The sequence below is a fragment of the Schistocerca nitens genome, chromosome 6, assembly GCF_023898315.1.
Source record: "Schistocerca nitens isolate TAMUIC-IGC-003100 chromosome 6, iqSchNite1.1, whole genome shotgun sequence".
NCBI classification, from domain to species: domain Eukaryota; kingdom Metazoa; phylum Arthropoda; class Insecta; order Orthoptera; family Acrididae; genus Schistocerca; species Schistocerca nitens.
The window spans coordinates 607,359,064-607,503,242 of record NC_064619.1 but is presented as its reverse complement, the minus strand read 5'-3'; positions in this window follow the sequence as shown (position 1 = coordinate 607,503,242).

The following is a 144,179-nucleotide window of genomic DNA, read 5'->3' as shown; positions in this document are numbered from 1 at the left end:
CACAAATTGTAATCGACAGTTGCAATGATGAGTGAAAAACAATTCCAACCTCCACTCTCATCTAGTCAACTTCAGCTCAAAAGCAATAGGAGAAATTTTTCAGTTACCATCTTGCCACAAGCTGGGTGCCCTGCATACTAAAAAGGAACTTGAGAGAGTTGTCACCAGGCTTAAATGCGAAAAGTGCCATGGCAAAGACAACATCCACACTGAACTTATCGAACTTACTCACTGTTCCCAGTGCCGTGCAACCTTTTATCATAATGTTGAGCTGAGGATGTTTTGCCACAGGAAATGCACAATGCCAATGTCACCCTACACAAGGGTGAAAGCGATTGTGGTGATTCCAGTTGATACCAAGGAATTTCATTGTTGAGAGTCATTGGAAAAGCATTTACCCACATGGTGCTGGGCAGACTGGAGAAACTCGCCAAGTGTGTGGATTTTGAGCAGTGCTATCTACTACTGATATGATCTTCACATTCCAAAACCCATGGTTCATTGCTTTTATCAATCTAAACAAGTTGTTTGAGACAGCTAGCATGGAGGGTCTGTATATTTTATTACTGAAGATAGGGTATCCTCCAAAACTCTTCAAGATAAACAGCGCTTTTCGTAACAATACAGAGGATACTGTGATATTTGGGGGAACCATATCAGATACTTTTCTTGTGCAAAGAGGTGTTTCTCAAGGCCATATAATGGCCTCTACCTTGTTTGATATATTCTTCTTGTTATTTCTTGAAGTTGCTTTCAGTGAAAAAAACCTAGGTAACCATCTGCATACATCACTACTCAGATCCAACTGCTATCATGAGGACTTAGTTGTAAGTAACTTTTATTTGCTGAAGATGCAACATCCACTGCACATAAGATGGCTGTCTGAAAAGTTCTCGGCCTTGGCCAGAGAGTGCAGCACTATCCATAAGATTTTTCTCCTGTACATTGGTACATGTGTTAGCAGACAGCACAAAAAATTGCAAGTCATTCCAGGCTGCAGTTCACTGTATGAAGTCAGATGAAGAATTTGTTGTTTGCATACTGTTGTGAATAGTGGGGGAGGGGGGGGGGGAGGGGTGGGGAGGGGGCAGGATATCTAATATTGTGTGGTGATTAAATTCTTCATAAAATAAGGTTTAACACCAATAGAAATTCATTTGAGCCTTGTAAATGTGTATGTTATCACTTTACCTTCAATTTCCACCATGAAAAAACAGACAGCTGAGATGAAACATAGCAATGAAAGCAGTCAAGGTGATCCAGTAGTAGGATGACGAAAAAGTGCAAGCACACCCAAAAATATGCCAGTATAACATCCACGATATATATATTTTGTTATTATGAGTGGAATACGAACGTGTGGATAATATTCATTCAATTATGTAATTATTTCTTAAAAAGATGATAATTATGTAAAACAGAGACAATATTTGTCTCACATTCTTTGTTAATCTATGTCATTCTTTTCTTTTGTTTTGTACCCTTTTGTCATCTTCTTCTGATGTACATCGCCGACGCAAAACACGAATCGATTTGAGGTCTGTTAAATGAAAAACATTTAATGTAAAATTATTGTACTTATATGTTCATTTGCTGGTAAAAACAAATAGAGCCAAATGCGTTAAAACTATTTATGACTAATTATTGAAAATTCACTTCCTCCTTTAATTATAATTTTGTATTAATTGTTTTATCATAGCTGCAAGAAGCACAACCATTGTTAGTTGTGATTGTATAGCAACTTAGTCTGTACTTCTAGTTGAAAATAGCATGTGTTTGTGTTAAGCTAATTTGAAAAACAAATTTAATAATTTTTTTTTATTTGTGGCATTAATTTATATGATTTATTGGGAAAAAGAAAATCTTAATTAAAAAAGAAATCCTCTATCTTTTGTTGGCCGCCATCTTAACTTTTATTACAGCGGTAAATTTAAATTACTTGAAACTGCAAATTTCAATATTCCGATGTGTAAGAAATAAATGTGCACCGGTGCTACTGAACTCTATTTCTAAAAGAAAAAATTAATCGAATCAGACTGCATTTTCTAAGAACAGTGCTGATGGTATTTATTGTTGAACAAGATTTCATTCCTGATGTATGTTGCCAAAATTAAACTACGCACGAATCACGGAGAAAAATATTTCTGGTAGCGTACGTCAGTGTTGTGTGCGGGTGGTATTCTGTGGTTCCTTTTCATGATCAATTTGCTAAGAATAATTAAATCCATCAAAGACAAAAAAAAATTATAAAGCTCTGATGTACGATCTGCAATTTTAGTGACATGAACGCAGCTTACAGTCAACATTATTACACTACGTCAAGTGGAATTCTTGTGCAATTTGAACAAAATAATTATCTGAGAGAAGTTGTAGTTTGAATAATGCATTATACATGTGTATACTATTGTCAGTGTCATTTACAAAATCAAATCAATGCAACTGCTAAAAAAAAAAAAAAAAAAAAAAAAAAAGCAGAGTGAATTCAAACTGCAGAATACCATAGAGTATCATATCATCCATATTCATTGCAGTTGTCGATGTTGATGATACAAAAACACCGCCACACCAGACGGCCATGGTGTTGATACCACATTCTGTTCCTTGTTCCTAAAGGTATTTCTTCCAATTACAGACCTAATGTTTCTTGCAGTAGTGTGATGTACTTCTTTACCATTAAGATTTCCTTCAATGAAATATGGGCCTATAATTCTGTCCTCCAGAATCCCACACCATACATTGACCGACAACATTTCTTTTTGGTGTGCAACTTGCCTCAACCTACATGGATTTTATTTGCAGAATAATGCATGTTATGCAAATTAACATTTCCATGGTTCATGAATGTAGCCTCATCAGTAAATAAAATTAAATTAATAAATGTGTCATCCCTCTGAATCTGGAGTTGAGACCATCTGCAAAATTCAATGTGATGCATACAGTATGTACTATTTACTTCTTGGTGGAGAACGGAATGGTAAGGATGGTATTTATGGCAATGCAGAACATGAACAACACTACTGCTCATGCCAGATTCCCTTGCAATTTGATGCTAACTAACACAAGGATTTCGAATCATAGTGGCAAGTGTACCAATTTCCATTTCCTCATTAGTAACTTTCCTTTGCTGATGTGTTAAATATCAAGTTGTTCTCAGTTTATCATACACATATTTAATTGTATGACATGTAGGGTGAGTCCATTGAGGATATCTTTCAGCATATAAGTCTCTATCTCTCACTGAATTTAGTTGACATTCTCTGTAAATGAGAAGCATATCGACTTGTTCTTTGAAGAACTACATCATTCACATTTGCTTGATTCAATGACACTCATCTTACCATTCCTATTAGTGTTGTATTGCAAAACTGTTAAATGGTGTTTACATGTCAATGACATGTTAGATGGATACACCGTATTCGGGAATATTTATTATTTGCACGATATACGAGAGAGAATTGTCAGAGCATGTGCTTTGATAAGTGTCAAAGTGATAAGGAATGACACTCAGATCACAATAAGGAGATTGCTGCACTGCATTTATACCAGTGGTCATTACTTCAAACACCTTCTATAAATGGACGTTCATGCCACCTTTTTGACTTTCATTGTCCTCCAAATACCTTACTGTTACACATCATTGGATTCGTATCAAAAGCCACTATCAGAAAATAAATACCAAACTATAGCATCCCACTGAAAAAAACAAACAAACAAAGTAGACCTTCATATCTCTGAAGCGACTCCACCTAGCAACTAAGAACCAACCTCGTATTATGGTCCCCGTTGTCCCATGCAACATTTGTCCCACAAAATTTTCAGCTACTATCATACTTTTGGAGTTATTCTAGGTGGAAATAGTAAGTGACTCACCCTGTATATATCTTGTTACCACATTTTGCAGATTTCCTATTGATGTACTTTCACTCATGATATGCGCGATTTCAGATGGTAAACATCCATACGCTTCACAGGCACACTTATAGATGCCAACTCAGTTGGCTCCTGGCATGCTCTGGTGAGCCACCAAAGAAACAGCATTATTTGAGTGATTGCAAACAATTGCTCAGCCTGTTCTTTACACTGTATTACTGTGTTCAATTAATGTGTTCACTTCTACACACAACTTGTATCTTATGTGTTGCTCTATAAAGTAATGTGTTCCATAAATTGTGTTTTTTAATGTTATAACACTGGATTTTATGTTATTCAGTGCAGTTGTTTTGTTTCACTGTTTTTAATCTGCCACCATATATAACTTAATGCAGAACAGTTTTTTACTTTGAAATTTTATGACTGGGCATGTTTGGTTATGCCTACCGTTAACCAATATTACGTGAAAGAATGTGTGTGTGTGTGTGTGTGTGTGTGTGTGTGAGAGAGAGAGAGAGAGAGAGAGAGAGAGAGAGAGAGAGCTAGAGGGAGAGGGAGGAAGAGTTAAGCACCCAAATTAGTTTTATGTATAGATACTGCAATAAATCTACCTCCAAAATGATTTAGAAATATCTGCAAAAATCATATGATGTAAATTTGAAGTTGGTGTGTCCAATGCATACTATAGGGAAAGGAAAGCAGGCTGCTCAAATGTTTTGTGCTTTTATGGACCTTTCTGCTCCTCCCAGCAAGGCTGTATCTAAATCATCTATTAAATGTGCGGTAAAAGAAATTGTAAATATTAGTGGGACTACAGACATCACTGTTGTACTTGATAGGACATTTTCTTTGAGTGGTGTAGTAGGTGCTACTTCTCTGGAGGATGGAAGAGTAATTGACACTGAGTGGCTATCTGAGTACTGCCACACCTGGCATTCTGACACTGAAGGACAACTGAACATCGCTGTTCTAAGAATTAGAATGGTTACAGTGGAGGTATGGAGTGTGATTGAGCTCTAAAAATATCTCAGAGGTCCCAGAAACTTCATAATATTAGGTATATGAACTAACTGTTCAATGGGGATTCTAAAGCTTTCAATAAAATTAACAAGTTCAAAGTTTAAGGGAATACTTTCATAACAAAGCTGGAGTGTTGGGAGCATGTTCAGAAGAGGATGGGTGCCAGACTGAGGAAGCTATGGAGAGAAATGAAAGGGAAGTTGCTGTCTGATAGAAAATCTCTGACTGGCAGGGGCAGAGTGATTATTATGGACTGGTCATTAGATGAATTGCATCTTTGAATGACGTTACAGCAATGAGAAAAACTGTATGGGCCACTTTCTCTCATAAGTTGTCCACAAATGACCACCCTGTCCATGGACTTTGCCATAAAAAAGCAGATTCTTGGCGTGGTTATCAAAAAAATGTAGAAAGTGGTCAAACAAACCATCATAAACTTTCCCGTCCTGATCCTGTTATGACTGAACTGAGTGACCCAATTTTGTTTACTAAATATCTTCATGGAGGCACTCAGAATACAAAAGAAAGTATTAACCATTGCATGTGTGAAAGAGTAGCCAAGAACGTTTTTGTGTGACAGAATACATTGAAAGTTTGTGTATTGGATGCAGTGATATGTTTCGATGTTGGAGTGATAGCTAGATTGGAAGTTGTGAGAAATTTGGGCATAAAAAGTGGCTCTAGTATGAAAGACCAATAGCTTCCCTAGGTATTCATGAAGTTGAAAGATTCGCTCTTCAAGTTGTCAGAGAAGCAAGAAGTGTTAAAAGGAGTGTCAAAAGGAAGCTTGAATATGAAGAAATGCAACAAAATGAAGACTATGCTTCAGAAATGTTCCGAGGCACAATTTAATATGACTAATATCTTCATTTGCAATTCCCCAACATTTTTATTTTTCAGAATGCAGGTACAAATAGGTCCTTCAGTTCATAACAACTTAAACTAATTTTTTTTCCTATTGGAACTAGCGTTTTTGGAATTTGATGATGTTAATGAAGTAGCTGTACTTTCTTGATGGTCCTCATTTATTTCATTTTTATTATTCTCAAGGAATACATCATCTCTACTAGTCAGTATTTTCTATTTGTAAGATTCATGAGGCAGTAACCCTTCAAGTCTTTGCAGTGGCCTACAAAAATATATTTCTTAGACTTTGGGACCCATTTTCACCTCAATTGTTTTGGTCTCTGTACCATAGCCTCACATCCAAAAACTTACTTAGATTTGGCTTATTCCCTGTCCATAATTTATAGGGAGGTCTATTTTTTATCGCTTTGGTAGGCGATTGAGTGATCAAATACATAGCTTTTGACATCACCTCTGCTGCCCCAAAACATTTAGGTAACTGAGCATCAGTTGACATATTTCTTGCTTTTCAACAACAGTCCTATTTGCTCTCTCTGCAACTCTATTCTGGGCTGGGTTGTGTCTGAAGGCAATTTGGTGTCTAATTCGTATGTCCTTCAAACGTTTCTTGAATTTTTGATTGGTATAATCTGTGCCATTAGCAGATCTTCTTTCCTGTTTCTCTTTTTACCATATTATGAAAGTTCTCAAAAATATTACTCACTTGATCTTTAGCATTTAAAAAATAAACATGTTTATATTTTGAATAGTCATCAGTAAAGGTAGTAAAATAATGGCTTCCTCCCACAGATTCACTCTGCATTGGTCCACAAACATCCACTAGTATTAAGTGCAAGAAGTCAGTACTTATGCTTTTGCTAGGCTTAAAGTGTAGTCTAGTCTGTTTCCCTTGTATGCATATTACACAGATTTCTTCACATTTACTGCAGTCTTCCATTGCTATCACTGTGGCCCTTAACAATGACATGCCTTTTCTGTTTAGGTGCCCAAGTCTTCTATGCCATAAGAAACCTTTTACAATGTATATAGAATGATTTACAACTTCAACTATGTCTTTAGGAGTATCTAACTTGAAAATTTCCATTTAATTTGTCGTCTTAGGTATAGCTTTCCTGTATTGGTTAACTATTTTTGCTCCATTTATATCATAGGTTACTCTGCTTCCCTTCTTGACTATCTCACTAACAAATAACAATTGCATGTGTGTGTGTGTGTGTGTGTGCATGTTACTTCAAGTTGCAACACGTTTTACATCGTAATCATCACATTCCGTATTATTTTCTTGTTCTCTATCTACAGTTATCTTAAGGTCAACTTTCCCACAGGCTTACATTGTAACTTGGAACCATCCACTGTAGGTATTGGTAACATCATAAAGAGCGGTTTTGTCTCTAATAATATGCACTGGTGCTCCCTGACACTAATATACACTCTGGTTTCTATTACTCATTACTACAAAAGAGTAATAAATAGAGTCCACAGCTCGTGGTCGTGCGGTAATGTTCTCGCTTTCAACGCCCGGGTTCCCGGGTTAGATTCCCAGTGGGGTCACGGATTTTCTCTGCCTCGTGATGACTGGGTGTTGTGTGATGTCCTTAGGTTAGTTAGGTTTAAGTAGTTCTAAGTTCTAGGGGACTGATGACCATAGCTGTTAAGTCCCATTGTGCTCAGAGCCATTTGAACCATTTTTTTGAAGTAATAAATAGAGAGTGCCTTGCCTTGGTCAGCATATCTCCTCTCTGGACTATTTGCATCATACCTTTTTTTATTTGATGAGGTCGTTGGTGGCATTTGGACATTATGTAACCCATCTTCTGTCCATTGTAGAACTTGTCTGCTTTGTTCTTTTTCTTAGCCTAAAGTGCTGTAGCTGTTTCCTTACCTCAATTGGCATACTGATGTACTTTTTAAACCCTGTAGGATCTTCACTTTTACCCTGTCTCCCATATTAAGTATGAATGAGCTTTCTAACTCCATAATCATGGGTGCTTATTTTTTGGCAGTTCTGCTAGCAATAATGAGCCTAACTATTCATCAGCAATCTTGAACTTAATGTTCCTTAGTTGATTCAATGTGAGTATTATCTCATTGACATACTTGTCCATATTCTTGCACTTATCCAATCGATTGGTTATATGTTCACAGAGTAATTTGACTTTTCTTGTAAGGCCACCATCTTCAGCTGCACTTGGTAACATGTCCCACACTTCTTTGCCATCACAGCTTTCTCTATGTGTACATAGTTCACTGGATCAATCAATAATATCAGCTTTGATCCTGCCTTCCAGTCCTTATTTGTGCTTTGCTCAGTGGGTTTCAGTGCACCATTCATCATGTCCCATAAATTGTCCAAGTGTAAGTACATTTCCACAGCAAATTTCCATGTAACATGGTTCTCGCAACCTACAAGTCTCTCTATTTGCAGTATTTGTGCCACACTCATTTTCACAATTACTTTTACTGGTACTAAAGACAGTATTAAACTATGCTGCAGTTGACTTGTCCTGAAAGCTGTCACTCTACACTTCCAGGACTATTCTAACGATATTTCCTTCTGTACGTCAGATTACTTACTGTAAATGCATTCACAGGGTGTGTATTGATGTACTGTCAATACCAGAAATACTAAGAAGCTGTATTGATGACCTTAAAAATATTCTCAGTACTGAATGTGTGAGGTCAAGTATTGACAGTTTGAAAGCGTTCTCTATTCTGATGTTCAAAGAGCTTCATTACCCAGCTACATGGCATTAGCACACTTTAGTTTTCAATTTGCCTTTATGCATATCAGACTTCAGATTGAATTTTTCAAGTAGTCTTTCAATGCAAAATCATTTTAATAGAACTATGGGAGGGTAATCATTGATGACAACACACATGGAATATGTTATCATGACCCATATAGTACCCTGCAGATGATGAAGAAATTGAAGAAATGCATGTTGAAATAAAAGAAATTATTCAGGTAGTGAAGGGAGACGAACATTTAATAGTCATGGGTGACTGGAATTCGAGAGTAGGAAAAGGGAGACAAGGAAACATAGCAGGTGAATATGGATTGGGGGTAAGAAATCAACGAGGAAGCTGCCTGGTAGAATTTTGCACAGAGCGTAACTTAATCATGGCTAACACTTGGTTCAAGAATCATAAAAGAAAGCTGTATACATGGAAGAAGCCTGGAGCTACTGACAGGTTTCAGATAGATTATATAATGGTAAGACAGAGATTTAGGAATCAGGTTTTAAATTGTAAGACATTTTCAGAGGCAGATGTGAACTCTGACCACAATCTACTGGTTATGAACTGTAGCAGGCAAAAAGGAATACAAACGTCTCAAAAATGAGATCTACAGGAAGTGCAAAATGGCTAAACAGGGATGGCTAGAGGACAAATGTAAGGATGTAGAGGCTTATCTTGCTAGGGGTAAGATAGATACTGCCTACAAGAAAATTAGAGAGACCTTTGGAGAAAAGAGAATCACTTGTATGGACATCAAGAGCTTAGAAGGAAAACCAGTTCTAAGCAAAGAAGGAAAGGCAGAAAGGTGGAAGGAGTATATAGAGGGTCTATTTAAGGGCGATGTACTTGAGGACAATATTATGGAAATGGAGGAGGATAAAGATGGAGATGAAATGGGAGATATGATACTGTGTAAAGAGTTTGACAGAGCACTGAAAGACCTGAGTCGAAACAAGGCACTAGGAGTAGACAACATTCTGTTAGAACTACTGACAGCCTTGGGAGAGCCAGTCCTGATGTAACTCTACCATCTGGTGAGCAAAATGTATGAGACAAGTGAAATAACCTCAGACTTCAAGAAGAATATAGTAATTCTAATCCCAAAGAAAGCAGGGATTGACAGATGTGAAAATTACCGAACTATCAGTTTAATAGGTCACGGTTGCAAAATACTAACGTGAATTCTTTACAGACGAATGGAAAAACTAGTAGAAGCCGACCTCGGGGAAGATCAGTTTGGGTTCCATAGAAATGTTACAACATGTGAGGCAATACTGACCCAACAAGTTATCTTAGAAGCTAGATTAAGGAAAGGCAAACCTACATTTCTAGCATTTGTAGACTTAGAGAAGGCTTTTGACAATGTTAACTGGAATACTCTCTTTCAAATTCTAAAGGTGGCAGGGGTAAAATACAGGGAGCGAAGGGCTATTTACAATTCGTCCAGAAATCAGACGGCAGTTATAAGAGTCGAGGGACATGAAAGGGATCAGTGGTGGGGAAGGGAGTGAGACAGGGTTGTAGCCTCTCCCTGATGTTATTCAATCTGTATACCGAGCAAGCAGTAAAGGAAACAAAAGAAAAATTTGGAGTAGGTATTAAAATCCATGGAGAAGAAATAAAAACTTTGAGGTTCGCCGATGACATTGTAATTCTGTCAGAGACAGCAAAGGACTTGGAAGAGCAGTTGAATGGAATAGATAGTGTCTTGAAAGGAGGATATATGATGAACATCAACAAAAGCAAAATGATGATAATGGAATATAGTGGAATTAAGTCGGGTGATGCTGAGGGAATTAGATTAAGAAATGAGACACTTAAAGTAGTAAAGGAGTTTTGCTATTTGGAGAGCAAATTAATGGTCGAAGTAGAGAGGATATAAAATGTAGACTGGCAATGGCAAGGAAAGCGTTTCTGAAGAAGGGAAATTTGTTAACATCGAGTATAGATTTAAGTGTCAGGAAGTCGTTTCTGAAAGTATTTGTATGGAGTGTAGCCATGTATGGAAGTGAAACATGGACAATAAATAGTTTGGACAAGAAGAGAATAGAAGCTTTCAAAATTTAGTGCTGCAGAAGAATAGTGAATATTAGATGGGTAGATCACATAACTAATGAGGAGGTACTGAATAGGATTGGGGAGAAGAGAAGTTTGTGGCACAACTTGACTGGAAGAAGGGATTGGTTGGTAGGACATGTTCTGAGGCATCAAGGGATTACTAATTTAGTATTGGAGGGCAGTGTGGAGAGTAAAAATTGTAGAGGGAGACCAAGAGATGAATACACTAAGCAGATTCAGAAGGATGTAAGTTGCAGTAGGTACTGGGAGATGAAGAAGCTTGCACAGGATAGAGTAGCATGGAAAGCTGCATCAAACCAGTCTCAGGACTGAAGACCACAACAAGAACAACAGTGTACCCTGTGCCTAATAGGCAACAGGACACATGCTGAACTGAGGTGATTGAAATGCTGATGATTTCTGCAGAACCTACTAATGTACATCTCCTGTGATTATGAACGTCCTATCTCTAGTCGTTCAAGGTGTTCGTTTTTTTTTTAACATGAGTTTATATGCATACTTAGTAACACAACAGAGTATACAAGTTTTGTACAAATAGAGGGCAGATACATTCTATATATACGTATGGTGCAAATACCAGTATACGTAATAAAGACAGCAGATTGTTGATATTACAATTAATATTACAAATGAACAGATTTTACATAACAAAATATACACAGATTACAATTTAGATTAATATTAATATTCAGTCAAACAGTTTAAGCACTTCAGTCAAAAATGATTTCAAAGTAAACAGTGAATAAGCTGTTTGTTGTATGAGCTCTTATTTCCCAAGCAACAAATTCTTTCTGAGTAAAGATTCTCACTGTTCTTATCAGCCAAAGAGAAGTGATGCTCAATCACAGAAGGCTTGTGGTACCCACCACTATTAAATCTCGACACTGTGCAGTGGTGCGCTCCATTATGTGTGGCAGAGAAATGCAACATTGGTTGTACTTCTCCATGTGTGGCCTGCTGTTAACATTACAGGCTGTCTTCACATGTTCATGCTGAAAAACACAGTTATTGACAACCCATAACACTCAGTGATTGGTGACCCAGAATATACAGCGACCCCAGCCCCCAGCTCTATTAACTATGGAGCCTTATTTAATGCCACTACTGATGTCTAAAAGCCAGCTCTAATCATGCTGTGCTTCTACTCCACAACTAAGAAGTGCTACGCTATGATGGACCTGCTATTCCACAATGATTTAGCTGTGCTCTGAACCTGGAAACTGAATGCTATACCGGAACTGGAACTTCAACATTTAGTAGCCTTAGTATGTCAACATACTTGTGATTTCTTCTGGAATTCTGCAATTCACTTGCACTTCCTGAACGTTAATATAATCACCATCAGTTTATATAATTTTCCATAAAGTGTTCATTTACAACTAGGTGCTTGGTAACAGAGTTATTTGTATCAATTTTTTGCCCATACACTGTTCAATGCGGATATATTTATAGTGTAATTCCTAATTATAACACAATAAAAATGGTGATGAGCCAGCAACCATCTAACTGGATGCTCTACACATGCAACTTATCCATCAGCAAAATGGGAACCAGGAGCTGCTTCTGAACACCATCCAACCACTTCTTCAAAGCTTACTGCAGATTCAAGCAACACAGAAAGCACCTGCTTTTCCTTCCTTTTCTGAGGCTTTAGAGGATTGGGAAGCCTATGAATCAACATTACTGGTGCATTTCCATGCATTCAAGGTAACTGACATAAGCCTCATGAAATCATTGTCATGGTCAAAACCTGAGATTTAGTGACTACTGTGCAAACTGACCCCCTTATCTAAGCCTTCAGAGCTCACCTTTTCAATTATTTGTTCTTTACTGACTAAGTATTACCAGTGGCATACCCATGTTATTTCCTTCCGGGAAGCACTTTACCAATGCAAGAAATAGTGAAAGCAGACTCATAGAGAGAATGGGCTGCAGAGTTGCAAGGTTCAGGGTGAAACTGTCATTTTGTTACCCCTAAAAGTAAGTAGTCATATACAGAAAAAATGATAAGGGACATGATCATCCAGGGTACTCCAGACAGGGATTTTAAGTATGACGCACTTCAACATGCAGATCCATCATTAGCCAAAGTTTTGGATTTAGTACAAAGCTTCAAAGTGATCTAAGCAGCAGGCAAGAAACTGGAGTCATGGATGAAAGTAACAGCTGTTAATGTAAACACATAGGAGCCAGCAGCCAATGGTCACAATAGTTGTAATTTGGATGTTGCAGCTGTACAGGGGGGATGCCGTACCATTAACAAACAATGTCCTCCACGCCACTTGAGCTGATCAAACCAGTCTTGGGTACCAAAACAATTGCTGTCATGTCCAGACTGTTTTAAGAAACATCAACATGAAGACTCTTCTGACAGATGGTCCTATTGCAAAACTGTTCTGCCAACAGCCATCTAGCTTCCGTATGTCGTAAGTCACATCAGGCAAGTCAGCCCTCTGGCCAATAGATCTGGTAGCCACTATAGACCATCAAGAGAGCTCCAGTAAGCTTTTGGTAGAAGTGCAAATTGCAGAGGAACCAGTTCAATTACACATAGATACCAACACAGCCATGAGAATTCTGACTTACAGTACCTATTTGAAACTTGGAGCTCCTCCCTTGCAAGAAACAAAGAGATGTCTAATGCCATATAATAAACATACCACCCCAGCACATGGTCTGGTCACACTGCCAATGACATATCATAATGTCACTCACCTCATTACTTTTTTTGTTGTTAACAGTGATGCCACATGGAACTTGTTTGGACTTGACTCTTTGCAGTAATTTTTGTTTTCAATAGATGATTCTGTGCATTTGGTATCCAAAGATGTTCTATACTCAGACTTAGAGACACTTTGCCAAGATTATGAGGACCTGTTCACCACAGAAATCTGTATCACAAATGATTTTGAGGGACACATCACACTGAAACATACTGTTCTGTTAGCTTCCAGATACCAAGTAAAGTAAGAATTAGATCGGCTAACTGCAACTGGAGTTATAGAACCTATTCCTTCTAGTCAATGGGCTACCCCACTAGTCATAGTAAAAAAGCTATTGGCAAAGATCCATCTGTTAATTCCCAGCAGAGATTGAGACACATCCTATTCTGAAACCAGAAGAATTACTGTCAGAATTAAATGGTGGAATCTTCTTCTCTAAAATAGACCTAACAGATGCATACCTCCAACTTCCCCTTCATGCAGAATCTCAGCAGTTTCTTATACTTAACACACCACATGGACTTTATTGTTTGAAATGCTTAATCTTTGGTATAGCAAGTGTCCCCACCATTTTTCAATGGCTTATGGAACAATTTATACTCAGAGTGGACAGATGTATTAACTATTTAGATGATATCATTGTAACAGGGAGAGCTATGGTGGAACACATTCACAATCTGAAATGTTTATTCAGCATCTTAATGATGGCTGGCCCAAAATGCAGAAAAGAAAAATGTTGTTATTTCCAGGCTGAGATTCACTACCTCGACCACATCATTTCCAGTTCAGACTTTTGCCCTCTGGATAAACATATTAAAGCTATAATCAAACTTCCCAGATCAACAACACTTAAGTAACTTCATTTCTTTCTGGGGAATATATCATATTACTGGAATTCTTATCTGCAGCAGAAACAGAAACTGCCCCCTTGTCCTAGTTATGCAAAAAACGGGTGCCTTTCCAGTGGACTCCAGTTTGCAAGTGCACCCTCCACATTTTGACATCCCAGTTGTTGACAGCCTCGTGCCTCACACATTTTGATCCAACAAAGCAGATAGTTATTGGAACAGACACATCTGATACAGGTATTGGAACGGTCCTGGAACACAGGCAGGCAGATGGCTCTGAACACCTCATGGCCTACACATCGAAAACATTGACTGACACCCAACGCAGGTACTCCCAAATAGAAAAAGAAGTGCTGGCTATCATCTTTTCATTAAATAATTTTCACGTTCTTGTTTAAGACCCAACGTTTCACCTCTTCACAGAACTTAAACCGCTGATCTCCTTATTCAATCCAGCAGCAAAGATGACTGCTCACCGCCTGCAGTGCTGGGCTTTGTTTTTGGCATGCTACCAGTATGAGATTCATTTCCACAACACGACTGAGCATGCTAATGCTGATGCCCTCTCCTGCCTTCCATGCACACCTGATCCACACTTCAAAAAAGAAGAAATTCTGTGTTTTCACATCAATGAAGAAGCATAAGCCCCTGTAGATTCTTTTTCCGTTACCAGCTCCCAGGTCACAGACGCAACTGGTAGCGATGAGGTACTCCAACAATTCTGGAGTCACATACTTTGTGGATGGTCCAGACAACAGTCTTCCAAGGCTTCCACAGCATTCTGTCAGTTCTTTAATGCCCACCATCAGTTGATGTTGATCGATGGAGTAATTCTACTCATTTCCAACATGGCACACCCATGAGCAGTCCTTACATTGGCACATCCTGCAACTATTGCACCAAGGTCACTGGGGGGGAAACCCGGATTAAACTCTTGGCTTGCAGGTTCAGCTATTGGCTGGCCATCATGAACCATGAGATTGAGCAACTCACCCAAACATGTCCATCCTGCGAAAGCCAGCTAGTACCCCCATGACATTCATTTGCACCTTGGCCACTATGTGTTCGCCCTTGAGAGTGGATACAAATTAATTTTGCCAGGCCAGTGTTTAACATCATGTTCTTGATAGTGGTTGAGGCTAACTGCCAATTTCTGTACATGGTCTGATGCAATGCCATGTCAACCACCAACACCATTACAGTCTTAGAAAAGATGTTTAAGATTGAAAGTCTGCCGGAGGTGCTCATAACTGACAAGGGTCCACAGTTCTGTAGCAAGGAGTTTCGTGGTCTCTATGCCCAGCACACCATTCGACCACATTCCAATGCACCTATTCCATCCACAATCAAATAGAGAAGTTGAGAGGATGGACCACACTTTCAAAACTCAGATGAAGAAATACCTGCAGGATTACTCCACTGGTGCATCACTAACTTTTTCTTGTGCAGTTATAAGTTCACATCCATCAGAGACAAAACTTCTGTGGGACTTCTCCACAGACAGCAGTCCCAGATCCTCTTGAGACCACTTGTGCCAATGCCATGGCCAGCACCCCCACTGCCTGCTTCCAAGTTCCGCCCTGGAACCTTGGTGTGGGCAAAAGGACTTGGCTGGCAGCCAGCCTGGATTCTGGAACAATCATCTAGCACTGGGGCCAGAAGGTCTTCAGTGTGCAGCTTCTGGACCATTAGGTTCTGCACATGTTAATCATCTTCAACAAATGGCTCTGAGCACTATGGGACTTAACTTCTGAGGTCATCAGTCCTCTAGAACTTAGAACTACTTAAACCTAACTAACCTAAGGAAATCACCCACATCCAAGCCCGAGGCAGGATTTGAACCTGCGACCATAGGGGTCGTGCAGTTCCAGACTGTAGTGCCTAGAACTGCTCGGCCACCCTGGGCGGCCATCTTCATCCCTGACCAGTTTTTGTCCCCATCTCTGCACCACCATTACATGTCACCTAATTCTGATCCTACCCCAAGCCATCCAGTCAGTGTAATACCAAACTTATACATGCCTTTTGCCCACAGCCAGCTGACCAACACCACACCTCAACAAGAGCAGCTTACCACAGATGTCGCCCAGACCCAGAGGCCACCCTTCATGCACTATGAGATGTCACCCAGTCATCAATCATGAGTAATTCTGGCTGAAGATGAAGACATACTGCTGGCTTCTCCTACTCCACTGACTCTGCTGCCGAGGTCCGCATCATAAAACTTTCTCCCCCAGCCAGGACGCTTTTGTATGTATGCTCCTGTGCCCTGAATCACCAATGCCACTGATGACTCAGATGAGGACCCCACCGATGTGGTGTTTATTCACAGCAGATGCTCCCCCAAGGGAAGCAATGTGTGGTAGCCACCACTATTAAATCCCTGCACTGAACAGTGGCATGTGGCATGACTTCATGACTTGTTATGCGTGGCTGAGAAATGCACTCTGTGCGCGACCCGATGCTATTATTGCAGGCCACCTTAGCACATGTGCGCGTTTCAAAACACAGTGATTGACCACCCATAACACTTAGCGATTGGCCGCCCAGAATATACAGCAATCCCAGCCACTGGCTCTATTAACTACAGAGCCTTATTTAGCGTTGCTACTGACATTTACAAGCCAGTTCTCATCATGCTATGTTTCTACTCCAAAACTTGGAAGTGCTACGCTGCAGTGAACTTGCTGTTTGATGTTGATTTGGCTGCACTCGGAACTTAGAATCAAAATGCTATACTGGCCTTCAATGTTCACTAGAGTTAGGGTGTCATCAGACATGTGATTTTCTCTGGAATCCTGCATTTCAGTCGCACTTTCTCGATGTTGGTATAATCACCATCAATTATATAATTTTCCATAATGTGTTCATCTACAACTTGACACTTGGTAACAGAATTGTTTGTATCAGTGTTGTGTCAATAAGTCATAGGAAGGGGATATACTTATTGTGTTATTCCTAGTTACAACAAGAATGTACATCAATATCACAAGTGTGCAGATTTGCAAATGTTCAAGATGTCATAAAGAAATCATTCACAATTTTGATGCAAGCAATGTCACTCCCCTATTGGCCAAAGCCTTGTAATCTATAATGTAATCTTGAGTGCATAAATATTCTATAGAGCACTCCATGGAACTTCGGGCACGTATAGCTGAAATGTGTTAAGAAACAAACCTTAAGTTTCATAAAACTCAAATACAGTGACAGACTGAGCTATAGTGTAGTTATAAATTGTGTTTGAAGATAACAGTCTGAAGCCACTGAATGTGACTATGAGTTATTAGTTGACAGACTGATTCATAACATGTATTGTGGTGCAGGTAATCAGTGCAACCAGTAAACTAATGGGTATGCTGTCATTGTCTCTAATTCCTTTCTGCCCAAAGTCACTTATGAATAATTTATTTTCAGGAAACATGTAATTATGAACTTACCTCTGTATTATGATGCTTTAATTATACATGATCTCCACCTTTAAGAATATAAATGTAATTTAATACAGCTTCCAACACTCACAATAAACTAACAGTATCACTTTTTGGCCTAATGTAGGCCCTGGCGGTATGCTACAGATCAGTATGTCACCACATTTAAGAAATTGTATAAACATTTACTAGCTTCACTAATTCAATTGTCACCTTGCAATCAAATTTCTACCTTGGGCTATGCTAGAGATCAGCCACCACAACCTACAGTCTAAAAATAATAAAGAAACTGATAGTAATAAGTACTCTCCATGTTTTCACATGCATTGCATCATATGTCATAACATTATGTCACAGGACAAAGCCAACATCTGGTATCAGGAAGATCAGTTGAGCCTCATATTGTGTGCTTACTCCCAGGTATGTGAAAATAATGTATATATTTAAGACAATCTCATGGAAAGGATAGAGTGCTACTCACCATACAGTGGAGATGTCGAATCACAGACAGGCACAACAAAAAGACTGCTAAGCAAGTAAGCTTCTGGACAAAAGATCTGCGATACACACACACACACACACACACACACACACACACACACACACACACACACCACCTATCATATTCTCACACATACATTGGAGATGAGAAGAAACCCCCACTGCAGGTATACATTGATGACATGCTGTGAGTGAAATATCGTTGACTTGACCAGAGACTTCAGTAGTTCAATCTTAGTGTACATGTTGATAGTTGTATGTCTTTACCTGTGTAGGCATTTGTTCAATAAAGTGCAAGTCTATTGTACCTCACTTATATCGTCCTCACACAGTACCCGACTTCCACATTAGTTACCCCAACAATTTGTGATGACAACTCTGACTGCCACTACCCACTTGTAGCCCAAAGTTGATTCATTAATTTTAAAGTAAGTTAATGATTTGTGTGGCTGGTCATATTTACACATCGCCTGTCATGCGCAGACAGAGACACACTGCAGAGAGAGGTAGCAATGGTAGAATTTGAATAACAGTTTTCATAATGCTCATTTTTTATTCTTCTTCTTTGTTGTAAGTTGTAGGCTCATAGTCCACTCTGAAATGCAACTTTGTATACAGGTCTAGAGGATGCTGGGCTTCATTTTGTCAAATAATATGAACACTGGTGGAATTTCTGTTGTTGAATAGATTTATTTGCAGTCATTTCACTGCACAATACAAATCAACATCAACAACAATGCTATCACAACAAATACAACTTGTTCTTCATCCTCGCACTTCAAGCTTGTGCTTCTAACTGCCCAAAGAGAAGGATTTACCTCGAACAACATGTAGCAAAGAAAAAACTATCATTTATCAATCTGTTTGTGCAAAATCATCTTTGGAACATACATTTCAAAAAGAAAGTACAAATAATTGTTGATCACTGCTTATCTTTTTAATAAATCCAACAACATCATCGTAATTACTTTAGGTGCTTACAATTATGACAACGTTTATACATTTTCGTATAGCTGTATGGTAGTGGATTTCTGGGTTTTGAGTCTTCAACTTGGGAATTAGTCGTTTCATATGATCCAAAATCGACTAGTACAATTATCTCACCATAATAAGATTTATTACACCACTTAAGAGGTAATTTTTGCACCGATGCAGTTACTAGGTTCGAACAATGTGACACCCACATAATGGATGTGTGCCAATGTCTACTGTTCTGGACAGTGCAGTGCTTCTCAGTCATTTCTTCCATTGTGTATAGACATAAATTGTCCAAGTGAAGTGCATACATAGTGTGACTCAACACACAATGCTAGTCCCGCAAAACTAAATGCAAGAAAGGTCTACTGTGGGGCCTCTATGCCATACCTTACTTGCAGAAATACTATGCAAAGACTGAACTTCAACATTCTGGCTGCAGGGATTCGCATTTGTTCACCATGGTCACTGGTCTTTCACACAAATTTGTTTGATCCACCCCTGCTGCTGCCGGTTGCACACATGCCCATGGATGATACTTAGCTTCGTGCAGACCAACCTCAAACCTGGCCTATGATTGTAGACCATTTATTGTGAAGTAGTGGTGTTGCACATCAACATTTACATCAAGTACATTCCATGGACCACTGCTATCCATGGTATTCATGTTGGCTGTCACAGCAATAGCAGTATGCTGCCTTCCACATAAGAGCTGAGCCTGACAGACTTCCCGCAATTGCTTCTGAATCTGCTGTCTCATTACAACCACACCTGCACAGCACATCACGATCTGTGCCTTACCTGTGCAGTACGTCCCCATTTGCGTCACACCCAGAGCTGAGCAGAATTCCATCAGGCATGTTGCGCCTGCACAGACATTTACCATCCAATTCATGCCCAGGCCTGCACAAATCGCTGCTGAGCACACATCATTCTCATCTGTGCAAGCACTGTCATCTGCGCTGCACCCATGCGGCAACTCCATGTGTTTGATTGCACTGCACCTGGACAGAACTGCTTCGGTCGGAAGCTTGTGTCATACATCCTTGCCATGGCTTGGTGCAGTGACTTGCAACCACTCAAAAGAAACAACTTTGTGCTGTGAAATTATGCCCCTTGTACTGCCACATCTGCACTAGAGCAGTTCACTGACACTGCACGCAACTGTTTTCTGTCTTGTGACTACTCGTTAGTGCTCGCAACAAGTTCACACAAGTGTTCCACAGGGTTTCCATCTCAAATCGTCACAATTCTGACAAACCGCTTTCCTGCAGACTTTAGCTCAATAATCAACTCGATGGCTCACTGACAACAGATGAACCTGTGACACTGCAACTGCACAAAGCTGTCAGTTTGTCAAACACAGTGCATGGGTCCATGACCATGAACCTATTACTGTCACCTTCTCGCCATCTTGAATGAATATTCTCTTTTAAGGACATCATGAAACCAGACCTAGTGATGGACTCTTTTAGCAAATTCCGCATCTCTTACATATGATTCACTGGAACATGGCTTGGTCACATGTGCTGCCAATCTACATACAATGACATTGATCCCACTATGTTCACTAGGTTCCACATTCGGTTACCACATACCTACCACAGGTTGACAATACTCTACAAAGCCTTTCTCAGGACACTTCAGAGGAATCAAACACATCATGATGCTGTTATGACCACTGACAGTTGCACTATTCACATCCAACTGTCACCAATGACTTCGACACCCAAGTTCGGCACAACAAAGCTGGACTCTGTGACTCCATCTCCATCTACATCAGTTTCAACCACAACCCAAAACAGATCAGTACTCAGCATTCCTGCTTCCTCTTGACCTACAGTCCATCATGGACTGTCACACAGGCCACATTCATCAAACTTCACACCGGCTAAAAATTAATGGCTCACATCAATCGTACTGTCCTCTCAGTGTATGTCATCACTTTGATCAGATCAAAGTCCCTTTCATACGTGCCAACATACTCACTACCAACACCCTGCCGCCACTGCTTTGATTGCACCACCGTCGGCCCATGTGGACACAATTCACGCTTCCTACATCAGCCACAGTTATACCATGTGTTCAATGCTCATACCGTGTCCACCAGGACTTTATCAAATGGCTGTCATGTCTCACAAAAGCGACAGCCACAGCACAACTGTTCACATGCATCAGTGTCATGTCAGATCAAAAAAATGGTCCAGCCGTGTCCTATGAAAGGGCCAGCAACAGTATGCTGTTCACGTGCATCCATGCAGCATCACCTTCAAGAAATGGTCCATCTGTGCCCAGTTCCTACCCCATCTTCAGCACAATTGGTCAAGCATATGTGTGTGAAGATGACAAATTACCAGCATCCCCACTCCCACCCATGTTCTGCACTACTGTGGGTAAGGGGGGAGGGGGGGGGGGGAATGTGGGAGACACACACTACTACAATATAAATTGCTGACATGCTGTGAGTGCAATATCTGTTACTTGACTTGAGATTTCAGTTTGACATTATCATCCATGATGTGCAGTTGTGTGTCTGTACATATGTATATTTTCGTTCAGTAAAGTATAAGTCTACTGTACCATGTCATACCTCACTTATATCATACCTGCACAGCACCCAACTTCCATAGAGTTATTTATTTTCTTTGTACAATGTCAACAAATCGCCCTATAACAAGACTCCACATGTCAACTCATAGTAGAAAAAAGGCATAGTAGATATTAAGCACCAGCAACATTTTCACTAAAACAGGACCTGAGTGTACTTAATAAATACATAACATGCTAACTTTGTAGACAGATATTCCACATGACTTTTCAAAGTTCATTTTGAAGCAAGATGAATGCTGAGAAGTTCAACAGAAACACAATCACTGTGATATTTACTATATAAATTGAAGAAAATATTTACAGTTTTCTTATTATTAACATATGAATCATTGTGTCTAAACCATGTACTGACTGCTCTCAGTTGAGTTTTAATTTGATGCCTTAATTCTGGTAAATCTTTTGCAGCTGTAAGAAACATGGTGGTATCAGCACACAGTGTGGACTTATGTCACAAAATACATGATATCATTTACATGAATTGTGAATAGCAGAGTTCCAAACCCAGTACTTTTTTGGCACACGCCACATGATGTCCAGAACATTAGTTCTATCATTGAACTGTAGTATTTATTTCCTCTCACTCAGGTAGGAGCTGAGCAAATGGAGTTTTCTCTTTTTTCTTTTGGCTAACACATTAAGATGCCTTGCTGAAATCTGCATTATCTGCAGTTCTTTCTTTCTTTCTTCTTGACAACATAAGAAATACAATGGAAGTGAGCAGAGCACCATAATTACATTGGAATGTGAGAACATTAACAGAAGACTATTAGTCCAGGTAGAGCCCAATAATATGTAATGCTTGTCAACAAAGTCATGGAACTGTCCTAATCTGGAAGTGGAACCTTCACCAAGCACACCTGAAGAAAGAGATGTTGAGGCCATGCCAGTGGCATGCCTCCAGGCCCACTTGTCTGTTGGTGGCGCTGTCAGTAAGTTCAGCAGGTGCTCTCATTTTGCCTTCTCGCCTCCAGCCCTGAACATGAATTCTGCAGTTGTGCTGGCAGCATACAGTAGTGCATTGCCACAAGATCCATTAGCACACCATTAACAGATATTTGTGATTCAAATGAGTATAGTGCAAATGAAAAAATGTCTTCAACTCCTTTCTCCATTGACAAACCAACCCTGAAACCATCGCATGAGTCACTGAAAATGTTATTTGTTGATAGATGTTCAGAGATTTGGGGCTGTAAGCAGGACTCTAGTGCTTTTGAAAGGATGGTTACAGGTAAGATTTACAATAATTATTATAATGTGACTCATCACATTTGTAGGAGAGGTTTACCAACCATAATGTTTAAGGATGGAAGGTAACAGACATTTCTAAATGTCCAATGAATCTGTTAACATAGTGGGTGTGCTATAATACCCATATTTTTTATTGCAAAATTAGAGGGGCAATGAAGGTCCTCTGAATTTTAGTCACTTAACTTTGCTACTTCTGTGCTAATTTACTATAACATCTTAGCATTTAAAGGCAAGAAAAATGAGATCAAAATGTTTCAGTATGTTGTTAACATTATTTGAGTTCTGGACATTGTTCATTTGCAATAACATTATTTGAAACACAAGCTTTAATGAAAAAAAAATGCAACTTTTTAAATTGTCTAGAGTGATACCATCCCCAGAGAAAGTTTTTTGGTATTCTTACTTCCACCCCAGTTCGATCTTAATAATACTTCATGCATCGTTGCATTGTTTTGAGAGATACAGATGTACTCATCATTATCACTTAGTTTGCATTTGCCAATTTGATTTCCCCCTGTACTTACACTTTATCCTTATTTAGTTGACTTTCTATGCGTCACTATTTTTTGACTTTTCATGAGAAATTATGAACAGAATTATAAGACTTTGCAGGTCAGGTGTGAACCTTTATGCACAGGTGTGAGATCATGTATCCTATAAGAAGCTTTATTTATTTTTTACTATCTTTGGACACCAGGTTTTTAAGTGTATTGATAAATAATGGAAATGCATCCCCAAGATTAGAATTTTCAAGGATGTGATTCTTTCTTCTCATCCTTAACTGTATACTACAATTTTCCATGTTCTCATCAGTCAGAAGTCTAATATATACATTTTTGCAATGTTATGCAGGCATTTTAACTTTTAATTGGTGAAAGTTATATAATGGAGCCTCCTTGCACTCACAAGCAAACTGTTGTCTTCCAACCAAACCTAGACTTTCCAAATGCACTGCAGATCAATCTGTCACTAAAACCTAGATATCAGGGAGAGGGGACGGACCATCAAAACCCTTATGGAACAATTCAAGTTCCTACTGATTTTTCTGAATATTTGTAACTACTTTAACAAGACAGGAGAACTGTGTACTTGAATTATTAATGCAGTATGTGTCATATGATCTTGCATCCTATGAAAATAAAACTGTTTTGCTGTTTTTAAGTTACGTCAACGTCTATGTCTCCAAAAGTTCAAAATCCTATTATCCAATTTAGGCTTTCTCAGTTTTAATTTTTATAATGACAAGTGACTAAATATGGCACAAATATATATATCACGCTATGTTAGTTTTATTTGGATTTCTCGCATCCGTCGGCAGTCGTAATTTAATTTATTATTTACTACAGAAATTGATTGGTAATGGTGGTTGTTGACGAATTACATGGTGGGCCCCCATCAAAATGCTATGTAATTCAATTCTGATTTACAATTAAAGGCTTTTGTGAAGTTATCTCTTTTAACAATATTAATAAGAATATTAAAGCTATGTATTTACTGCAACATCAGGCAGCTGTGGAGAAAAATGTGTATTATGTTTTTCTCTTCCACTAATTTTTAGAAGCTAATATCACCCCATAATGGTGTCATTGGCTGCATTGGCTGCTGTGTTTGTTGCACTGTAAATTACTCGAATGCAGGTTAATTTAAGGAAGGCAGACATGAAATAGGGATCACCTCTTACAAATTAAAAGTGAACAATAACATTAAATCAATATATTATCTGCTTAATTAGTACAAATATGCTTACATTTGCCAGCAATCACAAGATGTCCATCTACATGCAACCAAGACAAGAGAAGAAGTCGAAGTGAAGATGACTAAAAATTTAACAAAAGAGCATATCTTGTCATCTCTTTAGATCATTTTGTTATATTTCTTTGCCCTTGAAACTTACAGAGAGAAGTTATTATAATACGGATACATGAGAAAAATGTGTGTTCGCCTGAGTGGCTGGTGTCCACTTATTATTCAATTTTTAAATGTCACTTCTTTATAAATACTGTTTTTTAAGTCTTTTCTTATTGTTTCACTGTGGACAGTATAGCTTCCACATTCATTGGTTGTGCCAACTTGTAACCAAATTGTCACTTTTCAACCTAATCTTGACCTTAAGCAATACTATGTATTAGCCCTACCACCATTACCAAATAAGTATTCAATCTTCTTATGCCAATGTTCATTTAGACAGATAATATAGTTGGTAACAAAACTTGAAAGCTCATTGGGTTTTGAAATTGTAAGGAAATTAATTTTGGAATCCAGTGTTACAGAAGAATGTTGAATATTATATGGGTGGATCAGATAATTGACGGGGTGGCGGTAGGGGAACAGGATAAAAATTGTAGAGGGAATTAAGCCTTGGATATAGTAAGCAGACTCAAATGGATGCAGATTGCAGTTGTTATGTAGAGATGGTGAGGCTTGCACAGAATAGAATAGCATGGAGAGTATTTGGAATGAAGAAGAAAATAACATCATTTGGAAATCCTGTAGTTGTTTTCTCTGTGTGATTTTCAGACACATCTTTACTCCAATTATACATTTTACTTTCAGTTGGCACTTTTGGTTCTTTGCTCCAGTTAATTTGTAATTCATTTTATTGCTTTATGAATGTCCACAAGCAGTTTAAGACTCATCAAGCCTGCCCTATTTAGATGCAAACAACGAAAACAATCAGTTACTGACAATATAATGTAAATGGATAGATAAAAAAATCTACTCACCAAGCAGCACAGGGAAACAAACATACAAAAGGGTTTAACTTTTACAAGATTTCAGAGCCAGTTGCTCCTTCTTCTGGCAGAAGAGTTGAAGGGGAAGGGAGAGGGGTGAAATAAAAGGATTGGAGAGCTGGAAAAGGATTGCAGAGGTGTAGGGAAAAGGGTAGAGTTCATAAAAGTTGATTGTTGGGGACTACAATGGACAAGATTTGAAAACCTGAGACCTTAAAGGTGGAAGACAGGCTAATACACATGACAGAGATTACTACTAAAACATCGTGCATGAATTAATAAGAGTGAAAAGGTAAGTGCATTGTATCTAACAGAGGTGGGAGAGGGGACAGCAAAAAATAGACAGGTCAGAGAATGAAAGATGTAGAAAACTAAAAGGGAGTGAAGAAAGAAGTAGTTATTGTGGAGAAATGCTGAGATGGAAGGAATTAACATATATTAAGGACAGGTGGGTGGAAAGAGCCAAGGATATGTTGTAGTACTAGTTTCCAGTACTGTCTTGTTGTACATCACGCTCTGCAACAAAAAATTGTGTGCTGTCTGTATACATCCTCTGCCTATGCTCATTCATTCTGACTCATAACTGGGTGGTAGTCATGTTGATGTAAAAGGCCAAACAGTGTTTACCTAGTTGGTGGAATATGAGATGTGTCATTTCACAGGTGGCTCTCCCACTGACAGTATATGTTTTGCCAGTTGCAGAACTGCAATAGTTGGTGGTAGGTGCATAGGGCAAGTCCTGCAGTGGGGATGGTCACAGGAGTAGAAGCCATAGGATAGGGAGATGTTTGCAGAACGAACATAGGGTCTAACAAGGATACTGTCAAGGTTGGAAGGGCGTCAAAAAGCTATTCTAGGTGTGATGAGCAAAATCTCAGACAGAATGGATCTAATTTCAGGGCATGATTTTAGGAAGTCATGGTCTTGTTGAGGTAGCTCATTAATACATTCAAGACCAGGATAATACTGGGTGACAAGTGGATTGCTCCAAATTTGATTTTGGCCTGGCAGTAACAGGATTTATGTGATGGCTCACAAAATTTGATTTTGAATTAGGCTGTTGGGATAGTTACATCCAGTGAAGGCTGAAGTGAGAGTGGTGGTGTACTACTGTAAAGAGTCTGCACCTGAATAAATATGTTTGCTTCTCCTGTATCGAGTTGTCACCCACTCATTGCCTCTTGTTAACCATTGTCTGTTCTCATGATTTTCGTGCAAATTTTTCTGATTAATGTGAGTTTTTTCTTGCTTTTCTTCCATTTTTCTGTCCTTTTCCTCCCTCTGATTCTTGTTTTAGCCACTCCCACCATTTCTAACTCTACAAACCGTCCTCTCTTGCCATGATCTATCCCATCACATATTACATCCATTATTTTTGAAAACAAGCTTGAGCACTATCAAAATTAAGGTACTATATTCTGTTTCTTGAAACCTGCTTGTCCCTCGGAGTTACTCCCAAAGTTCTACCACTGAAAGCCCCTGTTTCTGGATGTAATTCACTCTACACTAGCCTCTTTCACAGTTTCAAATACAGCAATGTCTCACACTTACCTGACTAACCTAAGACCAATACTGTCTGCCTGTTTTCACTCCACCAGACTTCTCTCCTTTTACAAAATCCTGCAGTTATCTGCCCCTCATGTTTCCTTGGATGGTATCATCTGCCAAGCCAACTATAGACTGCAACATACCAGACGTCACCTGAAAAAGCTATCCCACCTTCTCCTGAACTACCTCAACAGTGGCATTTCCTTTCCTGTCCTTCTGCAGCTCCCCAAACAGCCACACCATCAAACACAACTCCTCTCCTACAAACTAACCTTTTCCAACCTCCATAAGATACCTTCACCGCTACCTCCCAGGCCAGTAATAACTCATAATCACTAGAAGCAGTCTCAACCCCTTGTCAAAGGCACTCTCTCCTGCTGGATTATCTGTATTTTCTAAGGTTCTCTCTTTCAGCCTGAAACCTTCATTGACCCATGCTGCTTTTGGTGAAGTACATATTTGCCTTTACATGTAAATCAACTGACAGTAGCACTTTGCACCCCAATCCCAAAACCTTTCCAACAGCAAACCTGACACTGAACACTGCCTTTAACAGTTATGACCATGATCCCAACTTGACCCACTATCACTACCACAGAATGATCCCTTACAAGCCTTCGAGGAATTCCTCACGTCCAGCATTGCTTCACAACCTTTCCTCATGTCCCTACAACATGACCCTAACCTGCCCTCTGCAGAACTCCAGGCTCTATATTTCCTGAAAACTGGTGACTCAATCATTATCCTCCCACGAGATAAAGGATCTACCCTGTGATACTTGACCAATGGGAGTATGTTGGTGAAGGTTGACAACAACTGTCTGACACTTCTACAGACAATATCTGCCATCAAGATTCAATCCCTGTGATTCAAACTGACCTGCAGTCCCTCCTAAAAACCTCAGGCCACTTACAAGGACTTATACTTCAATTCACTGAACTTCTTACACTACCCAAACCATACACCCTCATCTTTTATCTTCTTCCTAAGATCCATAAACCCAGTCACCCTGGCCATGCTATAGCTGCTGGCTTCAAAGCACCAACCAAATGTATGTCTGCCTTAGTTGATCAACACCAGCAATACATAATAAGAAGACTTCTCTCCTATATTAAATATACAAACTATTCCCTGGATTGTCTGAAAGCCATACTCTTTCCACTCCCACCACACACCTTGCTTGTCACCAGTGATGCTGTCTCCCTCTACACCAATATCCACCACATACATGGTCTGTCTGCTCCTGAACACTTCCTCTGTCAATGCCCACATGATTTCACACTTATGGCATCCTTCTTGCTCATCTTAATCCACTTTATACTTACCAATAATTACTTCACTATTGAGGGGCAGACATACAGACAGATTGGGGTATGGGCATTGGAACCAAGATGGCTCCTTCCTATGCCAACCTTTTCATGGGTCATTTGGAGGGGGCTTTCCTCGGGTACATAAACCTTCAGCTCCTGGTTTGGTTAGATATGTTGATGACATCTTTGCTGTATGGCCTGATGATGAGGCTGATCTGTTAAAATTCCAGGAATCTGTAAATAACTTCTCCCATGCCACTTTCCTTGAAGTTGATCTCATCATCACTGAAGCCCAGCTACACACTTCTGTCCACATGAAACCTACTAAAAATAACAGTACTTACATTTTGAGAGATGCCATCATTTCCATGTCAAACGTTCCCTCCCATAAAGTCTTGGCACTTGAGGCAAACATATTTGTTCATATGCAGAATCTTTACAGCAATACAATATCACTCTCACTTAAGCCTTTACTGGATGTAATTATCCCAACAGCCTAATTCAAATCAGATGTCGTGAGCCATCACATCCAATGCTAGTACTGCCGATCCCTCCAAAATCAGCTTTGGAGCACACTGCTTGTCACCCAGTACTATCCTAGTCTTGAATGCATTAATCAGATACCTCAACAAGGCCATAACTTCCTAAAATTATGCCTTGAAATAAGGTCCATTATGTGTGAGATTTTGCTCATCACACCTAGAATAGCTTTTTGTCACCTTTCTGACCTCCACAATATCCTTGTCAGACCCTTTTGCTCCTTCTGCACCCACCTCCCTGTCCAATGCTCTTACCCCTATGACCACCCCCACTGCAGGACTTGCCCTATAGACCTACATTTTTACATCAGCATGACTGCCACCGAGTTATGAGTCAGGATGAATGGGCGTAGGCAGAGGATGTATACAGGCAGCACACAATATTGTGTTGCAGAGCATGATGTACAACAAGACACTACTGGAAACTAGCACTACAACATATCCTTGGCTCTTTCCACCCATTATATATGTTAATTCCTTCCATCTCAGCATTTCTTCACAGTAACTACTCCTTTCTTCACTCCCTTTTAGTTTTGTACATCTTTCATTTTCTGACCTGTCCATTTTTCACTGTCCCCTCTCCAACCTTTGTTACGTATCATGAACTTAGCCTTTCACTCTTATTAACTCATGCATGATATTTTAGCAGTAATTTCTGAATTGCATATTACCCTGTCTTCCACATTTAAACTCTCAGGTCTTCGAATCTCGTCCGGTGCAGTTCCCGGCAATCAGTCTTTCCTTCTCATCTTGTCCTGTAAGTCTCCCCTGACCAGGGGTTCTGGGTGAGTTTTCTGAACTCTTCACATTTCCCTAAACCTCTCCAGTGCTTTTCTTCCATCCCTCTTCCTTACCCTTCATCTCTTCTTCCAGAAAAATGAGCCACTGGCTCCAAAAGCTTGTAAAAGTTGAACCCTTTTCTGTGTGTATTCACACGGCAGCTACTTGGGGAGTAGATTTTTTTATCTTTCTACTTTGATGTAAGCTATTCTTTCCACAATACCACTCAAAACACTCAAAAATGAGTGGCAACCAGAGGATACTGCAGCCTAGTCTCTTAAAATGCATGTAATGCCAAAGTTTATGTACTGTACTTAAGTGAAACACTTTTTTGTTTGAATATACAGGTTTATCTCTTCCAGGGATTGCATCTTCCACGTTACTATTCATATAGAAATGTGCTTTATAATAAAATGTACAAAGTTTTCTGATTTTAACTACAGCTGTTGCTTGTATGTGTGACACCCTTAGGGCTGTCTGTGTCAATAATTGTCAGTGTTGGTTCTAAGGTTATCAAATATATTTCTGGATCTTAATTATTTTCAGTTATCTACTCTCAGTTACAGTATGTACTATCAACAAACATTTTATATAATGGCTGGGTGTACATAGAGCCATTTATAATATGGTTCCAGCACATTCAAGAAAACATGAATTTCAATTTGCGCTCTGACCAAAAGAAACTAGGATGAATCTGTCTTCTACTGCTTTGTTTGTGGATTTTGTAACCTGCAGACCTCAGCATTCTTACACTAAACATTATATACAAAAAATTATAGTCATTGTGGGTTGCTACTATTTACATTTAATAGCAGAGTTATGTGCCTGAAATAAATTTTACAATGTTGCAAAGTAACTGGTAAGGGAGTAAGAAGTACAGGTCAGTCTCTTGTGGCAAAATTAGCACTCTCTAGCAGTACTCCCAGTGTCAGTGGTGTCACAGAGGCATGTTCCTATACTCTGGTCTCCTACAAATCTAGTTAAATCTGAAGAATTACACAAGGAAAATAGCAGGGAATGCTTTAATGTTTAAAAAATTCCAGTTCAACATTTTACTGTTTTTTACTCAGTGCACTTCTTGCCACAGCTGAGTAATAAATATGCAAAAACACAATTGTAAAAATTGCAGTAAGTGTGTAGATCTACTGAAGACTAAAAAAACTCTGCAACTGTAAAAATTGCAGTACAATGTGTATTTATTTATTTATTTATCTACAAATTCCATAGATCCTGTTATGCGTATGACGCTAGGATGTAAAATGACTTAAGTAACATATGTTCACAGACAATGGTATCAATTAGTTTACAAGAGCAGAACTAGACATAAATTACATAAGACTTGCAAAAATAATAATGAACTAAAATAAAGTCGTAGGAATAATACATTATGCAAAGTTTATCACATTGCAAAAGCCTATTTGTCACAGTAAGTATATGGTTACAAGTAGGAACAAAAAGAACATAAACGCACGACAGTAAATATAAATACATGCAAAGACTACTTATCTCTGTTGAAGTATTCATCAAGTGAGTAAAACGTTTTCAAGATTAAATATGTCTTTAGATTGTTTTTGAATGATGCACTGTTACTATGTAGACTTTTTATATAGCTCGGTAATAAGTTAAATAGTTTGACACTGGAGTAATGCTCTCCTTTCTGTACCCGAGTTAAACTTTTTTGTTCAAAGTGGAGGTCAGCCTTCTTTCTTGTATTGTGATAATGGAAGCTTTCACTGGTTTCATAGTGGGCAGGATTGTCAACCAAGAAACTCATTAGCGAAAAAATATACTGGCAGGTTGTGGAAAGTATTCCAAGTTTTTTAAATAGTGTACGGCAGGAGGTTCTCGGGGGTACTCTGCACATTATATGGACTACGTTTTTCTGCATGAGGAAGATTTTTTTAGATGAGGGTGAATTGTCCCAGAAGATGATACAATAACATGTAATGGAGTGGAAGTATGCAAAGTATGTGGACTTCATGACATTTATGTCTCCAAATTGTGAGATTGTCCTAATGGCAAAAATTGCTGAGGACAGCCTTTTTACAGTCTCGAGGACATGGTGGTCCCAGTTGAGCCTACTGTCTATGTAGAGGCCTAAGAATTTGGTGCAGTGTACCCTTTCTATCTGATTATTGTTATTTAAAACAGTAATCTCCAGGGGGAGTTTGTGGTCAAGGCTGAAATGGATATAATTTGTTTTGCTCAGGTTTACTGTGAGCGAGTTCACTTGGAACCAGGTTAATAGTACTGTAAGTAATTTGTTGGCATCAACCTCTGTATCAGTGAGCTGTTTGTTACTAACCAAAATGCTGGTGTCGTCAGCAAACATGGTTAACTTGCATGTATTGCATGAAAAAGGTAGGTCATTTACGTATATCAGAAACAGCAACGGACCAAGGATGGATCCCTGGGGTACTCCATGGAGTACAGTGCTCCAGTCTGACTCTACTACCTCTCCATCTTTATTGCTCCCATTGTTTTGGAGGTAGGCTAACAACACTGTACAACAAAGTTTACAATTTTTTTTTATACACAACTTCAGTGGACACTGCTACTTTTCCACAAGTAAAGTACTGGTAACAAAACTACTGAAATGTTCATGTTGTTGTTGTGGTCTTCAGTCCTGAGACTGGTTTGATGCAGCTCTCCATGCTACTCTATCCTGTGCAAGCTTCTTCATCTCCCAGTACCTACTGCAACCTACATCCTTCTGAATCTGCTTAGTGTATTGATCTCTTGGACTCCCTCTATGATTTTTACCCTCCACGCTGCCCTCCAATGCTAAATTTGTGATCCCTTGATGCCTCAAAACATGTCCTACCAACTGATCCCTTCTTCTAGTCAAGTTGTGCCACAAACTTCTCTTCTCCCCAATCCTATTCAATACCTCCTCATTAGTTACGTGATCTACCCACCTTATCTTCAGCATTCTTCTGTAGCACCACATTTCGAAAGCTTCTATTCTCTTCTTGTCCAAACTAGTTATCGTCCATGTTTCACTTCCATACATGGCTACACTCCATACAAATACTTTCAGAAACGACTTCCTGACACTTAAATCTATACTCGATGTTAACAAATTTCTCTTCTTCAGAAATGATTTCCTTGCCATTGCCAGTCTACGTTTTATATCCTCTCTACTTCGACAATCATCAGTTATTTTACTCCCTAAATAGCAAAACTCCTTTACTACTTTAAGTGTCTCATTTCCTAATCTAATCCCCTCAGCATCACCCGATTTAATTTGACTACATTCCATTATCCTCGTTTTGCTTTTGTTGGTGTTCATCTTATATCCTCCTTTCAAGACACTGTCCATTCCGTTCAACTGCTCTTCCAAGTCCTTTGCTGTCTCTGACAGAATTACAATGTCATCGGCGAACCTCAAAGTTTTTACTTCTTCTCCATGAATTTTAATACCTACTCCGAATTTTTCTTTTGTTTCCTTTACTGCTTGCTCAATATACAGATTGAATAACATCGGGGAGAGGCTACAACCCTGTCTCACTCCTTTCCCAACCACTGCTTCCCTTTCATGTCCCTCGACTCTTATAACTGCCATCTGGTTTCTGTACAAATTGTAAATAGCCTTTCGCTCCCTGTATTTTACCCCTGCCACCTTCAGAAATTGAAAGAGAGTATTCCAGTTAACATTGTCAAAAGCTTTCTCTAAGTCTACAAATGCTAGAATCGTAGGTTTGCCTTTTCTTAATCTTTCTTCTAAGATTATCCTAAGGTTTAATATTGCCTCACGTGTTCCAACATTTCTACGGAATCCAAACTGATCTTCCCCGAGGTCCGCTTCTACCAGTTTTTCCATTCGTCTGTAAGGAATTCACGTTAGTATTTTGCAGCTGTGACTTATTAAACTGATAGTTCGGTAATTTTCACATCTGTCAACACCTGCTTTCTTTGGTATTGGAATTATTATATTCTTCTTGAAGTCTGTGGGTATTTCGCCTGTCTCATACATCTTGCTCACCAGATGGTAGAGTTTTGTCATGAATGGCTCTCCCAAGGCCATCAGTAGTTCTAATGGAATGTTGTCTACTCCCGGGGCCTTGTTTCGACTCAGGTCTTTCAGTGCTCTGTCAAACTCTTCACGCAGTATCTTATCTCCCATTTCGTCTTCATCTACATCCTCTTCCATTTCCATAATATTGTCCTCAAGTACATCGCCCTTGTATAAACCCTCTATATACTCCTTCCACCTTTCTGCCTTCCCTTTTTTGCTTAGAACTGGGTTGCCATCTGAGCTCTTGAAATTCATACAAGTGGTTCTCTTCTCTCCAAAGGTCTCTTTAAATTTCCTGTAGGCAGTATCTATCTTACCCCTAGTGAGACAAGCCTCTACATCCATACATTTGTCCTCTAGCCATCCCTGCTTAGCCATTTTGCACTTTCTGTCGATTGTATTCCCTTTTGCCTGCTTCATTTACTGCATTTTTATATTTTCTCCTTTCATCAATTAAATTCAATATTTCTTTTGTTACCAAAGGATTTCTATTAGCCCTCGTCTTTTTACCTACTTGATCCTCTGCTGCCCTCACTACTTCATCCCTCAGAGCTACCCATTCTTCTTCTACTGTATTTCTTTCTCCCATTCCTGTCAATTGTTCCCTTATGCTCTCCCTGAAACTCTCTACAACCTCTGGTTCTTTCAGTTTATCCAGGTCCCATCTCCTTAAATTCCCACCTTTTTGCAGTTTCTTCAGTTTCAATCTGCAGTTCATAACCAATAGATTGTGGTCAGAATCCACATCTGCCCCTGGAAATGTCTTACAATTTAAAACCTGGTTCCTAAATGTTAGACCAATTAATATTAAAATAATAAACTGGATATTTCGGTTAAAGCTTGTTAGTTTCATATACTAGGACAAAGGTATGGACATAAATAGGCACTTAAATTGTTTATCTTTTTTATTAAAAACACTAATTTACATATCACCACAAATGCACCAAGTTAATTTTTATAGTACCTGTGATCAGAACAAACACACACAGTCAACACTGCACTGTCAGGTGCTGATTATCACTGATGCTGAAATCTCTCATGATGTAGAGGCCCCCTGTAATAAAGTGCGTTCTCTTGACTTATTCAGTATGGATGGAGTCTCTCAAATCATCCAAATTCCTCAGTAAGGTTCCATCTTCTGCAATTTTACCTGTAACGTATCAATAGTTAGCCCAGTTACAAACACACCACTAAATAAATATGACTATGCATGGCATTCTACATTTTATATCATTCTGTCAGGCTGAATCCTGTGCGACAGCAAAACAATGGCCTGAACTTAACAGTTAACGCAATGCACAATTGATGCAAGTCATAAAGCTTTCTGCAGTTTAGCAAGGATGACACAAAAACATTTTAATTTAAGTAGGATATGCAGAAATTATGTTTAAAAAAACTAAATGGTACACATAGTTTTACTTTTAATCTGTGTTAAACACACAGAAAGCACTTATATGTTTGAGGGTATATAATGCACCACAAGAATTTGGAGGGTATTCATTGGCAAAATAGTGTCTAAGTACAAACCCCTAGAGTAATGTTCTTAGTCTCCTTCAGGGGAATACTACATGAAAAAAAGTGTGACACTAGTTGGGGGCAAGACCATTACTATAGGGCAGCATAAATAAAACTGTCCTGAGACAGGCAGTTTGTGGTAAGAGTTTGACAACAGTTCACATCAACAATGGTGATTTATGATCTGTTCTGTTCACTAACTTCATCAGTGTATTTTGTATCCACCTCAAGTATTTTGCAGTGCAGTTTTTTATGACAATCCATTTCACTTCACATTTTAAAGGAACAATAGAACTTGACAAAAACATTTCTAGATTACTAGTCATTTATTAGGCAGCACTGAAGAGGAAGGGCACCCTGTAACAAAATGTTAACAGCTTTATTTGCAAATTATGTGTTGGTCAAACTTAAACTTTCTTGTGTGAATCTTACAAGTCACTAAAGGCCAATCTGAAGTTATATTTTTGAACATTCAAAAGGATTAGTGTGCACATCCAAGCATTCCTGGAAGTTAATATTCAAGCCATACTAAATTTAGAATACAGTGAGTATAGTTTGTGATCAACAAGAACAAACAATGTACTATTTCATGGATTAGGGTGTTAGTAACTGCAATGAAGATCCGATGCAAATTCTCCAAAGAAAAGTCCATTGAAGTAAACTCTCCATTTAAAATTGCATTAAATTAATGGGTACAAAGGATGAAACTCCATGAATGTACCAAAAAACTCATTTCTGTTCTTAACCAGTTGAAGTGAAAAATATAATTGCAACAAAAATGTGTGCATCATGAACTAATATGATGTTACTGCCTCATGACTGGAACAAAATCTATTCTTTGAATATTGCACAACATGCTCTTCCTGCAGATGTAATCACAACTTGTCCTAAAAGCAGCCAACATCCTTGTGGCCTTAACTTCACCTTTCACATTTCACTATACTTTAGGCACACTGCTGCAGCATGCATTCAAACTTCGACACTGTACAGTATACATACGCGATCAAATCTGCCATTACAATTTACCACTTTAAATGGCTGCTACAGAAGCTCTATGGCTGTGAAGCCACTCATTGACTAAAGGCATAGAGAATTTTGTTGGGGTAAAGAATTTTATGCCCATGATATATTCTATACTGTATATGCCATACCATATCTGGCCATTAATGCATGGACTATGGTCTCTTGTTTTCAGCTTCGTTATTTGTATGTAGTAGCAGTCTTTCTTTCTTGTATTAAAAATGTTGGAAAAGACAAATTGCTACTTACCATAAAGAAGACATGTTAAGTTGCAGACAGGCACAATTAAAAGACACTGACATAAAGCTTTCAGCCACAACATTCTACATCTACATCTACATTTATACTCCGAAAGCCACCCAACGGTGTGTGGCGGAGGGCACTTTACGTGCCACGATCATTACCTCCCTTTTCTGTTCCAGTCGTGTAAGGTTTGCGGGAAGAATTACTGTCTGAAAGCCTCCGTACGCGCTCGAATCTCTCTAATTTTACATTCGTGATCTCCTCGAGAGGTATAATTAGGGGGAAGCAATATATTCACTACCTCATCCACAAACGCACCCTCTCGAAACCTGGCGAGCAAGCTACACCGCGATGCAGAGCGCCTCTCTTGCAGAGTCTGCCACTTGAGTTTGCTAAACATCTCCATAACGCTATCACGGTTACCAAATAACCCCGTGACGAAATGCGCCACTCTTCTTTGGATCTTCTCTAACTCCTCCGTCAACCCGATCTGGTATGGATCCCACACTGATGAGCAATACTCAAGTATAGGTCGAACGAGGGTTTTGTAAGCCACCTCCTTTGTTGGTGGACTACATTTTCTAAGGACTCTCCCAATGAATCTCAACCTGGCACCCGCCTTACCAACAATTAATTTTATATGATCATTCCACAGAGTCATCAGTAAAGAGAGCCACCCACCTTTCATACACAGAAGCAAGCACAGCTCACGCATACATAACTACCAACTCCAGCATCTTCGACTATATTATAGACATGTGTATCAGAGCACTTGGCTGGTTTGTTTTTATGTGTCACAAAAAAAATGTGATTAATTTGTAAAGATACAGTGAATAGATGGTGAGGTTTTTATGACGGATAGAGATCTCCCTACAGGAGTCTCTGCATCCTAATCCATAGATAATCATGATTGCTCTTTTCTGCAGAGTTAATATCCTGTTCACGTGTATCTTAGCAGAAAAAATTGTCCCATAACTGTTTCTTATGTCTGATTGGAAACTACTTCTGATTGCTGACTAATTAGATGTAGAGAACTACTTATTTTATTACATATAAAACTGATACAGTTTACCCTTTGTAGATTTTCACGTAGATAAATACCGAGAAATTTGCAGTCTTCTGTATCTACTGCTTCCGTTACAATTATATTACTGACATAGGTTTGGAGCAAGTTTGCATTTTTAATAGCAACTAACCTTCAAATCTTGAACCTAGAAATAAGTGCATCAGTTGCAGCTAGTGTTAACACTTCATTTTGTTTGCCGACAAATGAGTGTGGTATCATCTGCATTGGCTACCAGTTGGGAGTTGGAAGTTGGCTCTGTATCATTTATGTACACAAGGAAGTGGAAAGGACCCGAACACTGAGCTCTGGGGTGTACTTTATACAACTGGTTCCTACCTGGACTGGAAACTTACAACCTGATCATTGCTTTTGAAAGTCAGCTTTGTACACTACTTATAGTTAACTAGGTATGTACTCAGACTTTGCAGGGATGCAGCATTTATATTATAGGCCTCAAGTTCACTTAAGACTAACTCATGGTTTACAGAGTCAAAAGCTTTCCTGAGGTCTGGCAATATGACTGGTGTTTGCATACCTTGATTGAGGACATCATACAGTTTATGAAGAAACCCTGTAATTGCTGTGATAATATGGTGATCCTTTCAGAAGCCATGCTGCATCTCTGTTAGCAACTTACATTTGAGAAATAATCACTGGAATCACTGAATTGTGTCAGTACTACAACTTCAAATACTTTACCGAGTATGGATATTAATTATATAGTCCTGAAGTTTGAAATCTCTTCCTTGGTTCCTTTTTTTATGCACTGGTCCTCCATTGCAATACGTTTCTAAAGTTGTGTTCTCTTACATTATAGTTAATTGAATGAGTAATTATTTTAAGTAATTCTTTATCACAGTTTTTAATCATGACACTACACAAGCCATCCCAAATTGATGAGTACTCTTGTTCTTTAGGTTATTTATTATCCTGTCTATTTCCTGTTCACTGGCTCCTTTGAATGTGAAGGGGTGGAGCTTTACCTTACCACTAAGTCACATTTGTAGGATTAACTAGATTGACATCAGCAGATATTAAATATTTATTAAAAACATTGCAGTCCTCATTGAGATCTTTAACTATATTTCCTTCCTATCTGATGTTTACAATTTCAGTTCCTGACTTTGGAGTGACTTGGGGAAATTTATTTATTAGTTTCCCTGAAGTCTTGGCTATATTGGATGATGGAGCGAAATCACTGCTGTATATATGTTTTCTTAGATTTGACAGCTCTCTCTGAAAGATTTTCTTGGCTTCATTATACCTATCACTGAAAATCTGCAGCTTTGATGACTTGCATAGCACATCCAGGCCCTGGATGTTTTGCCTATGGTTGATCATAATAGTTGGAAGTGTCAGTCTGTCTTTTTTTTTTTTTTTTTTAGTATTCTCTGTGTGGAAACTCTTTCCATCAGAGATAACAGTTCTTGTTCTTTGATGAAGTATATTATCTTTTATCTTTGTCTTTTGTTTTATTGTCTAGTAACTTCCATGTTTGCCACATGCATGTAATTAGCTTGTAGTAAAGCGTTCAATAAATCAAGTGTATTAATAAACAGAGTACTGAAACATTATTCAGAGTACTTCCCGAATGGAATCTTTACAGGGGTGACGGCAATAAGTGCAACAAATTTAGATTACACCTTCAAAGTGTGCTCTACAGCCTACACCAGCTGTGGAGAATCTACAAGAACACCTATTATTTATGCAAATACTTTGGGCAAATCCTTCCACAATTAATGGACAAACATTCTTGGCTCCCTGAACAATGTACAGTAAAAGTGAAACGTGAAAGTGGGTTGTGCTGAAGTATCCTTTTGCCAACATTGTAAATGGCAGACAAAGACACAAACAACATTTGTACCAAACAGACCTACTCATCAAGGTCACTCCGCAAAATTCTGGTGCTGCTTATTACCAACATTCACTTCAGATGACAAGTGCAGGACAATGCAGTGAAACACACACAGATGTTTACTGGTTCTTTCATGTAGGTTCTGTTCCAGTTGAGTCTGTTTGTTACACAACATGTGGTCCAGCTGGCTGGGCTTCATGAGATTTGTTCATATTTTGCTGCCATTCTGTGCATGTGAAGTTTTATTGGATTACATTGCAAACAATGCTCATGTAATCAGTGATCATGGTAAAATCTGACGCTGCAAAACTGGTGCTACTTCAACAATTTTGCTGGACATCTGAACAATCACTGTGTCAGGCTATTCACAAAGAAAGAATTGGTAGCCAAAAATCCCCACAACTATGGTGGCACCTACAAGAGGCTGTCTTTCCAAGTATCATGCTACACAACAGCCTGTAATGTCTCCTGGCAAAACAGATATTATATGTGCTGTTTAAAAAAAAAAAAAAAAATTAACTGGATGATTGTAATTTTATTTCTGCATGGACAACGATTGTATGAATTTATGTAACAAAGAGAAACATTATGTGTCATGTTTTATACGTGTATAAAATTATGTATCAATTTTTTAAAGATAATATCTGTGTCTGGGAGTACCGGAACGGCCACAGACCACATATCAAACAAAGATGTAAATGTATTAAACCAAGTATAAATAGTAGTGACCGAGCATTAATTTCTCTGTCATCCTTTTGGAGTTATGTGAGTAGGAAGAGCCTGTAATGCTATATTGTATGATTGTGTAGCATTCTTTTGTCAAGACTGAGAGAAGGACACCATTAGTCATTGACTTGTAAAGGTCTGTAAGAATTTAATCTGTCTAAATGTTTTGAATAGAGTTACTTAGTGAAAACTTACATTATGATTTGTAATAAGCTTGCCTGGTATTTTATCCCATCCTTTTAAAACATTTTCAGCTATTTAAATATTATTCATGGTGCAGAGTTGTGCTATGAATGAACAAGCCATTGCCACAGTGCATTGAAACTCCATTAAATGAAACCAATCATACCGCAAAGAAGTGGACAGCTAATAGTGAACTTAAATTATTTCATTCAGTTTTCAGGATTGCAGGGCAGAGGAGCAGATTTTATGATGTGTTTTACAGGTGGATGCAGGCTGCAGAGATGTTATATTATTAACAGTGCAAAAAGATAATTTACCTTCATGACATAAAAGAAATCTTGCTGTGCATAGTTCTGGTCTGGCAAACAATATCGTAAAAACATTTTTTCTCTGATAATAGTCTCATGTTCTCGTGTTAGTTGTGGTACTTATTGGTGTTTTAATGTTAACAAGAGAAAATGTTATCAAGAATGTTATCAAGAGAAAGAAAAGTGGCGTTCTACGGATCGGAGTGTGGAATGTCAGAACCCTTAATCGGGCGGGTAGGTTAGAAAATTTAAAAAGGGAAATGGATAGGTTAAAGTTAAATATAGTGGGAATTAGTGACGTTTGGTGGCAGGAGGCACAAGACTTTTGGTCAGGTGAATACAGGGTTATAAATACAAAATCAAATAGGGGTAATGCAGGAGTAGTTTTAATAATGAATAAAAAATTAGGAGTGCGGGTAACCTACTACAAACAGCATAGTGAACGCATTATTGTGGCCAAGATACACACGAAGCCCATGCATTCTAGAGTAGTACAAGTTTATATTCCAACTAGCTCTGCAGATAATGAAGAAATTGATGAAATGTATGATGAGATAAAAGAAATTATTCAGGTAGTGATGGGAGACAAAAATTTAATAGTCATGTCTGACTGGAATTCGATAGTAGGAAAAGGAAGAGAAGGAAACGTAGTAGGTGAATATGGATTGGGGCTAAGAAATGAAAGAGGAAGCCGCCTGGTAGAATTTTGCACAGAGCATAACTTAATCATAGCTAACACTTGGTTCAAGAATCCTGAAAGAAGGTTGTATACATGGAAGAACCCTGAAGATACTAAAATGTATCAGATAGATTATATAATGGTAATACAGAGATTTAGGAACCAGGTTTTAAATTGTAAGACATTTCCAGGGGCATATATGGACCCTGACCACAATCTATTGGTTAGGAACTGTAGATTAAAACTGAAGAAACTGCAAAAATGTGGGAATTTAAGGAGATAGGACCTGGATAAACTGAAAGAACCAGAGGTTGTACAGAGTTTCAGGGAGAGCATAAGGGAACAATTGACAGGGATGGGGGAAAGAAATACAGTAGAAGAAGAATGGGTAGCTTTGAGGAATTAAATAGTGAAGGCAGCAGAGGACAAAGTAGATAAAAAGACGGGGGGCTAGTAGAAATCCCTGGGTAACAGAAGAGATACTGAATTTAATTGATGAAAGGAGAAATAACAAAAATGCAGTAAGTGAAGCAGGCAAAAAGGAATACAAACGTCTCAAAAATGAGATCGACAGGAAGTGCAAAATGGCTAAGCAGGGATGGCTAGAGGACAAATGTAAGGATGTAGAGGCTTATCTCACAAGGGGTAAGATAGATACTGCCTACAAGAAAATTAAAGGGACCTTTGGAGAAAAGAGAACCACTTGTATGAATTTCAAGAGCTTAGATGGAAACCAGTTCTAAGCAAAGAAGGGAAGGCAGAAAGGTGGAAGGAGTATATAGAGGGTCTATACAGGTGTGATGTTCTTGAGGACAATATTATGGAAATGGAGGAGGATGTAGATGAAGATGAAATGGGAGATACGATAATGCGTGAAGAGTTTGACAGAGCACTGAAAGACCTGAGTCAAAACAAGGCCCCGGGAGTAGACGACATTCCTTTAGAACTACTGACAGCCTTGGGAGAGCCAGGCCTAACAAAACTCTACCATCTGGTGAGCAAGATGTATGAGACAGGGGAAATTCCCTCAGACTTGAAGAAAAATATAGTAATTCCAATCCCAAAGAGAGCAGGTGTTGACAGATGTGAAAATTACCAAACTATCAGTTTAATAAGTCACGGCTGCAAAATACTAACGCGAATTCTTTACAGACGAATGGAAAAACTGGTAGAAGCTGACCTCGGGGAAGATCAGTTTGGATTCTGTAGAAATGTTGGAACACAAGAGGCAATACTGACCCTAAGACTTACCTTAGAAGAAAGGTTAAGGAAAGGCAAACCTACATTTCTAGCATTTGTAGACTTCGAGAAAGCATTTGACAATGTTGACTGGAATACTCTCTTTCAAATTCTGAAGGTATCAGGGGTAAAATACAGGGAGTGAAAGGCTATTTGCAATTTGTACAGGAACCAGATGGCAGTTATAAGAGTCGAGGGACATGAAAGGGAAGCTGTGGTTGGGAAGGGTGTGAGACAGAGTTGTAGCCTCTCCCTGATGCTATTTAATCTGTATATTGAGCAAGCTGTAAAGGAAACAAAAGAAAAATTCAGAGTAGGTATTAAAATCCATGGAGAAAAAATAAAAACTTTGAGGTTTGCCGATGACATTGTAATTCTGTCAGAGACAGCAAACGACTTGGAAGAGCAGTTGAAGAGAATGGACAGTGTCTTGAAAGGAGGGTATAAGATGAACATCAACAAAAGCAAAACGAGGATAATGGAATGTAGTCGAATTAAATCGGGGGATGCTGAGGGAATTAGATTAGGAAATGAGACACTTAAAGTAGTAAAAGAGTTTTGCTATTTGGGGAGCAAAATAACTGATGATGGTCGAAGTAGAGAGGATATAAAATGTAGACTGGCAATGGCAAGGAAAGCGTTTCTGAAGAAGAGAAACTTATTAACATCGAGTTTTGATTTAAGTGTCAGGAAGTCGTTTCTAAACTTTTTGTATGGAGTGTAGCCATGAATGGAAGTGAAACATGGACGATAAATAGTTTAGACAGGAAGAGAATAGAAGATTTCAAAATGTGGTGTTACAGAAGAATGCTGAAGATTAGATGGGTAGATCACATAACTAATGAGGAGGTATTGAATAGAATTGGGGAGAAGAGGAGTTTGTGGCACAACTTGACTAGAAGAAGGGATCGGTTGGTAGGACATGTTCTGAGGCATCAAGGGATCACAAATTTAGTATTGGAGGGCAGCATGGAGAGTAAAAATCGTAGAGGGAGACCAAGAGAAGAATACACTAAGCAGATTCAGAAGGATGTGGGTTGCAGTAAGTACTGGGAGATGAAAAAGTTTGCACAGGATAGAGTAGCATGGAGAGCTGCATCAAACCAGTCTCAGGACTGAAGACCACAACAACAACAACAACAATGCTAACAAAAATCCACTGCAAAATTTTGATGTTGAACAAACATTGCATACTGTAATGTGAGTACTGATAATGAAATAATTTTCAGTAACCTTTTCAATAACTGGAAATTAAGAAAGATATGTTGAACTTTATAGTGGGTTACAGAAATGAAACAATGTTCCTTTTATAGAAAGCCAGATCCAGAATAATAAGAACATAGTATATTTTGTTTTGTTGAAAATTAATGATCCAAAGAAAGTCACAGCACAGCATCCCTAAAACGTATTTCAGGGCTCTTTTCGTAGCACCATAGCGCCATCTGGTTTCCCCCTGCAAGCTAGACAAGTTTCATTCTTTGTAGTTTTTTTGTTTGACGCTTATTTCGTGATATATTTGGCCTGGTCATGATCAATGGAGCACCCTGTATAGTGATAAATGTATGTATGTGTCTCATGATTAATGTCATGTATTAATGAATGTAAAAAATTTCCTTCATGAAAAAATGCACCCCTGCAAGTGAGTCAGATGAAAAGATCCTGATACTAAGGAGAAACTGTAACAGCTACATAATCTAGGGGCAGCCGAACCATGAAATCAGGTAAACTAAAGGTAAGACTACAGTGTAGCTGTCTTGTTAGTAGAAGCTTAACTCCAGTGAAGTGATCTCATATTGCTATTGGTGTGCATAGTTTGAAGTTACTATTTATGACAGGGCAAAATTGAGTGTAGATAGTAATTTTTAGTGTGCAGTATATTGTAAATAAATTACCATATTTTGTGTGCAAGTGGCAAAACTGATAGATCCTGTGTTTGAGTGGGTAATTTATGAATATGATTAAATTGCGTAGTCAATGTTTGAGCAATATGGATACTGAAGGACAGCCATTAGTTAGTGCAAGAAATGTAGAAACAGGTGCATTAAGCAGTACAAGTACTCTTTTTGAGGTTATACCATGTGAAAATGTGGGGGTGGGGGCACAGGAAGTGGTTCCACCGCCCACCGGTGCTCAAGGAGATGTAGATAAAGAAATTGTATCACCCCAGAAAAGCAGGAACCAGAGAGTGGTAATCTGCCTGGTGGGTATTCGCTTCAGGCAATATTAGAGCACGTGCTGAATTACCAGTCAAAATTTGCTGAAAAGGACGAAAGAATTGAGAGCTTTCTCACACAGCAAGCTGAGTGAGGTCACCAGCTAGCTGAGCAAGATCGCCAGCTAGTGGAAAATTTCCTTGCTCAACAAGCTGAGCGAGATCGCCAGCAAGAGGAAAAGTTTCTTGCCCAGTAGGCTGAGTGGAATTGCCAACAAGCTCAGCTTGACCAGCAACTTGTGCTATCATTAGAAATTATGAAAAGAGAGATTGCCCGTATGAAACAGAATTATGAGTCGATACCTAAGGCCATGCAGGAGTTGACTGTACAGGTCAACAACCTGGAAGTAGCAAACTCTAACATTGTAGATGAGATGGGTGTTTTGGCCAACCGATTAGAAAAGCTAGAAATAGATACCACACAGCTTGTAGAGCAGAAGTTGAATGAACAAGCAACTGAAATTGAAACCAAATTCATCTCATGGCTAGAAGTGAAGGAGAGCGAGATCAACAAAAATATTGATTCTAAGGTACAAGCAGCCATGGCAGATAGAGATTCTGAATCGTGCAGTACCACAATAAATAGACAAGTACAGAACAACATGCAAACCATCAAACAAATACTCAATGATGATATTCCACAGTGGCATGTGAATACCACCAAATGGATATCCGACTTGGAAAAGGGTTTAGCACGGAGCAGCAAACATCTTGAACATGAAACTATGTTGCCAATAGCCAATGTTTTTGGCAATGTACAAACTTATGTGCGACGTAACAATGGTGAATCTGTAGGCAATAATGCGAGGAGCTGTAGCTTCAGTTCAGAGCACACAGCCTATGTCCCAGAAGCAAACCAGTACAGTCCAAAGATATTGGTTGAAGAAATTTTGATAAAAAATAGGCAGTTTCAAACATTTAGTACTGAACAGAAGTTGGTTCATCCAAAAGTATTCATAAAAAGCTTTAAAAATATATTGCCTAGTGTGTGGAATGAAGCACAGAAAATTTAATACGTAATGTCATACATTCAGGATGATGCAGGGTTGGGGGCTACGGAAGTAGCAGACAGCTGCATGACATATGAACAGTTCAAAAAGGCGTTTTTGTTGAAGTACTGGTCGCCTTGTATACAAGAGCATTTAAGAAAAGAAGTATACAATCCCGAACCGTACTCATCCCATCTTGGGAATCTGAGATGGTATTTCAAGAAGTATATAAACAAGACATGATACTAGGATGAGCCTATCTCACCAGGAGACATAATAAGACTCCTAAAATCACGTTTACCCATTCATATCAAAGAGAAACTAATACATGTACCAGAGAATGACATGGAACATTTCCTGTCTGTTCTAGATTCAATAGACTTAATCCAGGAAGATACAAAAGCGGTGTGTGATCACTCACAGAACAATGGATCAGGGTGTAAATATGACAGGAATAATAGTGCACCAAACCACAGTGGGGGCAGTAACAAACAGCAAGAGCACTCGCAAAATGATAATAATGGTAGGAGTCAGAATGGCTATGGGCAGCCGTCCCATAATAAAAAGCGTCGATTTGATGACCGGTACGCTTCTGGACCGCCCGGGCCCAACCGCGGGAAAAATGTGCGAGGTCAGTGGCATAGCAATTACAGTGACAGCAATTGCAATTGGAATCAGAATCAATGACCAAGCCCAGACTGGTACAATAACAACAGACCAATACTCCAAAATGCGCCTATTGCACAGTCGTGGCATCCTACAAATCAAAACATACACATAGTAGAGCTCACAGACAATAGCCATCCAAGTACCTCACAAGCAAGCCATCCAACAAACTAGAATCAGCCATGATATGCTCTCCATCATTGGCTGAGGGGTGGAGTGAGAGCAACACAAATGATAATAGTATGCGTGGAATACAAATGCTGCAATACAATGACGGTATCAGTATGGAGCAAGATCTACTGACTGAACCACATGAATGTAATAAAGATAGCAACAAAAATGTGTAAGCCATAATAGAAGTGAAAATCAATGATGTTGCAGTGGATATAATCATCAACACAGGTGCCTCAGTGAGTGTAATGAGTACAGGATTGTTTAAAGCACTGGAGAAGGGACATAGCATACTGACTTTCACGGTTAATAATTGCAGGATGCCTGGAGATATAAGTGCACAGTGCCAATTAATTAAGCACCAAGTGCAGGTGGAGATTTGTAAGGAGAGCAAAGCCACAGTGAGTTCGTTCCTGATTGTTAAAGGGTTAAAGGTGGTCTTGCATTCTGGGAGTATATTTTCTCCGTGAGAGGGACACAGTGATCAACCTCTCCTTGGAAAAACTAAGTTTAGTTAATAAAGGTAGGAGGATTGAGTTGTCTATGATGAAATCAAAGGAGGTACTTGTGCCATGTTGCAACTGAATTAATATCAAATGTAGACACCCCAGGGTACTACACATAGATGATTATTCACATGTGACAGATCTTTATTATCCTAGTATGGAAGATAGAAATTTTGAAACAAATGTTGATGCATTTCAAACCAATGTACAGGAATCTGACAGTTTAAGCAATGTACAAAAGCAACAGTTAACGCAGCTGCTATCAGAATATACCATGGTGTTTACTTACCGACCAGGAATAATCAAGGGATACCACTATCACATGGAGGTGATGCCCCACAAAAAGTACTGTCGCACATCTTACTCCAACCCTTGGTCGAGGAGGGAAGTAGTGGCAAAAGAGATTCAGAAGATGTTAGAGCGAGATATCATTGAACCCTCTCTCTCCCCATACAGTACTCCTCTTGTAGCAGTGGTGAAAGCCAACGGAAAAATCTGGCTAGTATTAGATGCACGGGTCATCAATGATATTATTATACCTGGCAGAACTCATCCAGAAAATTTAGATGTGCAGATACAAAAATTCCACAGAGTACAGTACTTGACCTTGGTCAATCTTAAAAGTTCGTACTAGCAAACCCCGCTTATGCCAGAATCAAGGAAGTACACAGCTCTCATATTCGGAGGGTGAAGTTACTAATTCAAGTTACTTCCCTTCGAGTTCGACAATGCATACAGGAAGGATTTTTTATATATGTGTAAAAATATGTCTGAACTACAGAGATCAGATCCGATGTGGGCAAAAATCATTAGTAATATTGAAAATGATGCCAAAAATAAAGATCAGCAAGGTTTTAAAATTGTGATCAACCTTTTGTACCATAAACTTAGCTCAAAAGAAGACTGCTGGGCAGTGTGCATACCTAACCAGTCAGTCAAAGTTGTAATATGGCACACACACTTGGCATGGGGCCGTGCAAGGATTGGCAAATGCCAGAACTCATTGTGAGATACCGCTACTTCCCCCAAATGAAACACCAAATTCAACTAACAGTTAATACTTGCGCTATATGCCAGAGAGCAAAACACAATAATAGGTCCACAAAATTTGAACTTCATCCCATAGTTCCACTCCAAAAATCCCCACAACTATGGTGGCACCTACAAGAGGCTGTCTTTCCAAGTATCATGCTACACAACAGCCTGTAATGTCTCCTGGCAAAACAGATATTATATGTGCTGTTTAAAAAAAAAAAAAAATTTAACTGGATGATTGTAATTTTATTTCTGCATGGACAACGATTGTGTGAACTTTATGTAACAAAGAGAAACATTATGTGTCATGTTTTATACTTGTATAAAATCATGTATCGATTTTTTAAAGATCATATCTGTGTCAGCAAGTATTGGAACCACCAAAGACTATACTTATTAAATATCAAACAAAGATGTAAATGTATTAAACCAAGTATAAATAGCAGTGACCAATCATTAATTTCTCTGTCGTCCTTTTGGAGTTACATGAGTAGGCAGAGCCTGTGATGCTATATTGTATGCTTGTGTAGCAATTTTTTGTCAAGATTGAGAGAAGGACACCATTAGGCATTGATTTGTAAAGGTGTGTAAGAATTTAATCTGTCTAAATGTTTTGAATAGAGTTACTTAGTGAAAACTTACATTATGATTTGTAATAAGCTTGAATGGTATTTTATCCCATCCTTTTAATACATTTTCAGCTATTTAAATATTATTCTTGGTGTAGAGCTGTGCTACGAATGAACAAGCCGCTGCTGCCGCAGTGCATTCAAATTGCATTAAATGAAACCAATTATACCGCAAAGAAGCGGACAGCTAATAGTGAACTAAAATTATTTCTTTCAGCTTTTGGGATTGCAGGGCAGAGCAGCAGATTTTATAATGTGTTTTACAGGTGGATGCGGGTTACAGATGATGTTATATTATTAACAGTGCAAAACGATAATTTACCTTCATGACATAAAAGAAATCTTGCTGTGCGTAGTTCTGGTCTGGGAAACATTATTGTAAAAACATTTTTTTCTCTGATAACAGTCTCATGTTCTCATGTTAGTCATGGTACTTATTGGTGTTATATGTTAACAAAAATCCACTGCAAAATTTTGATGATGAACAAACACTGCATACTGTAACATCAGTATTAATAACAAAATAATTTTCAGTAACCTTTTCAGTAACTGTAAAGTAAGAAAGATATGTTGAACTTTATAGCGAGTTACAGTAATGAAACAATGTTCCTTTTATAGAAAGCCAGATACAGAATAATAAGAACATAATATATTTTGTTTTGTTGAAAATTAATGATCCAAAAAAAGTCACAGCACAGCATCCCTAAAAAGTATTTCAGGGCTCTTTTCGTAGCAACATATTTTATGTCATCCATTTATCAATATATTAGTTGTTACGCGAGTGATAACAAAGAGAGTGAAAAACCTTTGGTCAATATAGCTACTCAAACTACCTCCACTAATGTGCCTTGATTTTGAGGGAATATCATTCAAAGGACATTAATTTATGTTCAGCTGATACCCTTTTTGCAATTCCACAACAACAACAGGGAGCAGAAGAACAACAGTAACATTCCCCACTTAAATTCAATGGCTATAGGGGGTAATAAACAGACAGGCATGGACTCTGACACTCGAGTGCTCACAAACATGTCCGACAATGCCCTACTGATGTAGACTTCTAACAGCTTTATCCAAAATTTTTGAGAAAGTAATGTACTCAAGAGGAGCTTCACATATCTGTAAAAATGAAGTACTAACAAAATGTCAGTTTGGTTTTCAGAAAGGTTTTTCAACAGAAAATGCCATATATGCTTTTACCAATCAAATTTTGAATGATCTGAATAACCGAACACTACCCATTGGGATTTTTTGTGATCTCTCAAAGGCTTTTGATTGTGTAAATCATGAAATTCTGCTAGACAAGCTCAAGTATTGTGGCATGAGTGGGACAGTGCACAAATGGTTTAATTCATACCTAACTGGAAGAATGCAGAAAGTTGAAATAAGCAGTTCTCATAATATGCAAAGATCAGCATATTCCTCAAACTGGGGAACTATCAAGAATGGGGTTCCACAAGGGTTGGTCTTGGGTCCTTTGTTGTTCTTAATATATATTAATGACTTGCCATTCTATATTCATGAAGAGGCAAAGTTAGTTCTCTTTGCTGATGATACAAGTATAGTAATAACACCTGACAGACAAGAATTAACTGATGAAATTGTCAATAATGTCTTTCAGAAAATTACTAAGTGGTTCCTTGTAAACGGACTCTCACTGAATTTTGATAAGACACAGTACATACAGTTCCGTGCAGTTAATGGTATGATGCCATTAATAAATATAGACCTTAATCAGAAGCATATAGCTAAGGTAGAATATTCATACTTTTTAGGTGTGTCCATTGATGAGAGATTAAATTGGAAGAAACACATTGATGATATGCTGAAACGTTTGAGTTCAGCTACTTATGCAATAAGGGTCATTGCAAATTTTGGTAATAAACATCTTAGTAAATTAGCTTACTACGCCTATTTTCACTCATTGCTTGCATATGGCATCATATTTTGGGGTAATTCATCACTGAGGAATAAAGTATTTATTGCACAAAAGCGTGTAATCAGAATAATAGCTGGAGTCCACCCAAGATCATCCTGCAGACATTTATTTAAGGATATAGGGATATTCACAGTAGCTTCTCAGTAGATATACTCTCATGAAATTTGTTATTAACAACCAAACCGAATTCAAAAGTAATAGCAGTGTACTGTTGTTGTGGTCTTCAGTCCTGAGACTGGTTTGATGCAACTCTCCATGCTACTCTATCCTGTGCAAGCTTCTTCATCTCCCAGTACCTACTGCAACATACATCCTTCTGAATCTGTTTAGTGTATTCATCTCTTGGTCTCCCTCTACGCTTTTTACCCCCCACGCTGCCCTCCAATGCTAAATTTGTGATCCCTTGATGCCTCAAAACATGTCCTACCAACTGATCCCTTCTTCTAGTCAAGTTGTGCCACAAACTTCTCTTCTTCCCAATTCTATTCAATACCTCCTCATTAGTTACGTGATCTACCCACCTTATCTTCAGCATTCTTCTGTAGCACCACATTTCGAAAGCTTCTATTCTCTTCTTGTCCAAACTAGTTATCGTCCATATTTCACATCAATACATGGCTACACTCCATACAAATACTTTCAGAAACGACTTCCTGACACTTAAATCTATACTTGATGTTAACAAATTTTTCTTCTTCAGAAATGATTTCCTTGCCATTGCCAGTCTACATTTTATATCCTCTCTACTTCGACCATCATCAGTTATTTTGCTCCCTAAATAGCAAAACTCCTTTACTACTTTAAGTGTCTCATTTCCTAATCTAATTCCCTCAGCATCACCCGATTTAATTTGACTACATTCCATTATCCTCGTTTTGCTTTTGTTGATGTTCATCTTATATCCTCCTTTCAAGACACTGTCCATTCCGTTCAACTGCTCTTCCACGTCCTTTGCTGTCTCTGACAGAATTACAATGTCATCGGCGAACCTCAAAGTTTTTACTTCTTCTCCATGAATTTTATTACCTTCTCCGAATTTTTGTTTTGTTTCCTTTACTGCTTGCTCAATATACAGATTGAATAACATCGGGGAGAGGCTACAACCCTGTCTCACTCCTTTCCCAACCACTGCTTCCATTTCATGCCCCTCGACTCTTGTAACTGCCATCTGGTTTCTGTACAAATTGTAAATAGCCTTTCGCTCCCTGTATTTTACCCCTGCCACCTTCAGAAATTGAAAGAGAGTATTCCAGTTAACATTGTCAAAAGCTTTCTCTAAGTCTACAAATGCTAGAATCGTAGGTTTGCCTTTTCTTAATCTTTCTTCTGAGATAAGTTGTAAGGTTAGTATTGCCTCATGTGTTCCAACATTTCTATGGAATCCAAACTGATCTTCCCTGAGGTCAGCTTCTACCAGTTTTTCCATTCGTCTGTAAAGAATTCGCGTTAGTATTTTGCAGCTGTGACTTATTAAACTGATAGTTTGGTAATTTTCACATCTGTCAACACCTGTTTTCTTTGGGATTGGAAATATTATATTCTTCTTGAAGTCTGAGGGTATTTCGCCTGTCTCATACATCTTGCTCACCAGATGGTAGAGTTTTGCATGAATGGCTCTCCCAAGGCCATCAGTAGTTCTAATGGAATGCTGTCTACTCCCGGGGCCTTGTTTCGACTCAGGTCATTCTGTGCTCTGTCAAACTCTTCACGCAGTATCTTATCTCCCATTTCGTCTTCATCTACATCCTCTTCCATTTCCATAATATTGTCCTTAAGTACATCGCCCTTGTATAAACCCTCTATATACTCCTTCCACCTTTCTGCCTTCCCTTCTTTGCTTAGAACTGGGTTGCCATCTGAGCTCTTGATATTCATACAAGTGGTTCTCTTCTCTCCAAAGGTCTCTTTAATTTTCCTGTAGGCAGTATCTATCTTACCACTAGTGAGACAAGCCTCTACATCCTTACATTTGTCCTCTAGCCATCCCTGCTTAGCCATTTTGCACTTCCTGTCGATCTCATTTTTGAGACGTTTGTATTCCTTTTCACCTGATTCACTTACTGCATTTTTGTATTTTCTCCTTTCATCAATTAAATTCAGTATCTCTTCTGTTACCCAAGGATTTCTACTAGCCCCCATCTTTTTATCTACTTTGTCCTCTGCTGCCTTCACTATTTAATTCCTCAAAGCTACCCATTCTTCTTCTACTGTATTTCTTTCCCCCATTCCTGTCAATTGTTCCCTTATGCTCTCCCTGAAACTCTGTACAACCTCTGGTTATTTCAGTTTATATGGGTCCTATCTCCTTAAATTCCCTCATTTTTGCAGTTTCTTCAGTTTTAATCTACAGTTCCTAACCAATAGATTGTGGTCAGGGTCCACATATGCCCCTGGAAATGTCTTACAATTTAAAACCTGGTTCCTAAATCTCTGTCTTACCATTATATAATCTATCTGATACCTTTTAGTATCTCCAGGATTCTTCCGTGTGTACAACCTTCTTTTATGATTCTTGAACCAAGTGTTAGCTATGATTAAGCTATGCTCTGTGCAAAATTCTACAAGGCAGCTTCCTCTTTCATTTCTTCCCCCCAATCCTTATTCACCTACTATGTTTCCTTCTCTCCCTTTTCCTACTGACGAATTCCAGTCACCCATTACTGTTAAATTTTCGTCTCCCTTCACTACCTGAATAATTTCTTTTATCTCATCATACATTTCATCTATTTCTTTATCATCTGCAGAGCTAGTTGGCATATAAACTTGTACTACTGTAGTAGGCATGGGCTTTGTGTCTATCTTGGCCACAATAATGCGTTCACTATGCTGTTTGTAGTAGCTTACCCGCCCTCCTTTTTTTTATTCATTATTAAACTTACTCCTGCATTACCCCTATTTGATTTTGTATTTATAACCCTGTAATCACCTGACCAAAAGTCTTGTTCCTCCTGCCACCGAACTTCACTAATTCCCACTATATCTAACTTTAACCTATCCATTTCCCTTTTTAAATTTTCTAACCTACCTGCCCAATTAAGGGATCTGACATTCCACGGTCCGATCCGTAGAATGCCAGTTTTCTTTCTCCTGATAACGACGTCCTCTTGAGTAGTCCCCTCCCGGAGATCCGAATGGGGGACTATTTTACCTCCAGAATATTTTACCCAAGAGGATGCCATCATCATTTAACCATACAGTAAAGCTGCATGCCCTCAGGAAAAATTACGGCTGTAGTTTCCCCTTGCTTTCAGCCGTTTGCAGTACCAGAACAGCAAGGCCGTTTTGGTTATTGTTACAAAGCCAGATCAGTCAATCATCCACACTGTTGCCCCTGCAACTACTGAAAAGGCTGCTGCCCATCTTCAGGAACCACATGTTTGTCTGGCCTCTCAACAGATACCCCTCCGTTGTGGTTGCACCTACGGTACGGCCATCTGTATCGCTGAGGCACACAAGCCTCCCCACCAACGGCAAGGTCCATGGTTCATGGGGGATGTGCATAACTACAATACTAGGAGAAAGGATGATCTTCACTGCTCATGATTAAATGTAACTTTGGCACAGAAAGGGGTGAATTATACTGCCGCTAGAGTCTTTGGTCACTTACCAAATAGTATCAAAAGTCTGACAGATAATTAACAAGTATTTGAGAAGAAATTAAAGAATTTCTGAATGACAACTCCTTCTACTCCATAGAGGAATTTTTAGATACAAATTAAGAAAAAAAACAACAAACAAAAAAATTATATATAAAAAAAAGTTGTTATATTAACTTAATTATGTTGTTAAATTAACTTAATTATGTCATGTATTGGAAAATTTGACTCGTTCCACATCATTACGAAATATCATATTCATGATCCATGGAACTAGTATTAATCTAATCTAATCTGCTGACGAGCAGCCAGCTGGAGAGACCATGGTCACAGTGGATAGCAACACTCCATGTCTTGACGAGATGGTGTGGCACATGTGGTGCTTGTTCCATGCTTGTTTTGATTACAAACATGTAACTGCTCACAACCTTGTGACTTTCTGAAATTTCAGAACTGGCCCAAAATAGGTCTCTGAATCACAACAAGCAGTATAATCAATTAATGATTGGAAGCAGCAACCAAATCAGTTTGACTGAGCCTGCAGGAGTGGATACAATGGTTCATGTTCAGGACTACACCTCCAACATACCCTTCCTATTTGACACTGGCTCCATGGTGAGCACAATACTTGCTTGTTTATTTAATTCATCACGTGAAATTTCAGGCACACATCTACCCATTGCCAATAACAGCTCTGTCAAATATTTCAGAAAAGTGAAACAGACAATAGACATAGCCCTATACGTGCTTGGCAGTTTGTTATAACCGAGGAGTGTGACCCAATACTGGGAACAGACTTCCTTAAAAAATCCCACCTTACCCTCAACTTGGGTGCATGGTTTCTTTACCAGACTATTACTGGAGGAATCTCTGCCAGGAAACATTGAATTCCCAGCAACAGACAAACAATTACTACCCTTCTCATCATACAATGAGCTCTGGAACATGGCCTTCAGGATATGAGAAAGAGGCTCAAGGAAACTGAAAGAGAAAGAGTTTCCATGCTCATTCAAAACTCTGCCTCGAGAGAAAAATTGCTTGCATTAGGAACCAACCTCACGAACAAACAAGCTCAACTTGCACATTAACAACACCAGAGGTTACATCATCATCAGCAGCAGCACAAGGTCCACACCAGGAGAATCATCAGCTATTCAGGAATCCACAGGAACCTCTACACATTTGCAACAAAAGCAACAACAGCAGCAGCAGCAGCACCTAGTGCTGATTTCCACAAAAAGAAATGGAAAAGAGTGACACACACATCACTAGATGCACAGGTCAGTATGGTGTACAACAGTCCCAGTGTGTATGCTATCCCCCCAAGTGACACCACTGGCACTCACAAAGAGTGCATGCAAATTAAACAACATGGAGTAAATCATGACACTGTTCACTGTAGCAGTACCACATCAGGCCCATCAGCCCATTACAAAGTGCAGCACTTGGTATCTGATAGACTAGGTGCTGCTTACAACATTACAGACAAAATGCTGTATGCCAAGATTGACATATCACCTGAGAGATCATGGGTCCCACTGATCCATTTAGTACCAAAGAAAGATGATTCTAATGGAGTTTGTGGTGACTATTGGTTGCTGAATGTATGTATGATACCGTATCAGTAATCCATACTTAACATACAGGACTTTTCACATGCCTTGGCTGGTGCTATTGCCCTTAGCATCACAGACTGCAAAAGAATGTATTTACAGATTCCCATGGCAAGTGAAGATGTACCCGAAGTTGACATACTAACACTGCTCAGATTACACAAATTTCTATTCATGCATTATGGTTTAAAAATTGCTGCCTCAACTTGGCAACATTTTATTGAGAAAGTAGTGTTGCAATTGATTTTATCTTTCTTGATTATTGGCAACATTTTGGTTTTCTCGCCATCAAGTTGAGAACACAAAAAAACCTCAGCTGTATTTTCAATACACAAGAAAAACACAGTGTTGTGATCAATAATGAGAAGTGTTAGCTCAAACAAAAAGAAGTTACATTACTTGGTCACTCAGGCATTCATAGAGGAATTCCAGCAGAAAGGATCAAACTATTATGCTCATTGCTGCATCAAAGCAACTATCATGAATTAAGGAGGTTTCTTTGCACTATTAACTTTTACAGAAGACATCTACCACAACCTATGGCATACAAGTTCCACTTACTAACTTACTAGCATAAAAAAACAAGCATGGGAAGAAAGGTCTTATATGGATGAAGGAGATGCAAAGAACATTTGTCAGTATCAAACTATTTCTCCCGTAGGCTCTCATCATGTCACACTCTGTCGAGAACAACCCCTTGCCAATCACAGTTCATGCCGTGTGTCACCCAAATGTGGCCAATGGGGAGCTGACAGAGAACCAGAGACTCCTTGTGAGAGGCCTGCATGGACGACTGCCACACATTCATAGTCTCCTTAATGGCACACAGTTTTTTGTGCGTGCTGAGGTTATGCCATTTTGCTTCCAAAGCCACAAAACCTTGCAGCATAGTACTGCACGCAGTTCATTTGCAGGAAGCCGATCTCTATAAGCGATTTCCGCATAGCCATTTGGCCAGCCTGTCGGCAAGTTCATTGCCTGGGCTTCTGATATGTCATGGGGTCCAAACAAACATTACTGAACAACTGGATCATTGCAGGTCATAGACGGACTCCTGGATGGTCACTACCCAAGGATGACGAGAGTAGCACTGGTTGATAGCTTGTAGGCTGCTCAAGGAGTCAGTACACAGAAGAAACAACTCCCCAGGGCATGAACGGATGTGCTCAACAGCACGAGATAGCCAATAGCTTGGCAGTGAAAAATTGCAGTAATTGAGCAAGAAATGCTGTTCAGTATGCCTCAATGGACATACATGAAGCTGACATGACCATCAGCTACCTAGCCTTCAGTGTGAACCACTTCATGTCCTCGGTACACATCAAGAATCAAGATTATGTGGCAGTGGAGAGCCACAGGTTAACTGAGCCCTTAGGGCCATGTGAAAGGTCTAGACAAAGCCGTGGCTGTCGAGTACACCATGGAGGTGTACATGAATGAAACTCAAGTATAGGTGCTAAAGGCAAGGATTTCAGTTCAGAAAAAAAGGGATCAGACGTGAACTGCAATTGGAAGCCCTGACCTGGGCTGCCAATGTGGGAGATTAACCGCCATGGCTGGGAAAAGGTGATGGTGATTTGGATGTGCAGGAGAACTATGAATATGTGCTATGTAACTAGCCAGCAGTTGTGCAAGCCTAACCTGCAATGGAGGGACTCCAGCCTCCACAAGGATACTGGTCACCGGACTCATCCCAAAAGCTCCTGTCTCTAGGTGAACGCCACAGTGGTGGACTGGGCACTGGGTCATGTACACGCAATGCTGGGGGCACCTCCGATCCACAAACCAGACTCCCATAGTCAAGTTGGGATTGAAAAAGGGCTCTATAGGGCTGCAGCAGCATAGAGCAATCTGCACCCCAGTTGGTGTTTCTCAGGCAGCTGAGGGCATTGATGTGCCGCCAGCACTTACGCTTAAGCTAACGAAGGTTAGAAAGCCAAGTCTGTCGGGTGTCGGAAACCAGTCCTAAGCATCGATATGTCTCTACTACAGTGAGTGGATCGTCATTAAGGAAAGTTCTGGTTCTGGATGAATGGTACGATGCCGACAGAAGCACATAACACACGACTTTGCGGCCGAAAACTGGAAACCATGGGCTAGAGCCCGTGATTGCACCTTGTGGATGGCTCCCTGTAGGTGCTGCTCAGCAACACCAGTACTGACAGAGAATTACGAAATTCAGAAGTCGTCTGCATGCAAGGAAGGTGAGATGGACGACCCTACAGCTGCTGCTAGACCATTAATGGTCACTAAAATAGAGATACACTCAATACAGACTCCTGTGGGACCCAATTCTCCTGAATATGGGAAGAACTATGGGAGGCACCAACTTGGACACACAAAGTATGAAAGGACAGGAAATTTTGGATAAAAATCAGGAGCGGGTCTCGGAGACACCACTCGTATAATTGGCAAGGATATGATGTCACCAGGTCGTGTCATACACTTTTCATAAATAAAAAAAGACGGTAACCAGGTGTTCGTGTCTGGAAAAGGTTGTTCAGATGGCAGACTCCAGGGACACAAGATTATCAGTGGTAGAGCGACCCCAGCGGAAGCCACCCTGACATGGGGCCAGTAGGCCACGTGACTCCATGACCCAAACCAACCGCTGACACACCATACGTTCCAGCAGCTTATAAAGAGCGTTGGTGTGGCTGATGGGCCGATATCTATCCACATCAAGCGGGGTTTTACTGGGTTTGCGCACTGGAATGATGGTGCTCTCCCACCATTATCATGGAGAGACGCAATCGCACCAGATCTGGTTGAAGATGACGAGGAGAGGTCGCTTGTAGTCAGATGAGAGATGTTTAATCATCTGACTGTTGATCCGATCTGGCCCAGGAGCTGTGTCCAGGCATTGTGCAAGGGCACTGAGGAGCTCCCACGCTGTAAATGGGGCTTTATAGGATTCGTTGAGTTGTGTAGTGAACGAGAGGTCTTTCCCTTCCAGCCACCATTTGACAGTGTGAAAGGCTGGGGGGTAATTCTCCAACACAGAAGCTCGAGCATAGAGCTCGGCAATTGCATTTGCATTGGTAGATAACATGCCACTTATGTTAACACCAGGAACACCTGTTGGGGTCTGGCACCAAAAAATACGTTTGATCTTTGTCCAGATTTGGGAAGATGTCAGATGGCACTCAGGCACTCAATGGTCGACACATATCTCTCTCAACCGTCCTGCTTCTGTGCTTTGTTAAGTTGGCAAACGCATGCATGGAGCTGTTTAATGGCTATGAGGTGCTCCAGGGAAGGGTGCCGCTTATGCCACTGTAGAGTTCGCTGACACTCCTTAATTGCTTCTGCATCTTCCGACGACCACCAAGGGACTGCCTTTCGCTGGGGGCACCCTAAACAGCGAGAGATCGTGTTTTCTGCCACAGAAACGATTGTTGTAGTCACCTGATCAACCATCACATCGATGTTACAGTGTGGGGGAGATGTGAAAGCTTCGAAGTCCGCCTTGTTTAAAGCCCATATGGGCAGGGTTGCATGGGGCTGGCTCCAGGGCAGTGACAGGAAGACGGGGAAGTGGTCACTACCACACAGGTCTTCGTGTGCTCTCCACTGAATAGATGGGAGAAGTCCTGGGCTGCAAATTGATAAATCAATGGTCGAGTAACTACCATGAGCCACACTAAAACGTGTGGCGGCCCCAATATTTAATAGCCAAAGGTCGAACTGAGACAGTAAAGATGCAATGTGTCTGCCTCGGCCTGTATGCACAGTGCCACCCCACAAGGGGTTATGGGCGTTAAAATCTCCCGAAAGTAGGAAAGGTTTAGGGAGTTGGTCAATCAGTGCATTTTATACATTCAGGGATACTGCATCATCTGGAGGAAGATGTACATTGCAGACAGTTATTTCCTGAATCGCCCTTATTCTGACAGCCACAGCTTCAAGAGGGGTTTGAAGGGGCACAGGTTCACTGCAGACTGAGTTTAGGACATAAATGCAAACTCCACCTGACACTCGATTATAGTAACTACTGTTCCTGTAGTATCCCTTATAGCTGCAGAGGGCAATGCAGAAAGCAGGTGTAAAGCTTAGCAGTTGCCGTAGTTCAGCCAGGCAGTAGAGGATGATGTCATTGTGGACTGGAAAGGCATGGAACATTCAGTGAGGCAGTATACGCCTCAGGGCACCTGCTGCCACCGACTTCTTGCCTGAGCAGTCTATATCCATTGTGTCTGAAGGTCTGGCGAGATCTAGGTCGTCAGCGGACGCCAGAATCTCCACATGTGCAGACGCAGAGCTTGTAGGTAGAGGTGTTGTGGATACCACTGCAATTCCCTTGGTCTTGGGGACCTTCTTTTTGGATTTCTCTCGCTGATCCTTGGGTTTCCCTGGCTGGGAGGACTTCACTGATGCAGTCTCCAGGACTGAGGATGAGCGTGATGCCATACAACCAGCTGCTTTTGGGCTCTTCAGCCACTGGCGGGTATCTTCTTCGCAACTAGCAGAAACTTGGGAAGAGAGTGATCCGAGGGACTTGCTCGAAGCGAGAGGAGCTGAAGAAGACTTACGCTTCTCTGGCTCAGAAGTGGGGACTGATATCCCTGATGGCTTGGGGGGGGGGGGGGGGGGGGGTCGGTGTTGTTCCCAAAGTAGGTGGTGTGGGAGGAACAGGGAGTGAAGAACTGATGGGGTGACAACTGTTCTCGTAGTGGTAGTCTGGCAAGAAAGGTGAATGATGCTCTCCACAGTTGACATAGATGGGAGACGCATCACATGGAGTATTGGGATGTGATGGACGTCCATAATCTCGACATGTGATGCTGTATGTACAGCAGGAAGACATATGGCTGATGGCCGAACTTCCAGCACTTAAAGCACTGCATCAAGGGAGGGATATATGGCTTGACGTCACAGCGGTAGATCATCGCCTTGACCTTCTCGGGCAACGTGTCACCCTCGAAGGCCAAGATAAGGCACCGGTGGCAACCGGATTATCCCTCAGACCCCGATGGATGCTTCAGATGAAATGAACACCTCGCCACTCTAAATTGGTGCACAGCTTTTCGTCAGTTTGCAAAAGAAGGTCCCTGTGGAATATAAAACCCTGGACCATATTTAAGCTCTTTTGGGGCGTATGGTAACAGAAACATCCCCCAAATTGTCAGAAGTGAGTAATGCCCATGACTGGGCAGATCATGCTGTTTTTATCAAGACTGACCCAGAGTGCATTTTGGACAAGCCCTCCACATCCCAAAACTCGTCCTCCAAATGCTCCACAAAAAACTGAGCCTCTATGGACATGAAAGTTCCCCATCAACTCTCATACGTAAGAGATACCGGGGCAAATAAGCTTTACTGCCATCCTTAGCCTGGCGTTCTTCTTATGTTGTGGACAGGGAGGGGAATGGTTTGGGGTCATATTTCTTAGCATTGTAGTTAGACTTTGCCCACTTAGAGACTGCTGGTGGCAGACCACCAGCAAGAGATGATGTACTAAGATTCATGGCATGTCATCCTCTCTGATGCCAACTACTCTGACTAGGGGCCCTCCCCGCGGGTGCCACACAGCCTCAGCAAGGGCCACCTTTCAGGATGGCCATTGCCAGGAGTCTTGAAGCCCCAGGGAGATAGGCATCTAATACATGGCCTATGTGGGGATTTAATGGCGCAGGCATCAACAGAGCGATCCCTGTGTTGTCAGGGAGCTACAACCAAGAGGGTACATGGTGGCCCCACTACAATGGACTGGCTACCATGCTGGATATGAGGTGCTAAGAAGTCCATGGTCATTGTTGGCACAGAAAGCTACACTGAATAGTGCATGGTGGAAAATGCACCCAGGAAGGTGTCCTTGCTCAAGAGAAGGAGAATGAGCTGAGACTGTAATGTGACGACAACACAGTGGGCTCACTTTTCATGAAAATTTAGACAGATGAAGGTCAAACCCGACAGAGGACCATCACATAAAGGCTGAAATGTGTGAGGCTCCTTTTAGTCACCTATTACAGCAGACAGGAATACCTCAGGCCTATTCTAACCTCCCTACTGCAGGAGGGAGAAAAGGTCTTGGTGCAAATTTGGATGTCACGTTTCAGTTGTTTGGCCACAATAAATGTGTACTATGGCTGCCAGTTTGAGTTGGGTCTGTTCTGAGAAATGTGCAGACTATGTGGAGTCAAATGCTACTACACAAATGCCTACCACCTCAGACCAATGGGTTGGTGGAGCAGTGGCACTGCCCTTTAAAGTTGACATAATGTGCCACAGGGCGAGTGGATGGAATCACCACCTTGGCTACTGCTGGGGGTACATTCAGGTTTTAAGGATGACATGCAGGCAGAGATTTTGTACAGAGAGCCTCAGAAACTAAGAGCTGAGTTCCTCAAGCCTACAGAACTTCCAAACAGTGATCAGTTGCCAGCCATAAAGAAACATGTAAACAGCACATCTTATGAATTCTCCTCAACCCAACAGAACACTCAAGATCTTCATTCGCAAGACCCTCACAGCCTAATGTGATTGTAATGATGTGTGATGAAACAGTGTGGGTGGCTATGTATGCTGACAACACAAAATCTGTTCTGTGCATCCAAATGATTACTACAGGGACATTTCTACTCTATGGTCCACCTGTTCAGCTGACACAAATCAATGTTGGAATAATAGATGGAGTTAACTTCTTGTACTAAATTGGATCCTCCTAGCCACAAACCTTTGATAAAGTAGCTGAGTTTGTTCTCATAAAACTTTATTCAAGTAATGCTGCAAAGATACAAATTACATTTGATTGCTTTTGAAAGCCTTCAATCAAGTAATGTTGCAGAGATATATATATCTGATTGCTATTTTGCAGCTTCCATCAAACAAATGTTTGATATTTCATATAGAATTAAGGCCAATTCACACTAGTCACCAAGGCACTGTAAAATTACAGCATCGTCACATCAAGGAGTATTCACACTGTCTGTCACAGCACGTCATGTCAATTCAGATCACATGATCTCAACTTGCATGGCTGCCCTCGACTTGTTTTGCATGGGAATTGTGATCTTTGCAAGATGATTTTCAACTATTTGTATGTGCAAATTGCACATGCACAATTTAATGCTGGAGTCTACTTTTGGATGAAAATAAAATTTATTGCACTCAAATGATTTGCAGCTTACAGGGATAGCTTGTATATAAAAGAAGAAAGACAGAAGACCAAAACAACTCAAAAATGAGTGTGGGCCCTAAAAATGTCATTACATGGTGTAGAAGTCAAATTGTAACCCAAATTACTAAAAGGAACACTGTGTTATGAGCTGCCTATCACATCCCATGAAAAACTGGTTTGTTTAAGGTTAAGTTTAGTTACCAGTCTAGTGCAAATTTTTTTGCAGCAGTCTATCTCCACCAATATCTTTCCATTCAAGATTCATAGGTTTCCTTTACAACTTTAATTTGGCAATTATAATAGCTCAAGTGTCTTATTTGTACTGAGGTTAGCTAGTGAAACTATATAAATAATGACCACTGATGCTTACACAACTGTTTCACAGACAATCCAAAGAGCTACTTAACAATAAATAAGCCTGCCATAAATGCTTATTTTAACAAACAACTCTAGTACTTTACTTTATTTATAGTTCACAAATGATGCATTTTTCCACTGTTGCAGTGTCTGAAGTTTTCAGTCCACTTCTTTATGAGACATCATAAATGCCTGACAACATACAAATAAATTTCACTGACTAATCTGCCTGATTCTACCCACAGTACTTTTTTCACTTCAAGTTGCAGCCACATTGCAATTCATTTCATTGTTAAATGTTAAATATGCTACCAGTATGTGTGAAAATCCACTTTATTAATATAGTAGAGGGCCATCTAATTTAGTATGATAATGTCATACATTTCCAACTGCTGCCTCACTGCTTCTATTAATCTTTCATCATTTATTATAAATTTTAACAAGAGAATAATGAATGAAACACTTTATAAGAAATGGTGAACAAAGAAACAACTAATATCAAGAATGATGAAACGAAATATGGAGATCTGTGCATGGCTGTGTTCTGGGAGGTCATGTGATCAATAATGGATGGATGACATCAGCTGTCAAATCTCTCTTCAAGAGAAACCTTGACAGTGTCGTGACATGACATGTCGGTACAGCCTGCGCAGATGCCACGATTTGAAATGCATTGCATTTGACATGATGTGACATGACTTTTTGGGAAGTCTTAAGGATTATTGTTTTAAAGAGGCTATGGCACAATTCTTAGCTATTCACTAGGGCAATGGACATTTGGCATTGGACCATAGACCTTACCTTTGGTGGGGAGGCTTGCATTCGTCGGCAATACAGATAGCCCTGATGTAGATTCAACTACAATGGAGGGCTATCTGTTTGGAGGCCAGACAAACGAATGGTTCCTGGAGAGGAGCAGAACCCTTTTCAGTTGTTACAGGGGCAGCAGTCTGGATGATTGTTTCCCACCTGAAGGACGAGACAGTGCCCTGAACCTCTGTCCACTCCTCCACCCTCCATATGAGTCCTAATTTCTTGTATCCTTGTATCCTTGTGGTCCTTATGTGCAATATGTGCAATATATGTTGGCGGCAGTAGAATCGTTTGGCAGTCAGCTTCATATGCTGGTTCTCTAAATTTTATTAATGGTGTTCCCTGCAAGGATTCCCATATGAATTTCCAAAGCATCTCTATAACACTTAGGTGTTGTTCAAATCTACCAGGAACAAATCTAGCAACCAGACTCTGAATTGCTTTGATGACTTCCTTCTGTCCAACCTGGTACAGATCACAAACACTCGCACAGTACTCAAGAATAGGTCTCATCAAGTGAACAACACGTTTTACCTAAAATTCTCCCACTAAACCAAAGTCAACCATTCAACTTCCCTTCCACAGTTCTTACATACTTATTCCTCCTCATATCACTTTGCAATGTTACACCCAGGTATTTAAATGACTTGACTGTGTCAAGCAGGATACTAGTAACACTGTATCTGAACATTACATGTTTGATGTTTCTACTCATCTGCATTAGCTTATATTATTCCACATTCAGGACTAGCAGCCATTTGGAAATTTTGTCAAGGTGTATCTGCCTACGGTCACTCAATTTCGGCACCTTAGTGTACACCACAGCATCATTAGCAAACAACTGCAGATTGCTTCCCACCCTGTCTGCCAAATCATTTATGTATATATAGATCAACAGCAGTCCTATCACACTTCCCTGGGGCCCTCCTGATGGTACTCTTGCCTCTGATGAACAGTAGCCCCATTGAGGACATCTTACTGGGTGCTATTATTTAAGAAGTGTTCGAGCCCCTCATGTATCTGTGAATTATTCCGTATTATGCTCGTACCTTCATTAACAGCCTGCAATGGTGCACTGTGTCATATGCTTTCCAGAAACCTAGACATATGGAATCTGTCTGTTGCCCTTCATCTATACTTCTCAGTATATCATGTGAGAAAAGGGCAAGCTGAGTTTCGCATGAGTGATGCTTTCATCCCATCGGTCCTGTCCTGAATCTCTTTCGAAGCTTTCCTTAGTCAGTTCATCTTAAAGGTTGCTATCACAGTCTAATATAACAGTCACGACATGTTGCCTACAGCATCAGCAGCCCACCAAGTGGCCATTAGTAAAACAGTTGAGTTTGATGTGGTCGTGAATGTGGAAGTGAATAATAGTTGTTTATTTTGGTTTGTATAATGGGTTTTACAAATGGGAGCGTCTGTAGCACAATAAATTGCAGCAACAACAAGGCAAAGACACCACATCTTTATTTTTTTAGGTTTCCTAATGACCCTGGGAAGTATATACCGTCATGTTGGACGGACTGATTTTGAGGAGCCACTGGTTACACCATATGGCAAAAAGGTCAAGTTGATTCTGGAGAAGGTGTTGGGACTGTTGAAGGGTAGGAGCAGGGGCAAGGAAGGTGGTGTCATCAGCATACTGCAGAAGGTGGCTTAGAGGGGGGTGTTTGGGCATATCTGCTGTGTACAGGAGGTAGAGGAGAGGGGAGGGAATAGAGCACTGGGGCACACCCGTAGAGGGGTAGAAGGTGTGGGAATCAGCGTTATGGATGGTAACGTAGGAGGGGTGGTGGGAGAGGAAGGAGACAATCAGACAGACATAGTTGATAGGAAGGGTGTAGGTCTGGAGTTTAAACAGGAGACCGGGATGCCGTACGCAGTCATAGGTTTTTGAGATCTGGGGAGACAAAAACAGCAGAGCAATGGGAGTTAAGGTGGAGGAAAAGGAGATGTGTGAGGCGTAGGAGTTGGTTACTGGCAGAGAAGGAAGGTTGAAAGCCAAATCGGGTGTTGGGGAGGAGGTGGTGTCGGTGGTGATGGATGTGCTGGATAAGGATGGATTCCAAGAGCTTACTGAACACGGAGGTGAGACATGTAGGGTGATAGGAAGAGGCATCAGATGGAGGCTTGTGGTTTGGGGAACATCAGGATACAGGAAGTCTTCCACAGGTCAGGGTAGAAGCTGGTGGCAAGAATTACATTGTAGAGGGCAGCAAGGATTGCAAGGAAGGAGGGAGGGCAGTGTTTGAGATGGCAGTAGGTAACATGGCCATGGCCGGGGGCTTCTTATGTGTGAATCTGTGCATTTATATTCTTTTGATATAAACATGGTAAGATACAGTTCCATCCAATGTCACAAGTGATCCTTCACGAATGTGTTGTATCATGCCACTGGATGCACGATTTTTATCCCTACTTGCACTCATTTTAGAATCTTTTTAGAAACCTCTGTGTTTTTTGATATTGCACAAAATCTTGGAGGCAAAAGAGTAATTCAAATATTTCATAAATCACGTAGGAAAGGCATGAAAAACAAACATTATACTTACGATGCATCTGACATTCTCCTTTCTCGCCGCATGGAGCGCTAATGTCACTCCGACAAACAGTAACAGCTTTTACAGCAATGAGTGTCGTGACTAGTCATGGGCTAAACTGTGATTTTACAATATCAGTGATTTCTATGAATGCTACTTTTCAGTGTCTGTTATTGTTAACAGTGATTTGTCCCAGTTAAGAATCATAGTTAACAAATCCAGGTCTTGTATCCTTCTGCATTCTACCACTGCTATTTCTGCAACTCCTGCTACCTCTGTGATTTCTGAGATTCTTGTGGCTTCCGTGAGTTCTGTGACTCTTGCAATTTCTGTGGTTTATCACCATATAAAAAAATTACACTTGTCCACAGAGGAAATTGCATCTCAACAAAACTGTCATTTGTATGTTTTACATTTGTTCTTCCGTTAGCTTTAATTTGTGTTAAGAAACAATTGTGAAAATATTAATAGTGTAATTAATATGTAAGTAGCCATACAGTACCATAATAGTTCATGTTTAGAAAACGAATTCTAATGTATTGTTATGTTCACAGGTACTTGGACTAAATTTCAGTCACTCAATATAGTGATAATTCAAAATATCATTGTCAAGAGATCTGGATAAATTGCCACTGCATCTCTATACTCTCTTTGTCAGATGAGTGGTTAGTTTCTAAGTATTTCAATGAACTTAATTACTTCTTGCAAATGCGAAACATCCCCCATTGAGTGGTTTTCATTACAGGAAATAATAGCAATACTACTCTGTCAAATACATTGCTTGTAATTAGTGACAGCAAAAATGTTTAATAATACTTGTGATTTTGCAGATGCAGTTCTGACTCTGATTACTGGTTGCTGTACATATCTATCCACTTCAAGGCTCTTGAGAGAGAATCATGAAGATTCAAGACAACTCTTAGAGGATATGCATTTTAAAAGTGCCATAATTATGAAATAAGTGTGCAGAATGAGTGATTGAACTGTGTTTAATTTAAGTTATTATGCAATTTTAAAGGAATGATAAATATATGTTAAATACAGTGAGTGAATAAAGAAAATCTCATTTCCCCATATCAAGCTGCCCTATATGCATAAATTTTCCGCCATTTAATTATTGGTAAAGATTTGTTGGAGAGTGACAATCCCCCCCTCCCCCCTTTTCCCACAATCTTGGTATGATGATGCTGACCTGTGACATAGCCTAAGGTCTAGAGTATGCATTTTGAGGCTGTTGATTTGAAAGTGGGAAGTATGGATTTTCCAGTTAAATCAGGAATAGTTTAAGTGCAGTACCTGAAGGTAATACAGGAAAAGCTTACATGTGTAGGTGGTTGTAGTGTCGGCAAAAAGTTCATGTGTGTGCAGTTGCCAAGTAGAACATCAGGTGTAAAATTTTTCTCCAGAGAGTCTTGAACTGTGTCGGAACAAAAGTGAGGCATTCATATGACTCAATAATATTGTTTTCATTTCATTACAATTACACAGATGTCTGAGTTCTGTGGTGTTAACATTGCAAAGTCCTGTAGGCATGCAGACTATTAATGACCACTGCCATATTGGAAGCAGAATCAAACACATTTTTTAGGTTACTTGTCTCTAAATGATATTTTCATGAGAAAATGGCAACGTAGCTTCTTTTGATGTTATACATTCAGAGTCACGGCTGTGTTTGACCAACCATAACTGGTGCTCAATGTCTATGTCGTCTTATAATATGCACACAAAGTACATCAATCTCGTGAGGCACAAGGTTCTTATAACAAAGTACGAACATCAGTCAACAGCTGGCATTAGGCATTTTTAGGCTTTTTTAGTTGCTACTTGCGACTTCTAGCTGTGACTTGTCACTGAAATTGCAGCTAATTCCATAGCATGAAACCAGGATTACAGAAAGCAGTATGAAATTTGGCCAACAGATGACACACGGTGTTGAATGTGAAATGCTACTTGCAACCACTAATTGTGACTGAAATTGCAATTAGAACCAGTACAGTTGCTATTGCGATATCTATGACTTCTCAATCACTGTGATTTCTAACAGATAAACAATTTCCTACCCGCCACTAGTCGTGACTGAGTGTGGTGACAAATCCTGCCAGTTAGATGGGGCCACTCCAAAAAATGGCGTCCAAAACTTCACAGAGGTAGTTTCATAGGAATGTTTTTTCTCATGTATCATCTATGATTGGCACATTTGATGTTATCATTCAGTTAAATTTATTTTATCCTAATTAGGATGTGATAAGTGCTTTGTTAACCATGTGTGGCAGCCGGGACACGTGAATTACGGGAGATTTTTAGGTGCGTGTGGTAGGTGTTCAACTATGTGATGGCTAATCACTCTCTTTTGTCTCTGAGAGATTGCAGTGTACCACACAAATTTGGTCAAATGATAGTAACCAGACAATAACGCAAATGATTGAAGAGCAAAGCTATTAATTTTAATGTCAACTGCCATTGAGGTGATGATCATACAAGATGTTAGTTGAGCATGGAGTACTCAAATTTGCAGGAACGCCTAGTATTAATGTGCCTTTATTCAAACATATGTTCTTACTTTGAATGCCACAGCACCTTTAATCAAAATTAACATGTGTTTGTTGTGTATGTTGTGGTCTTCAGTCCTGAGACTGGTTTGATGCAGCTCTCCATGCTACTCTATCCTGTGCAAGCTTCTTCATCTCCCAGCACCTACTGCAACCTACATCCTTCTGAATCTGCTTAGTGTATCCATCTCTTGGTCTCCCTCTACGATTTTTACCCTCCACACTGCCCTCCAATGCTAAATTTGTGATCCCTTGATGCCTCAAAACATGTCCTACCAACCGATCCCTTCTTCTAGTCAAGTTGTGCCACAAACTTCTCTTCTCCCCAATCCTATTCCATACCTCCTCATTAGTTACGTTATCTACCCACATTTATCTTCAGCATTCTTCTGTAGCACCACATTTCGAAAGCTTCTATTCTCTTCTCGTCCATACTAGTTATCGTCCATCTTTCACTTCCATACATGGCTACACTCCATACAAATACTTTCAGAAACGACTTCCTGATACTTAAATCTATACTCGATGTTAACAAATTTCTCTTCTTCAGAAACGAATTCCTTGCCATTGCCAGTCTACATTTAATATCCTCTCTACTTCTACCATCATCAGTTATTTTACTCCCTAAATAGCAAAACTCCTGTACTACTTTAAGTGTCTCATTTCCTTATCTAATTCCCTCAGCATCACCCGATTTAATTTGACTACATTCCATTATCCTTGTTTTGCTTTTGTTGATGTTCATCATATATCCTCCTTTCAAGACACTGTCCATTACGTTCAACTGCTCTTCCAAGTCCGTTGCAGTCTCTGACAGAATTACAATGTCATCGGCAAACCTCAAAGTTTTTATTTCTTCTCCATGGATTTTAATACCTACTCCGAATTTTTCCTTTGTTTCCTTCACTGCTTGCTCAATATACAGATTGAATAACATCGGGGAGAGGCTACAACCCTGTCTCACTCACTTCCCAACCACTGCTTCCCTTTCATGCCCCTCAACTCTCATAACTGCCATCTGGTTTCTGTACAAATTGTAAATAGCCTTTCGCTGCCGGTATTTTATCCCTGCCACCTTTAGAATGTGAAATAGAGTATTCCAGTCAACATTGTCAAAAGCTTTCTCTAAGTCTACAAATGCTAGAAACGTAGGTTTGCCTTTTCTTAATCTTTCTTCTAAGATAAGTTGTAAGGTTGGTATTGCCTCACGTGTTCCAACATTTCTACGGAATCCAAATTGATCTTCCCCGAGGTCGGCTTCTACCAGTTATTCCACTCGTCTATAAAGAATTCACGTTAGTATTTTGCAGCTGTGACTTATTAAACTGATAGTTTGGTAATTTTCACATTTGTCAACACCTGCTTTCTTTGGGATTGGAATTATTATATTCTTCTTGAAGTCTGAGGGTATTTCACCCGTCTCACACATCTTGCTCACCAGATGGTAGAGTTTTGTCAGGACTGGCTCTCCCAAGGCTGTCAGTAGTTCTAATGGAATGTTGTCTACTCCCGGGGCCTTGTTTCGACTCAGGTCTTTCAGTGCTCTGTCAAACTCTTCACGCAGTATCGTATCTCCCATTTCATCTTCATCTACATGTTCTTCCATTTCCATAATATTGTCCTCAAGTACATCGCCCTTGTATAAACCCTCTATATACTCCTTCCACCTTTCTGCCTTCCCTTCTTTGCTTAGAACTGGGTTGCCATCTGAGCTCTTGATATTCATACAAGTGGTTCTCTTCTCTCCAAAGGTCTCTTTAATTTTTCTGTAGGCACTATCTATCTTACCCCTAGTGAGACAAGCCTCTACATCCTTACATTTGTCCTCTAGCCATCCCTGCTTAGCCATTTTGCACTTCCTGTCGATCTCATTTCTGAGACGTTTGTATTCCTTTTTCCCTGCTTCATTTACTGCATTTTTATATTTTCTCCTTTCATCAATTAAATTCAATATTTCTTCTGTTACCCAAGGATTTCTATTGGCCCTCGTCTTTTTACCTACTTGAGCGTCTGCTGCTTTCACTACCTCATCCCTCAGAGCTACCCATTATTCTTCTACTGTATTTCTTTCCACAATTCCTGTCAATTGTTCCCTTATGCTCTCCCTGAAACTCTCTACAACCTCTCGTTCTTTCAGTTTATCCAGGTCCCATCTCCTTAAATTCCCACTTTTTTGCAGTGTCTTCAGTTTCAATCTGCAGTTCATAACCAAGAGATTGTGGTCAGAATACATATCTGCCCCTGGAAATGTCTTACAATTTAAAACCTGGTTCCTAAATCTCTGTCTTACCATTATATAATCTATCTGATATCTTTTAGTATCTCCAGGATTCTTCCAGGTATACAACCTTCTTTTATGATTCTTGAACCAAGTGTTAGCTATGATTAAGTTATGCTCTGTGCAAAATTCTACAAGGCGGCTTCCTCTTTCATTTCTTCCCCCCAATCCATATTCACCTACTATGTTTCCTTCCCTCCCTTTTCCTACTGACGAATTCCAGTCACCCATGACTATTAAATTTTTGTCTCCCTTCACTACCTGAATAATTTCTTTTATCTCGTCATACATTTCATCAATTTCTTCATCATCTGCAGAGCTAGTTGGCATATAAACTTGTACTACTGTAGTAGGCATGGGCTTTGTGTCTATCTTGGCCACAATAATGCGTTCACTATGCTGTTTGTAGTAGCTAACCCGCACTCGTATTTTTTTATTCATTATTAAACCTACTCCTGCATTACCTCTATTTGATTTTGTATTTATAACCCTGTAATCACCTGACCAAAAGTCTTGCTCCTCCTGCCACCGAACTTCACTAATTCCTACTATATCTAACTTTAACCTATCCATTTGCCTTTTTAAATTTTCTAACCGACCTGCCCGATTAAGGGATCTGACATTCCACGCTCTGATCCGTAGAACGCCAGTTTTCTTTCTCCTGAAAACGACATCCTCTTGAGTGGTCCCGCCCGGAGATCCGAATAGGGGACTATTTTACCACTGGAATATTTTACTCAAGAGGACGCCATCATCATTTAATCATACAGTAAAGCTGCATGTCCCCGGGAAAAATTACGGCTGTAGTTTCCCCTTGCTTTCAGCCGTTTGCAGTACCAGCACAGCAAGGCCGTTTTGGTTAATGTTACAAGGCCAGATCAGTCAATCATCCAGACTGTTGCCCCTGCAACTACTGAAAAGGCTGCTGCCCCTCTTCAGGAACCACATGTTTTTCTGGCCTCTCAACAGATACCCCTCCGTTGTGGATGCACCTACGGTACGGCCTTTTGTATCGCTGAGGCACTCAAGCCTCCACACCAACGGCAAGGTCCATGCTTCATGGGGGTTACATAATAAACTTTTAATTAGTAACCTGATCAACATTGAAGATACTTATCTACTATAGTGGTAAAATATTTAACACTGACATTATTAAAAAAAAATTCAGGCAAGTTATGAAAAAGTTTAAGTCCTATAGCAATATGTAATCGGAAATTACATAATGGGTACTAATTACTACCTATATGTGACTTTGATTAACACAAGCTCATGTTGCATCATTTGCCACTGCTATCTATTTGCAAAGTACACAAGCTGCCACAGTGCTCTGAAGAAAAGAATTGGAAGATTGACTTTACATTGTATATCTTCCTCTCAATGTAACAGTGACACAGAGAATCTATTGCAAAATTTGGCTGGTTTACAATTTATACATCACATCTCAGTGTAAACAGTTTTGTATTCAAATACATACCAGCTTTGATCACTGTAAAAATTGTTGGTTTAAAACACTGAAACTATAAGGATGTTAATTTCTAAATACATAAATAAAGACACAACCATTTGCTTCATAAATGACCAGTATATTACTATTCAGCTTGCAGCTACAGTCATGTCATGGATTGTTACCATGGCTTCCATACTTGAAGTCCACTTTACATAGTAGCACAGACAAAATTAAGATTGTTACATGTTGTAGCACAGACGAAATAAAACTGCTGCATTTCACATGATGATGAGCTATGCCCAAGCCTCTTTAATAAATGCTACTGAAATGAAGTTGCAGCCTACTAATTGTGGCTCTAAGTGCAATAGGATCTTCTGTTGTACATATAGCCATCACTATGCCTCTTGCAGCTCACAGAGCCCCATGATCCACAACACAACTGGCTTTTTACTCCATGATAAGTCAGAGCAAACCTCTTCTTCTGTAACACACAGTTTAACTTTTTATAAAATAGTAGCACCATTCATCAGTCATTCGAGGCTAATCTTATTATGTTTTCACCATGCAGACACAATACACATGCACAGTGCTCACACTACTTCTGACTACTTAGACAATCTTACTGATTACTTAGACAATTTTTGTTTGATAGCTATTGTTCTCAAAAGGGGTGGGATACCACACCTCAGATTCATACACAGAAATTCCCTTATCAGTCATTACTTATTTCTAAAGTCATGACTGTTTCTAATACACAAAAAATCTAATCATTTAGCACTCTAAGCTTTCTACCAAAATAACAGAACATAACATGTTTAATTATTTTTAATATAGTATAGTAATTGTGTAACTTAGGTTGTTTGCCATTTCCACTATGAGGTGGCAGCATGTTACAGTGATATGTAACCTCCCCTTGGCTGGGAAATGCCCGCCGACTATATAATAACTCCCAATTGCTTCGACAAGGCTTACAACACAATAATAGGAAGTAGGGAGCAGTGGGAGAAAACAGTTCGACACCGTACGGGGGACATCATTTGGTTCACCGATGGGTCAAAAAGAGATCAAAGCGTTTGGGCAGGGTTGTACAGGGTTCAGCCAAGACTGGAGAGCAGCATCTCTCTACGGAAGCTGGCCTCTGTATTCCAAGCCGAAATTACTGCAATCAGGGCATTTGTGGAGGAGAATATGAGTATGTGCTACAATGACTGTAGCATCTACATATATTCAGACAGCCAGGCAGCCCTGAAATCATTGGCAGCTCCTGCAACAAGATCTAAGATTGTTGCAGATTGCCACAGGACTATGGTGGAGATAGGGGGAAGCAATAGGGTGTACCTAGTGTGGGTCCGTGGCCACTCAGGGATCTGTGGCAATGAACAAGTCGATAGATTGGCTAGGATGGGGGCAACAACTCCATTTGTTGGACCAGAACCTGTCTTGACGATCATCAAGGTTATGATCAAATTAGAACTATGGAACTGGCTTAGGAAACAGCACAAAGGATATTGGAGCAAGGTCGATAATCAAAAACATGGTAAGGTAATGATGCCCAAGCCATGTTTTAAAAGAAGCTCTGTAATCCTGGGATTGAACAGGAAAGAGATCAAACTCATGACTGGACTGATAACCAGCCATGGGAACTTCAAAAAACACCTACACACAATGGGTATAATGGAAGAGGATCCTAAGTGTAGGATCTGTGATGAGGGTGAAGAAACTGCATCACACCTAATTTTTGAATGCATGGCATTGGAGAGTAAAAAGATACAGAATCTTCAGGACAAGTAGACCTGAAGAAATTGTGTCTAACAAAAAACTGGTAGAGGGACTCCTTGCACTATTTAAGAGCACTGGTTGGCTTTACTAGATATACAGGGAGTGATACCGCACAATAAACCTAGTTTCGGTGCGGGCAGTGGCGGGTCAGACCTAAGCTGTTTTAGCTCTCCTGTTAAAATCAGTCAATCAATCAATCAACCTCCACTTTTTTACAGCCATATTGTGTCATTGCAACTACTAGATGGCATGAGCGTCTACGTTAGATGTGTCTCATACAGCCCCTCTTTCAATGCCAGTGGACTACTGCTTCAGCAGTGTCTATTGTTACTTCTCAATTTTATGATGTATAAAGATGAACAATATATCTAATCAAACTTTAGTAATTCTGTTAATAAAGATATTGTTTAGTGTTTTAATTATACATGTAATGTCACACACTTCATCTGTTACTAATCATTTCCATGGTAACTGTCATGGTAAACAGTATTTACAGACAGTCTAATGTTTGCCTATCACTCTGATGTGTAACAATTCTACCGCCTACTCTTCCTCCACAGGAAATGATCTTGGAAAAACTACCCTCACTCCATCCCTTGTGTGGTGGTATAGATCATCTGTATCCTCACAGGAGCACACTTTGCCACCGATCGTCAGGTCTCACAGCCTGCCGTTTGGATGCCATGGGGAACTGCATGTAAGTGGTGCCAGGTACAACGGGCATCATCCAGCACTCTCATTCCCTGCCTTCCTTGCACTTGGCTGGGTCGGAGGTGCACAGCTCAGGTTTTCTAGTCCCACCTGTCATGCACCTGGATTGCCACGGGTTCTGGCCCGAGAATCACGTCACTTTCAGTCATCGTCCCACGTGTTGCTTTCCTTGCATTCATGTAGTGGCCCTGACCCTTGTGAGCTCCAAGGTTTGTTGATGCAGATGTCGGTCTAATGCCTCATAAGATATTGCTGAGGCGAGGGAGTCAAGAGTGTGCCAGTGAGCTCAGCTCTGCAGCACCACTCTGACATCCCTGTTTGGGGACAGTCTACACTCCCGTGTATCATCACGCAGTCTGCGGTCTCACAGAGCATGTTCCAGGGTTTCATCTCCTCAGCAGCCACACTCTGCATTTTCTCTCTTGCCTCACCTGTCTAGGTGGGCAGTGTAAGGCTCATGTCCCACTAAAAAATTGCACCAGACCACCTGAGGACTTCAGGAACTGCAGCACCCTCATGCTGGGGAATAGTCAGTGCATGCACTGGCTGGTGTGGAGCCCATCCTGCTTCTCCTTCCACTCATCAAGGGGCCAGTTCCGGACCTCAGCTACGCTTTTGGTCAGTCGGCCTAAGATGTTGGTTATTCCTTCTGGATTGCCCTTCTGGAGCCAGTACAGTGTGCTCCCTTTCTCTGACCAGAAGGTCGACTTGAGGGTTGCTGTTAGAGCATTGTCGGAAAACGCACTGTACCCACTGATGAGGCATATTGGCACAGGTATGATGCCTCAGATGTCGACATAAGAACTTGTATGTTGTCTTCTCTGCAGACAATTGCAGCTGGACTTTCTGCCACCACTGCTGCAGTGCGAAATTGCGGCTAACTTCTAGAACAACTCATGAATCACCTTCTCTCATTAGAAATATGTTGTCTGCATATGCCACTACACCACACACTTGGAGCAGTTCGCTGTTTCTTTCAGCACTGGCTCAAGGGCGGCGTCCTAGAATATGGGGCTGCAGACTGAACCCTGTGGCCAACTTCCAGAAGAATGCCACCTGTCACTGTCAGTGAAACTCCTTAAAGAGGTTCATTAGGTAAGTGTAGATCTCCATGCAGGTAGCTTGGAGAGCTTTGGCAGTGATTCCATCACGGCCCATTGCCTTTTTGTGGTGCTATTCTAGGATAGCAGTGGTAATGTAATGCTCTGTGAAAGTGGTAACAGACATCTTTTCAGTGTACACTTCGCCAAGCTGTTGCTTCAGAACGTCCAGTTCCTCAGTCTCGTCTTTGCTACTGTCATCAGGTAATAAGGTGCTCTTGAGTGGCTCAGCTGACTCTCAAGATTCCCTAGTGTGGCTGCCACCAGTCTCCATTAGAGCTGACGGAATTGCCAGTGTCAGTATCTTCAAAACAGAAATCTTGTATGGAGTGCTCCCGGGGTCTGTGTAAAGACTGTCACTAACAAAGGCTTGCCAGTTCACAATTCATACTGCGTTCAGCTTCTGCTTAAATACTGCCTTGGCCTGCTTGTACCAGGATGGCTTCACACCTACGACTGCTGAGACTGTGCTGGTGGTCCCACTGTGATCTTCTGCATTCGTGTAAGGGATGCTGCATCTCGAGGGCCACGGTGTTTTAGACATGTTTCCCATACTGATTAACAGAACAGTGCCCACTACTGCCATCTGTATTGCCACAGGTAGATCTGCTGCTTTGTCCACATCAGCTTCGACCATCAGCCAGTCTGGTACCACAATATTTCCTCTTAGTCAGTCCCAATCACCCTTACGCCGGTTGTACTTGATGATGCGCTTCACGTGGTCTGCAGGGTGCTCCCCATCGTAGGCAACAGTGACTATGATCAGACTGTGATCACTGAGTGTCGTTCCACATCAAATCTTCCAGATCTCAACTCTAAGAAGCTTGCGTCCACTTTCGGCCACTTCTCGGCAGTCTTCGTATGTGGGAGGAAAGTTTGGAAGCTTTAGCACCTCCTGAGTTGCTTCAGTAAGATGCTCACTTTGCCGGACAGCATAGCATGCCCTGCCCAGCTCCATGATACTGTGCCATTGCGATGACATAACAGTGGCATTACCCTCAGGGTGTTCGCTGCTCATTGGCAGGTTTGTGCTTGGCTATCATGGGGCCCCAGCCTTCGCAGCGTGTTTTCCTTTCCACGCTGCATGTCTGTCCTCTTGTTGTTCTTTTCCCCCTTCTTTGGGGAACTTGTCTGGGCTGTTTTCGGGGGTGTATTCTGCATTTCTGGTAGTCAGTATCAGTATCGAAGCACATCGAATGCTGAATTCTTCCCGTGGTGTTATTTACACTACGCTACTTGATTTTCTGACCGAGGCAGAAATCCTAACGTACCTCTCTGATCAGGGTGTCATCGCAATCCATCGGGTGATGAAATAAGTAGATATTTCCTTACTACCCACATGTACTCTCTTTATCACTTTTGATAGCATGGTTCTTCCATAAGAGTTCAAAGCAGGTTATAAAGTTATCACAGTTAGGCCATGTATTCCAATGCTGATGTGCTGCTACCAATGTCACCATTACAACCACACATGAGAGTCCTTTCGACACCCAGCCAAATGAGTAAATTGTGGGAAGGATGCCCATGAAGGCGATTGTCTGATTCCTTCTCCCCACTGTATCAACTGCAAAGGCGACCATGACGCCTCCTCCTGCAACTGTCTTTTGTATCTCGATGAGTGGGCTGTCCAGGAGATCCAGGTGAAGGAAAGATTGCTTTACCCAGTCGCTCGCAAGTTGTTTACTAGTCGGAAACCCTGTGTTCTAGCACCTGGCACCTACAGTACTGCTCTTGGCACATCGCGCTACACAAAGGACATGGCCACGCAGACTTGACGTGAAAAATGAGAAATATTCAAGCTGTCATGGAACGAGCTGTACTACAAACTTGAACAAAATAAGACCATAGTTAAATCCTGTTATAGCAACATGCCGTAAAAAATGTCCACTGAGCATGCTGAAACATACATAATGTTATACTTGCTAATTGAAGTGCACAAAAGTCCGCTGGAGATCATAGGCTCTACGCCCTATGTGCCACGATCACTTGGGCAGACGCTGGTCTGTATCAAGCAGCCACTGGCAAATGGCACTGAAATTGGTCTTACTGTGGTGTCACCGCCAGACACCACACTTGCTAGGTGGTAGCCTTTAAATCGGCCGCGGTCCGTTAGTATACGTCGGACCCGCGTATCGCCACTATCAGTGATTGCAGATCGAGCGCCGCCACATGGCAGGTCTAGTCTAGAGAGACTCCCTATCACTCGCCCCAGTTGTACAGCCGACTTTGTTAGCGATGGTTCACTGTCTACATACGCTCTCATTTGCAGAGACGACAGTTTAGCATAGCCTTCAGCTACGTCATTTGCTACGACCTAGCAAGGCGCCATAATCAGTTACTATAATTACTTTCTTCAAGAATGTATTCTGATCAGATAATATTGTGAATCATGTACCGCCAAGAGCGACGTTCATCATTAATGGATTAAAGTTAAGTATCAAACTAATTACGTCCGCTTTCTGAATTCTCATTCCTTATCATGTTCCAGACCTCACGTCATTATAATTCATCCCTCCTCACGCCCGCCTGCGTGAGCTAAAACGCGTGCATTTAGGCCTCAACTCGTAACACAGTGTTCGCTCTTCTGCTAACACAAAATTTACCATGACAATTATCCATGAGCCCTTTCCACAAACATGTTTCCGCAAGGTTTTTCTATTACTGGCTGACTAGAAAATGAACGGAACAGTCTCTGCTGTTCTATCAGACTCATGCTAGTAGCAGAGAGACAGAATACGGTTTAAAAAGGAAAGCAAAGTATGGGTTTGATATCACGGCTTTGCGGTCACAGTGCATGACCTTGATTACTGGACCGCGAATAGGTCATTTACAACAACAGCTGAAGTGGAAGTCAACACTTCTCGTACCATGTGGTGCGTACTCCATAATCACGAAAACACGATGCTAATACGTGTGAAATTCGATGGTTGTTTGTATTGAGGCTAGCTTTTAATGGCTAAGGTGGAGGTTCGATTCTCGCTTGGGGTACCACCTCCAGCAACACCAAGTAAAGAAAGCAGGACTGTGCGGTGGTTCCAAATCAACATTAAACGTGACCATTCGCTACTGACTGGAACAGAGTTGGATTAGTTTTGGCGGTCAGAAGCGGAAATTGCTGCCTACAGAAACTCTGTCTCTAGTAAGCTTTCTTTCACCAGTAATTTCATTTTAGTTCACGAACCAGTCGTCATGGAAAGTTGTAGGACCTTCATTTCTGATTTTAAGTGGCCTTGACATTTTGAAAACATTGGTACTGGACTGGGATTCTAGCACCAAATCCAAATTTTCTCTAGATTTGAACCCTTCGGGATGATACTGTCCCATCATTTCGTTGTTTCTTCACGATGCCAAGCTCCTCCAAGTCTCTACAAACGGCGCGATCCTAACTACTAGTGAAAGAGTATTTGATAGTTAACGCCTCCTCGTGTGGGGTCAACAACGACAATATGCACGGGGCTGGAGTCTCAGGCAGCACGGAACAAGTCATTGCATTACCTCTAGCTGAACAAGTGCACATCTCGCAACTGGAGAAGAAACAATAAATATTTCATGTCAATTCATAGCTGTAAGACAATAGCGAAAGGTGCTGTGTTCGAATCCCTGCCAAGGAAAAATCATTTGTGTCGTCGTTTCAGGTTCCAGTATCACGCTGTTGGTAAACGTATTTAATATCTGACATCTGATTGTACTTAGTTGACAATTCAGATACCTAATAAGCTCTACTCCCCGTCCATCACCACAACTTCACTTCATGGCGTTTCACATTTGTGCGTTGGACTTTACATACTTTTCGTGGTTACTTTTCAGGGGCAGTATAAGCTCTATGGGGTTCTCGGTGCAGTGCTAAACGTATCGTCATTATTTCCAGGTTAGGACATTCGGCCTTGTAAAATGCTACTGGTGAACATTTTGTACTTTACGTCTCTTTATGCCTGGTTCAATCTCGACCAGACACGCAAGCTTTGTTTGCTTAACAGTGAGTTCAAATTCGGATCACGAAAGACAAGTCATCTTGTCATTAAATGAGTGTGATAAGACTTCTGCAGTGCTAGTTATTTGGTTAACAGTCGGCTCAAATTCGGATCGCGAATAGAAACTCATCACGTCATGTAAAGAGTATGGTATGACTTCTGCAGTGTCACTTATTATAATGAAGATTAATTTACAAGCATTAAGGACTATCTCATCTCTAACAAGTTTTTTAAAATATTTGTTGTATGGCGGTATTAAGTATAGATCTGGACTGACTGGAATAAAGAGCTGTGTTTTCTAGTGCGTCAGACGACTCTACCCCACAGGGTTTTGGCGTATAGAGGACCTGCGACACAGCTACGCTATGTTGGTTGCAATCATCACTGGCTCACTTTCTTTGGTGTCAAGTGTGCATGTATGCGGTACATGCTGTGAAAAAGAAACATGTGACAACCACACTAATTCCAGGCGGACAATGTAGGCTAGGCAGATGTTAAGGGCAAAGTGATTTCATCAAAAGGGTAACATTGAGTTGAGGACATAGCACAGTCAGTACGAAATTTCACGGATGGTATTACCAAGGATTTGCGAAAATGTAGCCATGCAAACAGTGCACGTCGCCATACACTCACAGTTTTATAGGATGTGTCACTAAAGATGAGGTGTATCTCGCAACTATATAAGCTGTGTTATGCTGTCCAGTGGTATTAATGTGGTCACCTGTCGAGAGCGTGAATAACTGCCTTTTGCGGCACAGATCGCGGTGAAACGTGTAGTAATACACGCGCCTTCAAATGGAAACTGAAGAGTTCACTCGTGGGTCGCTTCTTCTATTCTGTTGAGCAGTTGCTTGAAAAATTAAACTTTTTTACGTTATATTAATGATTGCGTTTACTTAAACTTATGGCTTGACTTCTTTTGGGTTTATTAACATTTTATTTTTATCTGTTATTACTTTTATGTTGTAATTTTATGTTCTGGCACGTTGTATGACCTTGGAGATTAGGTCCTCGATTTGGTCCTACGGAACTAGATGTGTAAATAAATAAATGAAATAAAGAAGAGAGGAGTCAGTCAGATTCTGGAGTGCATCGACGTGGATGTGTAGCCCTGCCGACTGCACTGTCGTAGCCAGGTGCGTTAGTTTTCTCGCTTGAGGATCCGTGGCGTGTACAGCCTGATCTGTGTGGCCCCACAGATTCCCGATTGGGTTTAAATCCGGGGACTTTGGTGGCTAGGCGAGCACAGTTAACCGCTGACGCTCTACAAGCAGTGCACACACACTGCAAGCCGTGTGGCGCGTTGCACTGTGCTGCTGGTAGAGGCCGTCGTGCCGAGGAGAACAAAGCGCATGTGGGGCTGGACAGAGGCATACCTGTGTTGACCCATTGTGAGTTGCACAATGGCGAGATCACACAGACGGTGCCACGAAAACATTCCCCAGACCGTAACTGTCCCTCCTCGGACCTGGACCCTTTTAACGATTGTTGCAGTGTGTTCACTTTCGGATGTTTCACTCCGAGCACGCCACCGCCCATCTGACTCGTGGAGCATAACACATGGTTGATCTGAAAAGGCCGCCAATCGCCATTAGAGTCTGGTCTCGCATGTCTGGGCGGCGTCCGTGCAGAGGCACGTCCGAGTACCGACCGTCAGTCGTAGGACGGAGTCTACTGTTAAACTAAATGTAGGCGTCTGACACGAGCGGGCCGTGCCCGAGGAAAGAGAGCGTGCCAGCGCTATTTGTTCTGTTTAATTTTTCACGTGAAGGACGACGAGACGGTAGAATTATTTTGTTGGCTGTGCAACTCTGCAAGACTGTTTTGCATACAAAACAATAGGCGTGGAAAGACTTATCGAAGAAGTTCGTAAGTCTCCTGTGCTTTACTACCAGACAAGTGAAAAATACCAGCATGCCGAGTACACCGACAGAGTCTCGAAGAAAATAACAACAAATTTGTAAGCCAAAGGTTAGATAAAAATTTTACACATCGCAACAGCAGAAAGATATTTATATACTTTTTACTTTGCAAACACATGGGTTTTGCTTTATGTCGTCGCCATATCACCAAGGCGAAGTGTTCTTCGCATCCCACATTCCCTAGCGGATAATTTAGAAAGTTTTTTTACTTGGTCTCGTACAGCAAATGCGGCATCTGCGCATCTCCCACTAATTCGAGGTCGGTTTCGAAGATTTGATGATCTTTCAAATCTTTCAACAGTTTCTTTTCATCTATTCTCTGTTCGCACACCCTATAACTTCCCATTTTTCGAATAAAGTTGCACAATACACACGCCGCCGTCGCAATTTTCTTTGTTTCCCTTCTGTTTACAACTTTTTTGAACCTACCTTAAAAAAAAGAACAAAGCGTTCTTCGTTTGTAATTTATTTTCTAAACTTTGGTTCTAGTCTGTCTGAAAGTCGACAGACGCTGTGCTGTGTCATCTTAAAATATTCATACTACTTTGTCTTATCGTCCATGAGATGAGGTAATAATGTGCGAATACCTCCTTGTACTGGTCTTTGTTTTCCAGGCACTGTGGATCGACGTACTTCTTCTTTTTTTGGGCCTGCTTCTTTTTATTCTTCTTGTAAAAGCAAGCTCTTTAAATCCTCATTCAGCGTTACGAAAATTAGCGAATACATTTACAAGTTTCACAAACACAAACACAGGCCACCACTTCCGAGCTACTACAAGGAACAACAGAAACACGGATGGAGCTCGGTTACTTCTGGTTCCTGGAAGAGTGGAGTGCAGCACAGACATTAGCCGACCGACGCTCGGCGCTAACGAGGCCCAGACCTGTGTGACCAGACCTGTAAGTGGACGTCCAGTTGTTGTTTAGGCGTGACAAGTCCGGCTTTCGTCGCCGATAAACGGCAGTAACGACGGGCTCGCGAAACGCGCGCCAGCTGCGGAGGCCCATACGCTGGAACGTTCTCTGAACGGCCGTTGAGGAGACACTGTCGGTAGCCCCTCGGCTCATCTGTGGAGTCGCTTGCTCACTGGTCGCACGTCTATTCGCCCGTAGACATCTCTGTAGCCGTCGCTCACCCCTGTACGTGATGTTATCGAAGGATTCACAAAAAACTGCACAAGGCATTACACAACAAGTGAATACCTTACAGTGGATGAGATGTTACTGTCTTTTCGGGGATGTTGTTCTTCCAGAATGTATATTCCTTCAAAACCCGTAATGTATGGGATCAAATTATTTATCTTGGCAGATGCAAAAACGTACTATGTAAAAAACTTGGAAGTGTATGTAGGGCAACAACCTCCAGGTTTCTTCCATGTGAGTAACGCAGCTGAAGATGTTGTGCTCAAACTTTTGGAGCCAGTGAAGGGAACAGGAAGGAATATTACCCTTGACAACTGGTTCACAAGCTGCACTCTTGCAAGAAAACTGCTCACAGACTGTAACCTTACACTCGCTGGGACACTACGCAAAAATAAAAGAGAAATTCCATTGGAATTCTTGCTTCACATTCGTCCATATTCGCATTTTGCGACAATTTCACATTGGTGTCATAGGTGCCAAAGAAAAATAAATGTGTAATTTTGCTGTCTTAAATGCATACAAACAATAAAATCGATGAAGAAACCTGTAATATGAAGAAGCCAGAAATTATTACTTTCTACAATTCAACAAAGACTCGAGTGGACTTGGTTGATGCCATGTGTGTATATCCGTAACAAGTTTTGTGTATAAGGCATAGTTCATTATCTAAAAATTTTCATTGTGAACATGTACTTTTGTTTTTTGGGTAATATGTTGTTGTACACTACTATTGTACTATGTGTATGTAATTTGTTTGCTGTTTGTATATGTTTGTCAATTTATTATGTGTATGTGTTGTTATGTGTTACGTGTAATCAAATGACAAATCCTATATCACATGTGTGATCTACTGGATGCTAAATAAATAAATAAATAAATAAATAAATGTGTTCAGAATATAACGTTGGAAGGCAAACAAGACGCTGGCCATTGTGCATGTTTTATGGCATTTTGAACATTGCTGGTATAAATGCATTGGTGGTAGACAAAGCAAACACAGGATTGGATATTGCAAGAAAGATATTTCTCAAGCAACTCGGTTTTGATCTAATAAAACAACCCATGGCACAGAGAGCTAACCAGAAGAATCTCCCGAGCAACATTCGACAGCTGGCAGCACTTCTGTCTGGGATTACCATTGACAAGGAAGTTGTTACTGAAGGAAAACGAGGTCGTTGTTACAAATGCAAAGACAATAAAACAAAATATTTTTATAAAAGTTGTGGCAACTGGCTGTGTCTCTCCCATTCTGTAAAGTTATGTGGAGATTGTGCAGAAAATACAGATCAGTAATATGTATATTGTAGCAAGAGAAACCATTTTCTATTAGATAATGCTATGCACTAAAATGTATAATATTTTCTAATAGCGTGCTTGACAATCCTAATTTCATAACTTGTGAGGACGTGAACTGTCAAAAATAAAACTGTTTTAAATGTTCAAGAACGCTGTTAAATACTGAATAATTTTACTTTCAGATTTTCGGAGAAATACAATGTTATTTTCAAAGAAATGTATGGTAAATTTAAATATTAATAAACAGTAAAAGAAGTAAACTGGTGTTGAAAATTTAAGTCTTACTTATTCTGGAAAGCTATACTACACTTCAGTTAGGAATGAAAGGCAAAGTGAAAAACATGGCATATTCAAGTCTCTCTCTCTGTCTGTGTATATGTGTGTGTGTGTGTGTGGGGGGGGGGGGGGGGGGAGGATTATTAGGACAGAGAGACTGTGGTATAAATTAGTGTTGTACAGAAAGCATTAAGCTAAAGAAATTTTCATGTTTATCAAATAGTGCTTGTTGCTGATTTGTGGAAACTACCTGTAGTACACTGTTTGATGTTTATCTCAGGTGTTGCAGATGTAAGCCAACAAACACATGTGGGTACATTCAAAACAGTTTTAAAAACTACTGTCCTGGATACAGGGCCCCTTATAAATTATAAATCTCCTTTGAATTTGGAAATTCATTTCCTTTTATTCAGTCCCTTCTCCATCAGTTCCTTCTAATTGTAAATGTAGGTGCTGCTTTGACATTTAGGGGGCCAGAAGAGAAGTAAAGTGTTAATCCAATATGGTAAATGTTGAATTTTATATGGGAGCTACTCAGAATATACAGTGAGCATAAAATGGGGAAAAAAAACAGAACTTTGACTATGCATTTTGTAGTGTCATCTTCAGACACAAACCAATATATATATATATATATATTTATTTTGACAAAGTGTACTTTAAGACTTCATACCTTGTGAATGTCTATTAAAAATTACTATACAGTCAGTACTCCAAATAGTAATTTTTCCATTGTGGAAAACACTGAAATGATGTAGCAGTTCTTCCAAAAAAACTAATAGCCCTTATTCCATAAACATAATACTGCATCAACGCTGACTTCCTCAAGAGACAGGTAAGTGACAAGGTCTTGTCAAACTACAGGTGAGATTTTTCTTTTTGATAGAACTGACCGCCAAACAACTGCACACATATGTTAAAAGCTGCTTTATTCTGCACAACCTGTTTCGAGGAGACCCCTTCCTCATTATCAGGTGCTTTTTGTAATTGTAATGTATAAAATATGAAAAAAATACAGGTGAGAATTTGCTTCTGACAATTCGCTACATCAGGTTTGTTCAAATCCAAGAACGTAATAATTCCTGTCTTAAAGTATTTAATAGAAGAAATTTTATTATGCCTCGTAGAAACAACGTGGCATTTGTGCAAAACGGGAAATAATGTACATCTATTACGTTCAGGTGATCACCCTACAAGTCTTCTCAAAACTATGGCATAATGCAAAACTTCGTCGAAATAATTCTGTAGAGATGAGCATCTTCCGTAATTAAAATTTTGCTCATTACAAATGAAACACATTAGAGAAAAATCGGCGAAATATATCAGAAAAAATATCGGCTGCTGACGTTTTCTTTCGTGTGAGGAAAACACACATACTGAAAGCAAAGGTGGTCTACATACACTACTAGACGTTAAAATTGCTACACCACGCACATGACGTGCTACAGACGCGAAATTTAACTGACAGGAAGAAGATGCTGTGATTTGCAAATGATTAGCTTTTCAGAGCATTCACACAAGGTTGGCGCCAGTGGCGACACCTACAATGTGCTGACATGAGGAAAGTTTCCAACCGATTTTTCATACACAAATAGCAGTTGACCGGCGTTGCCTGGTGAAAGGGTGTTGTGATGCCTCGTGTAAGGATGAGAAATGCGTACCATCACGTTTCCGACAGGTCAGATTGAAGCCTATCGCGATTGTGGTTTGTCGTATCGCGACATTGCTGTTCGCGTTGGTCGAGATCCAATGATTGTTAGCAGAATGTGGAATCGGTGGGTTCAGGAGGGTAATATGGAAACCCGTGCTGGATCCCAACGGCCTCATATCACTAGCAGTCGAGATGACAGGCATCTTATCAGCATGGCTGTAACGGATCGTGCAGCCACGTCTCGATCACTGAATCAACAGATGGGGACGTTTGCAAGACAACAACCATCTGCACGAACAGTTCGACGACGTTTGCAGCAGCATGCAGCAGCTCGGAAACCATGGCTGCGGTTACCCTTGACGCTGCATCACAGAAAAGAGCGCCTGCGATAGCGTACTCAATAACGAACCTGGGTGCACGAATCGCAAAACATCATTTTTTCGGATGAATCCAGGTTCTGTTTACAGCATCATGATGGCTGCATCCGTGTTTTGCGTCATCGCGGTGAACACACATTGGAAGCGTGTATTCGTCATCGCCATACTGGTGTATCACCCGGTGTGATGGTATGGGGTGCCATTGTTAACACATCTCGGTCACCTCTCGTACACATTGACAGCACTTTGAACAGTGGACGTTACATTTCAGATGTGTTACGGCCCATAGCTCTACCCTTCATTCGATCCCTGCGAAACCCTACATTTCAGCAGGATAATGCACAGCCGCATGTTGCAGGTCCTGTTCGGGCCTTCCCGGACACAGAAATTATTCGACTGCTGCCCTGGCCAGCACATTCGCCAGATCTCTCCCCAATTTAAAACTTCTGGTCAATGGTGGCCGAGCAACTGGGTCGTCACAATACGCCAGTCGCTACTCTTGATGAACTGTGGTATAATGTTGAAGCTGCATGGGCAGCTGTACCTGTACACGCCATCCAAGCTCTGTTTGACTCAATGCCCAGGCGTATCAAGGTCGTTATTACGGCCAGAAGTGGTTGTTCTGAGTACTGATTTCTCAGGGTCTATGCTCCCAAATTGCGTGAAAATGTAATCACAGGTCAGTTCTAGTATAATATTTCTGTCCAACGAATATCCGTTTATCAACTGCATTTCTTCTTGGTGCAGCAATTTGAATGGCCAGTAGTGTATTATACGGACCTCCAGCTTCAATTAAATGTACTTGACCTGTGTTGTGTGCGACCTTAGCAGTTAGATGGCCTAAAACCAAACTGGTGAGTTTGAGTTACTGTGTAATTGACACAGGATCACTCAGGCAATGCACGAATTGGATATGTGATGTGCTAAAAAACTGGTTATGAACATGAGTGTAAAATAACGTCTGTCAGAAGCTTAAGAGATCTATTCTTGACAATAAAATATTACAAAAACTTCAGATGAACATGGGCTCAAGAAACCTTCATTATGGGGGTATGAAGGGGATTCCCTGTAGTGACTCTGAACTGTATATTTTATCCCAAATGTGCCATTCTACGGTAACCTCTGTCATAAAAAACCACAACGATGTATTCTGAATACATGTCGAAGGTGCTCTAGGTACAGAAGATTGTCATGTAGAATTTTCAAAATCGTCATGTGACTAACTCGATCGGTTCTTGCAGTCCTCCTTGTACTACTAGAAGGACTGTTCATGTAGTGGATATACGTCGTTTCAGACACCGAATGAATCATTGTGATGGAAGTTAAGGACAGAACAAATGCCAATCACAATAAAAAAACGAAATGCCATGACTAAATGTAAGTGAGTAAAACTAAGCATTTGAATAAATTATGCAATGAGGAATCACTACAGCAAATCCTAACATACCTCCCAAATGAAGGGTTTTCAGACCTATTTCATATGAACTATTTGATACGTTTTGATGTCGACTGCTCATACCTAGTTGTTATGACACATTCTTTTGTACAGCCTATATACATTTCTGGCCATTTAAATTTCACTCCATTAAGGATAACCAATTATGAAATTATACTTTTTGTGTCCACTGTATGCTACGAAAAATACATAATCAAATTTGTTGGTGATTCGATGGTATACAGTGGGAGAGGTTGAGTACACACAGCAGTCACATCTAGCAGCAAACACCAGCTCGAACCCAACCGGGTGTCGATTCGTATTGAGCTCAAGAAAGAAGATAGGGCATTGCTACATAAGAAATGTAAGAGCTGCTGACCAGACCACTGACACGCTACCACCTGTTCTAACCTCGTTCACCAGTAACCAGCAAGTGGGCAGCACACCTTACCTCGGCTTTTTATTTGTAGGAAACACCAGAGACAAGAAGAGACTCGCTGCCCTCTCTCTGCGTCCTGCCGTGACGTCAGCACCAGGAGGCAGACTGGGAGGTGGCTGGGGGCGGCCTGCGTGGTTCCTCTGGGCGCCGTCGGCGGTCGGGGGGGCGCCAGCGGCGCCGGCATGTAAACAAAATACATCAGGGCTAACAACGCCGTGTAGCATCTGATCCAATTGTGGCTACTGCTACTAATGACAGGAACTACACACGTGAAATCACGAGGAGCATGCAGAAAGTCGTTTCTTTCTTGCTAACTACAACAACTTGTATAGAACTGTTGTTATGAATAGCTACTACAAGAAACTAGTTTGCAGATGGTCCGGAAGAGGCGCTACCACAGTCCTCGTTTGTTGCCCCAACTTAACTTCCATTCGGGCAAGTACTGAGGTTTGGGCCGCTGCCGCTCCCAGACCTCTGGAAAGGAGAATGGAAGCAACTGGAATACTGTACCGGGGGCCGCCGAAGCGGCGCCGAAGGGGGCGAGGTGTTGGGGCCGCCTACAGTTCCGTCCTCAGGGGACGGACGTATTTGGCCCGCGCGTGCGCGGCAAAGTTGTACGCGCACGGCTCGCTTGCGCGGCGAACCGCACCGTGGTGACCCGCCCCCCCACCCCCCCGCCCCAGGATCACGTCACGGTGCGACCACGCAAGCGACAACACGTCGCCCCGGACGTGGCTGACCGTCGGCCGGAAGGCGCGGTCAACCACGTCCCCTAGAACGCATCTCAAAACGTCCCAGAACATTGCAATCAGCTCTCGTGAAAAGTCACAAGAGAAATGCCGTTTCCGCGGAAACTAATGACCTACAGACACATTGTTGCGACAGCACCAACTATTGTGGCTCGCCATCGTTTTACAATTACGGTAAACGACTGCAATTCCAACGAACTTTCTCGCATAGTTTATCATTTTACATGTTCCCTTCCTTCGTAACAATGACGGTTATTTTGAACAGAATAATTGTACAAGGTTAGTCACAAAGTTTTTAAAATCACTACGAAGAAATTTTTACGTTGGCTGTTTGTTTGTAGTCCGCTAACAGGATAAAATCTGAGCACAAAAGTACCACCCACAGCACGTCGGTAGAGGCACACAAATATAATGACTGGGTCAGTCCGTGAAGTGCAGCACGCTGCAGCAATCCGTTTTCTGCATTTCAAGGGGGGACAACACTCCAATAACACGTGCTGAGTTGGCGGTAGACTATTGCATGGATGTAGTCATTAAATGGCGATTACGCTTCTAGCGAAGTCAAACAAGTCTGAATTACGAAGAATGAAGCTACAGACCAACTCCCCGTGAAGAGCCGGATATCGCAAAAGAAACGGCAGATCTGCTGCTCGAAGGCAGACAATCCAGACGACAGTGGCAAATGTGAAAATGGTCACGGATCAGTTCACAACATTATTCAGGGCGTTTAGAGCAGGTCAGTGAACGCTGCTCGCTGCTATCAGTCATTCAGAAATCCTGCCCAAACCACGGCAACTGCATTAGGATAATCCACGCGACTTCTGCAGCTGCCAGATCGCCATGGAAGAGTTCTCTGGTGAAGAAGCAAAGCGAGCAGTGCAAACATATCGATTCGACACTACCGAAAAATGGCGAAAGGCCAGCTACAATACGTAATGACTAAATCTGATGAAGACGCAGTTAAGGAGCGCACACGTGAAAACTGTTACAAACTAGTCGCCAATCGTGTAGTGACTAAGTAATACACAGGCCGATCCAAGTAACACGAATGTGACTTCATTCATAAACCTCTGAATAGAAACGAAAAGAGCCTCTCATAACTCAACAGGTAACAAGACTGAACAATCATATACGAGGTGCGACATAATTAGTATACAGAACAACTGGTGATAGCTGTACAAACTAAAAGAACGTTGTGAGAGTAAGACAGCAGTGCTTCACGCATAGGACTTCAAGAACAACGTCTCCGACTTTTGTTGCCTTGCATTTGGACATCCTTAAGGGTTTCAATGAAGTGGAAATAAGGTTCATTAGTATTTCTTCAAGTTCCTACTCAGTTTTCTGCACTCCTATGACGAGGACCTTTGTTGCTATATTTTCTCAGTTTCCTGTTCGGGTGCTAATGGTTTTGTAGCTGTCTTACTGGCGTAGTCCTCGACCAGTGCAGGGGTGTTTGAGTGCTCTTAACACACCTTACCTCTGTTTCCAGTTGCAGAATTTCCATATCGTACTTCTTTGGTATGTGTTTGTACACCGATAATTTGCTGGAGACGAATCTTTTCTGGGTGCTGTTTATTTTATTGTTTTCCTTAAACAGAAAAGCCTCCATTTCCGATGTTACGTTAACCACTGCCTAAACGTCGGTACGTGTTTTTGAACAGTCCTTGTCAGTAGAACGCATCGAATTTCGACCACGTTCATTTGCCTTCTCTACATTCTCCTTAGTAGGACTCATTCCGAAGTGATCTCGTAGGGCAGCTCAGTCACTTACGGCTGTGACGTACAGTAGTGGTGAAAACGTGTTTAGGGACTGGAAACGATTTGCGATGACAAATATTTTCACAGTCCTTGTCGGCCTAAAAAGCACCAGGCGCTGGTTTCCACACTTACGTTCGTTACCAGGCCTTGCCACCAGCTACGTGGCACAAACGACTTCCGAAACCAGCAAACATACAAGAAAGGTAAAGACGTGTTATAAAACGGCATAAAAGGACCTACAAGAATAATAGCCTCCAATTTTTAGGAGCTTAGATCACAGCCAGGTAACCTCAGTTTTCTGTCACTGCACATCAGTGCACATCCACCAAGTACTGTTCACTCAAGATTTCACTTTAGCAAAAAGGTTTTCTAAATAACAAACATACAGTGATAGTAAGGACACGCTATGGAAGGGTGTGAAAAGAGCTGCATGAAATAATACACTCACAATTTTTGTAAGCCTGAACAACAGCAACTACGCACACGCCCGACATCACTTTAACAATTTTATTTCTTAAACTAACAAAAAAAAAGTTACGGAAGAGACATTTTATGAAAAAGCATGAAACGACCTACAAAAAACAATCACAATTTTGACCGAGCAAACGGGCAATAGGGAACAGCTGGTATCTTCCAGCATGCACGAACTCGGTGCAGATAGGCGTGACCACCAGCCACGTTGCACACACGAATTTGCCTTAGCAAATAGATTTCCTACACTGGAGCACACACATGGTTACTGGAGAGATATTCTGAAAGGGTCTCAAGCAACCTACAAACTGGGCACCCAAAAATTCTATCAAGGTAACAGAGCAGTAGCAAAGTGCTTATTTTTATCATGCTGCACAAAAATGGTTATAATTCTGTAACTTCGAAAGGTATATCACTATTTTTTCCTGTAAATCGAGAGCAAAGAGAGACCTACACAGCAGTATAGTTACTTTTTTCCTACACTCTGGCGTTTCTTTGCTAGACGCTAAGATCTGTAACTTCGGGATGGCTTCAGACAGTGTCTGTAGAACTGAAATGTGTTTAAACTATCAGAGGAAAATATGCTTTTGTATACTTCATCTGCAAGAGGATGAAACGAACATGAAACTGGTCTTGAGGCTCTCTTAGAGACTGGAGCTAAGCTGATGGACACGGATATACTCACACAACATGGTGCCCACGGTGGATTGGCGGTGGAGAGTCGCCTGTAGGGAGAAAATGATTAACTCCTACGTTATGCAAAGAGATGGCTATTTCCTTACAGCGTCTGAAGATGGGAGAAAAAATCTATACAGTAGTGTGCTTGATTATTTTCTAGACACAGTGTTTAGCTGATCAGGGCTGAATCCCAAGTCACCATGTGGTGGTTTCAGTATCTTTTTAAACTATGAAGGGAAGGTGTGTTTCTTTGCACATGATCGAGGAGAGAAAGACACAAGAAACACCAATCATTGCTTGGAACTCCCAACGGACTGGTGTTAAAGGGGATGGAAGCGGATCTCTTAACAGGTGCACTGTCTGTATCAATGGGCAGTCACCCTGTAAAACTTCTCCCCCTAGTAGTAGTATTAGTCCTGCCACAGGAAAAAAACAAATATAACATTACTGGGTGTTACAAAATTAACAGTTCAATGATTATGATACTACTGTCTAAGGATTTATTTGACCATGACTGTGCAGTATTATTCATGTAACTTTAATACTCTACTTGGTTTTCTATAAGAACAACAATTAAGCAAAACACTTCAGATCATCTCCTTGCCATTGGCTTTTGGTGAAGCATGAAGTAACTGTTTGTGGAACAAAACACATGTGGAGTACTTCAGAGCCAAGGTTCATCGAATAATTATGAAATTTGCTACCACACGAGAATTATTAAATCTGTTATAGAAAATATGTATTTTTCAGCTCAGTAAAATAGAATTCTTGGAAACATTGCAGCAGTTGGCAAAGGACCCTGTGTCTGTAAATTACTAGGGATTGAATATGGGTCTTTGACACGAAGTTTAAACAAAATAGCCTTATTATTTGGATGAGAAACCAAATAACTGGTCCATACCATTACACATATTCAACTGATAATTTCAGAAGAAAGTGGTGGCTGTGGCTATTTCCTGTGGCTACTCAAAAGCTCAAAAGAATAGCAAAAATACCCACAGCTCTTGCCGTTTAACAAGCTCTGGAAATTCTCTTCTTAACATCAGAGTTTTGTACTACAAAACTGATCAATGTATGCCACGAATTATAAGCGAAACTGCTTCCACATCCGAGGCTATATTAAATAATCTTGCTGCTCTTGATGCACGTCCAGAGAAGGTGAAGGACAGTGTGAGCGTGTGTGTGTGTGTGTGTGTGTGTGACAGAGACAGTGAGAAAACACTGTTCAGAACTGGTTGGGTGGGGGGGGAGAGTGGGTGGGGGGTGGTGGCTAGACTCAATGAACGATTTTTCGATTGTCCAATTTTAATCTGCCAACAGCGAGCATTGACGTATCTTGCAAATCGGTTGATGACTGGGCACATGTGGATGATTTAGTAAATGGTAAACGGTTGATATTAGCATGGTCTTCCTAATGGTTGCAAGTTTTTGTGCTTTTCTTATAAAGTGGTGACAATAAATGATTGCCAAAAGATTGGGTGCATCCAGTAATAAGTGTGAGGCAAGTAAAAACACAGTCAGTGTGTTGTATGAAGAATAATTGACATCACCTTCAGAATTTTGGTAGTACACCAGAAGGTCTATCTACAGGATTAATACATTACTTGTAATTATTTCACCTCATATTACCTACCAGAATGCTGTTCCTGATAATATTACAAGTACTGAAAGGCTTTTACTTACCATAAGCCAAATACATTTAAGAAATGCTTAGCATCAGCAACAGATTGCAGGAATTTCATTTTTTCTTTTACTTTTCAATGGAAACGACAAAAACCACTTAAAATGTGTCTCTTCATTGACAACTTCATTGGTGTTTCTTTCCAATATTTGCAAGAGACATTCTTCATAAGAATCTTTTGCCTTGTGTTACGACTTCTGCACCACTTGTTAGCAGCAGACACAGTGGCTGCACCAAAGACTGAGACGGCGTGGAGTTTTACAATTATTTATTGAACTTTCTTTACAATTTCTCCCTCGTCGTCGCTTCCCAGTCCTGCGGATCCCTCCGCCTGGCTGCTGCTGTGTAAAATATCCGACAATGCGCGCAACACATGCCGCTGATTGCACTCGGGAGCCTCAGGCCACAAGAGCTCCGCTGAAGCCAGGATGCCCTGTGGTTGAGATGAACTCGTCGCCACTCGGCGTCCCCAGTACAGGCACACCCACAGAGCCGTGTCACCGTGAGGTCAGCTGCCAACACCTGCTGCACCGGCAGCTGGGAAGCCATCAGTCACGATGTCTGCGAGGTCCCGTCAAGGACAGACGACGCGTCATGGGGCCGGGTTGCCGTGTAGTCCGGGCATCAGTCCCCGGCAGTGCCTGTGACCGAGACTGCGCTGCGGCCGGTCCTGCTGGAAGTTCTCGCTGTAGTTAGTCAGCCGTGGTGCCGACTGGACTCGAGCCGACCTACAGAGCTGAAGTTGACATCTGGCGGTGAACGGATGACTCCTGCGAGTTGGAACAGACTTCCGGAATCGTCACCTATGACGATTGAACATTCGGACGTGGACCACGTCCATCCTCAGAACCAAACTGCTTCCTAATGGCTTCTGTCTGTTGCTGTCTGTGCTCCACTATTTATATCAGCAGGAGGACATTTTTTACCCTCAGTGGTAGCTTTTTGTTATTATTCCTGTAATATATTGCAGCGTAACTTAGCGTGCTGACCTCACTTCCTCTTACTCAGCACTCTCCAGGCTTCACTCAGCGCTCGGTCTGTGTGCGTCCTTGTGTCAACCTGTTGGTAGACTGCTGCTGTCAGCAAGGCTATCTGTGCTTGCCTACTTTGAAATGCCTCAGTCGCTGGCGTGCCTCTGTTTTGCCATTCTCCACTGCATGAAGCAACGCTTACTACATGTGGCTGCAACACTGCCTCCTCCTACAAATTAAAATCGGCCCCGAATTTACCCTATATGTTAACTCTTGCTCTGTCCTATAGTCTACTTCTTCTCCATATAGATCCAGGTTGCCCTGACTCATGCCCTACTGGTAATCCATTCTACAGGAATGTCATGGAGCGGTCTTGCATTAACATGCTGAATCCTCCGTTTTAAGAAAACATATTTCACACTGATAAATAGCATCAACACGGTAATAGTACTGGTTGAAATACCAATAGTCACTATGCTGCATTTCTGCCTGGTATCATACTCCTCCATATGCCTTAATATTTGCTGCATTGAAATTTGACATTTCTCTGAATCTACTAGTTTATCTATCGTTTGCAATAGTGTAGCATCCAAGGTGTTGTTAATATATGTCAAATTTTCTCCTGGAGTGATGCTGAATGACGCATCTGGCCAGTACTACGTCACATGAGTATCTGTAACTTTGGTGACTCTCGTGACTGTTGCTAGTATGCTGAAACGATCCCCTACTATTTCACAATTTGTCCCATTGATTAGCAAACCACTGTCCCGTAATTCCATCTCCGTGGTTGCTGTCTAATTCCCATTGTCATAACACTTGACTGATATCCTCTCTGTAGTGAATACTGAATACAACCAATGCCTCCCAATTTGCTGAAAATGTGGCATATGTTTCACTATTATTCTCCGACACCCTGAAGCTTTTGCTTCTGCCCTAAATAACTGAATCAAACACGACCCCTTTCCTGTGAAAACAACCCCTGATGGACAAATTGAAACTGACTCTGTTAAACATCTACTCAACTCTAAACTCGACATAGTAGCATGAGTATCACTCTCCTGAGAAATTAATAAAACCTCCTGTGTCCTGAACGGTACACCCTTCCCCATGCACTCCCATCTGACCGGGCAAGGATGCACTGTGTATCAGTGGTACTGTCTCCCCAGACTAGTTACTGGAAATCTAATCTCTATATACATCTTAACTAGATCCGTTGTTACCTTAATCCTAGACATATGATAAAAAAGTGACACACTCACTTCAATTATCGGCACTACGTGCTCTACCCCCTCTGGAAACTCTCCCTCTGCCTGCTTCAGACTTCGTCTGAATTTTTCTGGTGACATCAACGTCACACTCACCTGCCCATGCAATGAGTGATGTACTGCCTCTTGCAATTCATCCATCCTCACTCGTGTATCACCAATGCTGTTAACCAGTTCCTGCAGCAATTTAGCCATTTCCAGCTTCCATTCCACTACATCCAATCGCGTTTGTACCTGTTCCAGATCCGTATTCAATAATTTCTGTGTTTGTTCTACATATGCTCATAACCCTGTAGGCATCCCACGCACCAAGCGTGTCACATTCAACAACTCTGTACCTAATCCCCGTATCTCTGTTGTGTGTATATCCACTAACTTCCCTATGCTTTCCTCCCTGTCGCAAATAACTGTTAAAGAATTGTTGTTGAAACCCTCAATATCATCTCTATCAGCTGTTCCAAAAATTTTTTTCAGCAACTTCCCACCTGCATTCAACCAACCCCTCTTTACTCTCTCTCTTCCCTGGAATCATGCTCATGACTTGGCGCAGTTGTTCCCTTATTTCCTTACATGACCTATTCAAAGCCTCGTACTCTTCTTGCACGTACCGTAATATTCTGTTCTTAGAGTCAACCATTTCCACACTCGATACCGCCTACTGTAGCTGCCGCATCTCATTCCTTACCTGCAGGATGCTGAGTGCCAACCAAAGTGTCCACTCGTGACTCATGAGGACCACATCCGGTTGTTTCCCGAACAACACCCCACTTCGCCATCTCATATCCTGTACCTGGCCGGGTTGTGTCAGCTGAGAGGGGACTACGCCCCATACTATCCACTTCTACCCCATCCTGCATTATCTACAGAATGGAGAGAGAAGGAAAAAACTCCCATCATTGGCCCTTAATACCAATAAAATAACCCTAGCCTGTGCACGATAATAATACACACATGATAATTACTGCTAACTACACATCCCTCGAATGCAACTTATACTTAATTCCTGGTTTTCTGTCTGCTTCTGACGCTCCTTTTCGCTTTCTGCCAGAAGGAGAAGTACATATACATGGATCTACTACCTCTGGAGCGGCTTAACTCTACTAACGTGAACCACCATTGCCTTGGTAGGCAATTGTAATTTTACATTGACAGGTGATGTCATTTCCACTACCTGGTACAGTCCCTGGAACTTGTTTGTGAACTTCTTGATTCTCCCTTTTGGAACATACAGATTAGCTAGTAGCACCCATTGGCCTACTCTGTACTGTGGAAACTTCCTCGTTGTACCTCCCATCTGTTCTTGTCATTTCAACGCTTTTGTGTTACCTTGTCTAACTCTCTGCCATACTTCCTCTGCTCCCAGCCTTGGACGAAGCATGTCAAAAGGTGATGGCATCTTCGGCCCATACACCACTTCGTACGGCGACAATCCTGTCGACATATGTACCTTACTATTATATGCACTGGTTACAGATTGCAAGTACATATCCCAGTCAGTGTATTGCCTATTTACGTAGTGACTCAACATCTTAGCAATCATGTGATGCACTCTCTCCGTTCGTCCGTTTGCTTGCGGATGGAATGGACTAGTCCGTAGTTTCTTTACCTTCAGTAACTTACACAGTTGCTTCATCAGATCAGACGTGAAATTAGTACCTTAATCTGAGATTAAGGACTGAGGTATCCCATACCTAAGTAACCAATTATTAAATAAAGCTTGTGCCACCGTACTTGCTTTCTGATCTGGTAATGTGACCATAACTAAATACCTAGAAAAGTGGTCAATCACTGTTAACACATACTTATTCCCTGCTGCATTCCTATTAAATGGGCCTAATACATCAATTCTGATTTGTTGGAAAGGTCTGTCTGCCTCTGGTAATCTTTGAAGCTGGATATTTTGATGGCTCAAGTCCGCACGCTGTGCGCATGGCACACAATTCCTGATGTACTGGTCCACGTCTTGATGTCGTGTCCTCCACCAAAACTTCTCCGCTGTCCACCTATTCGTAGCTCTTCTCCCACCATGTCCTGATAGAAAATGGTCATGCACCTGTTGCAAAACTTCAGATCTTAACGCTGCTGGTATGACGATGCGCACGCTGCATTTCGTCGACCTGCAAAGTAACCCGTCCTGTACTAGGAACTGCAGTTGCTTTCTGAACAATTGGCAATCACTATCCACGGCTTCTCCCCTTTTCCACTCATCTTCAGTCACCCCTGTTACTTGTAATACTGCCACTTTCCTGCTCAATGCGTAAGCATTGGCATGTTTCACACCTGGCTTGTGTATTACCTCATAATCCAACTCACTGAGTTTCAGCGCCCATCTCACTAGCCTACTCGCTGGGTCTTTCAGACCTAATAACCATTTCAGAGCTGAATGATCCGTCACAACCTTAAACCTTCTACCTTACAGATAACATTGAAAGTACAAAATCCCGTATATTATCGCTAACAATTCCTTCTCCTTCGTGGAGTAATTTTGTTCCGTCTTGTTAAGTTGAAGAGACGTGAACACAATCGGATGTTCTTTGCCATCAATTTCTTGGCCAAGTACAACCCCAAGAGTGTGATTAGACCCGTCACATCGTAGTATAAACTCCTTTGAAAAGTCTGGAAACTTCAAAACTGGATCTGATGTCAGTATCCGTTTCAACTCTTGAAATGCTTTGTCACACTCTGACGTCCACTGGAAGGTAACACCTTTTCTTAGCAACTTAGTAAGTGGCCTCACTATTTCTATGAACCCCTGTATGAATTTTTGATAATAGTTCACAACACCAATATACGATTGCAGTTGTTTCATCGTTTGCCGAACCGGAAAATCTCGTACTGCAGAAGTGAGACGAGGATCTGCTGTACCCCATCCTGACTGATAACATGCCCAAGATAATTTACTTGTGCTTGCGCAGAATGGCATTTGTCCAAACTTAATGTTAGCTGTGCTACCTCTAATCCTTTAAACACCTCCTCTAACCGTTCCACATGCTGCTCTATATCTCTTGAAAAAACTATAATGTCATCCAGATACACAATGCATTTTTCGGTTTCAACCAGCAAATAACTCCATCCAACAACCTCTGAAATGTTGCTGGAGTGTTTTTTAGTCCAAACAGCATTCTTTTATACTCGAAGTGACCACAATGTTTTGTAAATGCTGTTTTTGGCCTGTCCTCCGGACATACTTCAATCTGGTTATAACCGCTTTGCAAATCCATAATGGAGAAAAATTTACACTACCCTAGGTTCTCTAACGTTTCTGTGATATTTGGAATCAGATATACGTCTGCCACTGTCCATTCATTCAAATGTCTGTAATCGCAACAAAAGCGAAATTTTTTCGGCCATCCGGTGTCTTCTTCGGAACTAGGACCACGCTACTAGACCAAGGACTATTACTGTGCTGGATTATCCCATCTTTCAGTTGTTCTCTATTAATTGCTCTACTACTGGTTGTAATTGTTTCAGTAGTCTGTATGGCTTACGATACACCAGAGCATGATTCCCTGTCGGAATACGATGCTGTGTTGTCGGTGTAGCATGTAACGTACCCTGTGCTTCAAACAATGCTTTATACTTTAGTAATAATGCTTCCATACCCAAACGATCATTTCCTCTCAAATGATTTACCTTGTCACGAAGTGCAGACGTACTGACGGTTTGCTTTACATAATAGTCTAGCCTCGAACTATCGATGGCCTCTTCATCCATTAACTCTACTGTGGCTCCTACTAATCCCTTTGGCAGATCGACATCATCCCGCCCAAAGTTATCTAAACTCACCAGAACCATAAACTGGCAGTTTATGTCCATTACCCATGATACACTCCTACAAATAAAGCAATGCTTTTCATCTAAAACCTCATTACCCGGTAGTGGCTCTACCAAGTGGCACATCGACATCCACCGGTACCCAGATCAACTTCCCTGTACCTGTTCATACTTTGTCACACGAAATCACCTTTAATGCACTTGTACGCAGTTTAGTTGGTCTCACCTTAGCTATCGGTGCACCTTGCGACTCTGAAACATTTGCAGCAGCTGTACCCATTGAGAACAAGTTCCCATTGAGTTTCAGCGTATGTTGCGAAAGGTCAATTTTGGTGTGATGTTTAATCAGAAAGTCCAACCCAATTATAGCTGAAAATCCCTGTCCCAAAGTTGGCAACACCTCCATTTGCTCCCGGAACTACACGTTCCCTATATTAAACTTGAGCTGTACTGTCCCTAGTGCATCTAATTTTTTATCACCTATTGCGTGCAATCTGTATCTCGGAGCTTCCAATCCTTTCTTGCCCATGAGGTCCACACTGACAACTGATACATGCGCTCCAGTATCCAATAAAACTCTTCGCCACTTATCTTTCATCCAAACCATCAAACTACAGTCCACCTCTTCGTACACTCACTGATTACCTCTTTTTACTGGGAATGCTTCCCGACGGCAGGAACACTCCCTTTTTTCCAGAATGAGATTTTCACTCTGCAGCGGAGTGTGCGCTGATATGAAACTTCCTGGCAGATTAAAACTGTGTGCCCGACCGAGACTCGAACTCGGGACCTTTGCCTTTCGCGGGCAAGTGCTCTACCAACTGAGCTACCGAAGCATGACTCACGCCCGGTACCCACAGCTTTACTTCTGCCAGTATCTCGTCTCCTACCTTCCAAACTTTACAGAAGTTCGCAGGAGAACTTCTGTAAAGTTTGGAAGGTAGGAGACGAGATACTGGCAGAAGTAAAGCTGTGGGTACCGGGCGTGAGTCGTGCTTCGGTAGCTCAGTTGGTAGAGCACTTGCCTGCGAAAGGCAAAGGTCCCGAGTTCGAGTCTCGGTCGGGCACACAGTTTTAATCTGCCAGGAAGTTTCACTCCCTTTTTTGTTTAACAGTTTTTTACCTGCTGTATCATTAACCCGTTTCTTGACTTTACACTGCCATGCCTTACGTCCTGTTTTCTGACAACTGAAACACTGTGGTTCCCAACATTGTCCCTTAAAATGACCTTACTTCCCACAATGGTAACACTCTTTGGAAGACGAAAAAATTTTCTTGCCATTGCGACTTCTAGTGGCGCTATCCACTTCCTGCAAATGTGTAGCTACGCGCAATGCTGCTGCTAAGTCACTTGGATTTTCCATCCGTATCCAGCGTGAAAAATCCAGCGAGACCCCTCACAAAAATGCGTCTAAAGTTCTATTCTCTGCTTCTTTCAATAGAAGTTCATTTGCACTCACATATTGTGTTAACTCATATGTGTGCGCATTCCTTCTCTTAATTCTGTCTGAAAATTCTTCTACCATTTCACCCATTTTTCGCATCATCCTCCCCAATTTTTCTCTAGAAAATCTGGCACTGTTTTGTTTCCTAAACCTTTGCAATAATCCCTCAGCCAACTCTGTGAACATAGTAGCATCCTTTAACCCTTCATGGTATGCCACATAAGTCTTTGTATCGCCTACTGACCGTAACCTCGCCATTTGCAAACACATTTCATCCAACCAGCCACACAGTACTACGTACGTCACCAATGAAAACATTCACATCCTCTGATGTTTTACCCAAGAAGGAAGGTATCAAATTAGCCGCTGAACAATCTGCCATACCGGAAAAGACAGTACCATTGTATTCTACACTATCGCTTCCCCAGCCTGATTGAGTATTTTGCAACAATTGTTACTCCATCCTCTGCATCTGCTGCTTTTGCAACTTATTTTCTTCAGTCAGTTTTTTAACTTGCTCTGTCAATGCGACTATGGTGGCACTTGTCCTGGTTTCACGTGTCTATGGCATTTTCTGTGTGGTATACCTCACCTCTCAAAAATAAAATTGTATTACCCAGAAGCAAGTTAATTCCTAGCACGTCTAATGGCAGGCCATCTAGACTTACCACATTGCCCCGTTACATGACCTTAGAAGCCACACACATCACAAGTGCTTGTTACAAATTTATCGCAAGGAGCAACGTGACCTGTTAATCCACACACTACACATTTAGATGGTGCTAAGTTAATGTGGCTATCATTCCCACGAAACTGCGATAAGTCTCCAGGCCTGCTAGGCCTTTCAAATTACACTCTCACATCTTTTAACGTTATCCTCAACATGTCTAGCTACACAGAAAACATAGAGAGAAGGCAGTTGCTGGACTCACCCTATTCGGTGTTTCCTTTTTGCTCCGCACGGTGCTAGTCAAAGTCATGGCGTGGGTGTACCTGACACCACTTGTTACGACTTCTGCACCACTTGTTAGCTGCAGACACAGTGGCTGCACCAAAGACTGAGACGGCGTAGAGTTTTACAATTATATATTGAACTTTCTTTACAATTATTCCCTCATCATCGCTGCCCAGCCCTGTGGGTACCTCCCCCTGGCTGCTGCTGTGTAGATTATCCGACAATGCGCGCAACATGTGCCGCTGATTGCACTCGGGAGCCTCAGGCCACCAGTGCTCCGCTGAAGCCAGGATGCCCTGTGGTTGAGATGAACTCGTCGCCGCTCGGCACTCCAGTACGGGCATTCCCACACAGCTGCATCACCGTGAGGTCAGCTGCCGATGCCTGCTGCACCAGCAGCTGGGAAGCTGTCAGTCATGATGTCCACAAGGTCCCATCATGGACAGACTGGGCACCGTGGGACCAGGTTGCCATGAAGTCCGGGCGTCAGTCCCCGGTGGCGCCTGTGTTCATGACTGCACTGCGGATGGTCCTGCTGGAAGTTCTTGCTGTAGTCAGTCAGCCATGGTGCCGACCGGACTTGGGCTGACCTCCAGAGCTGAAGTAGACATCTGGCAGCGAACGGATGACTCCTGCGAGCTGGAACAGACTTCCGGAATCCTCACCTAAGAAGATTGAACTTTTGGACACAGACCACGCTAGTCCTCAGATCTGAACTGCTTCCTAATGGCTTCTGTCTGTTGCTGCCTGTGCTCCACTATTTATATCTGGCAGGAGGACATTTTTTACCCTCGGTGGTAGCTCTTTGTTATTACTCCTGCAGTATATTGCAGCGTAACTTAGCGTGCTGGCCTCACTTCCCCTTACTCAGCACTCTCCAGGCTTCACTCGGTGCTCGGTCTGTTTGCATCCTTGCGTCAACCTGTTGGTAGACTGCTGCTGTCAGCAAGGCTATCTGTTCTTGCCTACTTCACAATGCCACAGTCGCCGAGGTGCCTCTGTTTTGCATTCTTCGCTGCATGAAGCAACGCTTACTACATGTGGCCACAACACTTCGTTTTTTTCCTCACCACTGGCAGCTATGTACTAGTACTTCGGCTTGCTGTGGTTCCTGCATCTATATTGCACATTTCTGAATCAACATTTGGTGTACCTAAAGGTTCCTCTCTGCCTGAAAATTGAGAAATTGTAATAGTCAGTACAGCTGATTTTAAGTTACTTGTTTCAGGTTGGAAGCAAGAGCTTCAAAGTTTTCATTCGAAGTCTTGACTAGCTAATAATCAGCTGGCTCTTCTTTCAGCAGTCTTGTAGAAGTTATAAGAGTACACAGAATTTTATGTATTTAGATAATCTGATAGAATCGGACTTAGTCAAAACATAGGTATGAAGGTTACCATATTATGCTGAGGGATTAGATATTTTCTGTACAGAAAGAAATGAATATATTCAAGAATATAATGGAGGAAATAATAACTGAGACAATAAATGATTCCCAAACAAATTTCTTAGCAAACAGAATATAAGTCTTTGCCAAATACGTAGGCTAAGTAAAACTAGAAGCACATCTGAGATTTATCAAATCACTAACATACCCTCACAAGTATTCATGCCCAAAGCAGTAGTGAATAGGGAAGACAAAATAGCACCAGTAAATCGAACAGGAACAGAGAACGCCATAATTACGACTAATTACCCTATAATAGTTATGGAAAAGAGGAACGTCCTGGAATGGGGCCAAGATCCAAGATATAATGAACAGATATTAGGCCAGTTCATAGAAGATGTACTTTCTTTTACTCATAAAATACCCGCAGAGGAATGGTTACTAGAAGAGAAAGGACATCGAGATGATATTCATCCAAAACACGTAGTAATAGCAAACATTTATCGAAAGTAGGTAGATATTTACATTGATACCGGTAGTGAAATATCATTAATTGCCCAACAACTAATACATGCTATGGAAAATAAACCTATGTTTCTGATACTAGCTGTTACAGGAACATATATAGTAGGGATTACAGGTAAGACAGTTAAGCATGGAACAAGAATACCTAAACCCTGAGGAAAGCAGGCATTGTTTAGTAGAATTTTATGTAAATTTACCAATGTTACTTGGTATGGATTGGTTACTAAAGTATGAAGTAGTTGTAAATTTTGATACCAAAACACTATTCTGTAATTTTAATGTAAATAGTAGTGTAATACCAGTTCAGCTAGTTGCCAAGGTAAATCCAGCTCTTGTAAGTATTAAAATATCTTCAGTTGCAGATGTTCAGATAGCATGTCAAGAAGTAACTTCAAATGAGAAATTAACTAGTGAAAATGTAATATATAGTAATATTATGAGAAAGACACTCACAATTAAAGCTTTGGGCCATTAAGGCCTTTGTCAACAAAACACACACACACTCACACACACACACACACACACACACACACACACACACACACACACACACACTACTGCAGTCTCAGGCATCTGAAACCACCCTGCAGTGAGGTTTCAGATGCCTGAGACTGCAGTCATATGTGTCAGTTGTGTCTGTGTGAGTGGATTCCATTCCCCTTCGAACAAACCTGCAGTGACTCCATATTCTGAGAAATCTGTTGCCAATTTAAATGGATCTTTCATTACAGGATGCTTTAAAATGGGTGCATCTACTAGTGCCTGCTTAATATTTGAAAATATTTCACCTGTATCATCATCCCATGCCCACACAGACTGTTGTTTTAAAAGATTTAGAAACCATGGATTGTATAAGGTGTGCCCTTGAATATTCCAACAGTAGAATCCCACTAATTCTGAAAATAAACTCAAGTGTTTTACATTCTATGGTTCTGGACACTCCTTGATAACTCTTATTCACTCTGGGTCTTTTTTTATACCATTCAACCCAACCAAATGTCCTAGAAATTTTAATTCCTTCCTTGCAAAAAGTGATTTCGACAGCTTGATTGTTGTCCCCTTTTCACAGAATGTTTTAAAGAATTTCATTAGTAAATGACAATGTTCTTCAAAAGCTTTTCATACTACAAGTATGTCATCTAAATAGATAATCAGTTCTCATAACAGATAATTACCTAATGCTTCATCGAGTGCACATATAAAAACACAGACATGTTTAACCTAGAAGGCAACACTGAAAATTAGTATGATTGTGCATCAAATAGAAACACAGTGTCTTTTTTGGAGTCTTGTGTAACTTGTCTTGGCAGCAACCAGTCTCAGATCCATTAAGCTGAAGTATTTGGCCCATTTGAATCTCGCTAGTAATTATTCAACACGAATGGGTCTGCCCCTTTCTATTTCAATATGTTCATTTTATTTATAAACATCCAACACCAAGCATGTCTCTCTTGTAGCTTTTTTCACAACAAGTAGTGGGTTGTTATATACACTCAGGGATCACTCAATAACTTGGTTGTCTACCATTTTGTTAATTTTTGCAACGACTGCTGTTCTTAAACTTATAGGCATTGGGTATGTTTTACAAAAAAATGGGTTTGGATCCTTTACCCTAAATTTGCATACATCGTCTATAATGATTCCTAGTTTGCCAGAAAATACTTCTTTATATTTAGATAGGATATTATATAAATCTTGTCATTGCTCTGAATTTAATAAGAGTGATTCACACAACTTATTATATATCAAACAATAGAAAATCCAGGATGGGATGTAACAATATTATGAGAAGGAAAGTTGCCACTCATCATATAACAGAGATACTGAGTCGCAGTTTGGAACAACAAACAGACTCTCACAGTTAAGTGGGGGAACAAGGGACAATAGCTTTCACTAGCAGAAGTACAAAAGCATTACATGGTCACAGAGAAAGGGTTCTTCATGACTGTATGGTGTATCAGAAAATTTCAAATACTGATATATGGCTCACAGATTATTATGCATACAGGCCATCAAACTATGTCATTTTTGATGGACAGTCAGTTATTACGAGTACATCAATGACTCAAGCATTGGGATGTACTCTTACAGAAATACAATATAGAAATTAATTTTGTAAAGGGACCACAGAATGTAGTGTGTAATGCATTATCGCAATCAGCATGTGGTATTAGTAAAGAAAAATGAACTGAGGGTCCAGGAATGATTTTTGCAATAATTTTTTTGAGTTTCAGCTATATCAACAATGACGTAAGGCATTAAGCTTTAAGAATAAAACAAGAGGTGAAGGTAGATCAGTATTTCAGTATAATAGATGTAAATAAATACCTGAGAAAGAGCAATCTCAGTGGATGATCATAAAGGATACATTATCCACAAACTAATCTATGTGAATGCATTATAGAGGAATTACTGTTCTATGAAATATATTACATGGGCGCAACTCCTTCCAGAATTTCAGGTAATCCTAAATGAAGTACCACATAAGTCAACAGGATTAGCTCCAGTGCAGATTATGAATCCTCCTCAGGGCACACTTCCCTAATGTAGCACTATCCATGTGGGCGACTAGGTTTGTGTATTCTGGATCTGGAGTGCTATGCCGGCAGTAGCATAGTTACCAGCTGGGTCACCCATGCCGAACAGGCCAAAGGGGATCAGACATATGAAGTGTATCCCACAATGATGTATCATTAGCCTGTCTCCTATCCTATGCTATCCTAAACCTCTCCTTCCTCTCCTTTTTCCTTACCATTATCAACCCTTGCCAGGGATATGGCAAAGTCCTTAACGGCAGCTACGGTGGACAATATCATCCTTGGTAGGGAGCAGCTGGTGGAGGAGACACCCTCTCCCTCCTAAGGGCAAATGAGGAGTGTAACTCCTGCCTTGTGGTGAAGAGGAATCCTCAAGGCTGAGGGAGTAAACCCTGAAGGAAAATCCTCAGATCCGTTAAGCTTAGCAGGCCAGCAAATGAGAAAAATTTGTTATTGCATTCAATCAAAGAACGAGCCTCGGATTATGAATACCTAATGTAGACAGCACTTCTTGTTCCCCTGGGAAGATTGATGGCTCTTCACAGTCTGAAAAAAAAAAAAAAAACCAAGGAACACAAGAAATACACTAAACAAGAACAGAAAACTAGAACCCAACAAAAAGCCAAAACAAGTTGAGAGTGGGAACATTAAATGTAATAACCTTGTGAAGGTCCAAGGGATACAGTCATGATGGAGTGGTGCATCAGAATTTAATACTGCTCTCCCAGGAAAGGCTCAAAGCACAAACTCTTAGAAGAGTTACTTTTCTTGTAGTTAAGTCGGCATTGTGCCTTTTGTATTCAATCCCGATCCAATTTCTGTGTTTCATCGTCAATGTGAAGGTCCAAGGGATGCAGTGAAGATAGTGAAGGGAGTCTAAAATTTAATAGTCATGGGTGACTGGAATTCGGTAGTAGGAAAAGGAAGAGAAGGAAACGTAGTAGGTGAATATGGATTGGGGGGGGAAGAAATGAAAGAGGAAGCCGTCTGGTAGAATTTTGCACAGAGCAGAACTTAATGATAGCTAACACTTGGTTCAAGAATCATAAAAGAAGGTTGTATACATGGAAGAAGCCTGGAGATAATGACAGGTTTCAGATAGATTATATAATGGTAAGACAGAGATTTAGGAACCAGGTTTTAAATTGTAAGACGTTTCCAGGGGCAGATGTGGACTCTGACCACAATCTATTGGTTATGAACTGTAGATTAAAACTGAAGAAACTGCAATAAGGTGGGAATTTAAAGAGATGGGACCTGGATAAACTGAAAGAACCAGAGGTTGTACAGAGTTTCAGGGAGAGCGTAAGGGAACAATTGACAGGAATGGGGGAAAGAAATACAGTAGAAGAAGAATGGGTAGCTTTGAGGAATTAAATAGTGAAGGCAGCAGAGGACAAAGTAGATAAAAAGACAGGGGGCTAGTAGAAATCCTTGGGTAACAGAAGAAATATTGAACTTAATTGATCAAAGGAGAAAATATAAAAATGCAGTAAATGAAGCAGGCAAAAAGGGAATACAAACGTCTCAAAAATGAGATCGACAGGAAGTGCAAAATGGCTAAGCAGGGATGGCTAGAGGACAAATGTAAGGATGTAGAGGCTTGTCTCACTAGGGGTAAGATAGATACTGCCTACAGGAAAATTAAAGAGACCTTTCAAGAAAAGAGAACCACTTGTATGAATATCAAGAGCTCAGATGGAAACACAGTTCTAAGTAAAGAGGGGAAAGCAGAAAGGTGGAAGGAGTATATAGAGGGTCTATACAAGGGCGATGTACTTGAGGACAATATTATGGAAATGGAAGAGGATGTAGATGAAGATGATATGGGAGATACAGTGTGAAGAGTTTGACAGAGCACTGAAAGACCTAAGCTGAAACAAGGCCCCAGGAGTAGACAACATTCCATTAGAACTACTTGGGAGAGCCAGCCCTGACAAAACTCTACCATCTGGTGAGCAAGATATATGAGACAGGCGAAATACCCTCAGACTTCAAGAAGAATATAATAATTCCAATCCCAAAGAAAGCAGGTGTTGACAGATGTGGAATTCTTTACAGACGAATGGAAAAACTAGTAGAAGCCGAACTCGGGGAAGATCAGTTTGGATTCCGTAGAAATATATGAGCACGGGAGGCAATATTGACCCTACGACTTATCTTAGAAGCTAGATTAAGGAAAGGCAAACCTACGTTTCTAGCATTTGTTGACTCAGAGACAGCTTTTGACAATGATGGCTGGAATACTCTCTTTCAACTTCTGAAGGTGGCAGGGGTAAAATAAAGGGAGCGAAAGGCTATTTACAACTTGTATAGAAATCAGATGGCCAAGAGTCGAGGGACATGAAAGGGAAGCAGTGATTGGGAAGGGAGTGAGACAGGGTTGTAGCCTCTCCCCAATGTTATTCAATCTGTATATTGAGCAAGCAGTGAAGGAAACAAAAGAAAAAATCGGAGTAGGTATTAAAATCCATGGAGAAGAAATAAAAACTTTGAGGTTCGCCGATGACATTGTAATTCTGTCAGAGACAGCAAAGGACTTGGAAGAGCAGTTGAACGGAATGGATAGTATCTTGAAAGGAGGATATCAGATGAACATCAACAAAAGTAAAACGAGGATAATGGAATGTAGTCGAATTAAGTCGGGTGATGCTGAGGGAATTAGATTAGGAAATGATACACTTAAAGTAGTAAAGGAGTTTTGCTATTTGGGGAGCAATGTCTCTAACATATGAGCACCTCAGTTGCTTGTTACTGATTTGCATAGCAATTGTATCTATGAGTAAAATATTTAACTGCTTGACTTTTACATAGCAATAGTATCTCAACTGGTAAAATACAGGGCGATTTAATAAGATAGACATGGTTTCAGTTGGCTTTATTTCATGCACTATACACTGTACTTGAATTCTGTCAAGTATATTTAAAAGAGTATGTTGCAAAGTTTTGAATACTACTACTAGAGTGCTCCAACACCACACTACATGTAGGATATACCGTGTCAGTTGTAAGCGAAATGGGTACTATGTAAAAAAATTTTTTGCGCTCATTAGATCAATAAAAGCAAGTCTGCAACTGAGGTGCAACATATATTTTCATGTAAGTTTAACATTGAATCTCCAACAAGGTAGAGCAGTGATTGTTGTATTAAACAATTTGACAAGAATGGCTCTCAGTGGGAAGGTAAAAGTCCAGTCTGACCACATGTATTGGAGGAGAACAATCAAATGAGCTTTCAATGCTGGCCAATGAAATCAACCCACGGAGCAAGTAGGAAACTTGTTCCACCACAAAAAACTGTCTCTTGTGTACTGGAGCACTGCATAGTGTACAAACTATAGCATCTACAACTGGTACAGGCTCTTCCCACAAGAAAGAAAGTAAAGCGTGTAGAAACATAGAAGACAACGAATTTGTATCGAAACGTATAATTTTTAGTGATGAAACTACATTTCACCTAAAGGGAAAAGTCAGCAGGTACGATATTCAGAAATGTTACTACAAAATCCCCCTGTAACAACGTTAATGTGTTTTGCACCATATTGTTGACAAATGTTTATAGACCTTTCTTTTTTGATGACAGTAGGGTTACTGGAGTAATGTATCTCAGAATGCTGCAAAACTGGCTTGTTCCTCAAATGAATGAAGATTCAGGTGATTAAATTTTCCAATAAGAGAGGCTTCCACACAATTGGCACCTGAATGTTCAACATTTCCTGAATGAATCTCTACCTCAGCAATAGGTAGGTCATATGGAAAATGAAGACTTACCACTTCATTTCTGGCTACAAAGCTCTCCTGATCTCATTGCCCTGAGATTTTTTCTTTTGGTGATTTGTGAAAGATGTGTATTACGTACCACCTCTTCCCACAAATCTGAATGACCTAAGGAAACGTAACACAGCTGTGGTGAATTCAGTGACACAAAATGTTGGTCATCAAGTGTGGGATGAATCAAGCTACTGTCTAGATGTTATCTGTGCATCAGAGGATAGCATCCAGATGTAATTCATAGAATTGAAATACAACGTATAGTTCAGGAAATATAGGTAACTGAAACTGTGTCCATCTTTTTTAATCACCCTGTATTTTATTGCTGGACTCACATAGCAACAGCACCTCAAGACCACACAACCGCAGACTGCATGTGTGCATAATCTACCTTTAAAACTTTCTAGTACTCTTTAAAATTCTGAGTTAAGCTTTAAAGTTTAAATTCTCAATTGGCACAGTATTTGCTGCATGTGATTTCAAGCAAATTCAAAGGCATTTCTAATGTTTCTTTAATCTACTTCACTTCTTACAATTAGACAAAACATTTTACCTTTTTCTCAAAATTTTTCTTATTCAGTAACACCAAGTGTAAAAGAAGATGGAAAAATATCACAGAACTATTGGAACATGGAGAAGATAGTGACAGTGATGCAGGAGGAAAATAAAAAAAAAACAGGGTTTTTGATGGCCTCAATAGAGGATTAAATTGCAGGAAATACTCTGTTTTGCTTAGACAGCTGTCCTGAGCCCAGTGTTCAGATTGTACAGTGCACTAAATTAGGACATAAGACAGTTTTCTCTGCAGAATTAGTGGAGAAACTAGTAAGTTACCTTGTTCCAATGAAGACCATGTATTGTGGTCTCAACAGAAAAGAGGTTTTCTCCCTTGCAAATCAACTTGCAGGGCATTATAAAATATCTCATCACTTTGGAAAGGGCGAAAAAGCAGGGAAAGACTAGGTTTACTCTTCCACGAAAAGGCATCCAAAATTATCTACCTTCAAAACTGTACATACTATTTTTCAAGAGCAGATTGCGTTATAGTTTTTTTTATATTCTTGAAGGGAAAGTAGAAAAAAAAAAAAACACAAATATCGAGCCAATCATATCTACAAAGATGCTGAGATTGGTTTGTCCGTGGTAGAAGGTAAAATCCCCCCCCCCTGCAACCATTAATTGGTTTGCAAGGTAGAAGGCAAGCAGGGCCTCTAACATCAGCTGAAAGAGGGTCACTTGTGACGTTCATTATCTGTATGGGTGCTGGGGAGCGCTTTGTCCTTCATCTCAAATTTCCCTATGAAAAATGGGAACAAGCAATGGTTCATAGGTGCTCCACCAAGAACTATAGTTTCATGAAATCCATCTGGACAGGTTCAGATTAATTGTTTTGCTAAATGGTTTGAGCATTTTATCGCTCCCACAAATTCAACAAAGGAATAACCAGCTCTTGTGCTTATTCTTGATGTCCTTTCTATCAATAAGTACAACACAGAAGTTACACAGTTAGACAAGGACAAACATGTCACCATTGTCCTTGTTCTCATCAAAACCATACTACAGCAAAGAAGTAAGATCTTTTTTAAGACATAGTTCATGGTCTTACAGTGTGTTTCACATGATGGAACACACTGGTTGAACCTACATAAAAATTCAAAGCATCAATGTAACTGTTAATTGCTTGAGGAAGACAGGGGTTTTTCCTGTTAACAAGGGTGTTTTTGGTGATGATTTTATTGTCTCATCACTCACTACTGATCCTGAGTACTCAGACACATCACCCTCTGAAGATCCTAGAAATTCTGAAAAATCTGGGTCATCTGCTTCAGGGAAATCAAATTGCATTTATTTTGTTCCTGCTCCTGGGAAATCAACATGCGTAGATTTTTTCTTGAGATATCAGTGGACATAGAAATTTAATCTGTTCTTGAGTCATCAATGAGAGTACAAAGTTACATTCTAGCTTTCCATTTTTCACCCCCACAAGCATGCCATTAAGCAAAATTCGACAGGGAAAGAAAACCTGGAACGTATGCCGTACTTACTTGATCACATTAGTAAGTACAACTGGAACTTGAGACTGAAGCCAAATTAAAGAACAAAAAAAGCGTGCAATGGGCCATTAATAATGAAAAACAGTAAACCTTTAACAATAATGGTTCTGAAAGCACAATTAAAATCGAGATTGCCCAAAAATTGAAAAAAATTACACAAAACATATAATAAATAATTGTGATTATTTATCCAAAGATTGTAGTTCATTAGCATGATACCAAATTATGATCAGATATGCTTCAGATCAAGTTGTAACACTGTCATACCACCTGTCCAAGATGATAATAACGCAGATGAAGAAAAAAACATATCTGCAGGCATCCAAGGCTATAGTACGTGAACCACAGTCACACAACAGTCTCAGCGACGATTTCCAATCTCACAACACAGTAGCTTGCAGTCAGTATCATAACAGAGTGCAAAAAGAAATAGCAGCACAGACACTTTTCAGCATTTTGAAAATGATGTTGCTGTTCTAAGGGCAATCACACAATAGCCTAAGGAGTATGACGGACTTGCGAGGTTAATCAAGAGTGTATTGCAAATGTGTAAGGTGCAACAAAAGTACTCAAGGAACTAATTCAGTTGCTAATTACGGCTAAATGGAATTGTATTTTGGCCAAAAGTTAAATAAAAGAACATTACCACTCAGGATAATTTGTTGCTGCTAAAGAAACACTGCGCTATGGAGACGGTCTTTCACAGGCTTAACAATCATTTTGTATTACAACACCAAATTAAATTAAGTTGTATTGCTATTCTGTCTTGTGGTTGTTTCTATACTTATTTTTTGCTCTTAAATAATAATAATAATAATAATCATAATAGGCAATTAATTACTGTTGTGCTTTGCCTTCAAGTATTCTTCAAGTCCCATTTAAATGGCGTACCAAACAACTGTAACAAATTTGCCAAAGATCCTATAATTTTGGTATACAAAATATGTACTGTAGACATGTACTGGCCTAGAAATCCAATGTGACCAGTAATTTCAGTTCCTATTTATTGCATTATTAACTCTGTTTCAAAGCTATGTGAGCTATTCCACTGACATTCATAGATGATTGAAATAACTTTTTGGGTCCACCACAACAATGAATTTCAGCAAGATCTGTAAGCAATTAAGCTGACATCTTTTCTTTATCCATTCTTGAACCCAAACATGTCATATTTCTTTTCTTACACAGCAGTTTCTTACAGGCAATTATTAGCTCCACCACTACTCCGAAGCTTTCATTTGAAACAAGATTCTGACACTCACAAGCTGATGAAAGTGAAGTGTACACTAGTGTTGATTTGTCTACAGTTAGTCACATATGAAACCATTGTTGCTGTGTAAACTATCCGCTGCATTAACTTACCTATATGCCCTTAAATCTCCTGCTGCCCTAGTACAAACGCAGGCAGACACGTGCCATATATTGTAAAACCTCCCTCTCAGGAGAAATCACCTCAATGTAGGACTTCTAGTACCTCCTGCCGTATAAGTTGAACACGTGCCAGAACAAATGGACGTGGCCAGCCCATAGAGGGCTCCGCGACCACGGCGGCTCTTCCGCGCAGCGGCTCTCCCACAGCGTGGGCGCCACCGCTACACCATGTGCAGACTGCGGCCAATATCTGCTCCCTCCGGTTTCATATATAGGGACCCGCTCTGCCCTAGTCCAGTCAGTCTGGTACTCACTCTGGATTGTGTCTCTATCTCGGCATACTGCGTTCTGGTCGTTGCTCGTTGTTGACATCTGCCTGGCTCTGGTTCCGAGTGGATTTACTGTTGGTGTTTGGTGTTGTGGTTTCTACAAGCCTCTGTTGTTTATCTCTTCCTTGTTGTGTCAGTCATAGTCGGTTGTTATCGGTTGTCATTGGTCTGTCATCCGACTCGTCCTTGGGTTTACCTGGTGGTGCGTGCTCCACCGCCAGTGGCTTCCCTGCCTGGCAGCTCCGACCATGTCCCAAGGCGTTCCCGTGGTTGATTTTGGTTACTGCAGGACTGTCCATGGAGGCAAGAGGGTTTGGGTGCTCCCAAGATACAGAAGCCCATGCCAGTGGTAGTGTAGCTACTGGCACAGGCCTTAGCTGAGGTGTCAGACAAAGTGTGTCTCACAGTGTCCTTTCTTCCTATATCCTATCCTGATTCCTACCTCTTTATTTCAGAGGTAGAGACTTTTTGTATGATAGGGGAAGGACAACTCTGAAGGAAATGTCAGAATTGTCATTTCCATTAGACGATAGTATGGTGCAACTGAAAATGAGCCCACATTCATGCAGACAACCAGACTCCACACATTGCTTGTTTAAGCTTCTGTGGTACCAGTCAGCAAGGCTGAGAGGGTGGGTGGCACGAGTAGTGGGCAAGCTCACTGGCACCTAAAATGCGTCCCAGGTGCAGTAGTGAGAAGAGACTTTGTCCACCTGCAATTATGTGGAATTAACATGAGTAGCAGCAGTTTACCACTTATAAATCCTTACAAATAGATGTATGTGCAGGTCCTCAGGATCTCTATCAACAGTGTGAAGGCCCATTATAGGCTGGCCCATCCTGGTGCCAATGGTTCCACTTGAGTGTACAGAACACTAGCTTTGCTGTAAGTCATCGCCATAATGTCAACACCTGCTTAAATAAGAAATCAGTAAAACGTACCTATCTCCATCTTGCAACATGGATTATTAGTACCATGACAAAAGGCTTCCCAGTCACCTGTGGAAGCTCACAAGATCTACGCAAAACAGCTGTCACTGACATGAAATTAGCCAGATTTAATGTTGCTGTAATAGCTCTTCAGGAAACCAGGCTACCAGATGATGGTTCATTATGGGAGGAAAGTTACACATTTTTCTAGAAGGCAAGGACGTTGCCAGTAGCAAACAACATCTTGTTTACTTTTCGATTCACAACAATCTGTTACACACCACTGAAAGCCTGATTGGGATCTCAGAATGCATTATGACTGTCAACTAGCAGCGGTCGAGTGACATTGATAGCTGTACATACATCAACACTGATCTCAACTGCTGACTTAGAGGATTAGTTTCACAAACATCTCTGTGAAGTGGTGAAGTGAAGGCGCCATGCAAATTGACATCTATTAGATATTATTTTAAGTAAGAGGGAAAAACTCCACCATTTTCTCCACATGTGCTTCTTCCATAGTGCTGATTCTGATACTGATCATATGCTACTAGTGACAAAAGTTAGTTTGCTTAAAGAGATTCACTTTGCTACAATGCCTAGCAAGCCATGATCAATCTTTGCAAAATTATGAAACATTTAACAGTGGATATATTTGGAGATGGAGTTTGGAAAGAAGTTGACAACTGGGGCCCAAATGCAGCCACTGCTGGAGACCAGCAGAAAATCAAGTCGCTTCTTACTATCACAGCTGGCACTTAACTGTGAAAGCAAACTACCAGGATTGGTTCCTTGAGAATATTGATGTCTTGAATCTCCTCCTTGATTCTAAGCTTCAGGCAACTATCATGTGGCACTCAAAACTTTGCAATGCAACCTGCAGGGATCTAAGCAAAGCAAAGGCTATTGCTCAGTGCACAGTCCATATCTGCATTCATTTGTACTGGGAGAAACCTTGTGCAAGTGTACAGGAGGGTGTGAATGGGGGAAACATCAGTGGGGTGTATCTGGCAATCAAAAGAGCCATTAGGCCCACCCTTAAGAAGATTGCCCCACTTAAGGCGATCGATGGAACAGTCATCACAAATTGTAATCGACAGTTGCAATGATGAGTGAAAAACTATTCCAACCTCCACTCTCATCCAGTCAACTTCAGCTCAAAAGCAATAGGAGAAATTTTTCAGTTGCCATCTTGCCACAAGTTGGGTGCCCTGCATACTAAAAAGGAGCTTGAGAGAGTTGTCACCAGGCTTAAATGCGAAAAGTGCCATGGCAAAGACAACATCCACACTGAACTTATCGAACTTACTCACTGTTCCCAGTGCCGTGCAACCTTTTATCATAATGTTGGGCTGAGGATGTTTTGCCACAGGAAATGCACAATGCCATTGTCACCCTACACAAGGGTGAAAGTGATTGTGGTGATTCCAGTTGATACCAAGGAATTTAATTGTTGAGAGTCATTGAAAAAGCATTTACCCACATGGTGCTGGGCAGACTGGAGAAACTCGCCAAGTGTGTGGATTTTGAGCAGTGCTATCTACTACTGATATGATCTTCACACTACAAAACCCATGGTTCATTGCCTTTATCAACCTAAACAAGTTGTTTGAGACAGTTAGCATGGAGGGTCTGTATATTTTATTACTGAAGATAGGGTATCCTCCAAAACTCTTCAAGATAAACAGCACTTTTCGTAACAATACGGAGGAAACTGTGATATTTGGAGGAACCATATCAGATACTTTTCTTGTGCAAAGAGGTGTTTCTCAAGGCCATATAATGGCCTCTACCTCATTTGATATATTCTTCTTGTTATTTCTTGAAGTTGCTTTCAGTGAAAAAAACCTAGGTAATCATCTGCATACATCACTACTCAGATCCAACTGCTATCATGAGGACTTAGTTGTAAGTAACTTTTATTTTCTGAAGATGCAACATCCACTGCACATAAGAGGGCTGTCTGAAAAGTTCTTGGCCTTGGCCAGAGAGTGCAGCACTACCCATAAGATTTTTCCCCCTGTACATTGGTACATGTGTTAGCAGACAGCACAAAAAATTGCAAGTCATTCCAGGCTGCAGTTCACTGTAGGAAGTCAGATGAAGAATTTGTTGTGTGCATACTGTTGTGAATGGGTTGGGGGGGGGGGGGGGAGGGGGGGATATCTAATACTGTGTGGTGATTAAATTCTTCATAAAATAAGGTTTACCACCAACAGAAATTCATTTGAGCATTGTAAATGTGTATGTTATTACTTTACCTTCAATTTCCACCATGAAAAAACAGGCAGCTGAGCTGAAACATAGCAATGAAAGCAGTCAAGATGATCCAGTAGTAGGATGATGAAAAAGTGCAAGCACACCCAAAAATATGCCAGTATAACATCCACGATATATATATTTTTTTATTACGAGTGGAATACGAACGTGTGGATAATATTCGTTCAATTATGTAATTATTTCTTAAAAAGATGATAATTATGTAAAACAGAGACAATATTTGTCTCACATTCTTTGTTAAACTATGTCATTCTTTCCTTTTGTTTTGTACCCTTTTGTCGTCTTCTTCTGATGTACATCGCCGACACAAAACGCGAATCGATTTGAGGTCTGTTAAATGAAAAACATTTAATGTAAAATTATTGTACTTATATGTTCTTTTGCTGGTAAAAACAAATAGAGCCAAATGCGTTAAAACTATTTATGATTAATTATTGAAAATTCACTTCCTCCTTTAATTATAATTATGTATTAATTGTTTTATCATAGCTGCAAGAAGCGCAGCCATTGTTAGTTGTGATTGTATAGCAACTTAGTCTGTACTTCTAGTTGAAAATAGCATGTGTTTGTGTTAAACTAATTTGAAAAACAAATTTAATAATTTTTTTTATTTGTGGCATTAATTTAAATGATTTATTGGGAAAAAGAAAATCTTGATTAAAAAAGAAATCCTCTATCTTTTGTTGGCCGCCATCTTAACTTTTACTACAGCGGCAAATTTAAATTACGTGAAACTGCAAATTTCAATATTCCGATGTGTAAGAAATAAATGTGCACTGGTGGTACTGAACTCTATTTATAAAAGAAAAAATTAATCGAATCAGACTGCATTTTCTAAGAACAGTGCTGATGGTACTTATTGTTGAACAAGATTTCATTGCTGATGTATGTTGCCAAAATTAAACTATGCACGAATCACGGAGAAAAATATTTCTGGTAGCATATGTCAGTGTTGCGTGCGGGTGGTATTCTGTGGTTTCTTTTCATGATCAATTTGCTAAGAATAATTAAATCCATCGAAGACAAAAAAAAAAATTATAAAGCTCTGATGTACGATCTGCAATTTTAGTGACATGAACGCAGCTTACAGTCAACATTATTACACTGCGTCAAGTGGAATTCTTGTGCAATTTGAACAAAATAATTATCCGAGAGAAGTTGTAGTTTGAATAATGCATTATACATGTGCATAATATTGTCAGAATACCATAGAGTATCATATCATCCATATTCATTGCAGTTGTCGATGTTGATGATACAAAAAAACCGCCACACCAGACAGCCATCGTGTTGATACCACATTCTGTTCCTTGTTCCTAAAGGTATTTCTTCCAATTACAGACCTAATGTTTCTTGCAGTAGTGTGATGTACTTCTTTACCATTAAGATATCCTTCAATGAAATATGGGCCTATAATTCTGTCCTCCAGAATCCCACACCATACATTGACTGACAACATTTTTTTTTGGTGTGCAACTTGCCTCAACCTACATGGATTTTAGTTGCAGAATAATGCATGTTATGCAAATTAACGTTTCCATGGTTCATGAATGTAGCCTCGTCAGTAAATAAAATTAAATTAATAAATGTGTCATCCCTCTGAATCTGGAGTTGAGACCATCTGCAGAATTCAATGTGATGCATACAGTATGTACTATTTACTTCTTGGTGGAGACTGAAATGGTAAGGATGATATTTATGGCAATGCAGAACATGAACAACACTACTGCTCATGCCAGATTCCCTTGCAATTTGATGCTAACTAACACAAGGATCTCGAATCATAGTGGCAAGTGTACCGATTTCCATTTCCTCACTAGTAACTTTCCTTTGCTGATGTGTTAAATATCAAGTTGTTCTCAGTTTATCATACACATATTTAATTGTATGACATGTAGGGTGAGACCATTGAGGATATCTTTCAGCATATAAGTCTCTAGCTCTAACTGAATTTAGTTGACATTCTCTGTAAATGAGAAGCATATCGACTTGTTCTTTGAAGAGCTACATCATTCACATTTGCTTGATTCAATGACACTCATCTTACCATTCCTATTAGTGTTGTATTGCAAAACTGTTAAATGGTGTTTACATGTCAACGACATGTTAGCCGGATACACCGTATTCGGGAATATTTATTATTTGCAGGATATACGAGAGAGAATTGTCAGAGCATGTGCTTTGATAAGTGTGAAAGTGATAAGGAATGACACTCAAATCACAATAAGGAGATTGCTGCACTGCGTTTATACCAGTGGTCATTACTTCAAACACCTTCTATAAATGGACGTTCATGCCACCTTTTTGACTTTCATTGACCTCCAAATACTTTACTGTTACACATCATTGGATTCGTATCAAAAGCCACTATCAGAAAATAAATACCAAACTATAGCACCCCTTGAAAAAAAGAAAACAAACAAACAAAGTAGACCTTCATATCTCTGAAGTGACTCCACCTAGCAACTAAGAACCAACCTTATATTATGGTTCCCGTTGCCCCACGCAACATTTGTCCCACAAAATTTTCAGCTACTATCATACTTTTGGAGTTATTCTAGGTGGCAATAGTAAGTGACTCACCCTGTATATATCTTGTTACCACATTTTGCAGATTTCCTATTGATGTACTTTCACTCATGATATGCGCGTTTTCAGACGGTGAACATCCATACACTTCACAGGCACACTTATAGATGCCAACTCAGTTGGCCCCCTGGCATGCTCTGGTGAGCCACCAAGAAAACAGCATTATTTTAGTGATTGCAAACAATTGCTCAGCCTGTTATTTACACTGTATTACTGTGTTCAATTAATGTGTTCACTTCTACACAAAACTTGTATCTTATGTGTTGCTCTATAAAGTAATGTGTTCCATAAATTGTGTTTTTTAATGCTATAACACTGGATTTTATGTTATTCAGTGCAGTTGTTTTGTTTCACTGTTTGTCATCTGCCACCATATATAACTTAATGCAGAACAGTTTTTTACTTTGAAATTTTATGACTGGGCATGTTTGGTTATGCCTACCGTTAGGTAACCAATATTACGTGAAAGTGTGTGTGTGTGTGTGTGTGAGAGAGAGAGAGAGAGAGAGAGAGAGAGAGAGAGAGAGAGAGAGAGAGAAAGCTAGAGGGAGAGGAAGGAAGAGTTAAGCACCCAAATTAGTTTTGTGTATAAATACTGCAATAAATCTACCTCCAAAATGATTTAGAAATATCTGCAAAAATCATATGATGTAAATTTGAAGTTGGTGTGTCCAATGCATACTATAGGGAAAGGAAAACAGGCTGCTCAAATGTTTTGTGCTTTGATGGACCTTCCTGCTCCTCCCAGCAAGGCTGTATCTAAATCATCTATTAAATGTGCGGTAAAAGAAATTGTAAATATTAGTGGGACTACAGACATCACTGTTGTACTTGATAGGACATTTTCTTTGAGTGGTTTAGTAGGTGCTACTTCTCTGGAGGATGGAAGAGTAATTGACACTGAGTGGCTATCTGAGTACTGCCACACCTGGCATTCTAACATTGAAGGACAACTGAACATCACTGTTCTAAGAATTAGAATGGTTACAGTGGAGGTATGGAGTGTGATTGAGCTCTAAAAACATCTCAGAGGTCCCAGAAATTTCATAATATTAGGTATATGAACTAACTGGGCAATGGGGATTCTAAAGCTTTCAATAAAATTAACAAGTTCAAAGTTTAAGGGAATACTTTCATAACAAAACTGGAGTGTTGGGAGCATGTTCAGAAGAGGATGGGTGCCAGACTGAGGAAGCTATGGAGAGAAATGAAAGGGAAGTTGCTGTCTGATAGAAAATCTCTGACTGGCAGGGGCAGAGTGATTATTATGGACTGGTCATTACATGAATTGCATCTCTGAATGACGTTACAGCAATGAAAAAAACTGTGTGGGCCACTTTCTCTCATAAGTTGTCCACAAATGACCACCCTGTCCATGTACTTTGCCATAAAGAACAAGATTCTTGGCATGGTTATCAAAAAAATGTAGAAAGTGGTCAAACAAACCATCATAAGCCTTCCCTTCCTGATCCTGTTATGACTGAACTGAGTGACCCAGTTTTGTTTGCTAAATATCTTCATGGAGGCACTCAGAATACAAATGAAAGTATTAACCATTGCATGTGCGAAAGAGTAGCCAAGAACGTTTTTGTGTGACTGAATACATTGAAAGTTTGTGTATTGGATGCAGTGATATGTTTCGATGTTGGAGTGATAGCTAGATTGGAAGTTGTGAGAAATTTGGGCATAAAAAGTGGCTCTAGTATGAAAGCCCAATTGCTTCCCTATGTATTCATGAAGTTGAAAGATTCACTCTTCAAGTTGTCAGAGAAGCAAGAAGTGTTAAAAGGAGTGTTAAAAGGAAGCTTGAATATGAAGAAATGCAACAAAATAAAGACTATGCTTCAGAAATGTTCCGAGGCACAATTTAATATGACTAATATCTTCATTTGCAATTACCCAACATTTTTATTTTTCAGAATGCAGGTACAAATATGTCCTTCAGTTCATAACAACTTAAACTAATTTTTTTCCTATTGGAACTAGTGTTTTTGGAATTTGATGATGTTAATGAAGTAGCTGTACTTTCTTGATGGTCCTCATTTATTTCGTTTTTATTATTCTCAAGGAATACATCATCTCTACTAGTCAGTATTTTCTATTTGTAAGATTCATGAGGCAGTAACCCTTCAAGTCTTTGCAGTGGCCTACAAAAATATATTTCTTAGACTTTGGGACCCGTTTTCACCTCAATTGTTTTGGTCTCTGTACCATAGCCTCACATACAAAAACTTACTTAGATTTGGCTTATTCCTTGTCCATAATTCATAGGGAGTTCTATTTTTTATCACTTTGGTAGGCGATTGAGTGATCAAATACAGAGCTTTTGACATCACCTCTGCTGCCCCAAAACATTTAGGTAACTGAGCATCAGTTGACATATTTCTTGCTTTTCAACAATAGTCCTATTTGCTCTCTCTGCAACTCTATTCTGGGCTGGGTTGTGTCTGATGGTGATTTGGTGTCTAATTCGTATGTCCTTCAAATGTTTCTTGAATTTTTGATTGGTATAATCTGTGCCATTATCAGATCTTCTTTCCTGTTTCTCTTTTTACCATATTATGAAAGTTCTCAAAAATATTACTCATGTGATCTTTAGCATTTAAAAAATAAACATGTTTCTATTTTGAATAGTCATCAGTAAAGGTAATAAAATAATGGCTCCCTCCTACAGATTCACTCTGCATTGGTCCACAAACATCCACTAGTATTAAGTGCAAGAAGTCTGTACTTATGCTTTTGCTAGGCTTAAAGGGTAGTCTAGCCTGTTTCCCTTGTATGCATATTACACAGATTTCTTCACATTTACTGCAATCTTCCATTGCTATCACTGTGGCCCTTAACAATGACATGCCTTTTCTGTTTAGGTGCCCAAGTCTTCTATGCCATAAGAAACCTTTTACAAGGTATATAGAATGATTTTACAACTTCAACAATGTCTTTAGGAGTATCTAACTTGAAAATTTCCATTTAATTTGTCATCTTAGGTATAGCTTTCCTGTATTGGTTAACTATTTTTGCTCCATTTATATCATAGGTTACTCTGCTTCCCTTCTTGACTATCTCACTAACAAATAACAAGTGCATGTGTGTGTGTGCATGTTACTTCAAGTTGCAACACGTTTTACATCATAATCATCACATTCCGTATTATTTTATTGTTCCCTTACAGTTATCTTAAGGTCAACTTTCCCACAGGCTTACATTGTAACTTGGAACCATCCACTGTAGGTATACACATATGTGTTTTATTGGTAACATCATAAAGAGCGGTTTTGTCTCTAATAATATGCACTGGTGCTCCCTGACTCTAATATGCATTCTGGTTTCTATTACTCATTACTACAAAAGAGTAATAAATAGAGTCCGCAGCTCGTGGTCGTGCGGTAGTGTTCTCGCATCCAACGCCCGGGTTCGATTCCCAGTGGGGTCAGGGATTTTCTCTGCCTCGTGATGACTGGATGTTTTGTGATGTCCTTAGGTTAGTTAGGTTTAAGTAGTTCTAAGTTCTTGGGGACTGATGACCATAGCTGTTAAGTCCCATAGTGCTCAGAGCCATTTGAACCATTTTTTTGAAGTAATAAATAGAGAGTGCCTTATCTTGGTCAGCATATCTCCTCTCTGGACTATTTGCATCATACCTTTTTTTATTTGATGAGGTCGTTGGTGGCATTTGGACATTATGTAACCCATCTTCTGTCCATCGTAGCACTTGACTGCTTTGTTCTTATACTGAAATACTGCGAAGCTGTATTGATGACCTTCAAAATATTCTCAGTACTGAATGTGTGAGGTCAAGTATTGACAGTTTGAAAGGGTTCTCTATTCTGATGTTCAAAGAGCTTCATTACCCAGCCACATGGCATTAGCACACTTTAGTTTTTAATTTGCCTTTATGCATATCAGACTTGATTGAATTTTTCAAGTAGTCTTTCAATGCAAAATCATTTTAATAGACCTACGGGAGGGTAATCATTGTATCTACCTCCATAAGTTGATCATCAGAGGATTCTCAATGAGATTGCTTTCTTTATTAGTTTCAAAATATGGCATAAGTTGGTGAATGACATAGTAGTTTGGAAAAATGCTTTCACTTCAAAAAATACATTTATAACCGATGATACAAAGATTATAACACTTTTTACAAGTTTTGTACAAACAGAGTAGATGCATTTTATATATGCATAAGTGATGACATATAGATCTACGTGATACATATACACTGATGTTCAGAAAAAACAGAACATCTTGAATGACTAGAGATAGGATGTTCATATTCACAGGACATGTACATTAGTATGTTCTGCAGAAATGATTAGCATTTGAACCATGTCAACTTGCTGACTGAAGGCCAATATTGATATCATGGTGCAACACCACCTGTTGGTAAAATGTTCATGCAGCTCTAGTTGTCACTATAAATGGAAGGTAAAGCTTCAGTGTGAATTTAGTGGATGTCCAGACTGCAGGATGCCTCATAGATGTATACGTGAATTGTACCATAAAATCAGTGAGTTTGAAAGAGGGAACATTATTGGCATGAGAAATCATGATGCATCCATCCAGGAAGTTGCTGCTTGTGTGGGACGAACTGTTTTGATAGTGAAATGGGCATGTGCATAATGATTCACAGAAGGCCATAGAAAATGACTAGATGAGTCAGGTTGCACCACCCAGACTACCTCCCAAGAAGAATGACACCTCATCCGAATGCCCCTGTGGGACAATTCTGCATCCTCCTTGGCTCTGGCATTACAGTGGAACTGTGTAACACATCATACACTATCAGGAGTAACAGTCCATTGCTGTTTATTACAGCACAGGTTATGTGCACATCATCCTCTTCTTGATGAATGTACAGAAACATATTAGATGGAAATGGTGTGTAGAATGATTTCACTGAGGACAGGAATGGAATCAGATTTTGTTTTTGGACAAATCCAGGATCTGTTTGTTTGAAAGTGATGACTGCTATTTGGTTTGCCGTAGGCAGGGAACTGGCATCACAGTGACTGCATTCACACAAGACATGCAGTATCAACTCAAGACTGTAAGGTGTAAGTTGCTACTGAGTACAACCACAAATCATAGCTGGTGTGTCCACAACACTGTTACCAATCTAACATACATGAATGACATCCTGCAACCCATAGCCAAACTTTGTCTGCACAAAATCCTAGACACCATTTTTCAGCAAGGAAATGAATGACAACATGTTGCTGGATGAACATGTACCTTCTTGGTGTAACAGGATGTTAGCATTTTGCCCAGGTTCACCAGATCACCAGCCTTGTCGCCAATTGAAGCTGTGTTGGATACGATCAAATGACAGGTGCAGCACTGTGACCAAATACCAACCACTACAGATGAACTTTGGAACCAAGTGAATGCAGTGAGGATGGCTGTATCACAGGACACCATTTACACCTTACACACATTGATGACAACACACATGGAATATGTTATCATGACCCATAGTGTACCCTGCAGATGACAAAGAAATTGAAGAAATGCATGATGAAATAAAAGAAATTATTCAGGTAGTGAAGGGAGATGAAAATTTAATAGTCATGGGTGACTGGAATTCGAGAGTAGGAAAAGGGAGACAAGGAAACATAGCAGGTGAATATGGATTGGGGGTAAGAAATCAACGAGGAAGCTGCCTGGTAGTTTTGCACAGAGCATAACTTAATCATAGCTAACACTTGGTTCAAGAATCATAAAAGAAGGCTGTACACATGGAAGAAGCCTGGAGATACTGACAAGTTTCAGATAGATTATATAATGGTAAGACAGAGATTTAGGAACCAGGTTTTAAATTGTAAGACATTTTCAGTGGCAGATGTGAACTCTGACCACCATCTATTGGTTATGAACTGTAGCAGGCAAAAATGAATACAAACATCTCAAAAATGAGATCAACAGGAAGTGCAAAATGGCTAAACAGGGATGGCTAGAGGACAAATGTAAGGATGTAGAGGCTTATCTTGCTAGGGGTAAGATAGATACTGCCTACAACAAAATTAGAGAGACCTTTGGAGAAAAGAGAACCACTTGTATGGATATCAAGGGCTCAGAAGGAAAACCAGTTCTAAGCAAAGAAGGAAAATCAGAAAGGTGGAAGGAGTATATACAGGGTTTATACATGGGCGATGTACTTGAGGACAATATTATGGAAATGGAAGAGGGTGTAGATTTAGATGAAATGGGAGATAAGATACTGCGTGAAGAGTTTGACAGAGCACTGAAAGACCTGAGTCGAAACAAGGCCCCAGGAGTAGACAACATTCTGTTAGAACTACTGACAGCCTTGGGAGAGCCAGTCCTGACGTAACTCTACCATCTGGTGAGTAAAATGTATGAGACAAGTGAAATAACCTCAGACTTCAAGAAGAATATAATAATTCTAATCCCAAAGAAAGCAGGGGTTGACAGATGTGAAAATTACCGAACCATCAGTTTAATAAGTCACGGCTGCAAAATACTAACATGAATTCTTTACAGACAAATGGAAAAACTAGTAGAAGCCGACCTCGGGGAAGATCAGTTTGGGTTCGGTAGAAATGTTATAACATGTGAGGCAATACTGACCCTACAACTTATCTTAGAAGCTAGATTAAGGAAAGGCAAACCTACATTTCTGGCATTTGTAGACTTAGAGAAGGCTTTTGACAACATTAACTGGAATACTCTCTTTCAAATTCTAAAGGTGGCAGGGATAAAATACAGGGAGCGAAGGGCTATTTACAATTTGTTCAGAAAGCAGATGGCAGTTATAAGAGTCGAGGGACATGAAAGGGATGCAGTGGTGGGGAAGGGAGTGAGACAGGGTTGTAACCTCTCCCCAATGTTATTCAATCTGTATACTGAGCAAGCAGTAAAGGAAACAAAAGAAAAATTTGGAGTAGGTATTAAAATCCATGGAGAAGAAATAAAAACTTCGAGGTTCACCGATGACATTGTAATTCTGTCAGAGACACCAAAGGACTTGGAAGAGCAGTTGAACGGAATGGATAGTGTCTTGAAAGGAGGATATATGATGAACATCAACAAAAGCAAAATGAGGATAATAGAATGTAGTGGAATTAAGGTGGGTGATGCTGAGGGAATTAGATTAAGAAATGAGACACTTAAAATAGTAAAGGAGTTTTGCTATTTGGAGAGCAAATTAACTGATAATGGTCAAAGTAGAGAGGATATAAAATGTAGACTGGCAATGACAAGGAAAGCGTTTCTGAAGAAGGGAAATTTGTTAACATCGAGTATAGATTTAAGTGTCAGGAAGTCGTTTCTGAAAGTATTTGTATGGAGTGTAGCCATGTATGGAAGTGAAACATGGACAATAAATAGTTTGGACAAGAAGAGAATAGAAGCTTTCAAAATTTAGTTCTACAGAAGAATACTGAATATTAGATGGGTAGATCACATAACTAATGAGCAGGTACTGAGGAGGATTGGGGAGAAGAGAAGTTTGTGGCACAACTTGACTGGAAGAAGGGATCGGTTGGTAGGACATGTTCTGAGGCATCAAGGGATCACCAATTTAGTATTGGAGGGCAGTGTGGTGAGTAAAAATTGTAGAGGGAGACCAAGAGATGAATACACTAAGCAGATTCAGAAGGATGTAAGTTGCAGTAGGTACTGGGAGATGAAGAAGCTTGCACAGGATAGAGTAGCATAGAAAGCTGCATCAAACCAGTCTCAGGAATGAAGACCACAACAAGAACAACAATGTACCCTGTGCCTACTAGGCAACAGGACACATGCTGAACTGAGGTGATTGAAATGCTGATCATTTCTGCAGAACCTACTAATGTACATCGCCTGTGATTATGAACATCCTGTCTCTAGTCGTTCAAGGTGTTCTGTATTTTTTGAACAGGAGTGTATATGCATACTTAGTAAGACAACAGAGTATACAAGTTTTGTACAAATAGAGGGCAGATACATTCTATATATACGTAAGGTGCAAATACCAGTATACTTAATAAAGACAACAGATTGTAGATATTACAATTAATATTACAAATGATCAGATTTTACATAACAAAATATACACAGATTACAATTTAGATTAATATTAATATTCAGTCAAACAGTTTAAGCACTTCAGTCAGAAATTATTTCAAAGTAAACTTTGAATAAGCTGTTTGTTGTATGAGCTCTTATTTCCCAAGCAACAAATTCTTTCTGAGTAAAGATTCTCACTGTTTTTATCAGCAAAAGAGAAGTGATGCTCAATCATGGAAGGCTTGCGGTACCCACCACTATTAAATCTCGACACCGAGCAGTGGTGCGCTCCATTATGTGTGGCAGAGAAATGCAACGTTGGTTGTACTTCTCCATGTGTGGGCTGCTGCTAACATTACAGGCTGTCTTCACACGTTCATGCTTAAAAACACAGTTGTTGACAACCCATAACACTCAGTGATTGGTGACCTAGAATATACAGCGACCCCAGCCCCAAGCTCTATTAACTATGGAGCCTTATTTAATGCCACTACTGATGTCTAAAAGCCAGCTCTAATCATGCTGTGCTTCTACTCCACAACAAAGAAGTGCTACGCTATGATGGACCTGCTATTCCACAATGATTTAGCTGTGCTCTGGACCTGGAAACCGAATGCTGTGCCGGAACTGGAACTTCAACATTTAGTAGCCTTAGTATGTCAACAGACTTGTGATTTCTTCTGGAATTCTGCAATTCACTTGCACTTCCTGAACGTTAATATAATCAGCATCAGTTTATATAATTTTCCATAAAGTGTTCATTTACAACTAGGTGCTTGGTAACAGAGTTATTTGTATCAATTTTTTGCCCATACACTGTTCAATGTTGATATATTTATAGTGTAATTCCTAATTATAACGCAATAAAAATGGTGATGAGTCAGCAACCATCTAACTGGATGATCTACACATGCAACTTATCCATCAGCAAAATGGGAACCAGAAGCTGCTTCTGAACAGCCTCCAACCACTTTTTCAAAGCTTACTGCAGATTCAAGCAACACAGAAAGCACCTGCTTTTCCTTCCTTTTCTGAGGCTTTAGAGGATTGGGAAGCCTATGAATCAACATTACTGGTGCATTTCCATGCATTCAAGGTAACTGACATAAGCCTCATGAAATCTTTGTCATGGTCAAAAACTGAGATTTAGTGACTACTGTGCAAAGTGACCCCCTTATCTAAGCCTTCAGAGTTCACCTTTTCAGTTATTTGTTCTTTACTGACTAAGTATTACCAGTGGCATACCCATGTTATTTCCTTTCGGGAAGCATTTTACCAATGCAAGAAATAGTGAAAGCAGACTCATAGAGAGAATGGGCTGCAGAGTTGCAAGGTTCAGGGTGAAACTGTCATTTTGTTACCCCTAAAAGTAAGGAGTCATATACAGAAAAAATGATAAGGGACATGATCATCCAGGGTACTCCAGATGGGGATTTTAAGTATGACGCACTTCAACATGCATATCCATCATTATCCAAAGTTTTGGATTTAGTACAAAGCTTCAAAGTGATCTAAGCATCAGGCAAGAAACTGGAGTAATGGATCAAAGTAACAGCTGTTAATTTAAACACATAGGAGCCAGCATCCAATGGTCACAATAGTCGTAATTTGGATGTTGCAGCTGTACAGGGGGGATGCCGTACCATTAACAAACAATGTCCTTCACGCCACTTGAGCTGATCAAACCAGTCTTGGGTACCAAAACAATCGCTGTCATGTCCAGACTGTTTTAAGAAACATCAACATGAAGACTCTCCTGACAGATGGGTCTATTGCAAAACTGTTCTGCCAACAGCCATCTAGCTTCTGTATGTTGTAAGTCACATCAGGCAAGTCAGCCCTCTGGCCAATAGATCTGGTAGCCACTATAGACCATCAAGAGAGCTCCTGTAAGCTTTTTGTAGAAGTGCAAATTGCAGAGGAACCAGTTCAATTACAAATAGATACCAGCACAGCCATGAGAATTCTGAATTACAGTACCTATTTGAAACTTGGAGCTCCTCCCTTGCAAGAAACAAAGAGACGTCTAATGGCATATAATAAACATACCACCCCAGCACATGGTCTGGTCACACTGCCAATGACATATCATAACGTCACTCATATCATTACTTTTGTTGTTGTTAACAGTGATACCACATGGAACTTGTTTGGACTTGACTCTTTGCAGAAATTTTGGTTTTCAATAGATGATTCTGTGCATTTGGTATCCAAAGATGTTCTATACTCAGACTTAGTGACACTTTGCCAAGATTATAAGGACCTGTTCACCACAGGAATCTGTATCACAAATGATTTTGAGGGACACATCACACTGAAACATACTGTTCTGTTAGCTCCCAGATACCAAGTAAAGTAAGAATTAGATCGGCTAACTGCAACTGGAGTTATAGAACCTATTCCTTCTAGTCAATGGGCTACTCCACTAGTCATAGTAAAAAAGCTATTGGCAAAGATCCATCTGTTAATTCCCAGCAGAGATTGAGACACATCATATTCTGAAGCCAGAAGAATTACTGTCAGAATTAAATGGTGGAATCTTCTTCTCTAAAATAGACCTAACAGATGCATACCTCCAACTTCCCCTTCATGCAGAATCTCAGCAGTTTCTTATACTTAACACACCACATGGACTTTATTGTTTGAAATGCTTAATCTTTGGTATACTAAGTGTCCCCACCATTTTTCAATGGCTTATGGCACAATTTGTACTCAGAGTGGACAGATGTATTAACTATTTAGATGATATCACTGTAACAGGGAGGGCTGTGATCTGACTAAAGCTTTTGATTCAGTGAACCATTCATTACTCCTACACAAATTACAGATGTATGGAATCAGAGACACTGCTTTAAAATGGTTTAGCTCTTACCTGTCAGGTAGGAAACAAAGAGTAACTTTAACTTCAAATGGAACCAATTATTCATCAGACTGGAAAACAGTTCCCCAAGGAGTCCCACAAGGTTCGATATTGGGTCCCTATCTGTTTCTTTTTTACGTAAATGACCTACCACTTGCTATTGATGTTCATTCAGTCTTATTTGCTGATGATACATCAGTTCTAATTGAAAATGAGGTATCTGAAAATATTCCAGAAAAAGCCAAAAATACTTTAGAAAAACTTGAATCTTGGTTCTATCAAAATGGACTAAAACTAAATGTAACTAAAACCAAAATGATGCAATTTGAAGCTAAATCAGTAGAAAGGAGTGAAATAAAGATAACTTGCAATGATCAGGATATCACAGAAGCAAACCACGTGAAGTTCTTAGGCCTAAATCTTGACAAAAATTTAAATTGGAAGGTACACATAGATTACTTAGCAAATAAACTGAACAACTTAGCATTTGCAATGTGTATTTTGTCAGGTGCCACAAACATGGATACCAGAAAGATAGTTTATCACTGCTGCTTTGAGTCAGTTATTCGTTATGGCATAATCTTCTGGGGAAATTCAGCAAATGTCACTAGGCTCCTAGTATTACAAAAGAAAGTAATTAGAAACATGTGTGTTGCAAAAAAACGGGAATCCTGTCGACCACTGTTAAAAAATTTAAAAGTACTATCTATCCCCTCACTTTACATATATGAGATGGTGGTGTTCCTGTATAGAAATCAACATACACTAGACAATTTCCGTTTTGACCACAACTACAGCACTCGCCACAGAGATAACTTCAAACTTCCAACACATCATTTAAAACTTTATGCCCAAACGCCAGAGTATATGGGGTTAAAAATTTTCAATAAAATAAAAGGCAGTAATATATTTAAAATGGAGATTGGTTCACTGAAAAGATTGCTCTTTACTCTCCTGGTGGAAAAGTGTTATTATTCTGTCGATGAATTCATTGAGGACAGCTTCACAATCTGAACACAGGGATTGTAATACATTTATTATATTATGTACATGTGTAGCTGTAACTTAGAAATGTAAAATATAATGTAAACTTTTGTATTTCTCTTAAAAAAAGTGAAAAAAGTTTCTTTTGTAAACCTTGACATGTCTCCTGTACGTCAAATCAAATGATTTGAAAATTGTATGTAATGAGATGAATAAACCACATAACATAACATAACATATGGTGGAACACCTTCACAATCTGAAATGTTTATTCAGCATCTTAAAGATGGTTGGCCCAAAACGCAGAAAAGAAAAATGTTGTTATTTCCAGGCTGAGATTCACTACCTCGACCACATCATTTCCAGTTCAGACATTTGCCCTCTGGATAAATATATTAAAGCTATAATCAAACTTCCCAGATCAACAACACTTAAGTAACTTCATTTCTTTCTGGGGAATATATCATATTACTGGAATTCTTATCTGCAGCAGAAACAGAAACTGCCCCCTTGTCCCAGTTATGCAAAAGAGGGGTGCCTTTCCAGTGGACACCAGTTTGCAAGCGCACCCTCCACATGTTGACATCCCAGTTGTTGACAGCCTCGTGCCTCACACATTTTGATCCAACAAAGCAGATAGTTATTGGAACAGACACATCTGATACAGGTGTTGGAGCAGTCCTGGCACACAGGCAGACAGATGGCTCTGAACACCTCATGGCCTACACATCGAAAACATTGACTGACACCCAACGCAGGTACTCCCAAATAGAAAAAGAAGTGCTGGCTACCATCTTCTCATTAAAGAATATTCACGTTCTTGTTTAAGACCCAACGTTTCACCTCTTCACAGAACTTAAGCCGCTGATCTCCTTATTCAATCCAGCAGCAAAGACGACTGCTCACCGCCTGCAGTGCAAGGCTTTGTTTTTGGCATGCTACCAGTATGAGATTCATTTTCACAACACGACTGAGCATACTAATGCTGATGCCCTCTCCTGCCTTCCATGCACACCTGATCCACAGTTCAAAAAAGAAGAAATTCTGTGTTTTCACATCAATGAAGAAGCATAAGCCCCTGTAGATTCTTTTTCCGTTACCAGCTCCCGGGTCACAGACACAACTGATAGCGATGAGGTACTCCAACAAGTCTGGAGTCACATACTTTGTGGATGGTCCAGACAACAGTCTTCCAAGGCTTCCACAGCATTCTGTCAGTTCTTTAATGCCCACCATCAGTTGATGTTGATCGGTGGAGTAATTCTACTCATTTCCAACATGGCACACCCATGAGCAGTCTTTACATTGGCACATCCTGCAACTATTGCACCAAGGTCACTGCAAAGTGAGCAAGTACCCCCATGACATTCATTTGCAGCTTGGCCACTATGTTTTCGCCCTTGAGAGTGGATACACATTAATTTTGCCAGGCCAGTGTTTAACATCATGTTCATGATAGTGGTTGAGGCTAACTGCCAATTTCTGTACATGGTCTGATGCAATGCCATGTCAACCACCAACACCATTACAGTCTTAGAAAAGAGGTTTAAGATTGAAGGTCTGCCGGAGGTGCTCATAACTGACAAGGGTCCACAGTTCTGTAGCAAGGAGTTTCGTGGTGTCTATGCCCAGCACACCATTTGAACCTGCGACCATGGTGGTTGTGCGGTTCCAGACTGTAGTGCCTAGAACTGCTCGGCCACCCTGGGCGGCCATCTTCATCCCTGACCAGTTTTTGTCCCCGTCTCTGCACCACCATTACATGTCACCTAATTCTGATCCTATCCCAAGCCATCCAGTCAGTGTAATAACAGACTTATACATGCCTTTTGCCCACAGCCAGCTGACCAACACCACGCCTCAACAAGAGCATCTTACCACAGATGTCGCCCAGACCCAGAGGTCGCCCTTCATTCACTATGAGATGTCACCCAGTCATCAGTCACGAGTAATTCTGGCTGAAGATGAAGACATACTGCTGGCTTCTCCTACTCCACTGAGTCTGCTGCCGAGGTCCGCATCATAAAACTTTTTCCCCCAGCCAGGACGCTTTTGTCTGTATGCTCCTGTGCCCTGAATCACCAATGCCACTGATGACTCAGATGAGGACCCCACCGATGTGGCGTTTATTCACAGCAGATGCTCCCCCAAGGGAAGCAATGTGTGATAGCCACCACTATTAAATCCCTGCACTGAACAGTGGCATGTGGCATGACTTCATGACTTGTTATGCATGGCTGAGAAATGCATCATTGGCTGCACTCTGTGCGCAACCCGATGCTAACATTGCAGGCCACCTTAGCACATGTGCGCGTTTCAAAACACAGTGATTGGCCACTTGTAACACTTAGCGATTGGCTGCCCAGAACGTACAGCAATGCCAGCCACTGGCTCTGTTAACTACAGAGCCTTATTTAGCGTTGCTACTGACATTTACAAGCCAGTTCTCATCATGCTATGTTTCTACTCCACAACTCGGAAGTGCTACGCTGCAGTGAAATTGCTGTTTGATGTTGATTTGGCTGCACTCTGAACTTAGAATCGAAATGCTATACTGGAACTTGGCCTTCAATGTTCACTAGAGTTAGGGTGTCACCAGACATGTGATTTTCTCTGGAATCCTGCATTTCAGTCGCACTTTCTCGATGCTGGTATAATCACCATCAATTATATAATTTTCCATAATGTGTTCATCTACAACTTGACGCTTGATAACAGAATTGTTTGTATCAGTGTTGTGTCAATAAGTCATAGGAAGGGTATAGACTTATTGTGTTATTCCTAGTTACAACAAGAATGTACATCAATATCACAAGTGTGCAGATTTGCAAATGTTCAAGATGTCATAAAGAAATCATTCACAATTTTGATGCAAGCAATGTCACTCACCTATTGGCCAAAGCCTTGTAATCTATAATGTAATCTTGAGTGCATAAATATTCTATAGAGCACTCCATGGAACTTCAGGCATGTATAGCTGAAATGTGTTAAGAAACAAATCTTAAGTTTCATAAAACTCAAATACAGTGACAGACTGAGCTATAGTGTAGTTACAAATTGGGTTTGAAGATAACAGTCTGAAGTCACTGAATGTGACTATGAGTTATTAGTTGACAGGCTGATTCATAACATGTATTGTGGTGCAGGTAATCAGTGCAACCAGTAAACTAATGGGTATGCTGTCATTGTCTCTAATTCCTTTCTGCCCAAAGTCACTTATGAATAATTTATTTTCAGGAAACATGTAATTATGAGCTTACCACTTATTATGATGCTTTAATTATACATGATCTACACCTTTAAGAATATAAATGTAATTTAATACAGCTTCCAACACTCACAATAAACTAACAGTATCACTTTTTGGCCTAATGTGGGCCCTGGCGGTATGCTACAGATCAGTATGCCATCACATTTAAGAAATTGTATAAACATTTACTAGCTTCACTAATTCAAATGTCACCTTGCAACCAGATTTCTACCTTGGGCTATGATAGAGATCAGCCACCACAACCTACAGTCTAAAAATAATAAAGAAACTGATAGTAATAAGTACTCTCCATGTTCTCACATGCATTGCATCATATGTCACAACATTATGTCACAGGACAAAGCCAGCATCTGGTATCATGAAGATCAGTTGAGCCTCATATTGTGTGCTTACTCCCAGGTATGTGAAAATAGTGTATATATTTAAGACAATCTCATGGAAAGGATAGAGTGCTACTCACCATACAGTGGAGATGTCAAATCACAGACAGGCACAACAAAAAGACTGCTAAGCAAGTAAGCTGCTGGCCAAAAGGTCTGCGATAGACACACACACACACACACACACACACACACACACACACACACCACCTATCATATCCTCACACATACATTGGAGATGAGAAGACCCCCCACTGCAGGTACACATTGCTGACATGCTGTGAGTGAAATATCGTTGATTTGACCAGAGACTTCAGTTCGATCTTAGTGTACATGTTGATAGTTGTATGTCTTTACCTGTGTAGGCATTTGTTCAATAAAGTGCAAGTCTATTGTACCTCACTTTATCGTCCTCGCACAATACCCGACTTCCACATTGGTTACCCCAACAATTTGTGATGACAACTCTGACTGCCACTATCCTCTTGTAGCCCAAAGTTGATTCTTTAATTTTAAAGTAAGTTAATGATTTGTGTGGCTGGTCATATTTACACATCACTTGTCATGCGGAGACAAAGGTACACTGCAGAGAGAGGTAGCACTGGTAGAATCTGAATAACAGTTTTCATAATGCTCATTTTTTATTCTTCTTCTTTGTTGTAAGTTGTAGGCTCATAGTCCACTCTGAAATGCAACTTTGTATACAGGTCTAGAAGATGCTGGGCTTCATTTTGTCAAATAATATGAATCCTGGTGGAATTTCTGTTGTTGAATAGATTTATTATCAGTCATTTCACTGCACAATACAAATCAACATCAACAACAATGCTATCACAACAAATACAACTTGTTCTTCATCCTCGCACTTCAAGCTTGTGCGTCTAACTGCCCAAAGAGAAGGATTTCCTCGAACAACATGCAGCAAAGAAAAAACTATCATTTATCAATCTGTTTGTGCAAAATCATCTTTGGAACATACATTTCAAAAAGAAAGTACAAGTAATTGTTGATCACTGCTTATCTTTTTAATAAATCCAACAACATCATTGTAATTACTTTAGGTGCTTACAATTACGACAACGTTTATACATTTTTGTATAGCCGTATGGTAGTGGATTTCTGGGTTTTGAGTCTTCAACTTGGGAATTAGTCGCTTCATATGATCCAAAATCGACTAGTACAATTATCTCATCATAATAAGATTTATTACACCACTTAAGAGGTAATTTTTGCACCGATGCAGTTACTAGGTTCGAACAATGTAACACCCACATAATGGATGTGTACCAATGTCTACTGTTCTGGACAGTGCAGTGCTTCTCAGTCATTTCTTCCATTGTGTACAACATCAATCGTCCAAGTGAAGTGCATACATAGTGTGACTCAACTCACAATGCTAGTCCCGCAAAACTAAAAGCAAAAAAGATCTACTGTGGGGCTTCTATGCCATACCTTACTTGCAGAAATACTATGCAAAGACTGAACTTCAACATTCTGGCTGCAGGGATTCGCATTTGTTCACCATGCTCACTGGTCTTTCACATAAATTTGTTTGATCCACCCCTGCTGCTGCTGGTTGCACACATGCCCATGGATGATACTCAGCTTCGTGCAGACCAACCTCAAACCCGGCCTATGATTGTAGACCATTTATTGTGAAGTAGTAGTGTTGCACATCAACATTTATGTCAAGTACATTCCATGGACCACTGCTATCTATGGTATTCACGTTGGTGAGGAAAATGTTGGCTGTCACAACAACAGTAGTATGCTGCCTTCCACATAACAGCTGAGCCTGACAGACTTCCCGCAATTCCTTCTGAATCTGCTGTCTCACTACAACCACACCTGCACAGCACATCACGATCTGTGCCTTACCTGTGCAGTACGTCCCCATTTGTGCCACACCCAGAGCCGAGCAGAATTCCACCAGGCATGTTGCGCCTGCACAGACAATCACCATCCAATTCGTGCCCAGGCCTGCACAAATCGCTGCTGAGCACACACCATTCTCATCTGTGCAAGCACTGTCATCTGCGCTGCACCTGTGTGGCAACTCCACGTGTTCAATTGCACTGCACCTGGACAGAACTGCTTCGGCCAGAAGCTTGTGTCATACATCCTTGCCATGGCTTGGCGCAGTGACTTGCAACCACTCAAAAGAAACAACTTTGTGTTGTGCAACTATGCCCCTTGTACTGCCACATCTGCACTAGAGCAGTTCACTGACACTGCACGCAACTGTTGTCTGTCTTGTGACTACTCGATAGTGCTCGCAACAAGTTCACACAAGTGTTCCACAGGATTTCCATCTGAAATCGTCACAATTCTGACAAACCACTTTCCTGCAGACTTTAGCTCAGTAATCAACTCGATGGCTTACTGACAACAGATGAACCTGTGACACTGCAACTGTACAAAGCTGTCAGTTTGTCAAACAAAGTGCACGGGTCCATGACAATGAATCTATTACTTTCACCTTCTCGCCATATTGAATGAATATTCTCTTTTAAGAACATAATGAAACCAGACCTAGTGATGGACTCTTTTAGCAAATTCTGCGTCTCTTACATATGATTCACTGGAACATGGCTTGGTCACATGTGCTGCCAATCTACATAAAATGACATTGATCCCACTATGTTCACTAGGCTCCACATTCGGTTACCACATACCTACCACAGGTTGACAATACTCTACAATGCCTTTCTCAGGACACTTCAGAGGAATCAAACACATTATGATGCTGTTATGACCACTGACAGTTGCATTATTCACATCCAACTGTCACCAATGACTTCGACACCCAAGTTCGGCACAACAAAGCTGGACTCTGTGACTCCATCTCCATCTACATCAGTTTCAACCTCAACCCAAAACAGATCAGTACTCAGCATTCCTGCTTCCTCTTGACCTCCAGTCCATCATGGACTGTAACACAGGCCACATTCATCAAACTTCACACCGGCTAAAAATTAATGGCTCACATCAATCGCACTGTCCTCTCAGTGTATGTCATCACTTTGATCAGATCAAAGTCCCTTTCATATGTGCCAGCATACTCACTACCAACACCCTGCCGCCACCGCTTTGATTGCAGGCCCGTGTGGACACAATTCACGCTTCCTACATCAGCCACAGTTATACCATGTGTTCAATGCTCATACCGTGTCCACCGGGACTTTATCAAATGGCTCAGTCATGTCTCACAAAAGCGACAGCCACAGCACAACTGTTCACATGGATCAGTGTCATGTCAAATCGAAAAAATGGTCCAGCCGTGCCTTGTGAAAGGGCCAGCAACAGTATGCTGTTCACGTGCATCCACGCAGCATCACCTTCAAGAAATGGTCCATCTGTGCCCAGTTCCTACCCCAGCCTCAGCACAATTGGTCAAGCACATGTGTGTGAAGATGACAAATTACCAGCATCCTCTCTCCCACCCATGTTCTGCACTACTGGTGGAAATGGGGGGGGGGGGGGGGGGGGGGGGGGAATGTGGGAGACACACACTACAATATAAATTGCTGACATGCTGTGAGTGCAATATCTGTTACTTGACTTGAGACTTCAGTTTGACATTATCATCCATGATGTGCAGTTGTGTGTCTGTACATATGTATATTTTCATTCAGTAAAGTATAAGTCTACTGTACCATGTCATACCTCACTTATATCATACCTGCACAGCACCCAATTTCCATAGAGTTATTTATTTTCTTTGTACAATGTCAACAAATCGCCCTATAACAGGACTCCACATTTCAACTCATAGTAGAGAAGAGGCATAGTAGATATTAAGCACCAGCAACATTTTCACTAAAACAGGACCTGAGTGTACTTAATAAATACATAACATGCTAACTTTGTAGACAGATATTCCACATGACTTTTCAAAGTTCATTTTGAAGCAAGATGAATGCTGAGAAGTTCAACAGAAACACAATCACTGTGATATTTACTATATAAATTGAAGAAAATATTTACAGTTTTCTTATTATTAACATATGAATCATTGTGTCTAAACCATGTACTGACTGCTCTCAGTTGAGTTTTAATTTGATGCCTTAATTCTGGTAAATCTTTTGCAGCTGTAAGAAACATGGTGGTATCAGCACACAGTGTGGACTTATGTCACAAAATACATGATATCATTTACATGAATTGTGAATAGCAGAGTTCCAAACCCAGTACTTTTTTGGCACACGCCACATGATGTCCAGAACATTAGTTCTATCATTGAACTGTAGTATTTATTTCCTCTCACTCAGGTAGGAGCTGAGCAAATGGAGTTTTCTCTTTTTTCTTTTGGCTAACACATTTAATTCACTCTACACTAGCCTCTTTCACAGTTTCAAATACAGCAATGTCTCACACTTACCTGACTAACCTAAGACCAATACTGTCTGCCTGTTTTCACTCCACCAGACTTCTCTCCTTTTACAAAATCCTGCAGTTATCTGCCCCTCATGTTTCCTTGGATGGTATCATCTGCCAAGCCAACTTCAGACTGCAACATACCAGACGTCACCTGAAAAAGCTATCCCACCTTCTCCTGAACTACCTCAACAGTGGCATTTCCTTTCCTGCCCTTCTGCAGCTCCCCAAACAGCCACACCATCAAACACCACTCCTCTCCTACAAACTAACCTTTTCCAACCTCCTTAAGATACCTTCACTGCTACCTCCCAGGCCAGTAATAACTCATAATCACTAGAATCAGTCTCAACCTCTTGTCAAAGGCACTCTCTCCTGCTGGATTATCTGTATTTTCTAAGGTTCTCTCTTTCAGCCCAAAACCTTCATTGACCCATGCTGCTTTTGGTGAAGTACATACTTGCCTTTACATGTAAGGTCAACTGGCAATATCACTTTGCACCCCAATCCCAAAACCTTTCCAACAGCAACCCTGACACTGAACACTGCCTTGAACAGTTCTGACCATGATCCCAACTTGACCCACTATCACCCACTATCACTACCACAGCCTTTGAGGAATTCCTCACGTCCAGCATTGCTTCACAACCTTTCCTCATGTCCCTACAACATGACCCTAACCTGCCCTCTGCAGAACTCCAGGTCCTATATTTACTGAAAACTGGTGACTCCATCATTATCCTCCCATGAGATAAAGGATCTACCCTGTGATACTTGACCAATGGGAGTGTGTTGGTGAAGGTTGACATCAACTGTCTGACACTTCTACAGACAACATCTGCCATCAAGATCCAATCCCTGTGATTCAAACTGACCTGCAGTCCCTCCTAAAAACCTCAGGCCACTTACAAGGACTTATACTTCAATTCACTGAACTTCTTACACCACCCAAACCACACACCCTCATCTTTTATCTTCTTCCTAAGATCCATAAACCCAGACACCCAGGCCATTCTATAGCTGCTGGCTTCAAAGCACCAACCAAATGTATGTCTGCCTTAGTTGATCAACACCAGCAACACATAATAAGAAGACTTCTCTCCTATATTAAATATACAAACTATTCCCTAGATTGTCTGAAAGCCATACTCTTCCCACTCCCACCACACACCTTGCTTGTCACCAGTGACACTGTATCCCTCTACACCAATATCCACCACGTACATGGTCTGTCTGCTCCTGAACACTTCCTCTGTCAATGCCCACATGATTTCACATTTATGGCATCCTTCTTGCTCATCTTAATCCACTTTATACTTACCAATAATTACTTCACTATTGAGGGGCAGACATACAGACAGATTGGGGTATGGGCATTGGAACCAAGATGGCTCCTTTCTATGCCAACCTTTTCGTGGGTCACTTGGGGGGCGCTTTCCTCGGGTCCATAAACCTTCAGCTCCCGGTTTGGTTAGATACGTTGATGACATCTTTGCTGTATGGCCTGATGGTGAGGCTGATCTGTTAAAATTCCAGGAATCTGTAAATAACTTCTCCCAGTTAAATTTCACATGGGGCTATTCTGAATCCCATGCCACTTTCCTTGAAGTTGATCTCATCATCACTGAAGCCCAGCTACACACTTCTGTCCACATGAAACCTACTGAAAATAACAGTACTTACATTTTGAGAGATGCCATCATTTCCATGTCAAACGTTCCCTCCCATAAAGTCTTGGCATTTGAGGCAAACATATTTGTTCAGATGCAGAATCTTTACAGCAATACAATATCACTCTCACTTAAGCCTTTACTGGATGTAATTATCCCAACAGCCTAGTTCAAATCAGATGTCGTGAGCCATCACATCCAATGCTGGTACCGCCGATCCCTCCAAAATCAGCTTTGGAGCACACCGCTTGTCACCCAGTACTATCCTAGTCTTGAATGCATTAATCAGATACCTCAACAAGGCCATAACTTCCTCAAATTATGCCATGAAATAAGGCCCATTATGTGTGAGATATTGCTCATCACACCTAGAATAGCTTTTTGTCACCTTTCTGACCTCCACAATATCCTTGTCAGACCCTTTGCTCCTTCTGCATCCATCCTGTCCAATGATCTTACCCCTCTGACCACTCCCACTGCAGGACTTGCCCTATAAACCTTCATTTTTACACCAGCATGACTGCCACCCAGTTATGAGTCAGGATGAATGGGCATAGGCAGAGGATGTATACAGGCAGCACACAATATTGTGTTGCAGAGCATGATGTAAACAAGACACTACTGGAAACTAGCACTACAACATATCCTTGGCTCTTTCCACCCACCTGGCCTTAATATATGTTAATTCCTTCCATCTCAGCATTTCTCCACAATAACTACTTCTTTCTTCACTCCCTTTTAGTTTTCTACACCTTTCATTCTCTGACCTGTCTATTTTTTGATGTCCCCTCTCACACCTCTGTTAGATACAATGCACTTAGCTTTCCACTCTTATTAACTCATGCATGATATTTTAGCAGTAATTTCTGAATTGCATATTACCCTGTCTTCCATATTTAAGCTCTCAGGTCTTCGAATCTCGTCTGGTGCAGTTCCTAGCAATCAGTCTTTCCTTCTCATCTTGTCCTGTAAGTCTCCCTTGACCAGGGGTTCTGGGTGAGTTTTCTGAACTCTTCACATTTCCCTAAACCTCTCCAGTGCTTTTCTTCCACCCCTCTTCCTTCCCCTTCATCTCTTCTTCCAGAAAAATGAGCCACTGGCTCCAAAAGCTTGTAAAAGTTGAACCCTTGTAAAAGTTGAACCCTTTTGTGTGTGTATTCACACGGCAGCTACTTGGGGAGTAGATTTTTTTATCTTTCTACTTTGATGTAAGCTATTCTTTCCACAATACCACTCAAAACACTCAAAAATGAGTTACGACCAGAGGATACTGCAGCCTAGTCTCTTAAAATGCATGTAATGCCAAAGTTTATGTACTGTACTTAAGTGAAACACTTATCTCTTCCAGGGATTGCATCTCCCACGTTACTATTCATATAGCAGTGTGCTTTATAATAAAATGTACAAAGTTTTCTGATTTTAACTACAGTTGTTGCATGTATGTGTGACACCCTCAGGGCTGTCTGTGTCAATAATTGTCTGTGTTGGTTCTAATGGTTATTAAATATATTTCTGGATCTTTATTATTTTCAGTTATCTACTCTCAGTTACAGTATGTACTATCCACAAACATTTTATATAATGGCTGGGTGTACATAGAGCCATTTATAATATGGTTCCAACACATTCAAGAAAACATGAATTTCAATTTGCGCTCTGACCAAAAGAAACTAGGATGAATCTGTCTTCTACTGCTTTGTTTGTGGATTTTGTAACTTGCAGACCTCATCATTCTTACACTAAACATTATATACAAAAAATTATAGTCATTGTGGGTTGCTACTATTTACGTTTAATAACAGAGTTATGTGTCTGAAATATATTTTACAATGTTGCAAAGTAACTGGTAAGGGAGCAAGAAGTACAGGTCAGTCTCTTG